Source organism: Staurois parvus, unplaced genomic scaffold (assembly GCF_062004578.1).
Source record: "Staurois parvus isolate SC_StPar_1 unplaced genomic scaffold, SC_StPar_1.0 ptg000678l, whole genome shotgun sequence".
Lineage (NCBI taxonomy): Eukaryota > Metazoa > Chordata > Amphibia > Anura > Ranidae > Staurois > Staurois parvus.
The window spans coordinates 1,962,339-2,106,517 of record NW_028318474.1 but is presented as its reverse complement, the minus strand read 5'-3'; the positions used below and the strand labels follow the sequence as shown (position 1 = coordinate 2,106,517).

The 144,179-nt window shown below is 42.6% G+C and overlaps 3 protein-coding genes across 3 annotated transcripts; all 3 read left to right on the top strand.

Moving 5' to 3' along the window:
* The first annotated feature begins 2,483 nt into the window (after positions 1-2,483).
* On the top strand, positions 2,484-5,102 carry LOC149447656 (serine/threonine-protein kinase SBK1-like). The gene is made up of 3 exons (XM_089652249.1): positions 2,484-2,601; positions 3,452-3,654; positions 4,401-5,102. Exons 1-3 carry the CDS (start codon positions 2,484-2,486, stop codon positions 5,100-5,102), a joined length of 1,023 nt encoding a protein of 340 aa, XP_089508375.1.
* Positions 5,103-52,203: 47,101 nt separating this feature from the next.
* Positions 52,204-55,993, top strand: LOC149447655 (serine/threonine-protein kinase SBK1-like). The gene is made up of 3 exons (XM_089652247.1): positions 52,204-52,321; positions 53,378-53,580; positions 55,379-55,993. Exons 1-3 carry the CDS (start codon positions 52,204-52,206, stop codon positions 55,991-55,993), a joined length of 936 nt encoding a protein of 311 aa, XP_089508373.1.
* Positions 55,994-70,179: 14,186 nt separating this feature from the next.
* On the top strand, positions 70,180-143,807 carry LOC149447654 (tudor domain-containing protein 15-like). Its single transcript, XM_089652246.1, has 9 exons — positions 70,180-75,319; positions 91,290-92,087; positions 102,326-102,397; positions 112,415-115,729; positions 116,063-116,152; positions 123,275-123,394; positions 133,796-133,870; positions 142,198-142,293; positions 143,767-143,807. Exons 1-9 carry the CDS (start codon positions 70,180-70,182, stop codon positions 143,805-143,807), a joined length of 9,747 nt encoding a protein of 3,248 aa, XP_089508372.1.
* The last annotated feature ends 372 nt before the right edge of the window (positions 143,808-144,179 follow it).

The window sequence follows — 144,179 nt, the reverse complement described above, 5'->3', positions numbered from 1 at the left end:
AGACTTGATGACAGACATGTTGTGCCATAAAGAAGGGGTTTGTGGTCACATAGGTTACCAAGTCTAAAGAAAACAATTAAATATTGCTAAATGAGGACCTGCAGGCTTGATTGATAGGAGTGCCAAAGAGCAATAAAGACAAGGGAGGGAGGGAAGGATGTGCCATATGTAGAAATTAATATCTCTCTATCTACACATAGACACACACACACCATTGGCAGTGTTTTTAATATATATCATTTTTTGTGTACACGCCCTCTACCTTTTTTTTGCACCAGAATTTTATCTTATCAAAAGAGCAATGATAGTAAAAATGAACTCCAGGCAGATGGCTAAACCAATGAACTATATAGGAGCCTTTTAGTGGTCAAAATATTGTAATTTTGGGTTTGATTTACAAAAACTGGAGAGTGCAAATCTGGTGCAGTTGTGCATGGTAGCCAATCAGCTTCAAACTTCAGTTTCTGGAAGCTGATTGATTTCTATGCAGAGCTGGACCAGATTTTGCAGGCTCCAGTTTTAGTAAAGCCCCCCCCCCCCCCTCCTTGTCATTGCTAATTGGATTCTAAACACTGTGGTCTTTTCTGTGTTAGGTGTGTCCCAGAAAGGGAGGAGTTCTGTATTTGCTGCAATTCTTAGCAAACAATACCTAGACAGCTTTTTAACTACATAACTAAATCAAAAGTTGATTAGATTGCTCTACCCTGTGCTTGGGTGGAGTACTGAGCATGCATATAAAGTAGTAGAACTTTACCATTTACATCTCCAGGTTTTACTAGTAAACAAACATTAAACAATAGATATGGAAAGACAGGGGAGACCTTTTGTTGTTAGACCTGTGTATTACTAGAAGATTGAATAGGGTGAAAAAAGGCCAGAATGTTAGCTGCAGTGCTTTTAAAATCAACTTTACTGCTTTAAGGGTAATTCAATTTTTAAACACTTTATCACAAAGTTAATATTTTATCCTGAGACTGCAAAACAATCAAGAGTTGCAGAATGATATTCCCATTCACATCTAATCCTCAATTCAATTGACAGCTGAGTATCTTTTGTATCTATTGTATCTTGGGAAATAAAACCATGCAAACCCATGCAGTTTCAATACAAAATACCACTCATTTTAATTTCAAAAATTAAAAATTACATAAAAACCTTAATATGCAAATCATAATCTTATATATGCAACCATTTAGATATTTAATAGCCTATAAATGGCTAAACTAAAGCCCTTGTTTCACCAAGTAGCCAAAGGTGTATACACAATTTAAAAATAACTGAAAGGCAAAACTTTTGTTTATTTTGGATAGAGTGAAAGAAGGTTCGGATATTTGTCAGTTTATCATTTCTATCTGGGAATCCAAAAGTTGAGTTTTTTGGTTCTATAGATGTCAATGGAAGTGCTGCATAGAAGCATGTAGTGCATTTTTGATGAGTTTTAAATCTGCCTAGCTACAAGAAAAATAAAACAAAATTGCATCAAAAACACAGGGGCAAAAAACACAAAATGCAATGGAGAAACTCAACCTGCATACAAGTGAAGGTAGCCTTACTCTATCCCCCTCCCCCCCCAAATAGTTTTGCTCTATTTTAAAAAAAGAAAAAAAAAAACTTCTAGTATTACAGAACTGAGCAAGGCTCCCTCACTGTATAGGAGATCATTTTATTTAATATATTTGTTACACACCATTGAACAATACTTTGTTATTTAGATTTGTACATTTTTGTTCAAGCATTGCATTAAAATAAAAATTATAAAATGTGTGATGGTTAGTAAATGTTCTGTAGTAGGGATGAGGTGTTGATACTAATCAGTAGAAGCCTAATCATTCAGATATATATTTGAATAACCTTTTGTTAGAATATCAAGGTTTAGCATAAAAACCCTGTACAACCCAACAAACCAGCAGTACACAGGCTAATTGGAGCTCTGACCAAGATATTACTTAGATTTCTGTAGTACACTATATTAGGAGTGACACTATAGTCATAAAATGGTTTATGAAACTTTAAAGAAATTAAAAGTTCCAATAAATCATTGGAACAGAAGATATTTAATACCAAGACCAGAGTAGTGAGAATTGGTCATTTCCAACCAATAGTTGACATCCTCTACAACACCAGTTTGCATAGAGCTAATCTCGCCAAGTTTTAATTTGAACATGTCAAATTTCCTCAGAGGCCCAAATTTCAACATTAGCAATCTAAAACCTGGGACAATAAAGACATGCCCACTCCCTACTACCTCTTGTGACCTGAACCTGTAGACACAAACAGAAAGGAATCACCTTGATTGGTTAAGTTCAAGTGATGCCTCAATTTGCATTCTAATGAAGGTTTGTGGTTTCCTGGCTTGAATCCTGGCTCAACTTCTCTATAAAAAGACAAAAGATAGTTTGTGGACCTCACATATCTTCTTAGGGTCCTCAAGATCTTTTGGATACCGATTTCTGCACAGAACATCTGATATTGCTATATTCACAATGGCAGCCCACCTAACTTGTGAGAATGAAACAATTGGAGAAGAGCGATACGAAATCCTGGGACATCTTGGCGAGGGTAGTTATGGAGAAGTTGTGATGGCTGTTGACAGGGAACTGGGTAAGTGAATTCTTAAATAATTACAAAAAAATTTCTAATTTGCAGACCATTTGAACATCTAGAACAGATAGCACAAACATTAGCATCTTTACTGATTAAATGACCTTATTAGAGGTAGGGGTTTTGTTGCATAAATTTGGGGAAAAGACCATGATGCACAAAGATCTAATTCAGCACTAACAAAATATAAAAACTGGTTGAACAGTGCAAAATCCCATTCAGGCAGCTGGCATTGTTCCTACAGAAAACAAAAGCCTTTCCACCTGTTATCAATTTCTTGAGTTGGTCCTTTTGCATATCTTTAACAACCTGCCATGAGTAAAACATGAAGGCCACATTTTTTGAACTCCTCCTGAAAGTGCTAGCTACTGGTTGTTATGCCACAGAGCAAGCCTTGATATTTTACAAAAGTACATATTTGCATACAGGTTCCAGGTCAGGGATTCTATAAATTCAATTGGGTAGATTCAATATGGCAGCCAGGTAATTGGCAATTTGAAGAAGAGCTCACCAAAAGCAGGCTTCCTTTTTCTCTCATGACAGATTCATGATGATCACACACAGTTATAGTGGGTCATAGGCAGCTAAGTATGTAACAGATTTGACTATAAACTGATGGTCCACTATGCACAACCTAGACACTTGGCATTTAGATGGGAAGGGACAATAGATCTAGCTGCATGGGCAGCTACATATCTCACTGCTAGCGAGGGCCTAGAGAAGACGGCTACATTTTGAAGAAAAGCATCCAGTCTATGTAAAATGAATGGGCTCAAGTATTGGACATCACCCAGAGTTTTAGATGTCCAAGTCTTATTGTAATCAACTTTTTTTCCCTCCTCTTTAACAGGTAGCCTTGTTGCCCTAAAAAAGGTAAAGAAGGAGCGAACCAGACTAGAGGCCTTTCTTCATGAAGTTTGCATGTCACTCTTTGTTACTGGACACGAGGGCATAATATCTACCCATTCGAGAATTCTGGAAAACTCAGACTGTTACATGATCAGCCAGGAATTGGCACCTGCTGGATCTCTTCACTCCATCATCCAGCCAGGGGTAAGTAAAGCTAATGAAGTAGCTGACACTTTAGCATTTGCTTGCTAATTCTATAAATTTGTCCTAGGGATCCTGGAGATTAATAGAAACTGGTGTTTTGTCATGGATGATACTTTCTATATATTGCATGCATTTATACCAAATATTGTTGGCCTGGTTGGAGAGAACTAAGGAAGGGCTAAAATCCCCAGTCAGCTATTTTCTCTGCACCATCTGGGCAAGATTTTCCTTAATCCAATCAAGAAGTTGGAACAGGAGGTAGTAGGAAGTCTACAACGTTAGGGGAATTCCCCTCTTAAACAGTTGTCCCCATTGGATGATTTCCCCTCATCTCTTGTTCTGTGACAACTGTAAAATTTGCATTCGCCATTAATTTTGTCTTTAAAAGCAGAAAGACAAAAATAGAGATTACATCCCTCCTTCCCCACCTCCCTTCCTAGTGGGCACACAGATAACAATCATGATACAGGTTGTGATCCTTCACCATTCTATATTAAAGGTTAGTCTGGTGTTTAAGCCAGAGGTAAAATTTAAAACCAGTTAGACCTCCCATATTTCCTTCATTGCCCAATTATTGCTGAAGTAGTTGGAGATCGGTTGCACTGATGTTCACATAGAATTCCATCTGCAGATTTAAAAAGTAACCAACGTTGTATTGAATTTGATATTATTGAATATTATTTTTTAGTAAAATAGTGTTATTTTAAAGCCAAATATCATATAATTAATTGTTTTAACTTTTCCAGATGGGAATTCCAGAAAAGCTGGTCAAACGGTGTGCACTACAGCTTACCCAGGCTCTTGAATATATGCACAGCAAAAACCTGGTGCATAGGGACCTAAAGCCGGACAATATTTTACTTATGGACAAGAGATGTCATAATGTGAAATTAAGTGACTTTGGACTGACTCAGTTTGCCGGTACAGTTGTTCCATCAATGGCACCCCTCAACACATTCATGTCCCCGGAACTTTGTGAACTGGAGCACAGGGAGTCAATTGTCGTGGATCCTAGTGTTGACATCTGGGCCCTTGGTATTGTATTGTATGTTCTTCTCACTGGAAACTATCCATGGGAAACAGCTTCAGCTCAAGATCTATGGTTTCAAAGGTTTATTTACTGGCAGAACAACTCTGACCATGTTCCACCACCAAGTGGTTGGGAGAATGTCAGCAGGAGGGCTCAAGATTTATTTCACATACTTCTTGCCCAAGACCCCAGCTGCAGGAACCAAGTCAGAGTTGTTCTAGATTTTCTTCATTTTCCTTGGAACTTTGAAGTTGCCACCCAAGAAACCATGGATCTTGTGGAGCAGAAGGAAGAGGAGGATATTGCAGCAAAGGACAGTGAGGTAGAAGTCATTGTGCTGGAGAGTGAAGAGGAAATAATTATAATAGAAAACCACGGTGACATTGAATACATTGTTATCAATTATTCCGGCTCTTGAATTTACTTCAGTTAAAATCTCAGCAGTGCTTCTTTTGAAAGAGACCAGCAGTACCTAAGCTCTGAAGTTGAAGTCTAAACGGACCCCATTTATTGTCCTAAAAGGAGGAGAATAGTTGCAGTTCTCTGCCCAGCTCAAATCATCACCGTCATCTCAAAAGTATTACTGAAGTGGTGAGATAGAAGGAACAGGGACAAGCATTTATCTTGTGACTATTTCAAAGGTTTTTCTGAGATGTGGACTTTGCACCGTGATGTCACCGGGCCTCATCACTACCTCTTTGAAAAGCAACTACCTCAACTACAATTCATGTTGCCGTCTCCATGCGTTTGTATCTATAGTGTCAATGCAATCACTGCACCAGGTAGAGAATGCAATAAATTCTAAGTATTGGTTATACCTTTTGTATCGTGTAATTCATCTATGTTTGCTCTGCCTCTTATTTCTCCTTCAACACAGATTGAAAAAAAGTGTTACAAAACCCACAACAGTAAAATCAGTCTGTATATGCAGTAAAGCATGCTTGTTATACTCACTGTGGAACCTGAGGGGTTAATCCTCTGCATTGTGTAAAAATGTGGTTTGATCCTGACTTCTCTGATCCTCTCCTTCTTTCAGCGTCCCCCTCTTAAGACATTGTGTGGAGTCACTCTGCACATGCTCAGTTTGGTGTGTATTACTAGAGGGGTTTTTTTTTCTTGGGAGAGTGCACGTGATTAACAGGGCCAATCAGCACTGTCCAGACAGAGGTCAGGGGTTCTGCATCCTCCTAAAGCAAAATGAAAACCCCTCCTACAAGCTTTAATCAGTGCTCAGCTGGACACTGATAGAAGTCACAAGACTGCTCTAACTGCTGATGAGCAGTTTATATTTACTAAAATAATTGGATGTCCATGTTTTGTGTACTGTGGGAGACCGGATATAGTGAATACAGGGTCTGGGGTTTAGTAACACTTTAACATTAACAATACATTATTTATGTAAACCGCGCAAATCCCCAATCAACTGAAGTCACAAAGCTGCAAGTATATGAGGATATTGTCTCTTAAAAGGCCAATTCAAATGGATACTGTGCTACGTTAACCCTAAAACTTTGTGAGCACTATAGAGACCTAAACACCTCTGAAAAGTGATCAAAAATAAAACACTGTAATAGTTAAACTAAATAAGTACATACATATGCCCTATGAAGACCCTCACCCCTCTGAAGGATGATCAAAATTTGAAAAAAATTAATTGAATAAACTGAGTGCAGTAATCATAAATACATGTAAGAAACTGTGATATACAGTTGCAAGAAAAAGTATGTGAACCCCTTGGGATTACGTGGGATTTTGCATGAATTGGGCATAAAATGTGCTCTGAACGTCATCTAAGTCACAACAATAGAAGAACACAGTCTGCTGTAAACATGTTCAGAGCACATTTTATGCCCAATTCATGCAAAACTCCAGGTAATCCCAAGGGGTTCACATACTTTTTCTTGCAACTGTGGTCAAATTAACCTAAAATATCATGCATTATCCATGAACCCTATGAAGACCCTCACACCTCTGAAGAGTGATCGAGGTTGAGGATAGGTCAAATCTCAATGTGAAAAAAATTCACCTCAAATATACATAAAGGTTAGTAGAAATTTTTCAAAATCCATAACAAAACGTCCATATAGACATAAACCATATTCCATAAGTATGAGAAGAAAATTCCACAATCGATGGTATTCTTGTAGACAATGCTGTAAGTGCAAATGTGGATAGACTTGCTTCAACTGGTCAGAGTGCACACCTCCACCAAAGTGCCAGGAGTGCAGAAATTGTTTTATTATGCACAACAAACGTTCTCGACCAGCAAGCAAACTTCCCATTGGACAGGAAGGGAAATGCAAGCTGCAAGCACCAGCTGTCTCTTGGCAGGGAAGATGATGGAATATAAACTTAATGCCCCATGTACCAACAAGATCCTGCATAAAAAGTGTCCCATACTGCATATCAACTCATACAAACACGAGCTTAGCATGTATGAGCTCAGATGCATTCTATGGAAGGATATGAATGGAGCGATTCTGCTCTGCCTACACATGGTGGACATTTACATCCTCTATTATGGACTTCAGGAAAGGAAGTGACATCCCCCCAGTAGGTTCTATTTGCCAACAAGGGTTTTACAAAACTCCTGCAACCAAATAAATAACCCCAAAACTACTGGCGGAAAAAAAAAAAGACACATCAGGGACAATATTCTTTCCCCTTTCAGGTATGGCCAATGAACTTTATCACAGCAGTTGTTTACCTGGGAAATTTACTGCACAATTGCCACCCTTGTGAGAATATTAAATTGCATTTACATAGCAAAGTGAATGCACATATCATGAGAAAAAAACCCAAAACAGCCACACAAAAATAAACAAAAACACACTTCACGGCTGCATGAAAGTTACACTGATGGCTCAAATATTTAATCACAGAAATACAGTATTAGCGTAATGTCTACTCTCTTTACCATTATATTGATTGTCCTGGGAGATTAAAAACAAAAAAAATGTACATACATACACAATCTAAGTGAGTACACCCCTCACATTTTTGTAAATATTTTATTCTCCCTTTTCATGTGACAACACTGAAGAAATGACACTTTGCTACAATGTGATGTGATGTGAGGTGTACAGCTTGTATAACATGTAAATTTGCTGTCCCCTCAAAATAACTCAACACACAGCCATTAATGTCTAAACCGCTGGCAACAAAAGTGAGTACACCCCTAAGTGACAAGGTCCAAATTGGGCCCAAAGTGTCAATATTTTGTGTGGCCACCATTATTTTCCAGCACTGCCTTAACCGTCTTGTGCATGGAGTTCACCAGAGCTTCACAGGTTGCCACTGGCGTCCTCTTCCACTCCTCCATGACGACATCTCAGAGATGGTGGATGTTACAGACCTTACGCTCCTCCATCTTCCATTTGAGGATGCCCCACAGATGCTCAATAGGGTTTAGGTCTGGAGACATGCTTGGCCAGTCCATCACCTTTACCCTCAGCTTCTTTTGCAAAGCAGTTTGCAAAGAGGTGTGTTTGGGGTCGTTATGTTGGAATACTGCCCTGTGGCCCAGTCTCCGAAGGGAGGGGATCATGCTTTGCTTCAGTATGTCACAGTACATGTTGGCATTCATGATTCCCTCAATGAACTGTAGCTCCCCAGTGCCGGCAGCAATCATACACCCCCAGACCATGACACTCCCACCACCACCACTCATCAGACCACAGGACATGGTTCCAGTAATCCATGTCCTTAATCTGCTTGTCTTCAAACGGTTTGTGGGATTTCCTGTGCATCATCTTCAAAAGAGTCTTCCTTCTGGGACGAAAACCATGCAGACCAAGGTCTGAGCACTGACAGGCTGACCCCCCACCCCTTCAACCTCTGCAGCAATGCTGGCAGCACTCATACGTCTATTTCCCAAAGACAACCTCTGGATATGATGCTGAGCACGTGCACTCAACTTCTTTGGTTGACCATGGCAAGGCCTGTTCTGAGTGGGACCTGTCCTGCTAAACTGCTGTATGGTCTTGGCCACCGTGCTTCAGCTCAGTTTCAGGTTCTTGCCAATCTTCTTATAGCCATCTTTATGTAGAGCAACAATTTTTTTTTTCAGATCCTCAGAGAGTTCTTTGCCATGAGATGCCATGTTGAACTTCCAGTGACCAGTATGAGAGAGTGAGAGCGATAACACCAAATTTAACACACCTCCCCATTCACACTTGAGACCTTGTAACATTAACAAGTCACATGACACCGGGGAGGGAAAATGGCTAATTGGGCCCAATTTGTACATCAGGCATGCCAAACTGAGTGGGATAAAATTAAGTGGGGGCCACACTTACCCCTCTCTAGAAAAGAATTATAGCACTTTGGTAATTAACAACACAAAAAGTTAAAATTACATCATTTTATCAGTAAAGCGGGCCCATAGAACATTTCCTGCAGTACTGAGCTGGAAATTTACATGAGGAAGTGTAGCCTGTGTCAACTGGAAAACAGCCGAGACCCATTCACATTAAATCCTTAACCACTAGGGGACTGCCCACAGTACATATACTGCGGCAAGGTGGCCCCTGGATGCAGGATCACGTTTATAAAATGTCATCCTGATTTTGGGGTAAGGGGCCCACGTGACCACCCTACCCACGGCACCGATCGTGGCCGCGGGTGTCAATCACCAGGTATCGGCCGGTGATTACCCGACGGAGCCCGGCGATTGCCGGCAAACACTGATAGAAAGCACAGCTGCATTGTTTTCAATGGAGCTCTCCTCCCTATCAGATTTCAGCACACTGATCCGGAAGGAAGAGCATAGCCTTCCAGGTCAGTGTGTTACAGTGACGCACACACCCCCCGCCCCCTAGTAAAACACTCCTCTCACACAGTTAACCCTTTGATTGCCTTCTAATATTAATTCCTTCCTCCCCAGTGCCATTACTACAGTGTCAGTGTTTTATTTTTGCACTGATCACTGTATTGGTGTCACTGGGGTTGTCAGTGACTCCAAGTCAGTTCCCCCCCAGTGTCAGAATGTCCGCCGCAGTCCCGCCATAAGTTGCTGATCGCCGCTATTAGTATAAAAAAAAAATCCAGTATATATACTGCCATTAATTTACATGTATTGGGAGTTTTTTAGCAAAGACATGTCACGGAGTACATTTTGGCCATTTTAAAATAAATTTGATTTTTATATTATCTTACTGGACATGTTTTATAGCAAAAAGTCCAAAATATATTTTCTCAAAATTGCTTTTTTTTATAGCGCAAAAAATAAAAACGCACAAGCGATCAAATACCACCGAAAGAAAGCTCAATTTATGGGGAAAAGAGATGTAAATTTCATTTGGGTGCAGCGTTGCATGACCGTGTAATTGGCAGTTAAATTAACGCAGCACCATAACACAAATCGCTTATGGGCACTCTAATGCATAGAAAACATGAGTTGTCTCGCATGTGATGAAAGCCGGAATTTCAAATAACTTCTCATTTGTCCTAAATTTGGTGAGTCCCCTGAACTTATTCTTCACCCTGTTACATGCTGAACATTTATGGCATGAAAAGAAACCCTTTTTTATCCAAAACATTTTTAATTTACATGGTGGGTCTAAGATTTTTTTGACCACTCTCTCCAAACGTAGGAGTCTTTCTATATATGAACACTGGTTTATTTGGCAATAGTGGGCCCAAGACCTTGTCCATTTTTAATATATGCCAATGCTTGGCATATATTTGTTCCACTTCCTTATACTGAACATGAAAATCCGATACAAAACCCCACTGATGTTTATTATCATCTCTATTCACTTGTTTATTTATCAAACACTGTTCCCTATTAATAGTCCCTATCTCCTCAATAGTCTCATGGAAGGTTTCCCTTTCATATGCCTTTTCAACAAACATCCATAATTAGTTTTGATTGATTTATAAAGTCACTTTCCTCACAACAGTTTCTTCTTATATGAATTATTTGACCTTTAGGTATGTTTTTAAGCCACAAAGGGTGATGCCCACTATGACAGGGTAAATAACTGTTGTGATCTGCTGGCTTGAAATAAGTTTTGGAAACTAAAGAGTCAGTCTTCCTAAATATAATTAGATCCAAAAAAATGTAATTCATCTCTATTGTACTGACCATCTAATTCGATGTTATTTGGTTTAGGATTTAATTTATCCAAAAACTGAATCAGTTCTACCTCAGGACCTGCCTAGATGAAGAACAGGTCATCAATAAATCTTTTATATAGCAGAATCTGTTTATGGCCATGGTTGAAGACATATCTGTCTTCCCATTCCGCCATAAACAGATTGGCAATACTTGGCGCAAAACGTGCGCCCATCGCAACGCCTTTTATTTGGAAAAAAAAATCCCCATTATACCAGAAATAATTGCGAGCAAGGCAAAATTCCAAAGACCTCCTCAAAAACCGCTTCTGGGCATACGGAATATCCGCTCTTCTACTCAATGCCCAATTAAGGGCCAATAACACATCTTCATGTTGAATGATGGTATAAAAAGGGATCAAACTTCCACTGTTACCAGGAAAACTTCAGGGATATTTCTAAGGTCGACTTCCTCCAAAAGCTGTAAGATTTTTCGTATCTCTCAAATAGGCTTTAGTGGCCACAACACTGGTCTGGAGAAAAATGTCCAGGTATTGGCCAAGTCTAGCAGAGACTGAGCCAATACCATTGACTATTGGCCTAGCTGGTGGATTCAAGCGATCCTTATGAATTTTTGGCAGTGTATAAATAGTGGGGATTCTACAACAACTAGGAACCAAATATTTTTTTCTTTTTTGGTAAGCACCCGTGTACGGTAACCTTATTCAATTAGTCCCGTAAGCTTTTCTTTATACCCTCTTGTGGGATCTCTAGTGAGTTTTGCATATGTTCCTGAATCGGACAACATTTCCATTAATTGGGTATGATAAAATGTTTTGAGAACACCCACCCCTCCCCCTTTGTCCGCAGGACTTATTTACCGAACCAATAGTATAACAAGCGGCCTTATATAAAGCCTCCCTCTTTTACGTATGGTCAAACTCTCAGAGGAAGTTGGAAATTATGAAATGCGTCAGGTGTGACCATCCATGACATCAACACGCACGGCGGGACAACGTGGTGAGAGCACGTGATCGTGGTTATAAGATCTTAGTTACCAGTGTGCAGTGAGACTGTCACTAGCTGCTGTGGTCGGCGGCCATTTTATTGATTGTATATATACAATGTGCATTACCATGTTACTCAATGTGAGTGCTTTTCTTAAGGGGGGGTTTCTATGGCAATAAATTATTGTTTTTACAGTATTTTGCTATGTGGCTGTTTTATTTTGCCCACATATGGAATTGATATTTCCCAATCTGAATGAGGAGGAGATCGGAGTATGAGATGCTAATAATCTATTGATTGGAGGTCCTTTTGGGCTGCTGGCTGATTATCAAGTTCGAGATTTCACAACCATTCATTATTAAGGAGATTGATTGTATTCCTACTAATTTCCCACTGCTGGTTACAGACCAGCTTCTGGTGAGTGTTGAATCCAATGGGGTGTTAATCACTGCATGCATATAAAGTAGTAGAACTTTACCATTTACATCTCCAGGTTTTACTAGTAAACAAACATTAAACAATAGATATGGAAAGACAGGGGAGACCTTTTGTTGTTAGACCTGTGTATTACTAGAAGATTGAATACAGGTGAAAAAAGGCTAAAATGATAGCTGCAGTGCTTTTAAAATCAACTTTACTGCTTTAAGGGTAATTCCATTTTTAAACACTTGATCACAAAGTTTATATTTTATCCTGAGACTGCAAAACAATCAAGAGTTGCACAATGATATTCCCATTCACATCTAATCCTCAATTCAATTCACAGCGGAGTAGGACTATTGTATCTTGGGAAATAAAACCATGCAACCCCATGCAGTTACAATAAAAAATACCAAGCATCTTAATTTCAAAAATTAAAAATCACATAAAAAACTAAATATGCAAATCATAATCTTAGATATGCAACCATTTAGATATTTAATAGCCTATGAATGGTTAAAAGAAAGCTCTTGTTTCACCAAGTAGCCAAAAGTGTATACACAATTTAAAAATTAACTAAAAGGCAAAACTTTTTATTTTTTGTTTTGGATAGAGTGAAAGGTGGTTAGGATACCTGTCAGTTTATCATTTCTATCTGTGCATCCATTATGGAGAGTCCCCCTCTCCTTTTGTCCTGGTGACTGTTATCACAGAGAGTGAAAGAATCTCTAAATTATAAGACGTCACCGGAACAGGAATATATGGAAAATCTTCCAAAAGGAACATCAGTTTCAGTGATCCTAGTGACAACCAGGTATTCCCTCACTTTCGGGGGGAAGCTCTTTTTGCTCCCTGTAAGATCTGGTTCACATTAATGCGTCTGTGCGGGCAGTCTTTTGAATGGGCACGAGAGCCCATTCATTTGAATGGACTCCCGTGCCCTGTGACACGCAGGGAAGAGGTCCCTGTGCTTCTTTGGAAAACGCAGTATGTTCCCAGTATGATTGTGTTTTCCAGTGCTGGCGGCATGCCATTAGAACTAATGGCACCCGCCTGAGGGTCCATATTACTCTGTGTGGGTGGTGCGGCTGCACGGATTTTCGTGCAGATCTACAGTGGCACCACCCACACAGATGTGAACCCAGCCTTAACATGATAACATAAGGGAAACCTCCCCAACGTGACACAGATGGCAAACACATAGACAGGTGTGAACATCGGGTAAGGCAGGGTTGCATCCCCTAAGCGTTTTTTCACAACGTTTTGAAGAAATGCACTGCAGTCCATTTAACATGATTTCCTATGGGACACTGTCACATCACATCTCTGCGTTTTCACCTGGTGCATTTTTTGGAAAGGGTCAGGAAATTTTTTTTTTTTTTTAAAAAAAAACACAAAGTTGCAGTTTTTGGTTCTATAAATATCAATGGAAACGCTGCAGGGAAGCATGTAATGCATTTTTGATGTGCTTTAAATCTGCCTAGCGACAAGAAAAATAAAACAATCACAAAACGCATAAATAATGTGTCAAAAACACAGGTGTAAAAAAAAAAAAACACAAAATGTAATGCAGAAACAGGTGAAACACAAACTGCATAAGTGTGAACCTAGCCTTACTCTATCCCCCACCTCCTAAAGAAAAAAAGTTTTGCTCTATTTTAAAAGAAAGAAAAAAAAAAAAAAATAGTATTACATACAGAACTGAGCAAGGCTCCCTCACTGTATAGGAGATCAGTTTATGTAATATATTTATTACACACCATTGAACAATACTATTTAGATTTGTAAATTTTTGTTCAAGGATTGCATTAAAATAAAAAAATTATAAAAATGCGTGATGGTTAGTAAATGTTCTGTAGTAGGGATGTGGTGTTGATACTAATCAGTAGGAGCCTAATCATTCAGATATATATATTTGAATAACCTTTTGTTAGAATATCAAGGTTTAGCATAAAAACCCTGTACAACCCAACAAGCCAGCAGTACACAGGCTAATCTGGGCTCTGACCAAGATATTACTTAGATTTCTGTAGTACACTATATTAGGAGTGACACTATAGTCATAAAATGGTTTATGAAACTTTAAAGAGATTAAAAGTTCCAATAAATTATTGGAACAGAAGACACTTAAAACCAAGACCAGAGTAGTGAGAATTGGTCATTTCCAACCAATAGTGAACATGTCAAATTTCAGCAGAGCCCCAAAGTTCAACATTAGCAATCTGAAACCTGGGACAATAAAGACATGCCCACTCCCTACTACCTATTACCTATTGTGACTTGAACCTGTAGACACAAACAGAAAGGAGTCACCTTGATTAGTTAAGTTCAAGTGATGCCTCAATTTGCATTCTAATAAAGGTCTGTGGGTTCCTGGCTTGAATCCTGGCTCAAGGTCTTTATAAAAAGACAAAAGATAGTTTGTGGACCTCACATATCTTCTTAGGGTCCTCAAGATCTTTTGGATACGGATTTATATAAAATGTTTGTGCCGCTATCTGCACAGAACATCTGATATTGCTATATTCACAATGGCAGCCCACCTAACTTGAGAGACTGAAACAGTTGGAGAAGAGCGATACGAAATCCTGGGACATCTTGGCGAGGGACGTTATGGAGAAGTTGTGATGGCTATTGACAAGGAACTGGGTAAGTGAATTCTTAAATAATTACAAAAAAACATTTCTAATTTACAGACCATTTGAACATATAGAACAGGTAGCACAAACATTAGCATCTTTACTGATTAAATGACCTTATTAGAGGTAGGGGTTTTGTTGCATAAATTTGGGGAAAAGACCATGATGCACAAAGATCTAATTCAGCACTAACAAAATATAAAAACTGGTTGAACAGTGCAAAATCCCATTCAGGCAGCTGGCATTGTTCCTACAGAAAATAAAAGCCTTTCCACCTGTTATCAATTTCTTGAGTTGGTCCTTTTGCATATCTTTAACAACAACCTGCCATGAGTAAAATATGAAGGCCACATTTTTTGAACTTCTCCTGAAAGTGCTAGCTACTGGTTGTTATGCCACAGAGCAAGCCTTAATATTTTACAAAAGTACATATTTGCATACAGGTTCCAGGTCAGGGATTCTATAAATTCAATTGGGTAGATTCAATATGGCAGCCAGGTAATTGGCATTTTGAAGAAGAGCTCACCAAAAGCAGGCTTCCTTTTTCTCTCATGACAGATTCATGATGATCACACACAGTTATAGTGGGTCATAGGCAGCTAAGTATGTAACAGATTTGACTATAAACTGATGGTCCACTATGCACAACCTAGACACTTGGCATTTAGACGGGACAACAGATCTAGTTGAGAAGATGGCTACATTTTGAAGAAAAGCATCCAGTCTATGTAAAAATGAATGGGCTCAAGTATTGGACATCAGCCAGAGTTTTAGATGTTCAAGTTTTATTGTAATCAACCTTTTTTCCCTCCTCTTTAACAGGTAGCCTTGTTGCCGTAAAAAAAGGAGCGAACCACACTAGAAGACTTTCTTCATGACGTTTGCATGTCACTCTGTTACTGGACACGAGGGTTTAATCTCTACCCATTCCAGATTTCTGGAAACCTCAGACTGCTATATGATCAGCCAGGAATTGGCACCTGCTGGATCTCTTCACTCCATCATCCAGCCAGGGGTAAGTAAAGCTAATGAAGTAGCTGACACTTTAGCATTTGCTTGCTAATTCTATAGATCAGTCCTAGGGATCCTGGAGATTAATAGAAACTGGTGTTTTGTCATGGATGATACTTTCTATATATTGCACACATTTATACCAAATATTGCTGGCCTGGTTGGAGAACACTAAGGAAGGGCTAAAATCCCCAGTCAGCTATTTTCTCTGCACCATCTGGGCAAGATTTTCCTTAATCCAATCAAGAAGTTGGAACAGGAGGTAGTCGGAAGTCTACAACGTTAGGGTAATTCCCCTCTTAAACAGTTGTCCCCATTGGAAGATTTCCCCTTACCTCTTGTTCTGCGACAACCATGTATTCACCTTAATTTTGTCTTTAAAAGCAGAAAGACAAAAATAGAGATTACATCCCTCCTTCCCCACCTCACTTCCTAGTGGGCACACAGATCACAATCGTGATACAGGTTGTGATCCTTCACCATTCTATATTAAAGGTTAGTCTGGTTTTAAAGCCAGAGGTTAAATTTAAAACCAGTTAGACCTCCCATATTTCCTTCATTGCCCAATTATTGCTGAAGTAGTTGGAGATTGGTTGCACTGATGTTCGCATGTAATTCCATCTGCAGATTTAAAAAAGTAACAAACGTATTGAATTTTATATTTTTGAATGTCACTTTTTAGTAAAAGAATAGTGTTTTTTGTTTTTTTTAAAGCGAAATTTCATATAATTAATTGTTTTAACTTTGGTGGGAATTCCAGAAATGCTGATCAAACGGTGTGCACTACAGATTACCCAGGCACAGCAAAAACCTGGTGCATAGGGACCTAAAGCCGGACAATATTTTGCTTATGGACAAGAGATGTCATAATGTCAAACTAAGTGACTTTGTACTGACTCAATTTGCCGGTACAGTTGTTCCATCAATGGCACCCCTCAACACATTCATGTCCCCTGAACTTTGTGAACTGAAGCACAAGGAGTCAGTTGTAGTGTTGACATCTGGGCCCTTGGTGTTGTTTTCTATGTTCTTCTCATTGGAAACTATCCATGGGAAACAGCTTCAATTCAGGATCTATGGTTTCAAAGGCTTATTTACTGGCAGAAGAACACTGACCATGTTCTACCACCAATTGGTTGGGAGAATGTCAGCAGGAGGGCTCAAGATTTATTTCACATACTTCTTGCCCAAGACCTCAGCTGCAGGAACCAAGTCGGAGTTTTTCTAGATTTTCTTCATTTTCCTTGGAACTTTGAAGATGCCACCCAAGAAATCATGGATCTTGTGGAGCAGAAGGAAGAGGAGGATGTTGAAGCAAAGGACAGTGAGGTAGAAGTCATTGTGCTGGAGAGTGAAGAGGACATCATAGAAAACCACGGTGACATAGAATACATTGTTGTCAATTATTGCGGCTCTTGAATTTGCTTCAATCCATGCATTTGTATCTAGAGTGTCAATGCAATCACTGCACCAGGTATAGAATGCAATAAATTCTAAGTACTGGTTATACCTTTTGTATTGTGTAATTCATCTATGTTTGCTCTGCCTCTTATTTCTCCTTCAACACAGATTGAAAAAAAGTGTTACTAAACCCACAACAGTAAAATCACTGTATATGCAGTAAAGAATGCTTGTTATACTCACTCTGGAACCTACAGGGTTAATCCTCTGCATTGTGTAAAAATGCAGTTTGATCCTGATTTCTCTGATCCTCTCCTTCTTTCAATGTCCCCCTCTTAAGACATTGTGTGGAGTCACTCTGCACATGCTCAGTTTCGTATGTATTATTAGGGTTTTTTTTTTTTCTTAGGAGAGTGCATGTGATTAACAGGGCCAATCAGCACTGTCCAGACAGAGGTTAGGGTTCTGCATCCTCCTAAAGCAAAATGCAAATCTCCTCCTACAAGCTTAAAATAGTGCTCAGCTGGACACTGATAGAAGTCACAAGACTGCTCTAACTGCTGATGAGCAGTTTATATTTACTAAAATAATTGGATTTCCATGTTTAGTGTACTGTGGGAGACCGTATATAGTGAATGCAGGGTCCGGGTTTAGTAACACTTTAATGTTGACAATACATTATTTATGTAAACTGTGCAAATCCCCAATCAACTGAAGTCACAAAGCTGCAAGTATAGGAGGATATAGTCTCTTAAAAGACCAATTCAAATGGATACTGTGCCAGGTGAACCCTTAAAACTTTGTGAGCACTATAGAGACCTTCACACCTCTGAAAAGCGATCAAAAATTAAAAATAAAACACTAAATAAGTACATACATATGCCCTATGAAGACCCTCACCCCTCTGAAGGGCGATCAAAATTTGAAAAAGATTAATTTGAATAAACTGAGTGCAGTAATCATAAATACGTGTAAGAAACCATTATATGTGGTCAAATTAACCTAAAATGTCAGGCATTATCCATGAGCCCTATGAAGACCCTCACACCTCTGAAGAGTGATTGAGGTTGAGGATAGGTCAAATTTCAATGTGAAAAAAATTCACCTCAAATATACATAAAGGTTAGTAGAAATTTTTCAAAAACAGTAACAAAACGTCCATATAGACATAAACCATATTCCATAAGTATGAGAAGAAAATTCCACAATCGATGGTATTATTGTAGACAATGCTGTAAGTGCAAATGTGGATAGACTTGCTTCAACTGGTCAGAGTGCACACCTCCACCAAAGTGCCAGTAGTGCAGAAATTGTTTTATTATGCGCAACAAATGTTCGACCAGCAAGCAAACTTCCCATTGGACAGGAAGGGAAATGCAAGCTGCAAGCACCAGCTGTCTCTTGGCAGGGAAGATGATGGAATATAAACTTAATGCCCCATGTACCAACAAGATCCTGCATAAAAAGTGTCCCATACTGCATATCAACTCATACAAACACGAGCTTAGCATGTATGAGCTCAGATGCATTCTATGCAGGGTGGATTTGATTTAAATCACTAGTCAGTAAGGCTTGATTTAAATCCTAGTTTTCTACATAAAGATTAATTCTTGCTGGTATAACTTTAATATGCAAGTAGATGAAGATTTTTAGAATAACAACTTTTTATATTAGTTTTTTTATCCCCAGTTTAATAGGTTAATCATTCATATTTGGACAACTTTTCTGTTGTACTTAGGAAGGAGAAAAATAATCATTACCTTAATAACAATTTAAATAGATTTATTCAACTGAAACAATAACATTCCAGCATATGTGATTTGCTTAAACATCCATGTTTGTTAACTAATTTGGCTAAACAAAATCTATATATTTTAAGAAACTTAGACTGTCAGCCCCTTCCTCCTCACACTTAGTTTCACTTTCTTCTTGTGCAGATCTATTCCACTCCAATCAGAAAAATATTGTTTCTATTCTATTCACTGAACTTCTTGAAACTTAGCACTGAAGGGGTTGATTCTGTATTCATAGGTTTGTAGAAGTTAGGATTAAGGTCTTTTTCTTAACTCTGTTCATGTTATAACATTTTTGCTGTGAAGAAGAGGCATGTGATCTCCGCTGAGTCAAATTCAGTTTTGAGAACTGCAAAAGTAAACCAAGCATCTGTGATAATATCTTGTAGGCAGAGAAACTGCCCAATAATCTTACAAAAACCTCTGGAAGAGCATGACATTGTGAATGGATTCATGGAATTTATTTACCAAAAAAATTAAACATATACAGCCTTATTCTACATAATTAAAAAACTAATCTTTATTTCATGATGGAATAACCTTTGGATGGTAATATATTTTCCTCAAAAAGCATTTTATTTAAAAACATCCGATTTAAAGAAAAAAAATCCTTCTTTTTTTTTTAATCATTGATTTTTATCCACCCTGATTCTATGTAAGGATATGAATGGAGCGATTCTGCTCTGCCTACACATGGTTGACATTTACATCCTCTATTATTGACTTCAGGAAAGGAAGTGACATCCCCTCAGTAGGTTCTATTTGCCAACAAGGGTTTTACAAAACTCCTGCAACCAAATAAATAACCCCAAAACTACTGGGGGAAAAAACCCACCCCATCAGAGACAATATTCTTTCCCCTTTCAGGTATGGCCAATGAACTTTATCACAGCAGTTGTTTACTTGGGAAATTTACTGCACAATTGCCACTCTTGGGAGAATATTAAATTGCATTTACATAGAAAAGCTAAAAACGCACAAACGTGCAAGTCATGAGAAAAACAAAAACAGACTTTACGGCTGCATGAAAGTTACACTGATGGCTCAAATGTTTAAATCACAGAAACACAGCATAGCATAGAGTCTACTCTCTTTACCATTTATATTGATTGTCCTGGGAGATAAAGAAAAAAAACCACACAACAAAAAAAAAGTATATACACACAGTATCTCACAGACGTGAGTCCACCCCTCACATTTTTGTAAATATTTTATTATATCTTTTCATGTGACAACACTGAAGAAATGACCCTTTGCTACAATTATTATTCTACGGGATTTATATAGCGCCAAAAGTTTGCTCAGCGCTTTACAATATAACGGGAGAGGATACAGCAACAATACAGTTCAATACAAGAGGGCCCTGCTCCTTGGAGCTTACAATCTAGGAGGGAGGGGCTTGTGGTACAAAAGGTAATAACCGTGGGGGATGGACTTGTAGGAGGAGTAGAAGATTCCATTAATAGCTGAGGACAGGATAGGCTTCCCTGAAGAGATAGGTTTTCAGAGATTGCCTAAAAGTGAGCAGAGTAGGTGATAGTCTGATAAATTGGGGTAGAGAGTTCCAGAGGATGGGGGAAGCTCTGGAGAAGTCCGGGAGACGAGCATGGGAGGAGGAGACACAGCTAGAGAGCAGGAGGTCGTGCGAGGAGCGGAGAGGACGGTTTGGGTGATATTTGGAGACAAGATCGGTGATGTAATTTGGGGCAGAGTTATAAATGGCTTTTTTTTATGTTGTTAATGTTTTGAATTTTATCCATTGGGCAATGGTAAGCCAGTGGAGGGATTGGCAGAGAGGGGTGGCAGATACAGAATGGTTAGTAAAGTGGAGGAGTCTGGCAGCAGCATTCATGATAGACTGAAGAGGGGATAGCCTGCGATGAGGTAGGCCAATGAGGAGGGAGTTATAATAGTCAAGGCGAGATATAACCTGGGAGTGGATAAGTTGCTTAGTGGTTTCCGAGGTTAGGAACGGCCGTATCTTGGAGATGTTGCAGAGGTGAAGTCTACAAGATTTGGACAGCAATTGGATTTGGGGCTGAAAGGACAGATGAGAGTCTAGGATTACACCTAGTACCCTGGCATGAGGGGAGGGACTGATGGTTGTATTATTGATCTTGATGGAGAAGTCAGGGGAGGGGGTACGGGGTGGGGGGAATACTAAGAGCTCAGTTTTGGAAAGATTGAGTTTGAGGAAGTGGAGTGACATCCATGCCGATATGTCACTTAGTAGGTTAGTAATGCAAGAGGAGACTGAAGGGGTGAGGTGAGGGGTAGAAAGATAGATTTGTGTGTCATCAGCATAGAGATTGTACTTAACCACCTCCCGCCTGCCATATAGTCCAATGACGGATGCAAGGTGGTTCTCACGTTCTGGGAAGACGTCATATGATGTCCTCCCATTCTCACCGCGCATGCACGGCCCCGGGAGCACACAGCGCGGCGATCGGCAGTGCGCTGTGTCCCTCAGACACAGCGGATCCCTGATCCACGGAAAAAGCTGAAGATGTCGGATCAGTCATGTGATCAGCTGTGTCCAGTCACAGCTGATCGCATGTAAAAAGGGAAATGCCGGTTATCTGCATTTCTCTCCTCACGAGCCGTCATGCTGACAGCTCGAGAGGAGTGCCGGTAATCGGCATTCCTCGGAGGGGACATGTGCATTGATCATCAGTGTAGCCCCAGCAGTGCCACCTGTCAGTGTCCATCAGTGCCAGGTCTCAGTGCTCATCCATGCCACCTGCCAGTGCCCATCAGTGCCACATCAATGCTACATATCAGTGCACATAAATTCCACATATCAGTGCCTATCTGAGCTGCCTTTCAGTGTCACCCATCAGTGATACCTATCAGTGCCAGTCAGTGCCGCCTATCAGTGCCATATATGAGTGCTGCCTTTCAGTGCCCATCAGTGATGCCTGTCAGTGCCACCTACCAGTGTCCATCAGTGCAGCCTATCAGTGCCCATCACTGCAGCCTCATTAGCGCACATCAGTGAAGGAGAAAAATAACTTGTTTACAAAATTTTATAACAAAAACTTAGAATTTTTGTTTTTTTCAAAATTTTCTGTGGTGTTTGGTTTACGAAAAAATAAAAAACCCAGTGGTGATTAAATAATTAAATACCACCAAAATAAAGCTCTATCTGTCATAAAAAAATTATAAACATTTCATATGGGTACAGTGTTGCATGACCGCACAATTGTCATTCAAAGTGCGACAGTGCTGAAAGCTGGAAATTGGACTGGGCAGGAAGGGGGGATAAGTGCCCTGTAGGCAAGGGGTTAAAAGTCCTGTGTTCCGTCAGGAGAGCTGTTACATGGTGATTCTGCAGTGTGTACATCAGACATGACAAACTGAGTGGGATAAAATTAAGTGGGGGCCACACTTACCCCTCTCTAGACAAGAATTATAGCACTTTGGTCATTAACAACACAAAAAGTTCAAATTACATAATTTTATCAGTAAATCGGGCCCATAGAACATTTCTTGAAGTGCTGAGCTGCAAATTTACATGAGGAAGTGTAACCTGTGTCCACTGGAAAACAGCCGAGACCCATTCACATTAAATTCTTAACCGGTTCCCACCAGGCCTATGGCCAGATGGTGGCTGTGCGAGCACCTCGTCCCTCAGGGTGGACGCCATATGGATTCCTTTCAGGCCTGCGCGGTTTGCCTGCCCGCAGAGCCACGCAGCGGCGCGATCTGTCACTGGCTGTGTACCTCGGACATGGCCGGTGACAGATCTGTGTACTGGCTCTGTTGCCAGTACCATGTGACCTGCTGTGACCAATCACAGCTGGTCACATGACAGTTGTATACAATGGATGCTTCCTTTCATGCCATCCATTGTATACAAGTGTGTCTAGCTGTGAATGGTCACAGCGATCACATGCACAAGCTGGGCCAATCACAGCCCAGCTGTATCATGTGATTAGCTGTGGCCAAATCACAGCTAAGCACAAAAAAAAACCCTGAATGAATCGATGTCATTCAGGTAAATGCTTGCTTATAGCAAGTAATTCTTTGCTATAAGCAAATTGTGTAAACAAAAAAAAAAATAGTGACCACTTCCCCAAAGTAGTACAATGTTACTATGGTAACATTATACTACTTTGATCATAGTGAAATTTGAAAAACAAATCTTAAAAAAAAAGAGAAAAATGTTTAATAAAAAAAGTTAAAAAATAAAAATTATCAATTTTTTTTTGCGCACTGTCACCAGTCAGTGTCCCTGATCACACCCATGCCAGTTATATGATGGTGCTGTACTGCACTGGTGACAGTATGTAAAAAAAGTACGTCTGACTTATGAAGTACGTCGGACTGTCTACTTTGCAAAAAGGGGTCATTTGGGGGATATCTGTACTGTTCTGACATTCTTGGACCTCAAGAAATTAGATTGGCCGTCAGTACTTCAGGATTGATCAATATTCAGATCAATACCATAGTTTGTGAACTCTATAACTTTCCTACAAACTAATTTGGGTTATTTTCACCAAAGACATGTAGTAGAACACATTTTGGCCTAAATTTATGAAGAACAATTATTTATTTGCAAACTTTTAGAACAGAAACAAAAAAAAGTGTTTTTTTTTTTTTTTCAAAAATTTTTTTTTTTTTGTTAATTTTAGCATAAAATAAAAACCCCAGCAGTGATTAAATACCACCAAAAGATAGCTCTAGTTGTGTGAAGAAAATGATAAAATTTTAGTTTGGGTACAGTGTTGTATGACCGCGCAATTGTCATTCAAAGTGTGAGAGCGCTGAAACCTGAAAATTGGCCTGGACAGGAAGGGGGTAAAAGTGCCCTGTATGGAAGTGGTTAACCACTAGGGGACTGAGAAAAAGGAGAGAAGCGCCTCTAAGTGCAATAAGTCTTTTAATTCAAGTCTAAATGTAGAAACACTCACATGTGTGAAGTAATCATAAGCATAAAAACCGTGGTTAACAATAGTTAACGGTGGGGTGGTAACCCGGGTGAAGAGCTGTCATCTTACTGCGATGTGGGGAGGTCAGCTCTCGGCTGGAACAGCGTGGTGGCTGGAGGGGGAACAGCGGTGAGGCCAACCTTCATGCACGTCCTCCCTCAAAGCCGGATGGAACGCACGCTGGAACGTAGCGGCGGCGTGGCCGTGATGACGTCAGATCCCAGGGTGCACTGCGATGCGTTTCGGAGCATGCACTGGCCGTGGAAGGCGGAAGTGCACTCCTTTTTCAAGCAGGGGGAAGTGGATGAACAGGGGTGAATATATAGGGAACGTGAGTCTAATTGATCAATTAACCAATTAACCAGTGATTGACCATTGCTGTCAGGTGAATAGTGTAAAGTCATGGATGTTAACTGGGGGGTAAAAGGAAACCAAATGGAAAAAAGAGAGGATGTAATAAATAAGAAAACGGAAGACGAAAGAAAAAAAAAAAAAATTATGTTCTGGGAGATTAGTGGGGTAAAATGTTCACCTTGCAGCACTGGCACATCAATTATGTAACAGTAGTGAGCAGATATTTAGTGGTAATACAGCATGATTGCAAGATGATACAGCATGATTGCAAGATGATAAACATATTGGTAATAATACATGCAGATGACATTATAAAAAGTAAATTACATTGTAAAAAATTATAAAAAAAAAGAATAAAATATAAATAATGAACAAAAGGTTATAAATAATAAACTAAAAATTGGATTAAAAAAAAAAAAAAAAATTCGATAAAAAAAAAATTTGATTTAAAAAAAAAAAAAAATAATAATAATTTTATAAAGAAAGGGGGGGGGGGGGGGAAGTATCATTGTGAGTGTTGAGTGGCTGTGAATGGGAGATTGTAGTGTTTATAGTATAGTGTTAATGTCTAATTCCTCGTTGAGTCCGCCTGGGGACAATGTATCTAATGTAAATATCCAATAAGTTTCTTGTGAACAGAGTTTTTTGAAACAATCAGACTCAGAGAGATTGTTGTGTATGGATTCTAAGACCCATACTTGTAGGCCATCAGTGGATTTTTGGTGATATTCAAGGAAGTGGCGGGGGACGCTATGTTTGTCTTTACCATCTTCAATAAGACGTCTGTGCTCGCCAAACCTGGCGCGGAGGGGTCTGATGGTTCGTCCCACATATAGGAGGCCGCAAGGGCAGGATATACAATAGATCACATGATCAGTGGAGCAGTTGTAAAATTCTTTGAATGAATAGGTTTTTCCTTTTGTGGTGAAGTTTTTTTGTCAGTGTTTAACGAATTGGCAAGTTAACCATCAGACCCCTCCGCGCCAGGTTTGGCGAGCACAGACGTCTTATTGAAGATGGTAAAGACAAACATAGCGTCCCCCATAATACCATTTCCCAGGACTTTGCAGTGTTTGCGCTGTTACAACCCTTCCTCATTTTTTCTGAACCACTAGGGGACTGCCCACAGTACATATACTGCGGCAAGGTGGCCCCTGTGTGCAGGAACTCATTTACAAAACGTCATCCTGATTTCGGGGTAAGGGGGCGCGTGCGACCACGGGTGTCTATCACCAGGTCCCGGCCGGTGATAACCCACCAGAGCCCGGGCGATTGCTGGCAAACACTGACAGGGAGCACAGCTGCATTGTTTTCAATGGAGTTCTCCTTCCTGTCAGTTTTCAGCACACTGATCCGGATGGATGAGCATAGCCTTCCGAGTCAGTGTGTTACAGTGAAGCACACCCCCCCCCCAACCCTTTGATTGCCTTCTATTAACCCCTTCCTCCCCAGTGTAATTAGTACAGTGTTAGTGTTTTTTTTTGCACTGATCACTGTATTGGTGTCACTGAGGATGTCAGTGACCCCAAGTCAGTCCCCCCCCCAGTGTCAGAATGTCTGCCACAGTCCCGCCATAAGTCGTTGATCGCCGCTATTAGTATAAAAAAAAAAAACTAGTATCTATACCGCCATTTGTAAACACTATAACTTTCATGTAAACCAATTAATTTACACGTGTTGCGATTTTTTTTTTTTTAGCAAAGACATTTTGCGGAATACATTTGACAAAATGTGATTTTTAAATTTTTTTACTGGGTAGGTTTTATAGCAAAAGTCCAAAATATTGTTTTTTTTTTCCCCAAAATTGTCAGTCTTTTTTTTATAGTGCAAAAAATAAAATGCACAGGCGATCAAATATCACAGAAAGAAAGCTCAATTCATTGGGAAAAAAAGACGTAAATTTCATTTGGGTGCAGCGTTGCATGACCGTGTAATTGGCAGTTAAAATAACGCAGCACCATAACACAAACCGCTTATGGGCACTCTAATGCATGGAAAACATGAGTTGTCTCGCATGTGATGAAAGACAGAATCTCAAATAACTTCTCATTTGTCCTAAATTTGGTGAGTGTCCTGAACTTATTCTTCACCCTGTTACATGAAAAGAAACCCTTTTTGTTCCAAAACATTTTTAATTTACATGCTGGGTCTAAGATTTTTTTGACCACTCTCTCCAAACGTAGGAGTCTTTCTATATATGAACACTGGTTTATTTGGCAATAGTGGGCCCAAGACCTTGTCCATTTTTAATATATGCCAATGCTTGGCATATATTTGTTCCACTTCCTTATACTGAACATGAAAATCCGATACAAAACCCCACTGATGTTTATTATCATCTCTATTCACTTGTTTATTTATCAAACACTGTTCCCTATTAATAGTCCCTATCTCCTCAATAGTCTCATGGAGGGTTTCCCTTTCATATGTCTTTTCAACAAACATCCATAATTAGTTTTGATTGATTTATAAAGTCACTTTCCTCACAACAGTTTTTTATTATGAATTTTTTGACCTTTTGGTATGTTTTTAAGCCACAAAGGGTGATGCCCACTATGACAGGGTAAATAACTGTTGCAATCTGCTGGCTTGAAATAAGTTTTGGAAACTAAAGAGTCAGTCTTCCTAAATATAATTAGATCCAAAAAGATGTAATTCATCTCTATTGTACTGACCATCTAATTCGATGTTATTTGGGTTAGGATTTAATTTATCCAAAAACTGAATCAGTTCTACCTCAGGACCTGCCCAGATGAAGAACAGGTCATCAATAAATCTTTTGTATAGCAGAATCTGTTTATGGCCATGGTTGAAGACATATCTGTCTTCCCATTCCATCATAAACAGATTAGATATTCTTGGCACAAAACGTGCGCCCATCGCAACGCCTTTTATTTGGGAAAAAAAGTCCCCATTATACCAGAAATAATTGTGAGCAAGGCAAAATTCCAAAGACCTCCTCAAAAAACACTTCTGGGCATACAGAATGTCCTCTTTTACTCAATGCCCAATAATGCATCTTCAAGGGATCAAACATCCGCTGTTACCAGGAAAACTTCAGGGATATTTCTAAGGTCAACTTCCTCCAAAAGCTGTAAGATTTTTTGTATCTATCAAATAAGCTTTAGTGGCCACAACACTGGTCTGGAGAAAAATGTCCAGGTATTGGCCAAGTCTAGCAGAGACTGAGCCAATGCCATTGACTATTAGCCTAGCTGGTGGATTCAAGCGATCCCTATGAATTTTCGGCAGTTTATAAATAGTGGGGATTCTACAACAACTAGGAACCAAATATTTTTTTCTTTTTTGGTAAGCACCCGTGTACGGTAACCTTATTCAATTAGTCCCTTAAGGTCTTCTTTATACCCTCTTGTGGGATCTCTAGTGAGTTTTGCATATGTTCCTGAATCGGACAACATTTCCATTAATTGGGTATGATAAAATGTTTTGAGAACAACCACCACTCAACCTTTGTCCGCAGGACTTATTTACCGAACCAATAGTATAACAAGCGGCCTTATATAAAGCCTCCCTCTTTTACGTATGGTCGCACCCTCAGAGGAAGTCAGATATGACAAAACGTGTTAGGATGTGACTATCCGTGATGTCAGCACGCACGCCAGGACCATGCGGTGAGAGCTTGTTGTGATCATGGTTTTAAGACAGGGCTTGAAATTTCCACTCGCCTGCCTGCCAATGGCGAGTGGAAATTATGGTGGGGGCGAGTGTGTCCCTCAGGGCCGTCTTGCTGAGCAGCCTTGGAGCTCAGGCCGAATCAGTCATTGGCACTGGGAGCCGTCAGACTGCTCAATAGCTGAGCGCAGTGAAAGCAAAGGAAGGAGTGTGTGCTGTGCTCTCTGCCTCCCCCTAGAGTGCAGTACCTGGCTCTGTGAGTGAACAACGAAGTACTGCAACTTGGTATGGGGGGGTAGTGGTGTGTGTACGTGTACATGTGTGTGTGCTTGTGTGTGTCTGTGTGTATGTACATGTGTGTATCTGTACGTGTGTCTGCGTGTATGTACATGTGTGTGTATGTACGTACATGTGTCTGTATATGTGTCTGTGCGTGTGTATATCTGTGTATGTACATGTATCTGTGTGTATGCGTGTCTGTACATGTGTCTCTGTGCGTGTGTATGTTTGTATAAGGGGCGGACTGACAACTTATGGGGCCCCCGGGCAATAGGGGATCATGGGGCCCCTGTGCCCTTGCCCAAACTCAAAAAAGCCTATGAAAAGGGTACCAGGGGCATCTCATGGGGCCCCCTACTGACCCCGGGCCCTCGGGCAGTGCCCGAGTTTCCAAATGGTCAGTCCGCCCCTGGTTTGTATGTACATGTCTGTGTGTGTACAGGTGTCTCTGTTTTGTGTATATTTGTTGGTGTCGAGTAACTCTAAGTCCTGGCTAGTAACTCAGGACTTGAAATTTTAAGCCCTGTTTAAGATCTTAGTTACCAGTGTGCGGTGAGACTGTCACTAGCTGCTGTGGTCGGCGGCCATTTTATTGGAAGTATATATACAATGTGCATTACCATGTTACTCAATGTGAGTGCTTTTCTTAAGGGGGTTTTCTATGGCAATAAATGATTGTTTTTACGGTATAATGCTATGTGGCTGTTTTATTTTGCCCACATATGGAATTTATATTTCCCAATCTGAATGAGGAGGAGATCGGAGTATGAGATACTTATAATCTATTGATTGGAGGTCCTTTTGGGCTGCTGGCTGATTATCAAGTTTGAGATTTCACAACCATTCATTATTAAGGAGATTGACTGAATTCCTACTAATTTTCCACTGCTGGTTACTCTCCAGCTTCTGGTGAGTGTTGAATCCAATGGGGTGTTAATCGCTGCAGGATCACATGGATGGTGGATCACTTTATGTTAACCACTAGCCTACAGGGCACTTATACCCCCTTCCTGCCCAGGCCAATTTCCATCTTTCAGCGCTGTTGCACTTTGAATGACAATTGCGCGGTCATGCAACACTGTACCCATATGAAATTTGTATAATTTTTTTGTGAAAGATAAAGCTTTATTTTGGTGGTATTTAATCACCTCTGGGTTTTTATTTTTTCTTAAACAAACCAAAAACCACTGAAAATTATGAAGAAAAAGTTTTTTCTTAGTTTTTGTTATAAAATTTTGTAAATATGTGATTTTTCTCCTTCACTGATGTGCACTAATGAGGCTGCACTGATGGGCCCTGATAGGATGCACTGATGAGGAGGCACTGGTAGGTGGCACTGATGGGCATTGACTGGCATCAATGATGGGCACTGAAAGGCAGCACTCATACAGTTGCAAGAAAAAGTATGTGAACCCCTTGGAATTACGTGGAGTTTTGCATGAATTGGGCATAAAATGTGCTCTGAACGTCATCTAAGTCACAACAATAGAAGAACCTCCTAGACTGTAAGCTCGAAAGAGCAGGGCCCTCGAACCCCTTGTGTAGTGTATTGTTACTGTCTTGTCTCAGGTTCTGTCCCCCTTGCTACTGTACAGCGCTGAGCATACCCTTTGGCGCTATATAAATACTGTATAATAACAGTCTGCTGAACATAATACTACACAAACATTAGATTATATGGCACTGATAGGCGGCACTGACAGGATGCACTGACTGGCACTTATAGGCAGCACTGACGGGCACTGATAGGTGACACTGATGCACACTGATAGGCGGCACTGACTGGCACTGATGGGTGACACAGCTGATAACATGACCGAGCTGACATCTTCGGCTCTTTCCGTGAATCGGTGATCCACTGTGTCCGAGGGACACAGCGCACTACAGATCGCCACGCAAAGCACTCCGGGAGCCGCACATGCGCGGTTAGAATGGGAGGACGTCATATGACGTCCTCCCAGACTGAGAGAACCACCTTGCGCCCGTCATATTACATATTACTATATGGCGGGTGGGAGGAGGTTAACTTCTTGCCGACCGCGCATAGCCGAATGACGGCTTCACCGCGGCCGGCCAGTTCTGAGTGGACGTCATATGACGTCCTCCCAGAACGCGCTCTCCTGCGCGCCCCAGGGGGCGCGCACCCGGCGATCTCCGTGATCGCTGTGTCCTACGGACACAGCTGATCACGTGATGTGGTGAAAGGCCGATCCCACCGGCCTTTTACCACGTGATCAGCGGTGTCCAATGACACGCTGATCACAGGGAAATGCAAGTGTCGGTTCTCGGCTGCACTTTACTCACGCTGTCAGATCGTGAGGAAAGTACTGCAGAGAACCGGCAGTTGTCAGAGCGGGGATCGGCACCGATCATCAGGGCACTGATGATCAGTGCCCTGATGATCGGTGCCCAGCAGTGACACCCGCAAGTTCCGCCCAGCAGTGCGCCCACTAGCCCCGCCCACCTGTGCCCAGCAGTGCACCCACCTGTGCCCAGCAGTGCACCCACCTGTGCCCAGCAGTGCACCCACCTGTGCCACTCTGCAGTGCCACCTACCTGTGCCACTCTGCAGTGCCCAGAAGTGCCACCCACCTGTGCCCACCCACCTGTGCCCACCAGTGCCACCCACCTGTGCCCACCCACCAGTGCTGCCCACCAGTGCCACCCACCAGTGCAGCCCACCAGTGCTGCCAGTCAGTGCCACCAGTCAGTGCCCAGGGGTTGTGCCAGTCAGTGCCGCCAGTCAGTGCCCAGAAGTGATGCCAGTCAGTGCCGTCTATCAGTACCCATCATCAGTGTCACCTATCAGTGCCGCCTATCAGTGCTGCATATCAGTGCCGCCTATCCGTGACCCCTAATTAGTGCTGTCTATCAGTGCCGCCTATCCGTGCCACCTCATTAGTACTGCCTATCAGTGCCCTTTAGTGCTGCCTATCAGTGCCCATCAGTGCCGCCTATCAGTGCCCATCAGTGCCGCCTCATCAACGCAAATCAGTGAAGGAGAAAAAATACCTGTTTGAAAAATTTTATAAAAGAAACAAATAAACTTGTGCAGGGCGCACGCTCTCAACATGTTTTTTCTTACATGAACGCAAATGTGCGGCCGCTCGGTGCTAGGCCCAGATACCGGGAGGCCGAACATTTGTGTGCGGCCGGCTTAAAGGGGTTAATATCTCTATCCACATGGACACACACACACCATTAGCAGTGGTTTAATCTTGTTTAATTTATATCATTGTTTGTGTACACACTCTACCTTTTTTTGCACCAGCAATATATCTTATAAAAAGAGCAATAATATTACAAATGAACTCCAGGCAGATGGCTAAACAAATGAACTATATAGGAGTCTTTTAGAGGCCAAAAGATTGTGATTCTGGGTTTGATTTACTAAAACTGGAGAGTGCAAAATCTGGTGCAGCTGTGCATGGTAGCCAATCAGCTTCTAACTTCAGCTACTGGAAGCTGATTGATTTCTATGCAGAGCTGGACCAAATTTTGCAGGCTCCAGTTTTAGTAAAGCCCCCCCCCCCCCCCCCCCTTGTCATTGCTAATTGGATTCTAAACACTGTGGTCTTTTCTGTGTTAGGTGTGTCCCAGAAAGGAAGGAGTTCTTTACTTGCTGCAATTCTTAGCAAACAATATCTAGACAGCTTTTTAACTACATAACTAAATCAAAAGTGGATTAGATTGCTCTACCCTGTGCTTGGGTGGAGTACTGAGCATGCATATAAAGTAGTAGAACTTTACCATTTACATCTCCAGGTTTTACTAGTAAACAAACATTAAACAACAATAGATATGGAAAGGCTCAGGGAGACCTTTTGTTGTTAGACCTGTGTATTACTAGAAGATTGAATACAGGTGAACAAAGGCTAGAATGTTATGCAGGCCATAGACTTGTGAAAAATCCTTCGATTTTTCGGAGGACATTAAACTCCTCCGATATTCTTGTCGTGTATGGGTAAATTTTTCAGCAGTTTTTCATTTTTTTTTGTCTTTTGGATTATCGGTCCTGTTGGTAAATTTTTTAAAAACAACCGAATTTCATCCCATTGGTGGTAAAACCAAATGAATTTCTAAACGATAAATTTATGCGCATGTGCGGTGACCTGGAAAGAAAAGAAGTTTAAGGAACAAAATTTATTTTATGGGAGAAAGGTCAAAAGTTCTAGCATGTAAACAGAACATTATTTCCTGAATTTCTGTGTTTTTACCTTTTAAGTGTGATGTACAGAAGAACATGCATCCTCTATATTTATTGTGCTGTGCTAAATTACCCCACAATTAAATGAATTTATGTCACAATTAACACCTATAAAACTGTGTGTGTGTATATATATATATATATATATATATATATATATATATATATATATATATATATCTCAATATACTTTTAAAGCAACAAAGCTTTATTGACACATATTGGCAGTATCCAAAGCGGTATTTTTTATTCATTATAAAAATAAATAAATTACAGCTTTTTTTACAATAAAAATTGTTCAGTGTTCATTGTGTACATATATTTTAAGACAAATATTGTTAATGGTACAGATCTTCAATAAAGAAGACATAATAAACAACATCCACAATGTGTGAAATCACATTGTAGTCTTGAATACCAAAAATTGGTCAGAGAAAAGGATAATTTATTTTCCAGTCATCCTTTGACACAACCTATATTGACAGTACAGTAATCAGTATGCCAAAATATCTGAAAGATAGATATGTAAGGAGCAAAACCCCTGTGCTGAATGAAAGCACTTCCAAAAATTGTGTGCAATCACATTGTAGTCTTGAATGCTGTCTATTGCCGTCAGATAACGAAAAGAGGGAGGGCCACAAAGGTCACCAAACTACATAATTTCTGCACAAAAAACAACATCATTCCCGCACAAAAAAACGACATCATTTCCTGTAGAGGTTACAATTTAAAAGAATTTATCCGCTGATTTTCGTTGTAATTGGTGGTTACATTGGCTCTCTGACCAACCGATATTTCGTTTATCGGAAGAAAAATCGTGAGATTTTTTTACAAGTCTATGGTCTGCTTTAGCTGCAGTGCTTTTAAAATCAACTTTACTGCTTTAAAGGATAATTCCATTTTTAAACACTTTATCACAAAGTTGATATTTTATCCTGAGACTGCAAAACAATCAAGAGTTGCACAATGATATTCCCATTCATGTCCAATCCTCAATTCAATTGACAGCGGAGTAGGACTATTGTATCTTGGGAAATAAAACCATGCAAACCCATGCAGTTACAATAAAAAAATACCATGCATCTTAATTTCAAAAATTAAAAATCACATTAAAAACCTTAATATGCAATCATAGATAATAATGTAAGAAAGTGCAGCGATTTAAGAAAAAAATAAAATTATTGCGGAATGGTAAAGTGCAACACATAAAAGTGCAAAAAAAATTAGTGAATGTGAAATCTAAAAATCTAACAATATGGTAAAGTGCATCATGTATGTAATGGGCTGAGTGAAACAGTAAAGTGCATCAAGTAAAATATCAGCTAAACAGCTCAAAAAGCAAATGCCAAACAGTAAAGTGTATCATGGCAGAATCTATATACAATAATGTCTGAGGTGATCCATGAAGTAAAGTGGAGTAGTAAATATAAAATCTGAGATATATTTATTTCAGGTACTTATATAGTGCTGTCAATTTACACAGTGCTTTACACATATATATTGTACATTCACATCAGTCCCTAACCCTCAAGGGGTGTACAATCTAAGGTCCCTAACTCACATTCATACATACACATACTAGGGCCAATTTAGACAGGAGCCAATTAACCTACCAGCCAGGTACCATTTGGGTACTCGGGCACTTCCTGAGGGCCTAGGGTCAGTAGTGGACCCCATGAGATGCCCCTAGTACTTTTCATGGGCTTTTTTGGGTGTGGTTTGAGTGTGGGTGAGGACACAGGGGCCCCATGAGTTGTCAGTCCTCCCCTGCTACCAGCATGTCTTTGGAGTGTGGGAGGAAACCGGAGTACCCAGAGGAAACCCCCGCAGGCATCAATTACCCTAGTGCTGCCAGGCGGAAGTGCTATTTAGCCACTGTGCTGCCTATATATATATATATATATATATATATATATATATATATATATATATATATATATATGATAAAACTCTACATCAATGTCCGTAGTTAAACGTGCTAATTATATAGTCAAATATCCATAAATGGAAGCAATTGTCCGTGAAACCATAAGGCATAGTAAAATTAACCCCTTTACGCCGGCCGCACACAAATGTGCAGCCTCCCACCTAGACACCGAGAGGCCGCACATTTGCGTTCATGTAAGAAAAAACATGTGTGCTGAGAGCGCGCGCCCTGCACGCTCCCAGCACACATCATGGAAAGGTCCTGGTCCGCTCTTTTGATCTGGACCTTTCCCGATCATGTGACCGCTGTGACGACGCGTCGCGGTGGTCACATGATCCCTAAACCACGCCCCACCCTCCCCGCCTCCCGGCGTCTGAAACTCTTAAAGGGCCGAGAGGCGCCGGCGGGAAGGGGTTAAGGTGCAAATGTGCTGATGATCACACAAAAGAATCCACCACCTCCCTTGGATGTACACTCACCAGATGAAAACAGGTAAAAGGCAATCAAGCATTAAACATCTGAGAAAGGAAGGCAGCCAAAGGATTAAACCGGACCAAATTCGTCCTGGGCAAAGGGTTAAACCGGACCAAATTCGTCCTGGGCACTCAGATGGGAAGTCAGCCCTTGTCCTAGAGGGAATAGCTCACCACAGGAGCCAATAAAGGTGCATATAGTGCAGTATTTTTTTGAACATTAAAAAATATCCACGTGGAGACAGAAATCAAAAAGCACAAACAGTGTACCAAGATGGCCACCACTCCGACCATTGGCAGCAGCAGCGTGACGTCAGCAAATGGCGGCTCCATCCAATGCGTTTCATGCGCATGCACATCCTCAGGGGTACGCCTATTGCCAAAGTCATCTGCAAGTTCAGTTTAAATAGCCCACAGGGCACGAAATTAGTCTGGTGGCCATTTTCCCCGAAGTCTAATCGGGCACATGTTATTTGTGGCCATTTTCCCAAAGTGTTATTCATCGCATGTGAGCGGTGGCCATTTTAATGGAGAAACAAATCAATCCTGATGTCACGGTGTAAGGTCAGGTTCAGAGACCAGTTGCTATAGCAGTAAAAGGCTTACCTGGAACCAGCAGGATAGGTACACCAGCGGATCCCCCTGGGAATGACGCAGGCTCACCTGAGGTGCGGGGTCTAAGTATTAACCGGTATTCACCAGAGCTCCTAATGGTGGAGATGGATTTGGCTGCATGTTAATACCAGGTCGCAGATCTCAGGATCACCCCACCAGGGAATGAGCAGACTGGGAACCAATAGTGGATCAACAGGTTAGGGATCAGACGAAAGCAGAGTCGGTCACAAGCCAAGGGTCGGTCACAAATGGTAGCAGATCAATCGTAGTACGTTAGGATGAGACGAAATCGTGGTCAGGAACAAGCCAAAGATCAGTAGCGGAGGAGTAGCCAGCAGCAGGAACAGTAGCGGGATATTGGCTGGAAAGGCACAATAATCTGGCAAGGAGGAAGTCCAAGGACATGGCTTATATAGGAAGTTCATGGGAGGAGCAAGGAGTTCAAGGTTCAAGAGCAAACAAGGCACAAGACAGGATTATCCAATAGAAGAGGCAGAGTGTTGTGCAGCATCCTAGGTAGCTCAGTGAGAAGAGTTACTGCCTGACACAGTAGAAGTCCCAGGTTCAAGTCCAGCCCCTGACACCTGAGAAGACATTCATCTTATGGGAAAAGGGAACAGTAGAATGAATGCCGGGAGATGCTAGCCCAAATAAAGTGTTAATGACAATGAATGAAGGGGCTAGCAGTGGTCAGAAAGATGGCATAGTAAACAAAAATGGGTAAATAAAAAAAAAAAAGGGAGATGGATGAGAAAAACTAATGGATGTATATATCATGGTAGGGAAACCATCAAAATGTGCTGCATGAGCATATGGAAATGTTGAATAAAAATCTCATGATAACAATTGGTACATTGAAATGAAATAGGATCCTTCATACAAGAAGGTGTATCCAATGAAAAAGGGGATAAATAGAAAAAAAAAAAAATATATAACATGAGAAAATATGATGAAAAAGGGGAATAAAAAACGTAGGCTATTTAAAAGAGCAATGTTAAATGACAAATATCATAATAAAGAGAACATAAACATTACAATGGATACAATAAAACCCAGAAAATACATAAAAATGAATAAAATGAAGATAAGAATCAAAATATAGAATAGATCAAAAGGCCATTATGCACAAAAAATAATAAAAGCATAATAGTGACCGTGTGTCATACGAAGTCCTCAGTGGTGTATGGAATGTGGGAACGTTAAAGAAGGCTGCAGATGTTATATAATGAGAGATAATCTAGCTTTTATCTATAAAGCAATTGATGTCTATGTCTACATTATGGCCTGATGGTGTTAGAGATCTCATTTCATATATCCATCTGGTTTCTAATTGTGAGATGGCCCTTCTATTGTTGCATCCCCTCCAATGTGAATGGAGACTGGAGAGTGCCAATACCGATAAATGTAATGCCACGAGGATCTTTACAGTGATGGTCTCTAAAGTGCTTAGACAGGGAATGTTCCTTATATCTTTTAGGATCAGAGGGTACCCTGATGAAGTCACGTGACATCATGACGATACGCGTGGGCTCGTGGTGACACAACGTCCGGCGTGCTGATGCAACTTCCGCAACTTCTTGGAACTCCTATTGAGGTCAATGTATTAGTACACCCACAGCATGTGGATAGGTACTAAAAGCTTGTAATTTCTAGTCAAATGTGAGCGGGATTTGTAATGTTTTTATCCATTTAAGTTATTAAATGGTAATACACTATGGGAGCATTTTGTATTCTCTTTCTGGGAGAATGAGGAGCTAACACTTCTAGGACCACCGAGAGGAGGCTGAATGCGGGACCTTGGTTACCAGAGAGGGAACTGACACAGCGGTGGACCTAACATCTGTTGGAGGAAGTCCGGGTTCCAGACCGGTGGTGTTTGATTGTTTAAAGCGTTTTGACCCTGCAGGGTCATCGCATGGAGGTGAGGGGCCCTTGCACCTAGAGTGGGATTCATAGTATCTAGTTGCACATTTTGGTGATTACAGGACTACAGAACACCTCCACCATTTGGATGATTCTGGAAACTTTCTATAGATTGGACACTTAATTTTTTTTACTTTTTAGGACACAATAATTAATATTTTTGGGGTTTGGTTTTTTATGTATGTTAGTGGGTGGATTATCCACTGTCGTTATATATAGTTTTGTGGATATACAGAAAGTGTGAAGCATTGTTTGAAGTCACTTACTTATTTTCACACTTATTTAGAACCCCCATTTGGGGTTACATATGAGGTCTATAGGCATTTAGCCAATTTTTTTTTTTTTGTGGTGTTCACCCATCCCCAGTAGGGGGTCACTATTGTGTATATAGAGATTGTTAGTGATTTACAGGTGTTGAGCCTGATTTTTTCTATGTTTCTTAATTACCACATTTGTGGTTTCATGGATTCACTTTATTTATCCCATATTGGGATCACTGATATTGTTATTTTGAGCTTATACATGTGTTTATTCATTTGATTCCTCTTTCTTTTTTCATAGGTTTACCACAAGGAGTGGTTTCACTGATTCACTTTGACTTTATCCCCCAGTGGGATCACTATTATTTCTTTCACATCAGTTTATCCAGGGCATGTAAAGTTTACATGCATTTATGTCACTATATTTTTTCACTGGTGTTGTCGTTCAGGAGTTTTCTCAGTTTCACGACATTTAATATATGTGTATTAACCTCCCTGGCGGTATTCCTGAGTGTAGCTCGGGGTAAAGTTTCAGTACCAAAATCGGTAACCCCCAAGCTACACTCGGGCTTACCATGCGACGCTGCTCTGGGATCTGTTCTTCTCTTACCTTGTCCTGCGCTCCCGCGATGTCCCCCCTGCAGTGTCCCCTGTAATGTCCTCCGGCAGATGCCGGCATCCGTCTTCTGGGTTCCGTCCCCTGCGACGTCAGTGATTCCGTCCCCTGCGACGTCGGGACGTACGGGGACGGAACGGCGGGAAATTTGAAAATGACAAAAAGTGACATTCACTAAATATACTAAAATCACATACTAAAACATTACTGTATCAAAGCATTTCACATACATTTTGTCCCGAGTGCTTTGTCCTGTGCCCTGCCTGCATTTTTACTGTTCTTTCTGCCTGGAAACTGAGAAATGTCCATGGCGTCCAAAAAGCGTCCCTTTAGGTCAAAAGCGGTTTTAGACCAGCTAGAGAACAGCGATAGTAAATTAGAACCACTTGCAGAATTGAGTGATAATGATTCGTGGGGAAATTTGTCATCAGACACTGAAAACGATTTTGCAACTTTGCTCAGTTTTTTTGGTTTGATTACATTATTAAATTAAATGTATTATTATCATATTATTATTTTTTATGATTATTTATTAAATTATAATTTATGATTTCGGGTTTCAAATTGTAACATACCCGGATGTTTACTAGACTCTTGTTCGGACAGATTTCAGTGAGTTATTCCTAAAAATTACAGGCCTACAATAAAAAAAATACATATTTCCATGCAAAAAAATTTACTGCTTTGAGCACAGAAATATGGACATAATCAGACCGCTGGGGAGGTTAATATTGTGTATATTTGTGGAATATCTTACTTAGGAGAGGGGGTGGAGAGGTTGCGGGGTTTATGTTTTATTTGACTTAGTTATCTATTATTGATTTTAAAGGGATATTGTTCATTTATTTATTGTATGTTAAGTATTGGGGTTCAAATATAATTTATTAGCGCAGCACCACAATTTACAAAATGAACTAGCAAGAGTGAGCATCACAGGAATCTGTGATTAACGTCCAATGACAGCCAAAATATTTTTAGTTTTGAGTGTGGAAGGGTTAGAACCCTGTGCAGATGTAACCCTAGGTTCACACCTAAGCATTTTCCAGAAACGTACTACAGTCCATTTAACATTATTTCCTATGGGACAGGTTCACATCTCTGCGGTTTCTGGAAAGGGTCAGGGACTTTTTTAGAAACGCAAAAAGTTGCTTTTTTGGTTCTATAGACTGCAATGGAAATGCTGCAGAAAAGCATGTAGTGCGTTTTTGCCGAATTTTGCATTTTAAATCTGCCTAGCAAAAACGCACCAGAAAACACAATGCAGAAATGGATCAAAACGCAAACTGCATAGGTGTGCACCTATCATTAATGGGTACTGAGGAAGAATCTCCAATAGAAGAATCTTCAATACCTTTTTAACACAGAAATCTCTCCAATGGGAAAGCAGAAGAAATCACATTTTTAGTAGAGCGGGGATGGATTAGAACCCATGACAAGGTTTTCATTGCCGTCTATGCCTTCCTTTCCCAGTGCTTGTACAGGCACCACAAGAGAGGAAGTAAGAGCAAATCTGCCCAATAGCAGTTAGTCCGGTGATGACGTATTTACGTCTGTCTCATGAAGTGATCCTGCACGGCTTGAAAACATTGCCCTGCTGTTTTGTTTCTCTTTTTCTTCTTTTTAATTGAAGTATCACAGTTTGGACCTGAAGATCTGTGGTGTCCTGGCAATTATCTACACTGTATTATGTATGTTCCAGTCTCCAGCTGGTGGTTGTTGCAGCTCCCATTTTAGAGTCTTCCAGGAACATGCGCAATGGGAATATGGATGGTTAGAAGTAAAAACTTGACACTATCCAAAACTAGAAGCTGAATTTTGGCTGGAGTCAATGTTTAAATTATTAAAAGTGATAACGCCAAGACTTGGATTTTTGATTAAATGACAGGAAAAAGTGGACCCAAATAAAACTTGGCTGAGTGTATGCAGTTACCTAAGTGTGGAAAACCTTTCTGTGGGCATGCCGTGGCAAAACTAGCAGTTAAAGACTGCAGAAGTGATTATAAATATGCAAAAATCTTGATATTTATACATAATGATGAAGTAAATTCATTTTGGCTAAAAGCATTGGAGTCAGCGGGTAGAGAAAAACTTAAGTGTATTTTGATGGGTTTGAAGGGTCCCTTAGCCTATTTTAGAATTTCTCAGAAAGCCAAAACAAAAAACAAGATTAAAAAATTGTCCAAAAAAAAAAGTAAGCCATAGCACACAAATGACAATCAGCACTAGTTACTGTAATTTCAGTTTCAATTTAGCAACAATCAGGGCCGTGGATAAGGGGGTACCACCAGTCCTGCGGTAGAGGGCCCAGGCAAGCAGGGGAGCCCAGACTGCTGGGTGAATCTGACATGGGCAGGAAGGGTGATCATCACGGTGCGGGGCAGTTATTGGAACCGATACCCTGTATGGCTCTCACTGTAGCAGCTGAAAGCTGGCATCTCTCCCTCTCGCTGGCTTTCAGCTGCTGCAGAGAGAGCCATACAGGGAAATGGTTCCAGTAATTCAGGCTCAGCTAATCATTAGTATCCAACTCCTTTATTGAGACTTGTGTTTACCCTGCCAATTATAATTTTACATCTTTAATGACAATACAGCCTTTGTCTCCCAGCAAGGAAATAGGAGTGCTTTCTATATGTGTAAGGGCTCATGTACACTGCAGCTGATAAACTCACGTTTAGGAGCTGTTCAGCTTTTTCAGCAGGTCCTGAACTCACCTTAATGTTTTCCTATGTGTCCATGTACACATAGTCATTTACAGGCAGTTGAGTTTACAGTCGTTTTTTTGAATGCAGAAAACTTGCATTGAGCAGTAGATGTTATCAGTGTGGGACCCCAGTGTGTGAAATGGCACATGGTCACTGTGTTCAAACACTTTTCCTGCACAGCGCCTTTTAGGACCAGGCCTTTGGCTAAGTCCTGGGCAATTTTTGCTACAGGCCTCAGGGCCTGGTCTGTGCACAATCTGCACGACCACTTTATTTATTTTTCTCCCACGTTTGTCACTTTCACTCTTTTATGTGTGTGTTTTATTTCCTCACAGGATGGAGGGTGTGGGTCCTCGGGCCTACCCTGAAGTCTAGGGGGAGGATCTGTGGCCTTTTGGTTCCTTCCTCCCCTGTCCCTAGGGAGGGCCCCCTGACCAAGTACTGTGTGGTTGGCTTCGGCTGGCCACAAGGAGCGGTGGTCCACCAGGCCTTTTGGCTAGGTGGACGAAATGGGAACCTTGTCCCTGTCAGGAACTTCGTGCCCCGGGGGATCAGGGTAGAGGTCCATCCCCTTCGGGGGAAGGACAAAGCACACCCCTAAGTGCACTTTTTTGTGTGGTGTTTTGCACTTGCATGTTTTTTGTGAACACTTACGGGTTTTTTCGTTTTTCGCACGTTCACGGACTTAAAAAAAAAAAGTAGATGTTATCAGCGTTTAAAACACAAAAACGCTTGTAAATGCGGTTAAATGCGACTAACCGCATTTATAGGCATTTAAAAAACATTTTTAACTCTTCCATTTCCAGATGCTGTCCAGAGCCTTTTTAAATCATGAAAAATGCATGCAAAGCATTTTCCCGGAACTCAAATGGACCTGGCACACCATACTTTGAGGTTTTGCATGGAAAAAAAATGTTAGACACTGCTGCAATAATTTCTGCACAGAAATGAGCTCGAACACATCCAAACACCACAAAAAAAAAAGACAGCTAATCTCAACAAATACTTCTCTCTCTGCTTCTGCTCTCTCTATTTCTCTCAAAATGTCTGAAATAGTTAATTTTTTACTGTTTTTCAGTGCATTCTGGGCATTTTTGGAAGGTCTCCTGAGGTTATCTTTAGAGATGAGCGAATCGAACCTGGCGAAGTGGAATTCGTTTCGAATATCAGGAAAAATTTGATTCGCATCGAATCTGAATTTTAGCAAACTTCGGGTGCACGAATCAAATTTTTCCCGATCAGCCGGCAAAAGTGTCACTGCAGAGAGCTCCGCTATTTCTGACAGTTCTGACAGTTCATTTACAGCGGTTGAAACATTGTATCTATTTGTTTCCATTTAGGATACAGATGTTTTTATTCGGAAATAAATAGATACAATGTTTCAACCGCTGTAAATGTGAAGGAACTGTCAGAGAACTGTCAGAAATAGCGGAGCTCTCTGCAGATACACTTTTTGCTGTACTTTAATTCTTCTTCTTTTCATTCTTCTTCTTCTTTTCATTCTTCTTCTTCTTCTTTTCATTCTTCTTTTCATTCTTCTTCTTCTTCTTTTCATTCTTCTTTTCATTCTTCTTCTTCTTCTTTTCATTCTTCTTCTTCTTCTTTTCATTCTTCTTCTTCTTCTTTTCATTCTTCTTTTCATTCTTCTTCTTCTTCTTTTCATTCTTCTTCTTCTTTTCATTCTTCTTCTTCTTCTTCTTCTTTTCATTCTTCTTCTTCTTTTCATTCTTCTTCTTCTTCTTTTCATTCTTCTTCTTCTTTTCATTCTTCTTTTCATTCTTCTTCTTCTTCTTCTTCTTTTCATTCTTCTTCTTCTTTTCATTCTTCTTCTTCTTCTTTTCATTCTTCTTCTTCTTCTTCTTCTTTTCATTCTTCTTTTCATTCTTCTTCTTCTTCTTTTCATTCTTCTTTTCATTCTTCTTCTTCTTTTTTTCATTCTTCTTCTTCTCCTTCTTTTCATTCTTCTTTTCATTCTTCTTCTTCTTCTTTTCATTCTTCTTCTTCTTTTCATTCTTCTTTTCATTCTTCTTCTTCTTCTTTTCATTCTTCTTCTTTTCATTCTTCTTTTCATTCTTCTTTTCATTCTTCTTCTCATTCTTCTTTTCATTCTTCTTCTCATTCTTCTTCTTCTTTTCATTCTTCTTTTCATTCTTCTTTTCATTCTTCTTTTCATTCTTCTTCTCATTCTTCTTTTCATTCTTCTTCTTTTCATTCTTCTTCTTCTTTTCATTCTTCTTCTTCTTCTTTTCATTCTTCTTCTTCTTCTTTTCATTCTTCTTCTTCTTCTTCTTTTCATTCTTCTTCTTCTTCTTTTCATTCTTCTTTTCATTCTTCTTCTTCTTTTCATTCTTCTTCTTTTCTTCTTTTCATTCTTCTTCTTCTTCTTCTTCTTCTTTTCATTCTTTTTTCATTCTTCTTCTTCTTCTGTTCATTCTTCTTCTTCTTCTTTTCATTCTTCTTTTCATTCTTCTTCTTCTTTTCATTCTTCTTCTTCTTTTCATTCTTCTTCTTTTCATTCTTCTTCTTCTTTTCATTCTTCTCATTCTTCTTTTCATTCTTCTTTTCATTCTTCTTTTCATTCTTCTTTTCATTCTTCTTCTTCTTTTCATTCTTCTTCTTTTCATTCTTCTTTTCATTCTTCTTCTTCTTCTTTTCATTCTTCTTCTTCTTCTTTTCATTCTTCTTCTTCTTCTTTTCATTCTTCTTCTTCTTTTCATTCTTCTTTTCATTCTTCATCGTGTCCCGTGACTGCCCAAATGAGTGAAGTGTGCGGTGATTCTAAGATCGACGGCACTCATCTGCATGTCATACTGACTGACAGTATTATTTCTCTTCCCCAGCAGACTCCAAGGGCATTTAAATTAAAGGTACAGTGTTCTGCACTAATATAAAGGCTCTCTGAAGCCTAGAAACCCTTTTAATAAGTTAAATTCGCGGCGAATAAATTCGCATCGAATCGAATTTCTCCCGCAAATTCGGCGAATCAGCCGAATCGAATTTTTGAATAATTCGCTCATCTCTAGTTATCTTTATAAAACACTAATACACGCAAACGCTCATAAATGCGGTATACAAACGCGGCTAAACAGATGTTTTTTAACCTACGTTTTCCAGCAGTCAGTTACCATCATTCATAGGTGCCCCGTGTACATGGGGCCTACAACCCTTTTTACACATCTGCCACATTCTGACATTTGTTCTGTTGTTAAATGCACAAAAAAAGTGATGTTATAAACTGTACAGATTTTAGGGAAGCACACACCAAGTTTGTTCCCAGACAAAACAAAGCTAATATTGTCCAATATTGGCACTCTATTATTTCATTCGAAATGCCTGTCAGAAGAAAATAATTTTATTTCAGTTCTCTAACAATAAAAAAAAGGGTAAAAAATTTTACATACTTTTTATTGCGCGATCTTAAAAAAGAACCACAAAATCAAGAATACAGAAATTTAAAAATGTTCACAGTCTGAACAAAGACCAACTATAGATTAAAGCTGGCCATTGATGAATAGGAGTATGAATAAAAATTCTTAAGGTTTTGAATAACATCCAAATGTGCTGAGAATTTTTGTACAAATATTCCAAAAAGATTGTTTGCTTTAAACATTTATATTTTGCAGTGAATAAACCTAAATTTCCATTTGAAATTCCACCCATCTATAGCCAGTTCAAGTAATACAGTATATATGGACATTTGTGTTCACTATTGTTAGAAACTGTGCACATATCCAGATATATATTTTCAGTGTAAATAAGATCGCAGAGTAAGGCAACCCCTACAGGATTCATTTTTTCATCATTCACGATTAGCTAATGTATTTTGAAAGCGTGAAGACTTTCCCATCATCAAAATACACTGATGAGCACTTTTGTACAACCAGCCTGTTGGAAAATTTCTGCACAATCAGCTCAGTCAGACGTTGATCAGTAGACTGACTTGTGTACAACCAGCCTACCCATACATACATCAAAATCTGGTCCAGCTGAATCAAGTCTATCGATGATTTGACAGAAGCTATACAAATTGCACCAGTTCTTGAGGTTTCATACTCCATAGAAAGAATTCTTCACACAAATTTTAGCCAATATTTTATTTACAGAGTAACCTGCAATTGTAGTTACAAATCAGTAACCCTCTGCCAAAAGTGATACATTTTCAGCATATTTTAATGCAGCCTAAACATGTTAAAACGAATGTTTCAATATTTCCAACACATTCCTTTTTTTAAATATATTTGTTATGAAGTCTTTTATAAGTTCATTACTATGCTTGGCCTTTGTCATATTTACAGTATAGGTGCCCAAGGTACACTTCTATTCTCCACCTATCTCTTCACTGATACAGGGGAAGAATTAACAGCCATTTAAATCTGGATAGAGATGAATAGGGGTAGAACTTCTATCAAAAATACTTATAGTCTGCAAACAAAATCATTAACATTTTACTATAATATTCATCTTTAAGTGCCCATAGACATTAATTCCCCTAAGTTCCTGTCAAATGAAGAAATCTCTCCAATAGGGAAACAAAAGGAAACACATTGTCAGACAGAAGGGCTAGAACCTAGGACAATATTGCCATCTCTGCCTTCTTATCCTACTTCTAGTAAAGGCATCATGAGAGACTGGAAGTGGGGCAAATCTGCCCAATAGTAGTCAAAAACGTAACTAAAAATCTGACACTATCCAAAACTAAAAGCAATACTTCAGCTGGGGTTAGGTTTAATTGGATTAGAAAAGTGATATCACCAAGACTTGGATTTCCAGGTAAAGGAAAGGAAATCCAGAAGTGGGCCCATGACAACAAATGTGGCTTGTCTGGGTGTATCTGGTTACATATTGTTGTGTTACACAAGTGTGGAAAACCTTACAGTGGGCATTTGGTGGTCACCGTCAAATCTAGAGAATCATTCATTGCTTTATAAATAAGCAATAATCATGCAATGTCTGCAAATAAATCATGGCAAAATGCATTGGAGTCAATGGCTAGAAAAAAAACTAAGGTGGCTTTTGATGGGTTTGAATGGTCTCATACTCCCTATTTTAGGAGTTTTCTTTTTCAGTGCTAGCACAATACCCCCTTTTCAATTAATCATGTTTTTCCGCAAGCAAACAGTGAAAATCCATTTTTTTCTAATATCCCTACAGGCTATTGACAAGCTAAAGGGACACCAAATTGCTGATCTAATTAGTGACCTGCTATATGTGCAGAGTCATTGTAAACTGCAAATAAAAATCTCTTTATGGAAATGTACTAAACTGGTCATAACTGGACATATATTTTGTACAGGTCCTAAATTAGAATATATATCCATTTATCTATGTTTGTGCCCCTCTGAAACTATAATGAAAAACTGATCTCACAGCACCTCCTGGACATAAAATCTCTGGTGCTGAATGCTTCAAATATCCTGTATTTACTAAGAAGTATGGTCATTGAAGAGACATCTAGTGAGTAGATAAAGTAATTCAAATATCTTCTCAGCCAGGTCCAGGTTCTGATAGAAGCACACAGCTGGGGACAGTCAGCATGAGGTAATGTTCTCCTACTCCTGTTTACATTGCAAACTTTTGACTATTGAATAGCTAGGCCTGGCATAGGTGTGTCCACCATCTCTATGGACACTTGTGTTTAGACATTCTCAGGTGCCCCCTGCTCATTATAATTTCACAGCTTCCATGACAACACATTTGTTTGTTTCACGCATACAGAAAACCCTCCTATTATCCCCTTTCAAGGAGACACTTTTCACACATCTGCTACAGTCCAACATTTATTTTATTTTAAAACTTTGCAAAGAAGGTAAGAAAGTATGTTATAAACCGTACGGATTTTACATTTAAACACTAAAAAATATGTTCCAGGATAACATAAAGCTAATATTATCTAATGTTGGCCTTAACCATTGAATAATTTGTGTAAAAAAGGGAAACCATGTAGATCCACTGACAAGTTTGAGGTTATGTGAATGCAACTTAAACACAAGTTAAAATGTGTTAATGTACACCCACCCCCCCCCAACACACCAAATCTTATAGCACCTCATAAAATAAAATTAAATGGGGAAAACAATAATTTTTTGGATTTTGTACAGTATGTACATTTGTATCTTCCACTTATCTCTTTTCTAATAAAGGGGAGATTGGTCTACAAGCCATTAAAATCTGGACAGAAGCATCACAAAGAGTATTTATAATCTGCAAACAAAACCAATCATGTTTTACTAAATTATTAAAGGATAAGTTCACCTTTGGAAGTGTGTTACAAGCAATCTGCTTATCGCTGGTGCGATGCTTTACAGGCTCCTGCAACAAAAAATAAATGCACTTTTTTACCTGTAAAAAAATGTGCATTTATTATTTTTTTTTTCAAAAAGGTGAGCTTGTCCTTTTAATCTTTACATACCTGTAGACTTTTTATAAAAATCAGTTCAGCTCAATCAGCTCTAGTGACATTTTCTGTGTGGTACCCACAAACATTGTGGGTCAAGAACCAATGGAGAGGAATAGCAATCATATTATAAAATTTCAGATGAACAAAATTCTCACTGACAAGACTGTGCTGGCAATATCTGCAGTGTACTACAACCCCCCCCCCCAAACTCTTATCCCTCTTATCCATAGGGCTACACACCAATGGGCACTATTCATGCATAGAGAAGCATGCAAGTTCTTGGCAACAAGAAAGCTATGGGGCCAATTTGAGAATTCCTGTATATCTGACCATCTTCTAGTGTATGGACAGGTTTACACATCTTGCATTGCCATTAGATATCAGAGGGCGTTGCACTGCAATGAACACCCTCTGATATCAATTGTCTGTTTTAAATAAATGAACATCTGACTGCACATTTCTTGAATAAAATCTTATATCTATGCATACTATAAAGGTGGTCCAGTATTGGCACGTAGTGGTCTTGATTTTGAGTACTGATTGAAACAATCAGGTAGTTTGTGTTCTAAGCTACTTCAATACCTATGACCACAGAAGGGTTTTTTTTTGTGTATTTCTGAATATGTCTAGTAATCTCCCTGTGGGTGGGTAGATCCTTAATTTTTCCATGTAGAAAATTGGGGAATCATAAGAACAGATTGTGCCATTGTCAGGTATTAGACAATGTTAGGACAGGCAGGCATCTCCCCAACCATCATTGTAAAAAGGAGATGGTTGCCATGTATGTCCATTCTTGATTTTTTCATAACAGTTCACATACCCTTTACCAGTTATTTTCAGGGAAATGTGTGCCAAATTATCAAGAATCCCAATTTTATCATACTCTCCCAATGTGGGTAGGAAAAAAAATAGGTCTGCTCTTAGAAACATTCCTTCAGGCTAGTGGTACTTGCTATTGCACTTAAGGCAGGGGTTCTTGAATGTGGGGTATCCCTGCACCTTGGAACTAACTGCATGAGATGGGGTACAGAACCAGATCTCTAAATAGTTAATCTAAAAACAATTTTTAAATGATCAATTTTTTATAAAAGATTGAGATATGAGGTCACTAACCAATCAGTGATCAGATCCCTCAACATGGAAGTACAAGTATTCCCAGTAAATGTTGCCATGGTCAGAATTAACATTCTTGTTAACTATTTCAGGTTCTGTTTGCACAAAAACAGTAAAAATCTTAGTAGTTGGATCAAGTACATTCGTGATTTTAAGTTACTATTAAATATTATGAAGTCCTTGTGTTTTCAGCTGTCCAGTTTATTACAAGTACTGATATAGCACCTTCTATTTACTCAGCGCTTTAAATATAGGTATATATTGTACATTCACATCAGTCCCTGCCCTCAAGAAGCTTACAATCTATGGTCCTCAACTCACTTTCATACATACACATACTGTAATATTTGACCTCTTGAAGAGGGACAGAGGTGGTATGGAGATATACTGGGCAATCCATTGGCATTTGTAATCTTAATATATTAAGAACCACTAATTTAGGTCATCAGAAATTTCATGAAATAATGTCAATGGATACTTGCCATTATCACCCATTTGTGGCCACAACCAGTCACAACAGCTACTTTAAAAGACACCAACTCTAAAACAAAGCAAACATTCAAACATTGACCTATCTTCCAAGTAAGAACTATTGACCGTCAACTACAAATGCATATCAGTTGCATATATAGCTAAATAAAACTTTATTTAAAAACACATAATATTATAATGTCCTGCTAAGATTAATGTTCATTCGACAACAAATAGCATTTATGTAAACTGACTGAGAAGTTACCATTTTAGATATAATGGGACTGATAACAATAGTGGAATTTAGGAAAATAAAATGTTGGTAAACTTAAAAAGGCGATTTTCAGGAGATTTACATTATGAATTCAGATTTGTAAAAAACAATACATAAATAATAGGTACCTCAGTCTCTTCCTAGTCTGGCAAGTTTGTTATGGATTCTGGACTTTTTTACATCTAAATCAATCACAATACAGGCTCAGAGAATGATGGTGATACTTGCATTAGCATCTTAGAAGAGTCCTGGATCCATATCATCTCTAGACAAAAGGTGAGCTCTGTCCACTCTGATCCCTAATAAAAAGTCTCATGCTTTTCTGGACCCTCAGTCAATGAAAAAACTTAACAGAGCAAGAAGGTAGCTTGGATCCTGATTTCAACAGACTAACCAAGGTGAAGTTATTTTCTGTCCAATAGGACAAGATTCTCCACCCAACTGATCCCAAGGTGACTATTTCTTCCGTAAGTTTGTGTCATTTGAATTTTCCACTTTATGTTCAGTTTGATGGGCTGTGGATTAGGATAGAATGGCAAGGGAAGGACCATATTAGACATTAGAAATGAAGACCTTTACTGTCTGTAGAAGAGCCATCACCAGAATTGTATATGTTATGTATAAACAAACAAAACTTTTTTTCTGTATCGGGTAGAAAAAATTAGAACCACTTGTCAATCTGTACTTTGCAGTCTGTGCCCTGTTGGGAAGATTTTCGTTCAATTCCCGTACCTGAGATTAAACAAATGTCTACAGAAAAATGAGGGGAATATCCCTCTAAGGCTGGCCATACATTATGCAATTTTCTTTCCTTCAACCATGTGTTGAAGGAAAGAAAAATTACTTGGATTCCCCCATAAACAGTCACCTTCTGCAGAGCTACTGTATTCTAACAGCAAAAGGTTTCCCTGCTATTAGAATACAAATGATCGCTGCTGCTGACTAAAGCTGTTGGTAGTGAAAAAAACCCACATGCTGGTTGACAGTACAACTAGCCTACCCATAGGCAGATTGAAATTCAACTGTTTAATTTGAACCAGACATGTTTTGATCCATCTATGGTTGGCTTTAGGCATAAAATTATCTAAACATGTGCCAATACTGGAAGAATCACCTTCACCTCTTGCTCTGTGACAACTGTAACATTTTTTGAATTTTAAAGACTTTTTTCTTTAAAATATTAGAACTATATTTACAATGCATATACATTTGCTATAAAAAACGATTACCTCCCATTTTTAAACCAAAGCTTTATCATTATTACTTATAAAGATCCAAAATCCCATGCATCTGAATTTTAATTGTTTATTTTAATTAAGAAATTGAAATAGCTTTTTATTAAAACCTGTACTTAGAATTATGTAGGCTGCAATTGCTGACTTCCGAAGAATGTTTTTCAATAACCCCTGAACAAGCATGCAGATTAGAAAGTCAAAGCCAAGACTCAACTTAATTTGCATACTTGTTCTGTCTTGGAATACCAGCCTTTACTAGCCTCTTCAGAGGTGGAGGTATGTGGTGGCAGCTTCTATAGTTTTATTACTCAGGCCCCCTTTCAAAAATGCTCTTCAGGTTCTAGCTTGTGGAATGATGATTTAGGCATTTGATTATCATCATGGGTCAAAGAGGGTTTGCTCCATCAAACTGACCATGTTTTGTAAGACTGTGTCTTTCCCTCTTCTCAGCCTAACACTATTTAACTTGGAAATCCTAGACTTCCTCAAAATTTATTTCTACTATACTGTACATAGTTACAAAGATCAATTGAGGCTACCCATAGCAACCAATTAGCAAGTTTTTCCATTATTCTGACAAAGGCATTGAGTTGTGTTGTCTGACAGGGTTTTCAAGACTCATGCTACAATATAATAAATGATTTAGCAGGTTAAACAGTTCACATAGGTGTCTCAATGCCATATTTAACCATTTGCATGGTGTTTGGTTTGGATGGGTCACAACATTTACACAAAACCTTTAGTGTAATAAAAAAACTATTTTTCTAACTTTACTCAGTAGCTATCTTTGATTTTTGCTTTAAACAAAACATTCAAACATGGTTTCTTTGTACTTAGTTGCTCTGGACATTGTAAATGTACTGAACATGCCCAGAAATGTTTTTTTTCTGCAATTGGCTCAATGCTGTTCCCCTTGCTGCAATACTGGGACTGATCATGTGTCTATAACATGACATTCTTCCCAATAAACACTCATAGAAAATTACAGCAATGCATGTATACATTTCAACAAACTTTGTTAGCTGGTAGGACCGAATTAAGTTACCTAAAATCTTTTGGAGTCTAAGTAACTGACAAAGGGAAGATTTACAGTATTTCTTAGCAAAGGTGGAGTCGTACTTTAAAGATGTCATGCACATGGGCACTTGGAGATTAAGGACATAAATAATGCATTTCCTTGCCTCAAACCACAGTTTATGTGAACAGTCAACCTTACAAAACACATTACAGAATGTGGGTAAACTCCAGTACTTCAGTGAGTACATGCATTTGCAATCAGCTTCCATCTTATTTGTTTCACATAGCATAGCTTAGAAAATTACAATTTAAAAACCAAATGGCTGCACTCCAGCTGAGAAAAAAACCTGAGGCAAAGTTGGTCTCAGACATTTTTGTCTGAGCTTTTGTTCAACTGGAGAACCAACAACCAGCTTTTACATTTTCAATTTCTATGTTGTGTAAAATAATTAAAGATAGAAACTGATTTGCTATGGATAATGGCACTAGTCGAGAGGGAACATGTCTCAGACACTTTAATAATCCCTCCCCACCAATGGGTCATCCTCCAAATGTTTATATCTGCATATAATCAGCACTTCTATCAATGTCCCTGTTTCTTCACCATGGTTTGCTTATTTTTATGCAAGGCTGAATACTCAGATCTTGCTTCAATAGAATTCATAGAAGGCCATTTATGACCTAGTTCCTATTTTCAATGACTTTTGAAAATGTGTCATTTCATTTCAATAGGTAGAAGACCCCTGCCCTCCAGCACCGTACAATGGAACCTACATTTACAACTGTGTATGCTAAGGAACTCTCTGGTCACTATCAGTACATCAAGAGGCTGGGCCAAGGAACATTTGGCAAAGTCCTACTTGTTCAGGAAAAGGCCACAGGTATGTAAAACCAATCAATTTGCATGACTATAGAAGTATTTTAATTGATGTATTTAATGTATCATCTTAGTTGACATGTTTGATAAATTTTCATTATGTTCAGTATTAAACAATTAAAAGAGTTTATTTTTAAAAATCGGGCAAAACATGAAATATGTATTAGCATTTTATGTTAGCCGATGGCAGCCAGCTAGTGGCAAGCTCTAAGTAAATTATGAGCTTTCTAGATGATTTTTGCAGACTTTATGCTAAAAACAAACAGTGCAATGACTGCAAGGTATACCTTCTGATAGACAATGGAATGTCTAACCTAGTACACACTCCAAAATAATAGTACAGCGATCTCCTTGCTAAGATATTGTGTTCTGTCTGGGGAAGTCCTCTGTCATAACACACCGATCAGCACTCTCAGCCATTGGCTGAAAGCGCTGATTGGCACAATTTTTTCGGTTATGCTCCAGACCAGCTTTCATATACACAGGCCAAATTGTCAGCAGGTTTCTTTTGAACCTTCCGATACCACCCAATATTCAGCCTGTGTGTACGGGGCTTTACATAAACAGGTTGCCAAGAAAAATGCTGGCTGTGCTAGGCCTTCTAAGCAGAAATCTTAGCATGTTTTGCAGACCATTGTGGACGCAGCATATAATAAACCAGTCTTCATTGAAGATTAGTTAGAAAAATGAATGGGAATTGAAAAGACTTTGATAAACCATAATAAGCAGCAATCTTGTAATCTTCAGTGATATGGGGTTGGTATAAAAACGAATACAATTGATTCCTATAAAAATCAAAGACAGATCTTTCAGATCCTGTGAGATCCAAGCAGAACAGTGATTTGTTAAATAATTGTTTTTTTTTATATCCTTTGTCTGAAGAAAATGTGTGTTTCACTTTTTAGCCCTCACAAACAGTCTCCCCTTCATGTCATGTTTCTAGCACTGTATGGTAGACTGGAAGGGTGAAGTGTTTGCCATGGACAACAAAAGCATCTGTGTGCTGTTCCTTCGAGTCCTGTTTAGGATCTAATTGTTGATGTGTCTTATTTGTTTTAAGGTAACCCAGTGGCCATGAAGTTGGTGAGAAAGGACAGGACCAACTTGAGAGCCTTTCTGAAAGAGCTATCCATGTCCATCTCTCTGTGCAACAATCCAGGCATCATCACCACCTACCCAATCTTCATTGAAACTATGAAGTACTATATCTTGACCCAGGAACTGGCTACAGCTGGAACCCTACAACATCTAATTGAGTCCGAGGTGAGCAATTTGTTTTAAATAACTTGTTTATAGCTTTAACCACTAGCCTACAGGGCACTTATACCCCCTTCCTGCCCAGGCCAATTTCCAGCTTATAGTGCTGTCGCACTTTGAATGACAATTGCGCGGTCATGCAACACTGCACCCATATGAAATTTTTATCATTTTTTTTGTGAAAGATAGAGCTTTATTTTGGTGGTATTTAATCTCCTCTGGGTTTTTTATTTTTTCTTAAACAAACCAAAAACCACTGAAAATTATGAAAAAAAGTTTCTTCTTAGTTTTTGTTATAAAATTTTGTAATTAAGTGATTTTCCTCCTTCACTGATGTGCGCTAGTGAGGCTGCAGTGATGGGCACTGATAAGCTGCACTGATGGACACTGATAGGTGGCACTGATGGGCACTGATGAGGAGACACTGGTAGGTGGCACTGATGGGCATTGACAGGCATCACTGATGGGCACTGAAAGGCAGCACTGATACATAGCACTGATATATGGCACTGTTAGGCGGCACTGACTGGCACTGTTAGGAGGCACTGACTGGCACTGATAGGCAGCACTGATAGGTGGCACTGATTAGCACTGATGGGTGACACTGAAAGGCAGCTCAGATGGGCACCGATATGTGGCATTGATGTGCACTGGTAGGCACTTATATGTGGCATTGATGTGGCACTAATGGACACTGGCACGAGGCACTGATGAGCACTGAAACAAGGCACTGATGGACACTGACAGGTGGCACTGCTGGGGCTACACTGATCATCAGGGCACATTGATCATCAATGCCCTGATGATCAGTGTACATCTCCCCTCAGCGTGACAGCTCAAGAGGAAAGAAATGCCGATAACTGGCATTTCCCTGTTTACATGTGATCAGCTGTGATTGGACACAGCTGATCACATGACTGAGCTGATATCTTCGGCTCTTTCCGTGATCGGTGATCCGCTGTGTCCCTCTGCCGATCGCCACGCTGCGTGCTCCCTGAGCTGAGCATGCGCGGTGAGAACGAGAGAACCACCTTGCGTCCGTCATATTACTATATGGCGGGCGGGAGGTGGTTAAGAAAGGAGACCTACTAAACCAAAAGTAAAAATTAGAATTGTTACTGATATCAACTAAACAGTTTTCATTTATGGAAAAAAAATATTGATTGCTACTGCCAACAACTCCACATTTTGTTCAATACAGACATCTTGAGATCAATAATATCCCATCTTTACAACTATATGATTTTTAGAAGATATGGACCTGATGAGGCTACTGTGAAAGTGTGCTGCATCAGTAACTGGCTCACTCCAGAACAAGGGAAGCAGATTAAAGCTTCATCATGCAAATGCAATTGTTAAAGTTTTAGTAGATCTATAAATGACATTTGAAGTCAGCTCAAGTTAATTGATTGCTACTAAAAAGGTAAACATAGTGGAGTTTGAGATAAAAATCTACAAAACTTTCCATTTTCGTTCCATTATAGCTCTGCTCTTTTCACTAGAAACATTAATGTCTTGCACATGCTTCACAATACATCAACCCTGTTCTCCCTAATTATTTATTGCATGAAAGGAGACAGCCATACAAAAGGAACAAGGAAAAATGTCACAAAAATGTCTTTGGTTTTTTTGGTGATTCAACCCATACACAAACCATAGTTTTGGGTGAACAGACTCGTGAAAACTGCAAGTCAGCATTGCAAATTCCTTAAAAACAAATAAAGCCAAATAACATTATCTAAGTTTATTGTATTCCATGTGATATTGAAAGGTCTTATAAAAGGTTTTCTGTCTCGTTTTTCAGGTGAGAATTCCAGAAGTAATGGTAAAACGCTGTGGATCACAGTTGACCAGGGCTCTGGATTTCATGCAGAGCCGAGGACTGGTGCACAGAGACCTTAGAGCAGACAATGTCTTGCTCATGGACATGGAATGCCACAATGTCAAATTGTGTGACTTTGGTCTCTCTCAGGCTATTGGCAGCCTTGTGAGTAAACTGTCACACACCACCCCATATCTGACTCCAGAGCTGTGTGCCTTGAAGAACGAAGAGTACTTGGTTTTAACTTCACGTGTGGATTCCTGGGCTTTAGCAGTTCTCCTCTTTTTTGCTCTAACAGGAAACTATCCCTGGGAAAGTTCTGTGGAGGAGGATGTCATGTACCAGGCCTTCAACTCCTGGCAGAAGAGTCCCAAAGTCATTTCCCCACCAGCTCACTGGAAGATGTTAACACAAGAGACACTGAACATGTTCAAAAAATTCCTTTCTCAGGACCCTGACTCTCAGCCCTCTGTTCTTTCCATGATAAACTGTGTTCATTACACTTGGACAACTAAAGAAATCTCAGAGGTGGAAATGACAGAGGAGGAAGACACAGAGGTGGAAATGACAGAGGAGGAAGACGCAGAGGGGAAATGACAGAGGAGGAAGGCACAGAAGAGGAAGACACAGAGGAGGAAGAACTCTTTTCTATGCAGCACTAGGAATCTACATGAGCACCAGCACATACTGGCATATTGCATCACTTGATTCTGAACTACAGTTGCAAGCCGTCCTCTTAACCTGCCAGTTTATACTTGCCTTGTTACATCCCAACTTTTCTGTGGCCTTTAAACTCCCCAAAACATTTTTTAAATTGATCCCTCTTACTTTCTGCTTATGCCATTGCTCTGTAACCCCATTACTGGGTTTGTGCTATTACAGTAGTAAATTATTTCACATTCTGCATGCCTTTTTAACTTATAAAACCTAATAAAAAAAACTTTGAAAGCAATAGAGGTTTGTCTGCTGAAAGCCTAAGTGTCTCATGAAACTATTTTATCTCCACTTCACATGGCCCATTTTCCCCGCTCTTCTGAATAGGCACCTGCTAGAACCTCACAGTTTTTTATTGCCAGACAGCATCTAATATAAAAAAGAAAACAGAAAAAAAGCCTGTTGCCAACTTAAACTACAGCACAAAGGAAATTTGAAATGCTTACTTGCAATATTTCTTTGCATGTGCTGGAAAAAAAGAAGGTGCCTCATCCTCTTCTAGTAGTGTCTCATTACTGTGTGCTGGCCCAGATTTCTGCTTCATGCCTCTGCTCCCTTATGACAGTTTAAAAAAGGGTTCTGTAGGGATCTGAAGGGAGAAGCAGAAGAGCCGGGCCAGCACAGACTGTAAATAGGCCCTTCCAAAAGAGGAGAGGGCTATAACATTCACAGTGGAAGGGGGCTATGTTAGGGAATCGGCTCTGCAGTAGTTATTATTATTATTATTATTATTATAGAGTATTTATATAGCGCCAAAGGGTTTGCTCAGCGCTGTACATTAGAATGGGGGACAAGACATGAGACAATACAGTAGCAAAACAATACACGATACACCAGGGTTAGAGGGCCCTGCCCTTTCGAGCTTACAGTCTAGGAGGGAGGGGATGGTGATACAGGAGGAGATGGCTGTGGGGGATGGAATGGAGTGAGGAGTGGAGGGGATCGGCTGTTAGGTGAGGGTGGGGTATGCTTCCCTGAAGAGATGGGTTTTCAGGGTGCACCTAAAGGTGAGGAGGGTAGGGAACAATCTGATGGATTGGGGAAGTGAGTTCCAGAGGATGGGGGAAGCTCTGGAGAAGTCCTGCAGTCGGGCGTGGGAGGTGCAGACCAGGGAGCTAGAGAGTAAGAGGTCTTGCGAGAAGCGAGGATTACGGGTAGGGTGGTATTTGGGTTTCAGGTCAGTGAGGTAAATTGGGGCAGCGTTATGAATGGCTTTGTATGTCAGTGTTAGTAGTTTGAATTTGATACGTTGGGCAATCGGGAGCCAGTGGAGGGAATGACAGAGGTAAGGTGGATGAGTCTGGCCGCTGAGTTCAGGATAGACTGGAGCGGGGATAGCTTGTTTTGGGGTAGGCCGGTGAGAAGGGAGTTGCATTAGTCCCGGCGTGAGATAATAAGGGAGTGTACGAGTTGTTTAGTAGTGTCTGGGGTTAGGAACGAGCGTATTTTGGAGATGTTGGGGAGGTGGAACCTGCATGCGGTAGTCAGCGATTGGGTATGGGGTTGGAAGGACAGGTTAGAGTCTAGGATGAAACCTAGGACCTTGGCTTGCATGGTGGGACTGATGGTAGCGTTGTTGGTTGTGATGGAGAGGGTGGTGCAGGCATGGGGGAAAATTAGGAGCTCGGTTTTGGAAAGGTTCAGTTTGAGGAAGTGGAGCGACATCCAGTCCGATATGTCGTTCAGTAGGTGGTTGATACGGGCGGAGAATGAGGGGGTAAGGTGAGGGGTGGAGAGGTAAATTTGCGTGTTATCGGCATAGAGGTGATAGTTGAAGCCATGGGAGTGTATTAGTTTGCTGAGGGAGGAGGTGTAGATGGAGAAGAGAAGGGGCCCGAGGACAGAGCCTTGGGGGACCCCAACAGAGAGGGGGAGGTGGCAGCATTATAGGTAACGCTGAAGGAGCGTTGGGATAGATAGGATGAGAGCGGAGTCTCTGATGCCAAGGGAGTGTAATTTGTTAAGGAGGAGGGGGTGGTCAACTGTGTCAAAGGCCATGGAGAGGTCGAGGAGTAAGAGGACTGAGTAGTGTCCATTAGCTTTGGTGGATAGCAGGTCGTTAGTGATTTTGAGTAGGGAGGTTTCGGTGGAATGTTGGGGGCGGAAGCTGGATTGTAGGGGATCGAGGAGGTTGTTGTCGGTGAGGTGGGCGCTTAGGCGATTGTAAACTAAGCACTCAAGGAGCTTGGAAGTGAATGGCAGCAGTGAGATGGGTCTGAGGTTGTTCAGGTCAGTGGGGTCCAGGGAGGGTTTTTTGTGTATGGGGGTAATGTGGGCGAGCTTTAGGGGGGAGGTGAATGTGCCAGTAGAGAAGGAGAGATTGAAGATTTGGGTGAGGGAGCGCAGGATGGAGGAAGAGGTTGACCGGAGGAGTTGCGAGGGGACAGGGTCAAGGGGGCAAGTGGTGAGATGGGCTTTTGAGAAGACCTTAGTGACCTCAAAGGTAGCAGGGCTGAAGGAGTGGAGTGTAGGGGAGGTGAAGTTGTGTGGGATGTTCGGTGTGGTGGGTGGGAGGGAGGTAGCGAGGTCAGAGGAGGGGAGAGTTGATGGGGCTATGGTGGGGGGGAGGTGGGTTGAGCATTGGTGATGTCCTTACGGATTGCATCGATTTTATTCTGGAAGTGTTCGGCAATCTCGTGGGTGGTGAGTGAGGTACTGGGTGGGGGTGGGGGGGGGGAAGAGTAGGGAGTTGAAGGTGGAGAAGAACCAGCGGGGATTGGAGGAGAGGGTATTAATGAGGGTTACGAAGTAGGCTTGTTTGGCTGCATGGAGGGAGGAGGTGAAGGTGAGACAGGCGGATTTGTAGAGGGAGAAAGCTTGGGGGGATCTAGTTTTGCGCCATAGGCGCTCCAGCGCATGACTGCGCTGTTTAAGATTAAGAGCGGTCGGGGTCTGGTGCTGCGTGTGGTTGGGGGTGCCAACAAGTCTAAGGCAGCTGATAGCAGGTTTTTATACGCAGTAGTGGCCAGGTCAGGGCATGACAGTGGAAGGATGCTGTCGTAGAGATGATCAGCTGCAGAGTGGAGAGGGGTAGGGTCCAGGCTGCGGAGGTTGCGGCTGGTGATTGTTTGACATGTGGGGGGGGAGGTGTTAGAGGACCGGGAGATGGAGAACGTAATGAGGTTGTGGTCAGAGAGGGGGAAAGGGGTGTTTGAGAGATGGCAGGGGGTGCAGCGATTGGGAGAAGACGAGGTCTAGGGAACCGCCAGTGTGGGTGAAGGACTGTGTGCACTGTGTGAGCTCAAAGGAGGAGGTTAAGCGGATGAGTTGGGAGGTGGCCGGGTTGTTGACATTGATGGGGATATTGAAGTCTCCAAGGATGAGGGAAGTAGCTCAGAGGAGAGGAAGAAGGGTAGCCAGCTGGCAAAGTCATCAAGGAAGCAGGACTGCCCCTCACCTGTTCCTTTGCGCTTCTCCTGTCCCGGTGCCCCAATCCTGTCCATGCCCCTCGTCACGCTGCCCCCTACCTGTCCCTCTGTGCTCCTCCTGTCCAGCTGCCTCGATACTGTCCCATAAACCCTGTCATGCTGCCCCCCCACCTGTCCCTCTGTGCTCATCCTGTCCCACTGCCCCTCACCTATCCTTTTGCGCTTTTCCTGTCCCACTGCGCTTCTCCTGTCTCGCTGCCCCGATCCTGTCCCATGCCCCCCCATCACGCTGCCCCCTACCTGTCCCTTTGCGCTCCTCCTGTCCCACTGCCCCTCACTTGTCCTGCTGCGCTCCTCCTGTCCCACTGCCCCTCACTTGTCCCAGGGGCGTATTTGCCACAAGGCAAACAAGGCATTTGCCTAGGGCGGCAATTTTCAGGGGGGCGGCACAGGGATGTAAGTATAATTGGTGTCAGTGGGAGTAATATTGCCCCATCATTAGTGTCAGTGTGGGAGGAATAGTGCCCCCTCATTGGTGTCACTGACACCAATGAGGGGGCACTTTTCCTCCCACTGACACCAATGGTGGGGCACTATTCCACTGACACCAATGATGAGGCACTATGCCTCTGGGCCTCCCACTGACACCAATGATGGGGCACTATTCCTCCCACTGACACCAATTATGGGACACTATTCCTTCCACTGATACCAATGATGGGGCACTTCCTCCCACTGACACCAAAGATGGGGCACTATTCCTCCCCCTGACACCAATGATAGGGCACTATTCCTCCCCCTGACACCAATGATGGGGCACGATTCCTCCCACTGACACCAATGATGGGGCACGATTCCTCCCACTGACACTAATGATGGGGCACGATTCCTCCCACTGACACTAATGATGGGGTACGATTTCTCCCACTGATAGCAATGATGGGGCACTATTCCTCACACACTGACACTAATGATGCGGCACCATCTCTCCATAAAGAGGACCTGTCACTAATTATTTCTGTCACAAGGGATGCATGTATTTCTTGTGATAAGAATAAAAGTGATAAAATTTTTCTTTAAAAGGAACAGTGCAAAAAACCCCCCAAAAAACAATTAAATAAACTTTATAAAAATTTTTTAAAGTGCCCCCATCCCCCCGTGCGCACGTAGTGGTGAACGCATATGTAGTCCATGCCCATATATATAAACGGTGTTCAAACCACACACATGAGGTATCACCACGAACGTCAGAGCAAAAGCAATAATTCTCACACTAGACCTCCCCTGTAACTTTACATAGCTAACCTGTAGTCATTTTTAAAGCATCACCCATGGAGATTTTTAAGTACCACAGTTTTATGCCATTCCGCGAACGTGCGCAATTTTAAAGCATGACATGTTGGGTATCTATTTACTCGCCGTAACATAGTTAAAGGGCTCTTTCAGACGTGAAGAACCCGTTTAGTGGATCTGCTTGCTCAACGGGAGATATCTCCGCTGATCCCCGCTGAACAAGTAGATGACAGCTCTGTGTCCCCTCCGCTGCTCGCTCTCGTCAATGGGCGGTTGAATGAAAACAGACTGCCTGCCCGTTTTCATCTGATCCAATCTGGTGGACGGAAGGAGAATTGGATCCCCATCTATCCCTTTTTGGCAGATCAGATCAGACACATGTCCGTTTACACCCATCACTCCATAGAGGAACGATCAGGTATGCCTGAAAAACGGGCAGGCGGACCCAATTGGAACGTTCGTGTGAAAGAGCCCAAAGACTCATCATAGGCTCTATTATAGATGGAAAAAACCTGAGCCCAAAAGGGCTTGATCCTGTGACAGTCCCACTAGATGTGTAGATAGGTGCCACTCTCAAAGCCACATCTCCAACAACCACTAGGTGTGAAGGGAAATATTCGGTGTAGAGAGGAGGGTTCCTTATACCATCGCAAAAGGATCTTGAAATTCTTTTCCTGGACCTAAAAAGAAATTGTGGTTTTATAGGTAAATAAGAAAGAAGTCTGCCAATTGGCGGCAGAGAGATCTCTATCCAATTCCATCAACCACATACTCATATAAGCTGGGAGATCTTTATGAAGCAAGGAGTGAACAACATTGTCATTTAAATTATATCTCTGGAATCTGAAGTGGGAAAGAGATTGGCCACATTCAAATGGGGTGTACTAAAGCATATATCCATTGTGGTCCATGTTTACCCAAATAGGGATACACAGGTGTTCCATACATCCCCGTGCAGGCAGTTCCATTGCTGTCAATTGGGATGCAGCGACGTCAATGTGACTGCTTTCACGGGGATGCACGGAACACCTGTGGCTAAACACAGCCCTCTACAGTCATAGGCTTTCATACTCCTCATGTGAATGAGTCCTTAAACATGCTGTGACATTCATATTATTGTTTGTGTCCTTCTTGGGGGAAATTTACTTCTCTCTTTGTCCTGGTGACCAGTAAGGGGAAATCCCAAAATTTCACAGTTGTCCCCAGAACAATAGGTTAGCTGAAATATTCCAATGGAGACACCTAATCTGATGACAACTGTCTAAGAGGGGGAAATTTCCTTTTACTTGCTATTGTGTCCCTTGGGAAGGAAGTGAAGGGAAATGTCCTCAGTGGCACATAGACAGCTTTATAAAAACTGGCACAGGGTTTTAACCTTTTCCTTCTCTTTTCAGAAATTAAAGTATAAAGGCATTTTTTGTAGTTTTAGAGTGGAGAGGGATTAGAACACATTTCTGGTTTTTGTTGCTGTCTGTGCTCCTGTTAGAGATTTGGCCTCTCTATTTGTCATTTTTACAGTTATCACCAAAAGTGCAAGTAAAAGAAAATCCCTAATTTTGGCTTGTCCCCAAAACAACACTTGAGGGGAACTCTTCCAATGGGGACACTAGTTTTGATGACTCTAGTGACAACCAGGAATTTCCTCACTTTGTAGGGATTTCCTTTCACTTCCTGTTTTGGATATGGAACAGGAAGTAAGGGGAAATCTCCCCAATGTGACACAGATGGCAAAATAAAAAACAAATCTGACAGGGGTTATAACCCCCTATTACTGTATCAAAACACAAAAAATAAATCTTTCTATTTAGCTCTACTTAAAAAAAAAAGTTTTGCCCAGAGATATACTTTTATTCCCAATGTTTTGGCTGTGCATGCACTTTGAATAGTACATTGATTTATGCAGGGGCCTTGTGGCTAGCAATCTACCCACTGTGAGTCCTTCTATAATACAATGTTTCATATACTGCGTATGGATGGGAACAGATGGAAGCCATATTTAATATAATATATATGAAGGGGATTGGCTGGAAGTCTTGGTTAATACAATGTATATGAAGGGGATCAGTTGGCAGCCATGTTTAAGGCCATGTTCACACTGGTGCAATGCAACTGAATGTGCATTTTAAATGCAGCTTTAGGTGCAATCTCATTGACTTCTATTAGCCCATGTGTTTTCTGAAAGTGCATCACAGATGTGGCATGCAGGACTTTGATGTGCATTCATGAAAATGCATGGTCTAATACAAGTCAATAGGATCACACCTAAAACCATGCATACTATGTTTAATACAATTTGTATGAAAGGGATCAGTTGAGAGCCATGTTTAACGTCATGTTCACATTGGGTGCAGCGTGATTGTATGCGTGTTTTACATGTGGCTTTAGGTGTGATCTCATTCACTTCTATTAGACAACGCATTTTCTGAAAGTGCACCAAAGATGCAGCATGAAGACCTTGACATGCTTTCATGAAAGTACACAGTCTAAATTAAGGCAATGGGATCACTCCTAAAACCACATATACTGTACATTTGTACTGCATCCAAATGTACCGATGTGAACCTGGCCTAATGCAGTGTATATGAATGGGACTAGTTGGGAGCCATGTTTAATGCAATGCATATGAATGTGATCAGTTGGAAGTCACGTGTAATGCAATGCATATGAATGTGATCATTTGGAAGTCACGTTTAATACAATGCATATGAATAGGATCAGTTGGGAGTCGCGTGTAGTACAATGCATATACATGGGATCAGTTGGGAGTCATGTGTAGTACAATGCATATTCATGAGATCAGTTGAAGCCATGTTTAAGGCTGTATTCACACTGGTGTGTTGTAGTTTGGGTGCAGCACGATTGTGTGAGCATTTTACATGTGCTTTTAGGTGCAATCCCTTGGATTCTGTTAGACCAGCGGTTCTCAACCTGGGGGTCGCGACCCCTTTGGGGGTCGAACGACCATTTCCCAGGGGTCGCCTAAGACCATCGGAAAACACATATTTCCGATGGTCTTAGGAACCGAGACACCGCTCCTCTGTCTCAGGCGATCTGTGGGCGGGATGATATGCTGCCCCTGTCACCTGGCCACACCTCCGGGATCACTCAACAGCTCCGCCTCCTCGCCGCTGATTGGCCACCGGAACTGTAGCTCAGGAGAAGCACACAGGCCGCCAATCACCGGCGAGGAGGTGGAGCTTGGAGAGGAGGAGCCGAGCGGCAGCGCGCGGAGATCAACGAAGATCGAGGGAGCTGCAGGAGCGAGTGAAGAGGAGAGAGGCCAGAGAAGGAAGACAGCTGACAGGTAAGTGCAAATTTTGCTGCTGCAGCCAGGTATGCAGGATGTAGATGGGAGAGGGAGAGCGAGCCCAGGCTGGAGCAGGGGTCAGCAAGGTAAGTATCATTGGTGTCAGTGGGAGGGATAGTGTCCCATCATTGGTGTCACTAATACCAACGATGGGGCACTATTCCTCCCCCCACTGACACCAACGATGGGGCACTATTCCTCCCCCCACTGACACCAACGATGGGGCACTATTCCTCCCACTGACACCAATGATGGGACACTATTCCTCCCACTGACACCAATGATGGGACACTATTCCTCCCACTGACACCAACGATGGGGCACTATTCCTCCCACTGACACCAATGATGGGGCACTATTCCTCCCACTGACACCAATGATGGGGCACTATTCCTCCCACTGACACCAATGATGGGGCACTATTCCTCCCACTGACACCAATGATGGGGCACTATTCCTCCCACTGACACCAATGATGGGACACTATTCCTCCCACTGACACCAATGATGGGGCACTATTCCTCCCACTGATACCAATGATGGGACACTATTCCTCCCCCCACTGACACCAATGATGGGGCACTATTCCTCCCCCCACTGACACCAATGATGGGGCACTATTCCTCCCCCCACTGACACCAATGATGGGGCACTATTCCTCCCACTGACACCAATGATGGGGCACTATTCCTCCCACTGACACCAACGATGGGGCACTATTCCTCCCACTGACACCAACGATGGGGCACTATTCCTCCCCCCACTGACACCAATGATGGGGCACTATTCCTCCCACTGACACCAACGATGGGGCACTATTCCTCCCACTGACACCAACGATGGGGCACTATTCCTCCCACTGACACCAATGATGGGGCACTATTCCTCCCATTGACACCAATGATGGGGCACTATTCCTCCCACTGACACCAATGATGGGGCACTATTCCTCCCACTGACACCAAAGATGGGGCACTATTCCTCCCACTGACACCAATGATGGGGCACTATTCCTCCCCCCACTGACACCAACGACGGGGCACTATTCCTCCCACTGACACCAATGACGGGGCACTATTCCCCCCGCTGACACCAATGATGGGGCACTATTCCTCCCACTGACACCAACGATGGGGCACTATTCCTCCCACTGACACCAACGATGGGGCACTATTCCTCCCACTGACACCAATGATGGGGCACTATTCCCCCCGCTGACACCAACGACGGGGCACTATTCCTCCCACTGACACCAATGATGGGGCACTATTCCTCCCACTGACACCAATGATGGGGCACTATTCCTCCCACTGACACCAACGATGGGGCACTATTCCTCCCCCCACTGACACCAATGATGGGGCACTATTCCTCCCACTGACACCAATGATGGGGCACTATTCCTCCCACTGACACCAATGATGGGGCACTATTCCTCCCACTGACACCAATGATGGGGCACTATTCCTCCCACTGATACCAATGATGGGGCACTATTCCTCCCACTGACACCAATGATGGGGCACTATTCCTCCCACTGACACCAATGATGGGGCACTATTCCTCCCCCCACTGACACCAACGATGGGGCACTATTCCTCCCACTGATACCAACGATGGGGCACTATTCCTCCCACTGATACCAACGATGGGGCACTATTCTTCCCACTGACACCAATGATGGAGTGCTATTCCTCCCACTGACACCAATGATGGGGCACTATTCCTCCCACTGACACCAATGATGGGGCACTATTCCTGCCACTGACACCAATGATGGGGCACTATTCCTCCCACTGACACCAATGATGGGGCACTATTCCTCCCACTGACACCAATGATGGGGCACTATTCCTCCTACTGATACCAACGATGGGACACTATTCCTCCCCACTGACATCAGTGATGGGGCACTATTCCTCCCACTGCAAAATTACAGATATTAAGTAGCAACGAAAATAATTTTATGGTTGGGGGTCACCACAACATGAGGAACTGTATTAAGGGGTCGCGGCATTAGAAAGGTTGAGAACCACTGTGTTAGACCATGCGCTTTCTGAAAACAGAGCTTTGGTGCACTTTCATGAAAATGAATGGTCTAATAAAAGTCAATGAGATCGCACCTAAAACCACATATACAAGGGTTCTTCAAAAACGTTTTTGCACTTTTTTAAACATATACACTCACCGGCCACTTTATTAGGTACACCTGTTCAATTACTTGGTAACACAAATTGCTAATCAGCCAATCACGTGGCAGCAATCCAATGCATTTAAGCATGTAGACACGGTGAAGAGGACTTGCTGAAGTGCAAAGTGAGCATCAGAATGGGGAAAAAAAGGGGATTTAAGTGACTTTGAACGTGGCATGGTTGTTGATGTCAGACAGGCTGTTCTGAGTATTTAAAAAACTGCTGATCTACTGGGATTTTCACACACAACCATCTCTAGGGTTTACAGAGAATAGTCTGTAAAGAGAAAATATCCAGTGAGTGGCAGTTGTGTGGATGAAAATGCCTTGTTGATGTCAGAAGTCAGAGAAGAATGAGCAGACTGGTTTTAGATGATAGAAAGGCAACAGTAACTCAAATAACCACTCAATACTACCAAAGTATGCAGAATACCAACTCTGAGCGTACAACACATCGAACCTTGAAGCAGATGGGCTACAGCAGCAGAAGACCACACCGGGTGGCAGTGCACCCATCTTCTGATGGCTCCTTCCAGCAGGATAATGCACCATGTCACAAAGCTCAAATCATCTCCAACTGGTTTCTTGAAAATGACAATGAGTTCACTGTACTCCAATGGCTTCCACAGTCACCAGATCTCAATCCAATAGAGTACCTTTGGGATGTGGTGGAACGGGAGATTCGCATCATGGATGTGCAGCTGACAAATCTGCAGCAACTGTGTGATGCTATCATGTCCATACGGACCAAAATCTTTTCCAAAATGTTTCCAACACCTTGTTGAATCTATGCCATAAAGAAATAAAGCAGTTCTGAAGGGAAAAGGGGGTCCAACCTGGTACTAGTAAGTTGTACCTAATAAAGTGACCGGTAACTGTATATACTGTATATGTATAAAAGTGCGGAAACCTTTTGAAGACCCCTCATAGATTTGCACTGCACCCAAACTACAGTATACCGGTGTGAACCTGGCCTAATGCAGTGTATATGAACGGGACCAGTTGGGAGCCATGTTTAAAAGAGAAGTATGGGTTTCAGTAAAAAAAAAAACCCTGATAGCTCACTTCTCAGCCTTCAGTGAGCACAGAGCTGGTGGCTCTATGCTCTACTCCTCCAGCGCTCACTGGAGTGCCAGGCTGTGGAGGGGGTGGAAGCTGCTGGCTTAGGCTCTCAGAGGCTTGATGAGAGGCTGAGCCAGCTGTTGGTCCAGGATTCTTGGCCAATCCTGACCATATGGTCAGGATCTTTTAAGAGCCTGGACCGACTCTGTGATGTCAGCTGACAGTGAGTCACAAGAGTGCAGAACACACTGAACTGCTGTGATCCATAGAAGTATAGCCAAAAGGCTTTGGCTTTACTTCTCCTATAATACAATGTATATGAAGGAGACCAGTTAGGAGCCATGTGTAATACAATGCATATGAAGGGTATCATTTGAATGCCATGCTTACGGCCATGTTCATACCATGCACTGCGGTTTAGAAGTAGTGCGATTGTATGTGTTTTATACGCGGTTTTAGGTGGGATCCCATTGACTTCTTGTAGACTGTGTGTTTTCTTAAAGTACATAAAAAATGCAGTATGTAGGACTTTGACAGGCTTTCAAGAAAACGCATGGTCAAATAGAAGAAATATATATGTATAGGGTATAAGTGCCCAGTAGGCACGGGGTAAATGGCACCCCCACGCATCTCAGTAGGTTTGCAGGTGCAGGAACTGCAGGGAAATCGCATGGTGCTTTTGCACCATGCGATTTCCCTGCGGCCGTGTTCTGAAAAAGGTGCATGAATGTTTTTTTCTGTGGGAAACGCAGGCACAGCAGTCCATTCAAATGAATGGGCTGCTGTGTCCGCGCTAATGTGGCCCGCAAATCTGCACAGGCGTGAAGCAGGCCTTACTATCGCGGTAGACAACCAAACTGCAGCGCACCAGTGTGGACCACGCCTAATAGGAAGAGGATTCATTGGGAGCCATGTTTAATAATACAGTGTTTCTGAAGGGGATTAGTTGGGAGCCATGTTTAACCAATAGCCTACAGGGCACTTATACCCCCTTCCGCCCAGGCCAATTTCCAGCTTTCAGAGCTGTTGCACTTTGAATGACAATTGCGCGGTCATGCAACACTGTACCCATATGAAATTTTTATCATTTTTTTGGGACAGATAGTGGTGGTATTTAATCACCTCTGGGTTTTTTATTTTTTCTTAAACAAACCAAAAACCACTAAAAATTTTGAAAAAAAAAACATTTTTTCTTAGTTTTTGTTATAAAATTTTGTAAATAAGTGATTTTTCTCCTTCACTGATGTGCGCTAATGAGGCTGCACTGATAGACTGCACAGATGGACACTGATAGGTGGCACTGATGGGCATTGACAGGCATCAATAATGGGCACTGAAAGGCAGTACTCATATATGGCACTGATAGGTGGCACTAATGGGCGGCACTGATAGGTGGCACTAACTTGCACTGATAGGCGGCACTGACTGGCACTGTTAGGCGGCACTGATAGGCAGCACTGATGCACACTGATAGGCGGCACTGACTGGCACTGATAGGCGGCACTGATAGGTGGCACTGACTGGCATTGATAGGTGGCACTGACTGGCACTGATGGGTGACACTGAAAGGCAGCTCAGATGGGCACTGATATGTGGCATTGATGTGCACTGGTAGGCACTGATATGTGGCATTGATGGACACTGACAGGTGTCACTGCTGGGGCTACACAGATCATCAGGGCACACTGATCATCAGTGCTCTGATGGTCTGTATACATGTCCCCTCCGAGGATTGCCGATTACTGGCTCTCCTCTCTTCTCCAGCTGTCAGCGTGACAGCTCGTGAAAAAAGAAATGCCGTTAAACGTCATTTCCCTATTTACATGCGATCAGCTGTGATTGGACACAGCTGATCACATGACCGAGCCAACATCTTTGGCTCTTTCCGTTGATCGGTGATCTGCTGTGTCCCAGGGAAACAGTGCACCGCCAATCGCGCTCCTGGAGCCATGCATGCGCACTTAGAATGGGAGGACATCATGTGACGTCCTCCCAGAACGAGAGAACCGCCTTGCGTCCGTCATTTTATTATTATTATATGGCGGGTGGGAGGCGGTTAATAATACAGCGTTTCTGAAGGGGATTAGTTGGGAGCCATGTTCAATACAGTGTTTCTGAGGGGGATTAGTTGGGAGCCTTGTTTAATAATACAGTGTTTCTGAGGGAGATTAGTTGGGAGCCATGTCCAATACAGCGTTTCTGAGGGAGATTAGTTGGGAGCCTTGTTTAATAGAGGGTATCTGAGGGGGATTAGTTGGGAGCCATGTTCAATAATACAGCGTTTCTGAGGGGGATTAGTTGGGAGCAGGGGCAGACTGACCATTTGGAAACTCGGGCACTGCCCAAGGGCCCGGGGTTGGAAGGGGGCCCCATGAGATGCCCCTGGTACCTTTTTCATAGGCTTTTTTGAGTTTGGGCAAGGACACAGGGGCCCCATGATCCCCTATTGTCCAGGGGCCCCATGAGTAGTCAGTCCGCCCCTGGTTGGGAGCCACGTCCAATACAGCATTTCTGAAGGGTAATAGTAAGGAGCCATGTTTAACAATACAGAGCGTATGAAGGGTTCAGGTTATATGTTACAGGTGTGTGAAGTGGATAATTCAGAATCCATGAATATATAATGCGTATAGTTGGGGGCACATTTAATATAAGTTTTATGAAGATGACAGATCGGGAACCATAGACCAAACCCGGGAACCCCACTATCCCACTTCCGCCCGGACCATGAAAGGAATCCGTCGCCAAACGCTGATGTCACCAGCGGGCCGCCCTTGCGTTGGGTCCGCCTAGGAACCATGGGGCGTGGCCTCCAGACGCTTTGGTGGCTACGTCGCACGAGGCAGAAAACATGGCGGCTGCGGTGGGCTGTGTTATCCGTTTGCGGGTGTGTCGGGTGGAGGCCCGGGCCGAAGTGCCGGTGGTGAAGCTGTGGGGAAGTTTAGAGGACACCAAGGAGGAGCACAGTTGTCAGAAGCCGGCCCAGGCGGTGGCGTTTGGGGAGCAGGGTAGGCCCCAGGCGGGTGAGCTGTGCCTTGCCGAGGTGGGTGGGCAGTGGCAGCGCTGTAAAGTGTTACTACAGCGAGGAGCCGACTATCAGGTGTTCCTGCTGGAACAGGGAGCTGGCACCTCAGTGAATGTCAGCAGGCTGCGCAAGGCCCAGGCCTCCCTTTTTTTCCCATTGCCGCAGCACATGCTGGTCTGCGTTCTGAGCGGCCTGGTGCCCCCTACAGGCCAGCACTGGAAATACAGCTCCCTGAACTACTTCTACTCACTGCAAGGACAGGAAGTCCAAGGTCAGGTGCAGGACCTCCTCCTCCCTCAAGGATTGGTGCTGCTGGAAGCCAGTGAGGTCACACAACAGGCTCTGTTACGTGGACTGGCCAAAGCCATTCTTGAACCGGCATTCCTTGCTTTGCTTGGCTGTAGTAGTACAACTCATCACCCTCCATTTTCTGCCATGAATGGTACAGGGCAAAGAGGTCCCTGGCAAGAGGAAAGCATAGATTACAACTATCTGCGCCTTCAGAGCGGTGTGACAGAACAGGTGATGGTCACTCAAGTGTCTGACCCTCACAGCATCTTTTGCCAGGTCCTTAGGATGGCGCAAGAGGTCCACAGCCTTTCAGACAGCATGCAGCATTTTTACATGGTGCAAGGTGGATGTGGAAATCATGCCTATCAAAACCCTTTTAAGCTAGGACAGCCATGTGCGTCCCGTGGAGCTGATGGACGCTGGTACCGCTCGCTGTTGCAGGAGGTTTTTCAAGAGCGCCAGGTAGCTACGGTCATCCACGTAGATTGGGGGCGCAGAGAGGTTGTGCCTTTGACTTGCCTGCGTACACTGGCAGCGGACTTCTTTCGTATGCCGGTGATCACGTTTCGGTGTGCTTTGTACGGGATTTCAGATGGAGGAATGGGCTTGGAGCCATCATTAATTGCAGAGTTGCGCTCCTTGCTACAGGGGAAGCAGATGAGTGCAACAATTCAGTTCTTCAACTCCTATGAACACTTGTATGTGGTCACCCTAATGGCTGCAGATGGGCTTAACCTCAACTACTTTTTTGGCACGCGGATTCAAAACCTGAGATCCAAGTCTGACACCTCTGTCATTCCCGCTGTTGCTCAGGCACCCCTCTGTCCTGAAGAAGATGGGGAGAAAACCGATCCCCTAAAGTTACCTGAAGAAAACTTTTATGTCCCTAAATTTTCCACCGTAGAGCTAAAGACCAGCACTTTCTATGATGCAGTGGTGGAGTTTATTTTTGATCCTTCCAATTTTTATGTTCGGACTGAAAGGGACTCCGGAAAACACAAGGAGATGGTGGATCTTATCACCAGCATGTATTCCAAGGCCTCCAAGTTAGAGGGCATTATAATGAAACCTAAGCCTGGTCAAATCTGCTGTGCCAAATTCAAAGACGGTATGTACTATCGGGCTGAAATTGTTGCCATTGATCATAAGCTAGTCAAAGTCTACTTTTTGGACCATGGAAATGTTGAGTTGACCGACTGGTATAATGTCAAAGAATTGCCTGCCCAATTTAAAGGCCTGCCGGCATTGGCCATCAGGTGCTGTCTGATTGACATCTATCCCTTGGGAAGGAGCTGGAGCCAAGAAGCAATCCTTGCTTTTAAAGTAACCGTTGTTAATAAGAAGCTTGTAATACATGTGATATCCAAAAATCTTGATAAGTACACTGTAGAAATCCATGATCAATCTAGAACAGATGAAAGAAATGTAGGAAAGGTATTGTCATTGGCGGGGCATGCAAGATATGAAGAGTTTGAAACCATTACCGTTGTGCAAATGGGGGAAAATGGAGGTAGTTATAGTATCCCAAGCCAGCCTGTGTTTAATTCCGGTTTAATGGAGAGTGAACAGCAAAAGGCTATTGTAGAACTGTCAGGTGATGAACGGATACACTATTCACCCTATGAAGACCAGCTATTTGAACCGGGTACAGCTATTGAAGTGAATGTCTCCCATATAGAAAATCCTGGGTTGTTTTGGTGTCAAAATAAAGCACAGACCTCGGCTCTAAATAATTTGATGGATTCAATACAGATGTATTGTCTTGTTACAGACAAAGCTCTTGAGCCTGATGCCAATGTGTGCTTTGCTAGGAGCCCAGAAAATGGAACTTGGTACAGAGGCTTCATTACAGATATCCCAGTGAGTGAAACACAGTCCAATAGTGTGGAAGTATTGTATGTGGATTATGGGATGAGAGAGATGGTTCCTGTTGTAAACCTGCGTGCAATGGCCAGTGGCTTTTTTCATGTAAAATCTCATGCTTTCAAGTGTAGTTTATACAACATGATTGCCCCAATAGGAAACAATCCTTTTAATTGGGACATTAAAGCCACCAATGCTTTTCGTGATTTTGTTGAAAAAGCATCAAAAAGATCTGAATTCCACTGCATGTTTTATGCCACAGCTTTTGTAGATAAAGAACTTTTTAATATAGTAGATCTGTACACTCCATTTGAAAACATTTGCACTAACTTGGCAAAGAGAGGATTTGCGAAATATCTTTTGCATGAGACCCTTGCGCCATCTGTGCACCTTCAGTCGTTTTACTATTCATTGCATGACATTAAAACGGGAAGTGAGGAAGAGGTTTCCATCACACATGTCAATCCTTCTTTGGAGTTTTACTGCCAGCTGTCAAAGAATACACACACTCTTGCAAAGATTACAGAAGCTAGTAGGAAAACTTGCAAGAAAAACCCGCTTTTGAAATTGCCTTTCTGTGGACCACTGTGTCTTGCAAAATTCACTGACCAGCAGTGGTATCGTGGTTTTATCTGCTCAGAGACTGATAGGACAGAGGTGTTTTTTGTGGATTATGGAAACACTGAAAAAGTCGCAGTAGATGATCTCCGACCACTTGTGCATGAGGAGCATGATCTATTACTTTTACCAATGCAGGCAATTAAATGTTCCTTTCCTGATATTCCATTAATTGTTCCAACAGAAGTTGTGACCTGGTTTGAAAGCATTGTTTGGGACAGATCTTTGAGGGCACTAGTTGTTGCCAAAGAAGCTGATGGGAAGTTATTAGTGGAACTCTATGACGGTAATGAGCAAATCAATGCAACTCTCAAAAGCCGACTGGGATTAAATATTCCTAAAAATACATTAACTTGCAAGCCAGCTTTTCATCCCAGCAGTCAACCATCCTCAAAATTCAATCAAAATGAAACAAAAACTGTAAATGGAGAGAGACCGTGTGAATCAGTTCTGGGGCAGAGCTCACAGACTAGAGGGGGTAATGTTGCCAACACGGACAGTAGTACAGTACTGCCAAAACGAAACCGATGCTTCCCAGGAACTCAGATGTCGTTTCAGCATCAGGCAGATGGGGAGAACAATGCAAAATATCAGGAGCCCAGTTCACAAAAAAAAGATCTCCTGCCTTTTCTGAGCAATTCAAAAAGTACATTGTACCAAGACAGAGTCGCCAATCCAGACTCTAGTGTGAGAAAGAAAGAGATGACTAAATTCCAGAGTTCACAAAGCCACTCCTACTATGATACGCCATCAAGTCAGAACTCAGACCCAAATTTTGGTAAAGAGTTATGTCCCAAACCAAATACAGTCGCAAAGCCTTGCGGTAGCACACCGGCTCACGCTATAACAAAGATAAGTGACATTTCCACGAGACATGTCTCTTCAGGCGAAAAATTGCCTGTGTATGTTTCCCATGCAAAAACCGTGTTTGACTTTTATGTACAGACTGTAGAGACTAGCTTACTGGACCAGATTTCCAAACTTTTAAACTGTGACCAGAGTACCTATGAGGTGGTATCTGAAAAGGATGTCAGCATTGGGGATGTGGTTTGTGCTTTATTTGCTAGTGATAAATTGTACTACAGAGCAGTTGTGGAACAGAAAACTGCTTTAGGTTTAAATGTGCAATACATAGACTATGGCAATACTTCTGTGATTTCCAATTGTAAAATATACAGACTTCCCCATAAGCTGCACTCTATTCCTGCTCAGAGTATTCACTGTTCTTTAAATTCTACTAATGGGGAATCTTCTGTCTCCAACAGTCCAGAGATATTGGGAAAGTTTTATGAACGCGTATTTGACCATCAATTAGAGTGTGAGTTTGTAAAACTGGAAGGAAGTAAATGGGATGTAGTTCTTTATGATAACAAAGGCTGCATCAATGATTTCCTAAAACCTTTAGTAGAGGAAGAGAAGGGAAAAGAAACAGCTGAATGGAAAACAAGACAGGACGATGTGGCAGTCATTAAAATGTTCACCTGGAACTTGCCACAAACTGAAAAAACGGTAAAAGTCTTTGTAAGTTCTGTAGACGGCCCTGATTACTTCTGGTGTCAGTTAAGCACAACAGAATTTGATTCGCTAGCCAAACAAATTCAGGAAGCTGGAGAAAAATCTGTCCGCGATGACCATTTTATTGAAACCATTGAGGTTGGCAGCCCCTGCAATGTTATGTACAGCGAAGACAATAACTGGTACCGGGCTCTTGTTTCCAAAATGGAGACTGATGTCGCTACTGTAAGGTTTGTTGACTATGGAAATGTGGAGAATGTTGCTAGAGATGAAATTCGACAGCTTCCTACAACTCTTGCAAGTGTCCCAGTTTATGCTTTCCCTTGCTGCCTTGCTGGATTTAATGTTGCTGCCGGTACATGGACTTCAGAGGGGTGTGATTATTTCTTTCAACGTGCTACAGAAGACATACTGGAGTTGATTGTTGAAGATATACAGGATGACATGTGCAACATTCCTCTGGCACTTGTAAGATTGAAATATAATGAACTGGATATTAATGATGAAATGGAACGCTTCTGGCAAGTAGGCAAAAAAGAATCCTCAAACCTTGCAGAGTCAGCATCTAGAAAGCAAGAGTTAACTGAAGAAAAACAGATGATGGAGGAAAAGCAGCTTAGAATTGAAGATTTGGACCGCCCTATTCCTGGAGTGGAAGATGAAGCTGGCCCTAATATAGGTATGCCTTTTGTTTTTTTTTTTTCTTTACAACTGACCATAATGTTGTTTATATTCAACTGTACCTAAGTTCTATTATTATTATTATTATACAGTATTTTTAAAGAGCCGAACATTACAAAGGGGGACAGAATGTGACAAAACAATAGCAATACAATGCAAAACATGAGGGGATTGAGGGCCCTGCTCTTTCGAGCTTACAATCTAGGAGGGAGGGGATGGTGGCACAGGAGATAGCTGTGGGGGATGGGGTGGTAGGAAGAGTGGAGGAGGTCAGCAAGTTAGCTGGGGGTGGGGTAGGCTTCCCTGAAGAGATGGGTTTTCAGGGTGCACCTAAAGGTGAGGAGAGTAGGTGATAATCTGATGGGTTGGGGTAGGGAGTTCCAGAGGATGGGTGACACCCTGGAGAAGTCCTGGAGGTGGGCATGGGAGGAGGAGACTAGGGAACTAGAGAGAAGGAGGTCATGTGAGGAGCGGAGTGTGCATGCTGGGCGGTACTTGGATATTAGGTCAGTGATGTCGTTCGGGGCAGTATGGTGGACGACTTTGTATGTCAGTGTTAGGATTTTGAATTTGATCCGTTGCGCAATCGGAAGCCAGTGGAGGGATTGGCAGAGGGGGGTGGCAGAGATGGAGCGGTTGGTAAGGTGGATGAGTCTGGCTGCCGTAAACTTTGTTCTAAACTTTGCGTGTGTATAGGACATTGGTTTTACTATTTCCTACTCTATCAAAATGAAGAAAAATGGCTTTTGATTCACTTTAAAGTGGAACTTTAGAGAAATAAGTGTCATCATTTTTAATGCAGAAGAGACATACTGGGGGTTATTTACTAAAACTTGAGAGTGCAAAATCCGGTGCAGTTGTGCATGGTAGCCAATTGGCTTTTAACTTCAGCTTGTTCTGTTAAGCTTTGGCAAAAAACCCTGGAAGCTGATAGGTTTCTTTGCAAAGCAACCCCAGAATTTGCACTATCAAGGTTCAGTAAATGGCCACCACGGTGTCTCCTCTGCATTAAAGTTCCTAACCTACCTGTACGCCATGTACACTGAGCTGCGTACAACGTAGCTCCGTGTACAATTTTGGTAATGCCAAGATAGGTAAACTCCCGTGCATGCATGGGAGTGATGTGATCTAGTCCTGGCCAGTGAAAATGGGTGAAGATGTCAGCAGCTGGCTGGAGGCTTTGGGACACTGCAATGCAGAAGACTAGGTTAGTATAGTTCCACTTTAAGGCCAGTTCTCTTTTGCTACAATTACCAAGCAAAGGAAAAATAGAATCATTCTTTGTTGCAGCCAGGACAGTTTCTACTGTCTATAAACGACATTGAAAAAAAATGCTTTCTGAAGCTTTGATATATGTGATGCAAAGGCTTTCCTTATTGTATTTTGTTTTATTCATCTACATTATTGGTTTTCAGTTTTAAATAGGACCTGTCACCTAGCCCAATATTTATGTGGTATATGCAGAAGATCTTTAAACAGTCCTTGATTTACAGTAATTGCTTCTACCCTGGTTCTGTTTCAGCAAAATTTTATTGAAAGTTTGCAATACTGGGGCAGTGTAGAAACCTGTAACAATTTAAAGCCATTCTCCGCTCTGTAACCAAAAAAATTAAAAGCAGCTACAAATTCTGTAGCTGCTGACCTTTTTAATAATAGGACACTTACCTGTCCATGCATGCAGCTCCGCCCACACCAGGTCTAGTTCTTTACTGGCCTTCGGGTTCCCAGCATCTTAAGTGTGGGCACCCAGCTGTCACAGCTTGCAGCTTCACAGCTGGCTGCACATGCCCGAATTGCACTGTGCTTTGTGAATTGTCCTGCAGTCTTCTGGGACCTGTGATGTCCTCCAGAAGACTGCGGGGAGGGGGAGAGGAGAACATCCGAGCGGAAGTGGGAGCAGGAACAGTGGTTATAACATTCTTCAACCTTTTTAATGTGACCTATAAACTGTACAACTCCATTGAAAAACAAACAAATCTTTTAGGTGGCGGGAAGTAAACATAAAAAACTAAAATAATGTGGTTGCATAAGTGTGCACACCCTCTTATAACTGGGGATGTAGTTGGATTCAGATTTAAGCAATCACATTCAAAACCATGTTAAATAGGAGTCAGTATACACCTGTCATCTTTTATAGTGCCTCTGATTAACCCCAAATAAAGTTCTAGTAGGTCTTTCCTGACATTTTCTTAGTCACATCCTACAGCAATAGCTATGGTCTGCAGAGAGCTTCCAAATGTATCAGTCAGGAGAAGGGTACAAAAGAATTTACAAGGCATTAGATATACCATGGAACACTGTGGAGACAGTCTTTATCAAGTGGAGAAAATGTGGCACAACAGTGACATTACCAAGAACTTGATATCCCTCCAAAATTGATGAAAAGACGAGAAGAAAACTGGTCTGGGAGGCTGCCAAGAGGCCTACAGCAACATTAAAGGAGTTGCAAGAATATCTGGCAAGTACTGGCTGTGTGGTACATGAGACCACAATCTCCTGTATTCTTCATATGTCTGGGCTATGGGGCAGAGTGGCAAGATGGAAGCTTTTTCTTACGAAGGAAAACATCCAAGCCCGCTAAATTTGCAAAAATACATCTGAATTCTCCCAAAAGCATGTGGGAAAATGTGTTATGGTCTGATGAAACTGAGGTTGAACTTTTTGGCCATAATTCCAAAAGATATGTTTGGCACAAAAACAACACTGCACATCACCAAAACAACACCATACCCACAGTGAAGCATGGTGGTGGCAGCATCATGCTTTGGGGCTGTTTTTCTTCAGCTGGAACTGAGGCCTTAGTCAAGGTAGAGGGAATTATTAACAGTTCCAAATACCAGTCAATATTGGCAAAAAACCTTGAAGCTTCTGCTAGAAAGCTGAACATGAAAATGAACTTCATCTTTCAGCATGAGAATGACCCAAAGCATACATCCAAATCAACAAAGGAATAGCTTCACCAGAAGAAGATTCAAGTTTTGGAATGGCCCAACCAGAGCCCAGACCTGAATCCGATCGAAAATCTGGTGGGTTATCTGAAAAGGGCTGTGCACAGGAGATACCCTCTCAATCTGACAGATTTGGAGTGTTTTTGCAAGGAAGAGTGGGCAAATATTGCCAAGTCAAGTTGTGCCATGCTGATAGACTCATACCCAAAAAGACTGAGTGCTGGAATCAAATCAAAAGTTATTAGTTATTTTAGTTTTTGATTTTTACTTCCCTCCACCTAAAAGATTTCAGTTTGTTGTTCAACTGAGTTGTAGTTTATAGGTTACATTAAGCGCTTCCTGTCCGCTGTGTGTGTGTATGTGCATATATATCCGGGTAGGGGGCGCGTGCCCTACCTGCGCCGTCATTCGCAGCCGCAACTGTCAATCATCCGGTCCTGGGCGGTGATTACTCGTCAGCGCCAGGTGATTTCCGACGGAGAGGAGAACGGTTTTGTTTTCTAACAGTTCTCTTCCCTGTCAGCTCGGGCGCACTGCTTTGGATGGCCATGCACAGCCATCCAAAGCCTTGTGCCTACAGTGAAGCACTCTGACATGCCCCCCTAGTAAAACACTCCAAGCACACAGTTAACCCTTTGATCGCCCCTCATGTTAACCCCTTACTGCTTAGTGCCATTAGTACAGTCAGTGTTTTTGTTTGTTTTTTTTTTAGCACTGATCACTGTATCGGTGTCACTGGGGATGTCAGTGAAACCAAGTCAGTTCCCCCCAGCGTCAGAATGCCTGCCGCAGTCTCGCTATAAGTTGCTGATCGCCGCCATTACTAATAATAAAAAAAAAAAATTCCAGTATCTATACCACCATTTGTAAACGCTAAAACTTTCACCTAAACCAGGGGTGGGCAACTGTGCAACTGTGGCACTCCAGCTGTTGGTGAGCTACAAGTCCCATCATGCCTCTGCCTTTGGGAGTCATGGTTGTAACTGTCAGTTTTGCAATGCGTCATGGGACTTGTAGTTCTACAACAGCTGGAGGGCCAGAGTTGCCCACCCCTGACCTAAACCATTTAATTTACACGTATTGGGATTTTTTTGTAGCAAAGACATGTCGCAGAATACACTTTGGCCTAAATTTATGACGAAATTTGATTTTTTAAGAATTTTTTACTGGACATGTTTTAATATTAAATATAAAAAACACAGGCGATCAAATACAAGCGGAAGAAAGCTCAATTTGTGGGGAAGGAAAGGGACGTAAATTTCATTTGGGTGCAGCGTTACATGACCGCGCAATTGCCACAGTAACGCAGCGCCGTAACGCAAAAAATGGCCTGGTCAGGAAGGGGGGGAAATCCTTAGGAGGGCAAGTGCTTAAAGGTGGAAAAAGTTCTGAAATTATTTATCTTTGTCTCATTTTTTACATCACAGAAACCTGACATTTTATTATTATTATTATTATTATTATTACTACGAGTTTATATAGCGCCAAAGGGTTTGCTCAGCGCTGTACAATAGGGGGGACAATACATGGCACAGTACAACAACAAACAACGTACGAGGGGTAAGAGGGCCCTACTCTTACGAGCTTACAATCTAGGAGTTTAACGGGTTTGTAGACTTGTTATATCCACTGTACCTTGCAAAACTAGGTACCCACTTCCCTCCGCCAAAAAATTGCATGCCAAATTAGGTGGAGGAGTGGGGGGGGGGGGAGTTTTGGATGAAGCTTCACTTGAAGTTGAACCGTAGATCTCCAGAAAATTGAAGTAGAATTCCAAGCAAGAATTTAGGCTAGAGCTAACTGTGCTTAAAACACTTCCACCCTTCTTTTAACTCCTATACTAACTACCCTGTAAAAGGAAAATACTTGCACTTATCTATTCTCAGGACACTCCAGTCATGTGATCGGCTCCCAGTGGGTTGGCTTCAGAGAACAAGAGATCGCAGACAAGGGATGGAATGCCTGGGTGGTGACATCACCCATAGGCTTACTATGGGGCATCTGTTGTTGGCTGCCCTTCCTCTCCCCTGAAGCTATGCTGGGAGCTGATCATGTGACTAGATCGGAGCACCCTCAAAATAGGTAAGTAGAAGCATCTTTCTTCTATAGGGTAGTTAGTATAGGTGTTAGAAGGAAGGTGGGGGAGCAGTTTTATGTTTAGCCCAGGCTTCTACTTTAGCTAGTCTTAAAAAGCTAATTTCCCCTTCTAACACATATGCTGACTAAGAAAGATGTATATACTTGCCTATTTTCAGCCTGCTCCGGTCTGGTCACGTGATCCAGTGCCCCTATGTGAGCCCGCAGTGGCTGCAGGGGAGAGAAGAGACCACCAACAATGAATGGGCCATATTAGCCTATGGGTGACGTCACCACTCCCAGACATTCCCAGATGTTGATGAGCGCGCTCATCCGCTGCAGTTGCTGCTTGCTGGCAGAGGATCATGTGACCGGACCAGAATGAGATGAAAATATGTATGTATACTTTCTTACACAGGTTATTCAGCGCAGGTGTTAGGACGGGGCATGGACTGATTTAAGACTAGTTAGGGTTAGTCTTGAATTCTACTTTAAGACATGCAGCCGTGGATCTCCATACAACCTATACATTTCTGGTGTGTATTCGAACGTAAATGCATAGCTTTACACAATTGCAGCTGAGCCTGACCAGTAGAGATCTTCTTTAGTATTCAAGAGAAAGGAACATGTATGGGGAAATTGTTGCTTGGTTTGAAGTGGTGTCAAATACTTCTGCACCCCCAGTGATGGATTACAGATTACCCATGGAGAGGCCAATGAAGAAAATTGTAGGTCACAGTATAAAGGAGTCAACAGGTTGCCAAAATAGTCATTGTCCTGTTGTTTACAATGCTTTAGTCTGCCCTTCAGTTTTAAGGGTTGTCATGAACTATTTTGTGTTGATGTTGTGATGGGCTCTGGACTTATAGAATAATTGCTGTCTTAATGCCCAGCAGAAGCAAAAACATCCCCCCCAGTTGAATAGACTAGGGAAGGGTTAGAACTTTGTCGGGTTTTTATTGTCATCTGTTCCCTTTCTGGAGAGATTTCCTTTACTTGGTGTGAAATCTCTCCAATAGGACACAGTAAAAACAAGGGTTAGACCTTGTTAGTGTTCTTTATTCTTTTCTCTTGACATAGTAGTCACTACCCCCATGTCTTCCGAGTATTACTTGCACAGGAAGTAAAGGAAAATCTCAAAGATAGAAATTAAAACCTGACCAAAACTGACTACCCCACAGTATCCAAAATGTAAGAGAGAACATTGGGCTTGTTTCCCCTGCCCCCCCCCTACTAATTCCTGGGCTAGTTTAATTTTAACCACTTGCCCTCCAGAGGATTTACCCCCCCCCCTTCTTGATAGGCCATTGTTTGTGATATGGCGCTGATTTACTTTAGCTGACAGTTGCACGGTCATGCGGCGCTGCATCTAAATGAAATTTGTTCTTTTTTTCCCCACAAATAGAGCTTTCTTTTGGAGGTATTTGATCGCCTCTCTGTTTAATTTTCTGTGCTAGGAAAAAAAAAAAGTCAGCCAATTTTGAGGAAAAAACAATATTTGACTTTTTGCTATTAAACATATCCAGTAAAAAAAAAAAAAAATCAAATTTCATTATAAATTTAGGCCGAACTGTGTTTTGCTACGTGTCTTTGCTAAAAAAAAAAAAAAAAAATATTGCAGTATGTGTAAATTAATTGGTTTACGTGAAAGTTATAGCTTCTACAAATGGTGGTATAGATACTGTCAGAACCAGGTACCCCCTCCCCCCCAAAAAAGGTGCCAAATATGGCAGTGGAGGGGGGAGGAGGCAAATAAGAAGAGGGTCCTCCTTTGGCTGGCCACATCACTGCCTGGGTTATGTGGACACTTGTAGTTGGTTGTCCAGAGGTGGGGTCCACTCTGCATACAAAAGACTGCAGCATGTCAGGAGGTAGTTACTTCTAGTAGTGGTAGTGGTGAAGTGCCATTATGCAGTATTTTCATGAAATAGCCTAAAGTATAACCTCTTCCCACCCGGCTTATGGGTGAATGGTGGCCGGCAAAAGCCCTCACCTTTCCGGGTGGACGCCATATGGTATCCTTTCGGCATGCACAGTTTGTGTGCCTGCAGAGCCGCGCAGCGGCGCGATCTGTCACCGGCCGTGTGCCTCGGACACGGCCGATGACAGATCTGAGTGCCATCCCCGGTGCCCAGTACCATGTGACTTGCTGTAACCAATCACAGCACGTCACATGACAGTTGTATAGAATGGATGGCTTAATTCATGCCATCTATTGTATACTAGTGTGTCTTCCTGTGAATGGTCACAGCGATCACATGCACAAGCTGGGCCACTCACAGCCCAGCTGTGTCATGTGATTAGCCATGGGCAAATCACAGCTAAGCACACAAAAAAAAAAAACCCTGAATGAATCGATGTCATTCAGGTAAATGCTTGCTTATAGCAAAGTAATTCTTTGCTATAAGCAAATTGTGTAAAAAAAAAAACCCCAAAAAACTACTTTGGTCATAGTGAAATATGAAAAAAAATGTTAAATTTAAAAATAAAAAAATGTAAAAAAATTATAATTTTTTTTCTTTTATACTGTCACCAGTCAGTGCCCCGATCACCGCCATGCCAGTTATATGATGACACTGTACTGCACTGGTGACAGTATGTAAAAAAAAAAGAAATACTACTTTGGTCATAGTGAAATAAGAAAAAAAATCTTAAAATTTTTTTTTTAAAAAAAGTAAAATTAAAAATAATAAAAAAATTTAAAAAATTATAATTTTTTTCTTTCATACTGTCACCAGTCAGTGTCGCTGATCACCGCCATGCCAGTTATATGATGACACTGTACTGCACTGGTGACAGTATGTAAAAAAAAAAGAAATACTACTTTGGTCATAGTGAAATAAGAAAAAAAATCTTAAAATTTTTTTTTTAAAAAAAGTAAAATTAAAAATAATAAAAAAATTTAAAAAATTATAATTTTTTTCTTTCATACTGTCACCAGTCAGTGTCGCTGATCACCGCCATGCCAGTTATATGATGACACTGTACTGCACTGGTGACAGTATGTTAAAAAAAAAAAAATAGTGAAAATAATTTTTTAAAATTTTTTTCATTTTCTGAAAAATTATGACAAAAAATACAACTTCAAAAAACTCGCCATTCCTCTTATGAAGTACGTCGGACTGTCAATACTTCAGGATTGATCAATATTCAGATATATCCCAGTGTTTGAACTCTATACCTTTCCTACAAACTAAAAAATACATCCCAATTTGGGTTATTTTCACCAAAGACATGTAGCAGAATACATCTTGGCCTAAATTTATGAAGAACAATTATTTATTTGCAAACTTTTATAACAGAAACAAAGAAAAATGTGTTTTTTTTTCAAAATTTTCAGTCTTTTTTTGTTAATTTAGCAAAAAATAACCCCAGTGTTGATTAAATACCACCAAAAGAAAGCTCTGGTTGTGTGAAGAAAATAACGTTTTAGTTTGGGTACAATGTTGTATGACTGCGCAATTGTCATTCAAATTGTGAGAGCGCTGAAACCTGAAAATTTGGCCTGGGCAGGAAGGGGGTCAAAATTCCCGGTATGGAAGACGATAATTAAAGGCCAAACTTTTTTTTTTTTTTGTGTTTTAATTTTGGATAGAGTGGAGTAGGATTAAAGCACCTCTACCCTTAGGGAGATTCACCGTATTTGTCCTGTTTACCGTTATCAAAAGTGAAAGTAGAAGAAAATCCCAAATTTTGGGTTGTCCCCAGGACGGTAATAGAGGGGCAATCTTCCAATAAGGGCACTAGTTCTGGTCACAACAAGTGATTTCCCTAATTTACAGGAATTTCCTCTCACTTTTTTTGGCTATGGGTAAGGAAGTCCCCCCTCAATGGACAGATGCCAAAAAAAGCTGTCAGGGGCTATAACCCTCCTTTATTCTATTCAAAAAGGGAAAAAAATGTTGCCTATAGTTTTGCCTAAAGCAGAAAAAAGGTTTGCCTATAGCTGTACTATAACAAAAAAAATTGCATTATAGCCACTTGATGGAGATGACAGTCATAGATAACTGTATTATAAACTATACAGCAAACCTTTATGGAGCCTGTATGAATGCTCAAAGCTAGTAATAAATGGATAGAAATTTGTCTGGTTCAGCAGAAACCAGTCGAATTTTGGTCCATCTATGGGCAGGCTGGTTGTGCAGACTCCTTAGTGTGTGTCAAACCAAAAACTATTTTTGGGTGGAGTGGAAAAGGATTATAACTCTTGAGTTTTTACTACTATTTGGGATGCCTTTAGAGAGATTTACCTTCACTTCCTGTCCTGTTGACAATGGTTTCACCAGACTGAAAGCAGAGCAAAATTTGCAACAGGGACACGTTTAAAAAAAAAAAAAAAAAAAATGTCGGGTTCCAGCTTTTCCCTCTTCTGTTTCTGTTGGAGAGTTACCTTGATTCCTGTCCAGTATAACTTTGTCAGCTGGACGGGAAGTGAGAGTAAAACAGTCTAACAGAGCTTTGGATAACAAAAACCTGCCAGGGTTCTAACCCTTCCCTCTTTTATCCAGAAGTGAAAAATAAAGTTTGGTTGGATCTCCTCTAGCTTCTCTCAGCCACTTGTCAATGCAGCTCCACCAATGTCCGCTATCTATTATTGATGTGTCACTGGTGACAGTGATGAATGTTTTTACCAGGTTCACATGGTAGCAGGGGGACAACACAGAAGCATAATTGGGAGTTTTCACTCCATAACAACGAGTGTCTCACCGTCATGGTATGATCATCCTATAATCCCTTAAATCCACAGCTATGAAGGTGGTAGATTTAAAGACTATAAGCTATTTTGAAATGTCATTATCACGTTAAAGATTATGGGATTTTAATGATCGTGTTTAGATCCACTTTAACCTCTTTTCGACTGCCCTATAGTTGAAATACTGTATATACGTGATTTTGCATTTTCATGTAGGGGGCGCGCGCAAGCCATCACCGGCGCCTGGTGATTTCTGAGGATCTCCAATGGGGAGGAGAACTGTTTTGTTTACTAACAGTCCTCTTCCCTGTCAGCACACTGCTTTGTGATTACAAAACACTTAGTAAAACACTCCCAGCACTCCAGTAACCATTTGATCGCCACTCGTTAACCCTTTCCTACCCAGTGCCATTAGTACAATGTCAGTGTTCTTCTTTTTTTTTTTTTTTTTTTTTTTAGCACTGATCACTGTATTGGTGTCACTTCCCCCCAGTGTCAGAATGTCCACCGCAGTCGCTGATTGCTGCCATTACTAGTAAACATTAAAAAAATCCCAGTATATATATACTGCCATTTGTAAACTATATAACTTTCACGTAAACCAATTATTTACACAGTGACTTTTTTTTTTTTTTTTTTTTTTTTTTTAGCAAAAACGTAGCAGAATACATTTTGGCATAAATTTGACGAAATTTGATTTTTTTTAAAATGTTTTTTTCCGGACATGTTAAATAGCATAACATCGAAAATATTGTTTTCTCAAAATTGTAGGTCTTTTTTTTTTTTTTATAGCGCAAAATATTAAACGCACAGATGATCAAATACCGCCGAAAGAAAGCTTAATTCGTGGGGGAAAAAAAAGGACGTGAATTTCATTTGGGTGCAGTGTTGCATGACCGCGCAATTATTTGTTAAAGTAACGCAGCACCGTAATGCAAAAAATGGCCTGGTCAGGGAGGGGGGTAAATCGTCAGAAGGGCAAGTGTTTAAAGTGTATGTCAGGAGTGAATAAAAAAATATACAGTGATTCTCTGCAATACATGCATATTTCCCTGTGTTTTCTTCCTTTAACCACTTCACGCCCTGTGACGTACCCGTTTATCGCGGGACTACAATTGGTGGTATTGTGTTCTTCAGCCGCTGGAGCACTTTTTTGTAAAATCAATCCTACCTACTGGATTGCTTTTACAAGCAGCGGGAGGAGTCCCCTCTCTCGCTGCCTTCCCAGGCTCTCCCGTCCAACCGGGAAACCTGGGACCAGTGGTTTTGTGGGCTGATTGGGGACTGGAATGTCCCTGGTCATCTCTATGGTCTAAGAATCCGGAAGCAAAGAGTATTTCCTCACTTCCAGTTTTGCGGGTTGTAAACAAACCATTATTGGTTTGAAAAAAGCTTTCAATCATACTGATCTTGGTTTTAGCCAATGCTTTTAAGGGCAGAGCAGACATCTGGGGTCTAATAGACTCCAGATATCTCTGTAAAGAGGACCTGTCACTGCTTATTATCATGGGATGTTTACATTCCTTGTAATCGCAATAAAAATGTTATAAATACAATTTTTTAAAACAAAATAAAAGCTAAAAATTTCAAACGCTTTCCACCCCCCCTGTCCTCATGCGCAAAGGCAAGCGCACATGTTGGTCCCACGTTGCTACATAAAACAGTGATTGCACCATAAATGTTAAATTAATTTTGGTTCACTGAGGTTTGATGCTAGAACTATTGTTCTCACTTTTAAGTGTATTTTTTCCCCCAAAAAAGTTTAAAAAATCGCTGCCCAAATATTGTGTGCCATAAAAAATTTCAACATCCACCATTTTATTCTCTAGGGCCTCTGCTTTGCAAAATATATGATATTTGGGGGTTATAAGTAATTTTCTATAAAAAAAATACTGATTTGTACATTTATTATTATTATTATTATTACATCGAGTTTATATAGCGCCAAAGGGTTTGCTCAGCGCTGTGCAAAATAGGGGGACAATACATAGCACAGTACAACAATAACAAACAACGTACGAGGGGTAAGAGGGCCCTACTCTTTCGAGCTTACAATCTAGGAGGGAGGGGGTAGTGGTACAGTAGGAAGTGGCTGAGGGGAATGAAGTGGTGGGAGGAATGAGGGAGAATGGCTGTTAGGTGAGGGTGGGGTAGGCTTCCCTGAAGAGATGGGTTTTGAGGGAGCGCCTGGATGTGAAGAGGGAAGGCGACAGTCTGATAGATTGGGGCAGTGAGTTCCAGAGGATGGGGAGGACCTGGAGAAGTCTTGCAGTCGTGCATGGGAGGGGGAGACCAGGGAGCAGGATAGAAGGAGGTCCTGTAAGGAGCGAAGGGTACGGGTAGGGTGGTACTTGGGGATCAGGTTGGTGAGGTAGTCAGGGGCAGTGTTGTGAATGTCTTTGTAGGTCAGGGTTAGAAGTTTAAATTTGATGCGTTGGGCAATCGGGAGCCAGTGGACGGAGAGGCAGAGGGGGGTGGCAGAGGTGGAGCGGTTGGTGAGGTGGATGAGTCTAGCCGCTGAGTTCAGGATGGTCTGAAGCGGGGAGAGCTTGCACTGGGGTAGGCCGGTGAGGAGGGAGTTGCAGTAGTCAAGGCGTGAGATAATCAGGGAGTGTACTAGTAGTTTAGTGGAGTCTGGGGTAAGGAAGGTGCGTATCTTGGCAATGTTGCGGAGGTGGAACCTGCATGTGTTTTTAAGTGATTTGACATGAGGTTGGAAGGAGAGGTTCGAGTCAAGAGTGACGCCAAGGACTTTGGCTTGCGGGCAGGAATGATAGTGGTGGTTTTGGTGATGATGGATAGGATGGGGGGGTGGGCAGGGGGAAAGACTAGGAGCTCGGTTTTGGAGAGGTTAAGCTTGAGGAAATGTAGCGACATCCAGTCTGAGATGTCGTTTAGGAGGTGAGTGATGCGGGCGGAGAAAGTGGGGGTGAGGAGAGGGGTGGAGAGGTAAATTTGAGTGTCGTCAGCGTAGAGGTGATAGTTGAAGCCGTGGGAGTGTATGAGTTTGCCCAGGGAGGAGGTGTAGATGGAGAAGAGAAGGGGTCCAAGGACAGAGCCTTGAGGGACCCCAACAGAGAAGGGGAGGGAGGGGGAGGAGGCACCGTTGTAGGTGACGCTGAAGGAGCGTCGGGATAGGTAAGATGAGAACCAGGAGAGAGCGGTATCTCTGATGCCAAGGGAGAGTAGTTTATTAAGGAGGAGGGGGTGGTCAACTGTGTCGAAGGCTGCGGAGAGGTCCAGGAGAAGGACAGAGTAGTCGCCCTTGGCTTTGGCGTTTAGTAGGTCATTAGTGATTTTGAGGAGGGCAGTTTCAGTGGAGTGTAGGGACGGAAGCCGGACTGGAGGGGAACAAGGAGGTTATTGTCAGTAAGGGGGGAGCTTAGGCGATCGTAGACAATGCGCTCAAGGAGCTTGGAGGTGAGTGACAGCAGGGAAATGGGTCTGAGGTTGTTGGGGTCCGCGGGATCCAGGGAGGGCTTTTTGAGGATGGGGGTGATATGCGCGTGCTTTAGGGGGGAGGGGAATGCACCAGTAGAGAGGGAGAGATTGAAGATGTGGGTGAGGGAGCGGATGAGGGAAGAGGGGGGTGACCGGAGGAGTTGAGAGGGGATAGGGGGCAGGTAGTGAAGCGGGCTTCTGAGAGGACCTTGGCGACTTCCTCAGTAGTGACAGGGCTGAGGGAGTGCAGTGCAGGGGGGGTTACGGTGGGCGGGGCCTTGGGAGAGGTGGGGGACAGTGCGGTTGTGAGGGCAGAGGAGGGGGGAGATGAGGGGGTGACGAGGGTGGGGAGGCTGGGTGGGGAGGTAGATTGCGAGTTGACAATGTCCTTACGGATAGCGTCAATCTTGTTGTGGAAATGGGTGGCAATCTCGTGGGCGGTGAGTGAGGTACTGAGTGGAGGAGGGGGGGGGAGAGAGCAGGGAGTTGAAGGTGGAGAAGAGTCGGCGAGGGCAGGAGGAGAGGGTGTTGATCAGTTTAACAAAGTAGGCCTGCTTGGCGGCGTGGAGGGAGGAGGTGTAAGTGAGGAAGGCAGATTTGTAGTGGGAGAATGCATGAGGGGACCTGGTTTTGCGCCACAGTCTCTCCAGTGCGCGACTGCGACGTTTGAGGCATTTAGTGCTGTCGTTCTGCCATGGTTGAAGCGGCCTAGGTTTGATGATGCGTGTGGTTAGGTAAACAAGAGTTTAAGAATAGGCCCAGTCTTAAAGTGTTTAAAGCTGTGTTCCACCTGAAAAAAATAAATAAATAAAAGTCAGCAGCTACAAAAACTAGCTGCTGACTTTTAAAATACAGACACTTCACTGTCCCTCGGTCCAGCGGTGTCAGCACCTCTGGTTTCACTGGCCGTCTTCTCTCCCTGGCGCCGGCATCTGCAGTGTGGGCACCCGGGTGTGACCGCTTGTGGCTCACAGCTGGGTGCCCACTGCCCATGCGCAAGAAGCATCGCGCTTTGTGTGTGACCCTGTAGTCTTCTGCGACCTGTCACTTGTCCCAGAAGACTACGGGGAGGGAGGGGGGAGGAAACCTACAATTGCCTATGCGATCGCAGCGGAAGTGAGAGCGGGCACCTGTCAAATTCGGGTACCCGCTCCCCCTCCCCAAAGGTGCCAAATATGGCAGTGGAGGGGGGAGGAAGCAAATAAGTTCCCAGGAGACTGCGGGAGGAAGGAGGGGGCCAAACATCCGGCTCATCTCACCGTGGCAAACTGAGCCAGAAGTGGGAGGGGGATACCTGTCGGAACCAGGTAACTGCCCCCCCCCCCCCCCCCCCCAAATGGTGCCAAATATGGCAGTGGAGGGGGGAGGAGGCAAATAAGCAGAGCTTCCGCTTTTGAGTGGAACTCCGCTTTGATCCATTGCCCTGTGATGCAACAGTCTTGCATCTTCTATATTCCTCAAAGAAGAGGGTCCTCTGGCTGTCCACATCACTGCTCTGCATTTCTGAAATGAGTATTTTTTTGCACTTACTGAACAGATATAACAAAACTGTGGTATATTTAACAGAGCAAACAAGAACAGTTTGTTAAGCTTTACATATACTTTAAGTTTTTAACTGGGCTGATGATCTCTAAATGTTGTTTTTTTCTTTATCTTGAACAGCAACAGAGGATGTGCATTGTATAATAGAGAAAGCTGTGGTGAATGCAATACCCGAGAAGAAGAAAGTTCTAGTTCAACCTGGTAAAGACTCTGGATCTTCTGTATTTAACAATTTTTATCTGGGCAATAATTCTAGGCCAGATTAACCCCTTTTCCGATGCCTTATAGCAGAAATACTGTTACAGGGTACCAGGGGTGTGCAAAATCACGTGTATATATACGTGATTTTGTGTTTTCTGGCAGGGGGCTCCCTACCCACACTGCCATTCACAGCCTCGACTTTCAATCTGTGGGTCCCAGCCAGTGGCCACCGAGTATTACTGACTGGGGGAGAGAAGTGTATGTAAATAGTACAGTTCTCTCCCCTGTCAGCTCCTGCACACTGCTTTGTATGGCTCTACATAGCAGAGCCATACAAAGCAGTGTGCTTACAGTGGAAAGCACACACATCACACAGTTAACCCTTTGGTCGCCCCAGATGTTAACCCCTTCCTGCCCAGTGCCATTAGTACAGTGTCAGTGCCTTTTATTAGCACTGATCACTGTATTATTGTCACTGGGGATGTCAGTGACACCAAGTCCGTTCCCCACAGTGTTAGAATGCCTGCCGCAGTCGCGCTATAAGTGGAAGAAATTCCAGTCTACATACCGCCATTTGTAGACGCTATAACTTTCATGTAAACCAATTAATTTGCACATATTGGGATTTTTTTTTTTTTTTAAGCAAAGACATGTAGCAGAATACATTTTGGCTTAAATTTATGATGAAATTTGATATTTTACATTTTTTTTTGGACATGTTTAATAGCAAAAGGTAAAAAATATTGTTTTTTTTTCTCAAAATTGTTGGTCTTTTTTTTTTTTTTAATATAGCGCAAAAAATAACAAATGCACAAGCGATCAAATACCACCAAAATAAAGCTCTATTTGTGAGAAAAGAAGGACATAAATTTAATGTGGGTGCAGCTTTGCATGACCGCGCAATTGTTAGTTAAATTAATGCGAAAAAAAGAAAGCATGTGTGTTTGAGGGGGAGGGGATTCTATAGTACATGATGGCTGACTGTAAGATGAGAAAAAATGTAGGAGGAATTCTGCATATGTTTTGTGACAGCCATTCTTAAATTTTTTTTTTTTTTTTTTTATCAGCAACACTTGATACACTTTATGCAGAACCAACTGTTGAATGGCAGACTAGACCAGAGAATGTGGCAGTCCTTAACTCGTTCACCTGGAATTTTCCACAAACTGGAGACACAGTAAAGGTCTTTGCAAGCTCTGTAGACAGCCCCAATTATTTCTGGTGTCAATTAACAACAACAGATCTTGATTTCCTAGCAAGAGAGGTTCAGGAAGCTGGAGAAATGTCTGTCCGAGATGACCATTTTATTGAAACCATTGAGGTTGGCAGCCCCTGCAATGTTATGTACAGCGAAGACAATAACTGGTACCGGGCTCTTGTTTCCAAAATGGAGACTGATGTCGCTACTGTAAGGTTTGTTGACTATGGAAATGTGGAGAATGTTGCTAGAGATGAAATTCGACAGCTTCCTACCACTATCACCAGTGTCCCGGCTCAAGCTTTCCCTTGCTGCCTTGCTGGATTTAATGTTGCTGGCGATACATGGACTCCAGAGGGGTGTGATTATTTTTATCAACATGTTACAGAAGACGTAGTGGAGTTGATTATTGAAGATTTCCAAAATGATGACATGTGTAGAATTCCTCTGGCGCTTGTAAGACTGAAATATAATGAAATAAACATTAATGAAGAAATGAAACGCTTCTGGCAAGTGGGCCAAAAAGAATTCTCAAACCTTGCAGAATCAGCATCTAGAAAGCAAGACTTAACTGAAGGAAAACAGGTGATGGAGGAAACGCAGTGTGAAACTGAAGATTTGGACCGCCCAATTCCTGGTGTGGAAGATGAAGCTGGCCATACTATGGGTATGTTTTGGCTTTTTCTTCATATTCGACCGTAAAGTTTATATAGTTCAAGTGTATGTAAGTTCTAATTTTTTTTTTTTTCTTGTAGAACAGGTAGTGGCTAAAGTGACTTTAAAGTCTAGGTGTTTTTTTACCTTACACTTATCTTTCGATTCAGTGCTGTCCCCACTGCCATCCCCTCTCTTCCTGGATTCACACACTTCACTGAGAGCAGTGGGAGCCATAGACTCCTGCTGCTGTCAGTCAAATCCTGATGGTGCTGTGTGTGTCTATGGACTCAGACAGCCTGGCTGGGAGCTTGTCTGCACAAGTGTCCCCATAGCATAGGGCTTGTTATGGGGGTACTTGGAAAAGAGGAGGAGCCCTATTTGAACAGAGGAGGAAAGATAAAAATGAGGGTGAATATCCGATTTAATTTACAATTTGACATTTTTACTGAGCGCTGGGGGTGCAACAAATGCTATTTTTCCGACACTGGAACTTCTGGTCTGGGCTCTTGCAGCCACTGTGCCCACCCTCCTTCCTCTCCTCCTTCCCAATCACAGAACGTTTTGTATTATGTGAACTCATTTAGCAGAGATGTTGTGTGCATGAGACAACAGCATACCTTCTCCCAGAGCATCTGAAGTATAGTGATAACTGTACTCCCGGTGCTCCAATAAAACTGTCTGATGTAAATAAAAGCAATAAATCCACAAGATGACATGCACCTCATTGGATTTATTCCAGCACATTTTACAAAAGCGTCTGAATTGGGTTAAGCTTTAACCCAGGTGTAACGGAAGCGTAGGCAGGTCAGAGCACACGGAGAAGATGGGGAACACACAAAACTTTATTGAAGCAACAAATTGACAGACACTCAATAGGGAAATGGCAGGGAGGGTGATGTGTGCGCAAACCAGGGACGATTCCAGGCACGGGGGTCTTCAGCGACAGGCAGGCAATCTTCCCCCCTAGGCTTGGGGCCTCAGCAGAGCTCCCTCCGTGACTGTACAGCGGATTGGAGACTCGGGCAACAGGCGGCAACCTACCACTGGGCAGGGGCCTCGGGCAACAGGCGGCAACCTACCACTGGGCAGGGGCCTCGGGCAACAGGCGGCAGCCTACCCCTGGGCAGGGGCCTCGGGCAACAGGCGGCAGCCTACCCCTGGGCAGGGGCCTCGGGCAACAGGCGGCAGCCTACCCCTGGGCAGGGGCCTCGGGCAACAGGCGGCAGCCTACCCCTGGGCAGGGGCCTCGGGCAACAGGCGGCAGCCTACCCCTGGGCAGGGGCCTCGGGCAACAGGCGGCAGCCTACCCCTGGGCAGGGGCCTCGGGCAACAGGCGGCAGCCTACCCCTGGGCAGGGGCCTCGGGCAACAGGCGGCAGCCTACCCCTGGGCAGGGGCCTCGGGCAACAGGCGGCAGCCTACCGCTGGGCAGGGGCCTCGGGCAACAGGCGGCAGCCTACCGCTGGGCAGGGGCCTCGGGCAACAGGCGGCAGCCTACCCCTGGGCAGGGGCCTCGGGCAACAGGCGGCAGCCTACCCCTGGGCAGGGGCCTCGGGCAACAGGCGGCAGCCTACCCCTGGGCAGGGGCCTCGGGCAACAGGCGGCAGCCTACCACTGGGCAGGGGCCTCGGGCAACAGGCGGCAGCCTACCACTGGGCAGGGGCCTTGGGGACTCAACGGGACTCTAGCTGTGGAGACTGGCCACAGCAAAGCTCCCACCCAGCTTTCTAGGGTCATTGGGTTCACGGGGACTCAACGGGTAGCGATGGCTCAAGCACTCGGGCACCACAGATAGCTATACTCCGGGCATGCCATCAGGACATAGGTGGTCAGTGCACACACAGCGGGGCAGTTCGGACACGAGTGGTCGGTGCACACACCAGGGACAGTTCAGAACACGGGTGGTCGGTGCACACAGCAGGGACAGTTCAGGACACGGTGGTCGGTGCACACAGCGGGGACAGTTCAGGACACGGTGGTCGGTGCACACAGTGGGGACAGTTCAGGACACGGTGGTCGGTGCACACAGTGGGGACAGCTCAGAACACGGGTGGTCGGTGCGCACAACAGGGACAGTTCAGGACACGGTGGTCGGTGCACACAGCGGGGACAGTTCAGGACACGGGTGGTCAGTGCACACAACAGGGACAGTTCAGGACACGGGTGGTCAGTGCACACAACAGGAACAGTTCAGGACACGGGTGGTCGGTGCACACAACAGGAACAGTTCAGGACACGGGTGGTCGGTGCGCACAACAGGGACAGTTCAGGACACGGGTGGTCGGTGCGCACAACAGGGACAGTTCAGGACACGGGTGGTCGGTGCGCACAACAGGGACAGTTCAGGACACTCACGGTAAGCAGCTTGCAGACCCTCAGCGGCAGGCGGCTCCAGACAGGGACGACCAGCAGTCAGCGTTCTAGGGACAACCAGTGATCAGCAGACAGCAGCAGCTCCTAGGGCACTCAGCAGCAGACAGCCTCCAGGGACACGCAGCCACGGACAGTGTGCAGGCTCCCTCAGCAGCAGCTCCCAGGGCACTCAGCAGCAGACAGCCTCCAGGGACACGCAGCCACGGACAGTGTGCAGGCTCCCTCAGCAGCAGCTCCCAGGGCACTCAGCAGCAGACAGCCTCCAGGGACACGCAGCCACGGACAGTGTGCAGGCTCCCTCAGCAGCAGCTCCCAGGGCACTCAGCAGCAGACAGCTTCCAGGGACACGCAGCCACGGACAGTGTGCAGGCTCCCTCAGCAGCAGCTCCCAGAGCACTCAGCAGCAGACAGGGTGCAGGGGTGCCCAGTAGACAGGCTTACAGACTGGCAGGGTCTCAGCTGTGGGGTTTGAGGAGAAGGCTCATGCAGAGCTGTGGAGACTCCCAACCCTGAGGTATTGCAGAGGACTACAGTCCTGACCTTTTGGGGTCTGCAGAGTGCGCAGGGGGGATGGCTGGGGAGGCTCGGTCCCGCTCACCCGAGCCTCCCAGCATCTTTCTGGGAGCAAGATGGTTCCAGCCGCATGGCCAGGAACAGAGAGAGGCTACTTCCTGTGCGAGAGTTTTGAAAATCAAGTGGGACGCGGCTAGGTTGCTTCGGCAACAGCCGGCCCAGCAGATTTCAGAATGTGCCAGGGGGAAGGGAGGGGTGGAGGGATATGGCGGGGGATGGGAGAGGCACTGGCAGTCCGTGACACCAGGGGTCTCCAAACTTTCTAAACAAAGGGCCATTTTACTGTCTTTTTGACTTTAGAGGGGTCAGACTGGCCAGTGGGAGTTGAAAATGTGCTTTTGTCAGTGGGAGTAAACAATGCCCCATCATTGGTGTAAGCGGGAGGAATAGTGCCTCATCATTGGTATCAATGGGAGGAAATGTGCCTCATCGTTGGTGTCAGTGGAAGGAATAGTGCCCAGTGATTGGTGTCAGTAGGAGGATTAGTGCCCCATGATTGGTGTCAGTGGGAGGATTAGTGCCCCATGATTTGTGCCAGTGGGAGGAATAGTGCCCCATGATTTGTGCCAGTGAGAGGAATAGTGCCCCATGATTTGTGCCAGTGGGAGGAATAGTGCCCCATGATTTGTGCCAGTGGGAGGAATAGTGCCCCATGATTTGTGCCAGTGGGAGGAATAGTGCCCCATGATTGGTGCCAGTGGGAGGAATAGTGCCCCATGATTGATGCCAGTGGGAGGAATAGTGCCCCATGATTTGTGCCAGTGGGAGGAATAGTGCCCCATGATTGGTGCCAGTGGGAGGAATAGTGCCCCATGATTGGTGCCAGTGGGAGGAATAGTGCCCCATGATTGGTGCCAGTGGGAGGAATAGTGCCCCATGATTGGTGCCAGTGGGAGGAATAGTGCCCCATCATTGGTGTCAGTGGGAGGAATAGTGCCCCATGATTGGTGCCAGTGGGAGGAATAGTGCCCCACGATTGGTGCCAGTGGGAGGAATAGTGCCCCACGATTGGTGCCAGTGGGAGGAATAGTGCCCCACGATTGGTGCCAGTGGGAGGAATAGTGCCCCACGATTGGTGTCAGTGGGAGGAATAGTGCCCCACGATTGGTGCCAGTGGGAGGAATAGTGCCCCACGATTGGTGCCAGTGGGAGGAATAGTGCCCCACGATTGGTGCCAGTGGGAGGAATAGTGCCCCACGATTGGTGCCAGTGGGAGGAATAGTGCCCCACGATTGGTGCCAGTGGGAGGAATAGTGCCCCACGATTGGTGCCAGTGGGAGGAATAGTGCCCCACGATTGGTGCCAGTGGGAGGAATAGTGCCCCACGATTGGTGCCAGTGGGAGGAATAGTGCCCCACGATTGGTGCCAGTGGGAGGAATAGTGCCCCACGATTGGTGCCAGTGGGAGGAATAGTGCCCCACGATTGGTGCCAGTGGGAGGAATAGTGCCCCACGATTGGTGCCAGTGGGAGGAATAGTGCCCCACGATTGGTGCCAGTGGGAGGAATAGTGCCCCACGATTGGTGCCAGTGGGAGGAATAGTGCCCCACGATTGGTGCCAGTGGGAGGAATAGTGCCCCACGATTGGTGCCAGTGGGAGGAATAGTGCCCCACGATTGGTGCCAGTGGGAGGAATAGTGCCCCACGATTGGTGCCAGTGGGAGGAATAGTGCCCCACGATTGGTGCCAGTGGGAGGAATAGTGCCCCACGATTGGTGCCAGTGGGAGGAATAGTGCCCCACGATTGGTGCCAGTGGGAGGAATAGTGACCCACGATTGGTGCCAGTGGGAGGAATAGTGACCCGTGATTGGTGCCAGTGGGAGGAATAGTGACCCGTGATTGGTGCCAGTGGGAGGAATAGTGACCCGTGATTGGTGCCAGTGGGAGGAATAGTGACCCGTGATTGCTGCCAGTGGGAGGAATAGTGACCCGTGATTGCTATCAGTGGGAGGAATAGTTCCCCATTGACTGTCAGTGGTGGGAACTATGCACCACTGTTGCTCTCAGTGGGGGGAATAATGCCTCATGGGCCAGATAGAAGCAATCAAAGGGCCTAAGTTTAGAGACATAGTCTTTTAACCATTGTCTGCTTCTTTCAAAATAAAAAAAATGGCTTTTGATATACTTCTAAGCAATGTAAGGAATACTCAGCTACTTCATTATGTTAATGATGTCTACTTCTTCGATAGGCTTTTTGTTTTATGATGTGTATTTAGAGGGTTTATTTTAACTGGTTTTTCTTATGTTGTGGGCATCTCTAAGCTCAATGTAGAGGTTTAAAATAAAAGGAACCTATCCCGGCCATTATCATATCTGTGCTAAGACTGTCAGCCCCTTCCTCCTCACACTTAGTTTCACTTTCTTCTTGTGCAGATCTATTCCACTCCAAACAATCAGAAAAATATTGTTTCTATTCTATTCACTGAACTTCTTGAAACTTAGCACTGAAGGGGTTGATTCTGTATTCATAGGTTTGTAGAAGTTAGGATGAAGGTCTTTTTCTTAACTCTGTTCATGTTATAACATTTTTGCTGTGAAGAGGCATGTGATCTCCGCTGAGTCAAATTCAGTTTTGAGAACTGCAAAAGTAAACCGAGCATCTGTGATAATATCTTGTAGGCAGAGAAACTGCCCAATAATCTTACAAAAACCTCTGGAAGAGCATGACATTGTGAATGGATTCATGGAATTTATTTACCGAAAAAATTAAACCTATACAGCCTTATTCTACATAATTAAAAAACTAATCTTTATTTCATGATGGAATAACCTTTTGGATGGTAATATATTTTCCTCAAAAAGCATTTTATTAAAAAAAATCCGATTTAAATTAAAAAAAAATCGTTTTTTTTTGTTTTTTTTTTTGTTAATCATTGATTTTTATCCACCCTGCTTTATTGGAGAGCCACCACCTGTAGCATTTAGGAACAACTACCTAAGATTAAGTCTAGGTTCACACTGTGAATCGCACAGGAATGCACATCGCATGCCTATGCAAATCACGTGCGATTCAGTGTTCAATTCACATTCAATTAACATTTTGAATGGGCTCAAATTGCACTGCTTTGTACCAAAAGTAGTGCATGCGCGTACTACTTTTGGAAACTTACTATATCTGGATTGCATGGTAGTTTTGTACCATGCTATCTGGTGCAGGCAAACACACTGCGTTTGCGATGTTAAGATTGCTCTGATACCTGCTGCAGATCACAAGGGCAGTGTGTTTTGAATGCAGTGCGGGAAATGCGCACAGATTGCAGGTTTTCCGCACCTCTCACTAGTGTGAACCAGGGCTTAACCCTGGGTGATATCAAGAATGCTGGTTGCAGTATAGAACTTCACCCAAAAAGGGAAGTTCTGCTTATCCTCCTCCTCCCCACCCCCATCCCATTTCACTCTCTTCACTAGTTGGTGTACCTGTAAGAATCTAGTATGAAACGCTTAGGTGCATCCCAACACCTCCCAACCCAAATCTCATACACACAACAATCCCCAACAGCTGGAATAACCCTGTCCTCCTGGGCCGATAGACGATATGATTAAAAAGGTTTGAGCACTTTATTGTGACTCCGGTTGTCCACTTAAAGATGAAATTGTTTTGTACAGTCCTTGTGTCCATAAATTAGTGCTCATAACAAAATATTCACAATTCCATATATACACTTCACAATTTGAAGAAATAGATTCATGGAATTGTAAACATTTTGCTTATGGACGCATCTACAAACATTTTGTGAAAGAATGGGTCGCTCTCAGGAGCTCAGTGAATTCAGAGTGGTACCGTGATAGGTTGCCATCTGTGCAGTAAGTGCATCCGTGACATTTCCTGGCTACTAAATATTCCACAGTCACCTGTTAGTGGTATTATAACAATGTGGAAGCAACTGGGAACAGCAGCACCACAAAGTGGTAGGCCACGTAAAACGAGAGTGGGGTCAGTGCATGCTGAGGCACACATTGTGCAGAAGTCGCCAACTGTCTGCAGAGTCAATAGCTAGAGATCTCCAAACTTGGTGTGGCCTTCAAATTAACACAACAGTGTGTAGAGAGCTTCAGGGAATGGGTTTCCATGGCCGAGCAGCTGCATCCAAGCCTTACATCACCAAGTGCAATGCAAAGCGCCAGATGCAGTGGTGTAAAGCAGACCGCCACTGGGCTCTAGAGCAGCAGAGATGTGTTCACTGGGCATGACCAATCGCGCTTCTCTGGCAATCCGGTGGACGTGTCTTAGTTTGGCTGTTGCCAGAACATTACTTGTCTGACTGCATTGTGTCAAGTATAAAGTTTGGTGGAGGGGGGATTATGGTGTGGGGTTGCTTTTCTGGGGTTGGGCTTGGCCCCTTTGTTCCAGTGAAGGCAACTCTTCAGGCGTCAGCATGCCAAGACATTTTGGACAATTGTGAGACAAACGTGAGCCCCCTCCACCTAGAGACATCAATGGGTTGTATGTAAAGTTGGAATCTCTGCCTTGAATCAAAAGGCCCTCACTGTGTTCCAGCACCACAGAAGTTTTTAAGAAATTGTAATTGGTCTGCATTTAGAAAATAAACATTAAGTAGCGTTTCTAGAGTAATGGCGATTAAACCTTTAACCAGAATGTTCCTTAAAAGCTCATCGACTAAATATGAGGACAGTTTCCAAGGGACCGTAAAATCAATGAGAATACAGATCCCTTTAGCCTTCAGCAAGGGTGAAGGGCAGGGATAAGTGACCAGAAATCATATTCCTCAATTTAGGCACTTAATCTTTTTTTTTTTTTAAAGTGGATATACTGCTCCCCATTTTACCAAGGTCTAACCATAATCTTGATCTTTTTTCATTGACATTAAGGACTTTTACATTAAAGGAGGTACATTTGATGAATGACCTTTTGGGCAGAGCCCCAATGCACATTGTTGAAAAAAAAAAAATACAGAATTCATGGAATATATGTTGTATTTATTTTTTTAACACACAGCGCGTTTTTAGAAGTGCTACAGTGTGAAACGCCCCGTATTCTGCTGCATATCTGCTTAGACTTGCCTTCCCTTTGTTTACAAACAGTTGCAGTAAGTCCTGCATAAACATCAGGGGCTTATGGTCCTTTCACACTGATCAGTTTTTGATGCACCTTTTTGAGTTTAAAAAGCAGAAAAAAATGCATGAAAAATGTATCCCTTTAAATCCTATTGAACTCTTCACACTAGTGTACTGCATTTTTGGTGCATGTTTAAAAAAAAAAACTTAAACGCACATCCCCATTGAAATGAATGAAAAACGCATCAAATTTGCGCAATGGTTGTTTTTTTGGTGTCCATATTCACAGCTGCATGATTTGGGGCAGGCAACTAGAAAATGCACCAAAACCACATAAAAAAGCTAGTGTGTTTTTTTTTTTTTCCTTTCAACAGAGCAGTGTTAACTACTTGCCGACCGCAGATAGCCGAATGACGGCTGCACTGCGGCCGGCCAGTTCTGGGTGGACGTCATATGACGTCCTCCCAGAATGCGCTCTCCTGCGCGCCCCCGGCGATCTTCGTGATCGCTGTGTCCTAAGGACACAGCTGATCATGTGATGTGGTAAAAGGCCAATCACAGCGGCCTTTTACCACGTGATCAGCCGTGTCCAATGACAAGCTGATCACCGGGAAATGCAAATGCCGGTTCTCGGCTGCACTTTCCTCACGCTGTCAGATCGTGAGGAAAGTACTGCTGAAAACCGGCAGTTGTCAGAGCGGGGATCGGCACCAATCATCAGGGTCACTGATCATCAGTGCCCTGATGATCGGTGCCCAGCAGTGCCACACACAAGTTCTGCCCACCTGCGCCCAGCAGTGCGCCCACCTGTGCGCCCAGCGGTTGTGCCAGTCTGTGCCCAGCGGTTGTGCCAGTCTGTGCCCAGCGGTTGTGCCAGTCTGTGCCCAGCGGTTGTGCCAGTCTGTGCCCAGCGGTTGTGCCAGTCTGTGCCCAGCGGTTGTGCCAGTCTGTGCCCAGCGGTGATGTCAGTCAGTGCCACCTATCTGTGACACCTCATTAGTGCTGCCTATCAGTGCCTATCAGTGCCCATCAGTGCTGCCCATCAGTGCTGCCTCATCAACGCACATCAGTGAAGGAAAAAAATTACCTGTTTGAAAAATTTTATAATAGAAACAAACTTTTTTTTTTTTTTTTCCAATTTTTTTTGCAGTTTTTTTGCTTATAGCACAAAAAGTAAAGTTCCCAGCAGCAATTAAATACCAGCAAAAGAAAGCTCTATTGGTGAGAAAAAAATGATAATTTCATATGGGTACAATCTTGCAGGACCGCGCAATTGTCAATCAAAGTGCGACAGCACTGAAAGCTGAAAATTGGCCTGGTAAATAAGGGGGTATAAGTGCCGGGTAGGCAAGTGGTTAAAGAGGCATTGCGTAGAGCATCAGATTTTTCTCATTTCTGTGTACCTGCAATTCTGCTTAATACCAAGCACTTGTGCTTGAGAGGAGTGGACTCTCCTACACCCTGCCAGAGGGGTGGTGATTGAAATCTGCTTCAGGAGCAAGCATTAAAATTAATCTGTTGCTTTGTTCTCCATTACGTCGGTGATTCATTATGTAAGTAATAAAATGTAAAGCTGATTTTAACCTGCTTATATTTTGTCCTTCCTGGTCCTCCCCCCTTCCGTTCCCATCCTCAGTCAACATGCAAATAACATTTAAATAAAACCTTTCCGTTTTCACTGATGCCTTTTTTTAGACCCAATGGGGTAATCACTGGGTCTGTGTGATTCTCCGAGCAGTGCACACCGATCATGGCTGGTGCAAGGGGCTGGTGGGGTGCTGTATATAACTTCCTGAAAACATAACAGTACCCTGCCTTAGTACTCCTTGTAAGAGCCCTCAGCCCTGATGTAAGCAGTGTGCTGTCGTGGATGAACAATGTAAATATCAAAATGCCTTGATGAAATGTCAGTCTGAAAGTAGATGATTTTGGATGTCCTCCAACCAGGAAATGAGGCAGGCTCTATCTAACTTACTACAGCTTCTACTGCACATTGAGAAGCTCACAGTAAGCAATTTCAGTACAGGAGAGCATCTGTACAACTTTGTAAGCCTGAAGGTAATCCTTGGGTGAGTGGAAATAGGGTAAGTATTTTGTACTTTTTCCAATTCCCCAAGACAAAGCATTCTACATTGTTACATTTTACACCAGCCTGGAGTGCAGATTTAATTAAAAAATGAACTAAAAACAAAAAGCATAGCTTTCTGGTTACTCCTACCATAGGGCCTATTATTTGCACCTATGCACATTGTTTGCTAACATGGTGTATATATATTTTTTTTATAGATTTTGATGAGAGGCCAGTAGATTCATTTGCCATTGACTACCTCCAAGAAGTGAAGCCTTCATGTGAACAAGGTTAGTAAATATTTGTTGCCTATATCAGAGTTAGAGATGGCAGTGATGTGGTGTTCAGGGCTTACTTTACTGATTTTTTTTTTTTGTTCAGTAGTTGATAATTATACAAAAAAATTTGTACTGAAGAGTAATAGAAAATAAAGGCTGAACTGTTCTGTGTTCATTTATATGACTAGTCTCTTGAACTGATTTCTTTCAAGTATAATTTCTTGAAATATCCAAGGAGTAACTTGACAGCAGTCAGCTTAGCATAGAAATGAACAGGGATTTCTCTTCCTTATCACAAGGATGAGGTTTGGGTTGGCTGTGGGTTTGACCAAAACCCAGCTTGTTCACAGATGAACAAAATGGCCATGTATGCATAGTTCTCCTACCTGCCCACACTCTGGTTTCTGGCAGGTGCTTCATTAGTGGCATTTTTACTACTACTAAATGACAGCTTCCCATCAGCTCATTTCATATTGTAAACAAGCCGGCAGGTATCCGAAGGGATGTATTTGAACACAGGGAGGCAGCTTTGTATCCCTCCTCATCCCCCCCTCGCCTTTCCTGAATCATATCAGGCCACATGCCTTAGCATTGGGTGCCCCTTGTTACACGATTCACAATAAAACAAAGGTTGAAGAAAATAGACACCAATAAAAAAAAAAAGTACTTTTTTTTAAATAAGCAATGTTCCCCCGAGTAAATCCAATATCAATCATGTCACCCAGCAATGTTGATCCAACTGGAATCCTCAAAAATGACTACTTGTGCCACAACAGTCTCCTCCTGTCACAAATGACTACTTCCCAGCCAGGAATGCTTACAGAAGTCCTTTACCAAATACAGTCCTGACCATACTTTGTCCAGGTCCCTGGTATGCCTGGCTACTCTGTTTTACAGGCCAGGGAATGATTGGTCATTTATTAATGAATGGTGTGTTTTGTTTTTTTTTTTGTTTTTTTTTCACTTTTGCAGGTGTTCATTTTACTGGTGCTCAACTTCTCATGCAGGTTAAGGCATCATCCATGCATGTGATTTAAAAGATTTAATGTATTTGTAATGCTGATTTTTTTTTTTTTTAAGCCACGTTAAGGGCTCGTTCACACTTGACTTTATTTCTAAGGCTACATTCAAAAAAGATTCGGCTATCAAAGACTTCAAAGGAGTTTGGGCACTATGGGGGTTTGTGGATTTATAAATCCTCCCACAAACAAAACACTGGCCAATTTGCCCTCTGATAGTCAGACTACATAGGTGGGAGAGCAATAATTTTTACTCTGATACTTCTAACTAAAATCTTCAGAAGTCACCTAATTATTAAATAGAGTCCACCTGTGTGTAATTTAACCACTTGCCATCCTGAGGATTTACCCCCCTTAATGACCATTCCTTTTTTTTGCTGTTCGGCGCTGCACTATTTCAACTGGTATTTGCATGGTCATGCAATGCTGTACCCAAACTAAATTTACTTCCTTTTTTTCACACAAATAGAGCTTTCTTTCGGTGGTATTTGATCACCTGTGCGCTTTTTCTTTTTTGTGCTATAAACAAAAGACCAAAAATTGTTTAAAAAAATATTTTTTACTTTCAGCTTTAAAAAATATATAGTAAACTCAAAGTTAGTCATAACTTTAGGCCAAAATGTATTCTGCTACATGTTTTTGGTAAAAAATCCCAACAAGTGTATATTGATTGCTTTGTGTGAAAGTTATAGCGTCTACAAACTATGCTATCACATTTCTTGAGGTGCTAAAATACCAGGACAGTACAAACACCCCCAAATTACCTCTTTTCGGAAAGTAGACACCCTAAGCTATCTGCTGAGAGGCATATTGAGTCCATGGAAGATTTCTTTTTTTTTTTTTTTTTTCTGCAAGTTTTTGGAAAATGACAAAAACATTTTTTTTCGGTCTTTTTTGTTTATAGCGCCAAAAATAAAAAGCGCATAATTGATCAAATACAAATGAAAGAAAGCTGTATTTGTGGGAAAAAAGGATGTAAATTTCATTTATGTACCATATTGCATGACCGCGCAATTGTCAGTTAAACTAGTGCAGCGCTGTATAGCAAAAAATGGTGTAAATTGCAGTATCTATACCATAGTTTGTAGACACTATAACTTTCACACAAAGCAATCAATATACACTTATTGGGATTTTTTTTTACCAAAAACATGCAGCGGAATACATTTTGGCCTAAATTTATAACAAACTTTGAGTTTACTATATATTTTTTATAGCCGAAAGTAAAAAAAATATAGTTTTTTTTCTTAAACATTTTCGGTCTTTTTTTGTTTATAGAGCAAAAAATAAAAAACACACAGGTGATCAAATACAACCAAAAGAAGGCTCTATTTTTGTGAAAAAAAAGTACGTAAATTTCATTTGGGTACAGCATTGCATGACCACACAATTATCAGTTGAAATAGTGTAGCGCCGAATAGCAAAAGAGATCTGGCCATTAAGGGGGGGGGTAAATCCTCAGGATGGCAAGTGGTTCAAAGAGAAGTATGGCTTTTTGTCCCCCTATTTATACTTGGGTAAATGCAGCGTCAGGCCGATGCTGCATCTGTCCCCCGGCAGCTCTAATGCTGATCAATGACTTCTTACAGCCGCTCTGAGCAGAGAGCTGGAATGTCAGTCACCGCTCTCTGCGCCCCCCCCCCTCTATCCGGTTGTTAAGAATGTTTTTGTTTTGTTCACTTCTTCGTCCAGACCCTCCAAGCTAGTTTCCCAGTCTACCCCTGTAGTCTTACACTCAGTCTGCAGAATCCATAGACAAGCTTTTCTCCGCATTCTTGGACAACTTGCATCTCTGATACTTGTGTGCACGAGGTCGTATCCCAGGGCTGCAACTGGAGTTTCACTCTTCCAGGTCAATCAGCTCCCTGGACAGATCAATTCATTTGGCACGTACAAACAAGTTGTGCCTGGTCTGGTGGCTCAGGAAGCTGTCTCTGATTTTGAAAGTCCTTCGTTTCCCCATTTTGAAAGATTTCATGATGGATGTCAGGCTAGGGAGGAATCTTGGGCACCTTGTTAGTGTTTTGGACTTGCTTGTCAGGGGAGTCTCATCTTTCAATCGACATCCTAAAAGTTTGGGTGATCAGGGAGAATCAGAAGTCTCACCATGGCAAGACTGGTAGTTTGGATCTCTTTCTGGCAGAACGTTATATTCCAGGTTTTTCTGCCCAGGTATAGACGTTGGGCAGGCCTACTTCCTCAGCCAGAAGCGTCCGGGTCTGGGGAAGTGGTCACCACACCTGGAGTTGTTGACGAATCTGTCACAGATTGAAGATGCTGAATGTTGGACCTTCTAGCCATCAGGTGTGACATCAGATTGGACAGGCTTGTCTCCAGGTACAGGGTTTCTGTATTGGATGCACAGATGACATGTTGACCTATGCTTTTCCTCCCCTAAAACTTTTTCTTGGCCAATTTCCATGATCCTCATTGCTCCAGAGAGACCTAGACAGATGGCTTATGCTAACCTGGTAAATCCCCTGCAGATGCACTGTGGGTCTGTCAGATTAAGATCTTCTACACCCAGGATTGTTTTGCTATCCTCTGTCGTGGTCACTGGCTTTATTAGCATGACTGTTCGAAGCCCTGTTTTTTTTTTTTTTTTTTGGTCAGAGACATCTTTTGTGTTTTCTACAATTCCGACCGCTACTTCCCATTATGCCCATCATCAGACAAGGAAGGCATACTTTGCTTATTGTGAATTTTTGGGCTACCACCCTAGGAGTTTCCTCGTTGAATGAGTCATCTCCTTTCTGCAGCTGTGTCTGGACTTACTCTAAACTAAAAAGCCTACCACAGCATTATAGCAGGGGCATGAACTTGCCCGTTGGTCAGAGGTTCATCTCACAGCAAGATAATGACAAAAAACATACCTCTAGGCTATGTCAGTGCTACCTTCGAAGAAAAGCAGATGCTAGGCTTCAGATTATGCAATAGTCAGTACAGCCTTCAGAATTGTTCTACAATATTATTTGAACAGACGAAACTAGAATTTCTATGTTCCTGAATGATGAGAAGTGACAGAATGGCTTATGCTGCAAAGCTTACCAGGTCATCTGTAGAACAGAATGAAATCTGTGTTATGCAATGGGCCACTAGTGTTTATTGGTAAGAGTTGGTTGGCAGAACTGCCATGTAAAAAAATTGGTGGCAGGTATTCCATTTCATGCAAAACGGCTGTTTGGGGAAGATTTGGACAAATCTATCCAAAAGATTTCAGGGGGAAGAATGCTCTTCTTCCCTCTAGGAGGAAATCCAAATGCCCTTATTTTAAGGTGATAGGGGCTTTGGTTGCTGGGCCCTCATTTACCAGGCAGTCGTTTCGCCACACAGATTCCAACCTCCAGAGGTAGATCTCAGAATCAAAACCCAAGGAGGCCCTGGGTGTAAAAGCCGTCTGACAGATCCAAGGTCCGCCTCCTTATGAAGGGGCACCCCCAGTTGTTTGGGTGGAGGGAATGCTTTTGAATTTTGTGGCCGCATGCAGAGCTCTAATCCAAGACAAATGAGTAATTTCCACGATTATTTTTGGGTAAATGCTAAAGTTTCAGATATTTCAGCCAGGGGTAGCATTGGCAACTATCATCTTGGATAAAGTAAATGTCTACAAGCAATATCCATTTGTACTATCTTCCATGCCATGTATGACTGCTAATTGACCCTGCTGGGCTATATGGTAATTTATACTGCTTTCAAAATCCACCTCTAACTGATGCTGATTTATTACTATTAATGTTCTTATTGGTCATTTTTGCTGCTTCCAAAATCTGTAGCTCTCTTCATATTACTGTGATATTTATTTTGCTCTTAATGTCTAACCCAAGTTTATGAGCTGATCCTAATCCTTACAACTGTGCACTCCTGCTCTCTTGTTTTCTCTTGTAGTCGTCTTTTGGTGTGAGAAGTTTGCCCTGCTAGCCATGTGTCTCTCCTATGCATTCTTAATTGATTAATTGGCAATACCTCCACCCAACTCAGTAAAAATGTAGGCCTTCTTAGGGGAGGCCCAGCCAGGGGGCAGCGCAGCCAGGGATAGCATTGGCAACTATAATAATGTTGGATAAAGTCTTAATGTTGGATTAAGTATTGAGCATTGCACTTTGGCTCTGCACTTCAGCAAAAGCACAAAGCGAGAAACCACAGCAGACAACTCCAGATACTAAACAGACTACAGGTGACCTGTTTCCCCATTCAGCTCTTTTATCTTACCACTCTGTAACACGCACTCCCTACTCCTCCTTCTCACAGTTGTATCATCTCTCTTCAAACTCTCTCTCCTTCACCGCTCTTCTCCACCCCACAGCTTAGATATATGTCACCCTCACGCCTGTTTTCACCTTATTACGGCATATATCAATTCCTTTTAATTCTGAACCCACATACTAATAAAACTTCCAGGACACTGGGACCTGTCCCTTTATATGTCACGCTCCCATATTACCTTTCCTACTCTTATGCTTCTCCTACCATCTTGAGACATTTCCCCAAATCCTGGGCTGCCATCTTTTTCCTTTAACCAACACACTTGGCACCCCCTATCCTCTAACAGCGGCCACAATCCACTCAATCTGGTTACTATTCCTATTCTTTCTAGAACCAGACTCTCCTTTTCCTGTGTCCTTTGCAATGCCCTCTCTGTCTGTAACAAACTCACCTCTTTCCATGACCTTTTTATCACAAACTCCTTTAACCTGCTTGAAATTACAGAAACTTGGCTTCACAAATCTGACTTCCCCCTACTTCTGCCCTCTTCCATGTTGGTCTCCTCTGGACTCACTCTCCCAGGCCTAGTGGACGGAAAGGAGGTGGAGTTGGAATCCTCCTATCCCCTCAAAGCATTTTTCAGGTCCTTCATTCACCTCCCTCTCTGTCCCTCTCCTCATTTGAAGTTCACTGTATCCATCTATTCTCTCCATTTTCTTTAATAATTGCTGTGATCTATCAGCCTCCTGGATCAGTATCAAGCTTCCTTGATGATTTCTCTGCCTGGCTACCTTACTTTCTCTTCTGAAATTCCCACAATCATTCTCAGTGACTTCAACATCCCTGTTAATCTTAACACACCTGCTACTTCTAAACTTATGAGACTAACCACTTCTTTTGACCTAAAACAATAGACTCATGCTTCTGCTCACTCTAAAAGTAACAGCCTCGACCTTGTATTCTCCTATCTATGCACTCCTTGCAAACTCACCAACTTTCCTTTTTTCCTTTTTCTGATCACTCCCGTATTAGCTTCACTCTGCTTGGCTTCCTCCTCCTTGTCTTCCAACTACTTAACAGTGTTACCTGTAGAAATCTTCGTTATCTTAACCCTTCTCCTTTTTTTCTGCAACAGATTGTCTCTGACAAAATCTCAGCCCTGTCCTGCCCCAACTTGGCCACTTCTGTCTACAACAGTTTTCTGTCATCCACCCTGGACACATTGGTCTCTCTCACTACACACAGAATTAGGCCCTGCTGCAGCCCTGGCAAACTGACAATACCAGATGCCTGAAAAAACGTAGCTGTGCTCTTGAGCGTTTATGGCGTAAGACTTAAGACCCAGCAAGGCTTCAACCAATCTGCCTTTCAAAAATACAATTCCTGTCTCCTCACTGCCAAGCAAACCTATTTTATCACGCTCAGTAACACCCTTAAACTTCATTTCAACCTCTGCAACATCTCCAGAATATGCCCCCTTTTAACCAATGATACCAAAAAGCTTCTAATTCAGTGCCTGGTTATCTCTTGCCTCGACTACTGCAACTCCCTCATTGCTTACCTTTGCATAGGCTATCCCCCCTCCAGTCCATCATGAATGCTGCTGCCAGGCTCATCCACCTTACCAACCGTTCAGTGTCTGCTGCCCCTCTCTGCCAATCCCTCCACTGGCTTCCACTCGCTCAACGAATAAAATTCAAAATACTAACAACAACTTTCAAAGCCATCCACAACTCTGCCCCCAGCTACATTTTCAACCTGGTCTCAAAATATCAACCAAACCTCTCTTCGATCCTCCCAAGACCTTCTGCTCTCTAGTTCTTGTGTCACCTCCTCCCATGCTCGGCTTCAGGATTTCTGCCAAGGTTCTCCCATCCTATGGAACTTCCTACACCAATCTGTCCGATTATCTCCTAAACTATCCACCTTTAGACGATCCCTGTAAACCCTTTTTAAAGAAGCCTATCCTGCTTCTAACTAGTAAAGTGTTTTTTATTTCTGCCATCAGCTCATCCCCCACAGCTATTACTTTTTTGTATCACTCAACCCTCCCTCTTAGATTGTAAGCTCTAACGAGCAGGGTTCTCTGTTTCCTCTTGTATTAAATTGTATTGTAACTGTAATGTCTACTTTCATTTTGTAAACCTCTGCGCAAACTGTTGGCGCTATGTAAATCTTGTATAATAATTCCCCTCCCCCCGGTTTCTAAGATCAAATGTACCAATAAATCCAGAGAAAAGAAGAGCTTTATTTCAGGCACTCCATAGCCTATTGTCTCAGAGAGTGATCATGGAGGTTCCAGCGAACAACAGATTTCAGGGGTTTTATTCAAATCTGTTTACCATCCGAAAACTAAATGGGGATGTAAGGCCCATTTTGGATCTCAAGGGGAGAAATCGGTTCCTAAATGTCCGATCCTTTTCTATTGAATCGGTTCGGTCAGTAGTGGCCTCCCTACAGAAATTAATTTTTTTGGTGACCGTAGACATTAAGAACGCATACCTGCATGTACTGATATTTATTCCTCGCCAAAGATTTCTATGATTTGCAGTTGCGGCTCAGCATTTCCAGTTCATAGCGCTACCATTTGGACTGGCCACAGCACCCAGAATTTTTACAAAAATTATTTCTCCATTGTTGTGGCTACTCAGAACTTGGGGAGCCCAGGAGTGCCTGGTACGCGGACATAGTGAAGATTGCAGTAGAATGTCCATAGGCCCTGTCGTATTGGGCAGACCTGTTGTCTCAAGGTTCTATATTGCACCCAGCTTTACCGTCACTAAATTTGACGGCGTGGCTATTGAAACCCAGATCCTGAAGGATAGGGGAGTGTTGGATTCTGTCATCCCCATCATGTTCGGTGCTAGAAAAGAAGTTTATAGGAACATTTCCTATAGAAACTGGAAGGCTTACATTTCCTGGTGTGAGGTTCACAAATGGCACCCATGAAAGTATGTGTTTGGCAGGATTCTGTTTCTTTATAGAGGCCAGGTTTCAGCATTAGGTATTTTTTCCAGAGGCCCATTGTATCTTACCCTTAGATCCATGCTTTATTAAAAAGGAGTGATGCATATGGCTCCTCCTGTCAGGTTGCCTTTGTGTCCTCGGGACCTGAACTTGGTTTTGGAGGTTTTGCAAAAGCCGTCATTTGAACCTATTGGAGAGATTCCACTGGTCCTATTGACTCATAAGGTGTTGTTTCTAGTGCCAGCCACATCTTGCAGAGAACCATTTTTGGTTTTGCATCATAAGGTGGTGTTGCAACCTCATCCATGCTTTTTACCAAAGATGGTTTCCAGCTTTCATCTCAATCGGGACATAGTTCTGCCTTCATTCTTTCCTAAGTCTCGGTGAGCAAGAGAAAGATCTCTGCATACATTGGATGTGGTACGTGCTGTAAGGGTCTTCTTGACGGTGACAGCTCCAGGTCAGGAGGTCAGATGCTCTATATGTGCTGCCAGAGGGGCCTAGGAAGGGGCAGGCGGCAACCAAGGTGACTATTTCTCATTGGATCCGCCATTTGATTATTCAAGCCTATGATTTGAAAGATAAAATCCCACCCTTTCGGGTTAAACACACTCTTCTAGGAGTGTGGGGGTATCTTGGGCTATCCGCCATCAGGCTTTGGTGACTCAGGCAGTTTGCAAGGCCACTATATGGTGTTCGGTTCACACATTTACAAGGTTCTACCAGGTGGCTGTCAGTGCCACAGAGGATTCTGCCTTTGGCTGCAGTATTTTACGGGCGGCTGAGTAGGTCCTGAGGGATTATAGACAGTTGCCATCATGGTGTCACCCTCCCCTCAAATTTCTTATTGCTTTGGGACAACCCATATAGTCATGAATAGCCTTCTCTGTGTCCCGAGATGTACAATAAAGAAAATTTTTTTCTACATACTTAACTGTAAAATCCATTTCTTGGAGTACATGATGTGACACAGAGGTCCTGCCCCTTCTTTCTGGGATTTTAATTGCTTGCTACAAAAACTGAAGTACTTCCTGTGTAGGAAGGGTTATATAGGGGAGGACCTCCTCTCTTTGATTGGTCGGCCAGTGTCCATTCACCTATAGGTGGCCTATAACCTACATAGTCATGAATAGCCTTCTCTGTGTCCCATGATGTACTAATAACTTTTACAGGTAAGTATGTAGAAAAAAATTGTTTTTCCTGCAGTTTGGCTTTAAAAAAGCATTTATAGACATGGTGATATATGCTCAAGAATAGTAGTTCTTGAAAAAGTAATGGACATAATAATGTATATGTATGACTGCAGCAGAAGACATAGTAAGGTTTCAAGGAACAAAGCCTCTTCTTCAGATGGATAAAGCGGCCTTGAATGCTCACGACCTCTATTGTAGTTAGCCATTGGAGGTAATGCTTTCTCTTTGTTTTTTTGAGAGTGTCAGATTTTTAGATCCGTTCCATGGCTATCACAGGACAACACTTCAAAGTAAGTTGTACTGGGAAAATGCATAGGTTGCTGGCAGTAGACGGTCCTTTTGGGTCTGAATCCAAATAGTGTAAGCTTATTTTCCTTTAAGACTGTCCTGCCTATAAGTCCTGAGATCTACTGTCAACTATTTACAGTCAGATTTATTATCAGAGGTACATGCCCCACACATATAACACTATACTTAGAAATGTATTAATTATAGGTTTAAAAAGTGTTCAGAGTGTTTAGTGCTTTTGTTAAAATGTCAATACCTGACCCAATGTACAGGTTGAGGTATGGTAGCAAGTGTGAGGTACGTATGGTAGAATGGCTGAAGTATTTCAGAATAACATTTTTATTGGTTTTATAATTCAGGAATAAAAGAAGAAGAGGTTGATCAGAGTATTGAGCACCTTGTGGAAGGCAAAGATAACCAATCTTATGAAAAACTTGCGGAAATCATTGATCACAAAGATGTCATAGTTATTGAAACTGGTGACTATGAGTGTCATGGTGGCAGCAGTCTGGAATTTGGCGATGTCATAGAAAGTGAAGAACCAGTAGACGATACCTTGCAAGATAAAACACTTGAATCTGTTCAAAAAAATGAAGACACTGAAAAAATTGAAGTCTTGCAAAATGAAAAGGGCACCTTGGAATGTGAACCTTCAACTTGTACATGTCTTGTCACAAACCAAGCATTTGTAGTTAGTGAGGATGCAGCTATACAGATTCTAGCTACTGGAAACATTGCTGAAAGTGAAAATGATGAAGATACAACCTATGTAGACACCGTGGAAGCTGTAGTAGGTGAAGTTGATGAAAGTGAAGAAGCTGTTACTTTTGTGAACAGTGTAGAGGCTTTAGAGTTCAGTGATGCTGGTATACATGAGGAGGTTGAAGCTGTTATTTACATGGATGATGAAGAGCTTTTACCTACTGATGAACATAAAGAGTTTGAAGCTATTGCATTTGTGCACAGTGTAGAGCCTGTAGCTATTGGTGAACATGTTGAGGCTATCACTTCTGTGGACAGCATTGATGCTTTAGTGTTTGGTGAACGTGAAGAGGTTGAAGTTACTGCTTTTATGAACAGTTTAAAGGCTATAACTGATGGTGACATTGGTGAATGTCAGGAATTTCAGGGTAAGACTCATGTGGACAGTGTTGGGGCTGTGTTTGGTGACATTGATAGAAATGATGACTTTGATGCTATCGCTTTTGTGGACATTGAATGTGCTGAGGCTATAACTCATAAGGGCATTGTAGAGCCTGTAACTATTGAAGAACTTGTTGAGTTTGAGACTATCACTTGGACTGTGGACAGTGTAGAGGTATTAGCTGTTGATGACATTTCATGTGTTGAAGCTGAGACTATTACTTTTGTGGACAATGTAGAGGTTGAGGTCAGTGTAGAGCCTGTAGCTGTTAGTGAATGTGAAGAGATTGAGGTCAGTGTAAAGGCTGTAGTTATTAGTGAAGGTAAAGAGGTAGAGGCTGTAGCTACTGGTGAATGTGAAGAGGTAGAGGCTGTAGCTACTGGTGAATGTGAAGAGGTAGAGGCTGTAGCTACGGGTGAACGTGAAGAGGTAGAGTCTTTAGCTGCTGGTGAATGTGAAGAGGTAGAGGCTGTAGCTACGGGTGAACGTGAAGAGGTAGAGGCTTTAGCTGCTGGTGAACGTGAAGAGGTAGAGGCTGTAGCTGCTGGTGAACGTGAAGAGGTAGAGGCTTTAGCTGCTGGTGAACGTGAAGAGGTAGAGGCTGTAGCTGCTGGTGAACGTGAAGAGGTAGAGGCTGTAGCTGCTGGTGAACGTGAAGAGGTAGAGGCTGTAGCTGCTGGTGAACGTGAAGAGGTAGAGGCTGTAGCTGCTGGTGAACGTGAAGAGGTAGAGGCTGTAGCTGCTGGTGAACGTGAAGAGGTAGAGGCTGTAGCTGCTGGTGAACGTGAAGAGGTAGAGGCTGTAGCTACGGGTGAACGTGAAGAGGTCGAGGCTGTAGCTGCTGGTGAACGTGAAGAGGTAGAGTTTTTAGCTGCTGGTGAACGTGGAGAGGTAGAGGTTGTAGCTGCTGGTGAACGTGAAGAGGTAGAGGTTGTAGCTGCTGGTGAACGTGAAGAGGTAGAGTCTGTAGCTGCTGGTGAACGTGAAGAGGTAGAGGCTGTAGCTGCTGGTGAACGTGAAGAGGTAGAGGCTGTAGCTGCTGGTGAACGTGAAGAGGTAGAGGCTGTAGCTGCTGGTGAACGTGAAGAGGTAGAGGCTGTAGCTGCTGGTGAACGTGAAGAGGTAGAGGCTGTAGCTGCTGGTGAACGTGAAGAGGTAGAGGCTGTAGCTGCTGGTGCACGTGAAGAGGTAGAGGCTGTAGCTGCTGGTGCACGTGAAGAGGTAGAGGCTGTAGCTGCTGGTGCACGTGAAGAGGTAGAGGCTGTAGCTGCTGGTGCACGTGAAGAGGTAGAGGCTGTAGCTGCTGGTGCACGTGAAGAGGTAGAGGCTGTAGCTGCTGGTGCACGTGAAGAGGTAGAGGCTGTAGCTGCTGGTGCACGTGAAGAGGTAGAGGCTGTAGCTGCTGGTGCACGTGAAGAGGTAGAGGCTGTAGCTGCTGGTGCACGTGAAGAGGTAGAGGCTGTAGCTGCTGGTGCACGTGAAGAGGTAGAGGCTGTAGCTGCTGGTGCACGTGAAGAGGTAGAGGCTGTAGCTGCTGGTGCACGTGAAGAGGTAGAGGCTGTAGCTGCTGGTGAACGTGAAGAGGTAGAGGCTGTAGCTGCTGGTGAACGTGAAGAGGTAGAGGCTGTAGCTATTGGTGAATGTGAAGAGGCAGCGGTTGTAGCTATTGGTGAATGTGAAGGGGTTGAGGTGGTCCCTTTTGTGGACAGTCTAGAGGCTGTTACTACTGGTATCATTACTGACTGTGAGAAGGTTAAGGTTATCACTTATGAGGACAGTGTAAAGGCTATAACTGTTGGTGAACGTGAAGGAGTTGGAGAGATCACTTATGTGGACATGGTAGAGGCTGTAGCTGTAAGAGACACTAGTGAAAGTGACAGGGTTGAGGGTGTCAATAACTTGGACAATATAGAGCTTGTAGCTGATAGTGATCATGAATGTGTAGAGGTTGATGCTATCGCTCTTGTGCACACTGTAGATGGTGAGGATTTTTCACACGTTCGTCAAATCAAAGAGGAGGAGTCTATCCTTTACATGGGCAGTAAAGAACCTGTATTGGTTTCTGATACTGGTGAAAGTGAAAAGGCTGGGGCTGCTACAGCTGTGCAATCTATGGTTGTATCTATCAAAGTCATTCTAAGACCCGAAGATGATCTAGTGAAAGATGACTGTTTACAAAGAGAAGATGCTGCTACCGTGGAAGGTCTTGTACAAAGTGAAGAAACTGCTGAGGTTGAAGTCATCATGTGCTCTGAAGAGACTGTAGTGAGCTCAGACCTAAAAAGTGAAGGGATTTTAGCAAGAGAAGACTTCATAGGAATTACAGAGCTTTTGAGGAGTAAGGACACAAAGGAACGTGAAGAAACTTTGGGTTCCCGAGATGTCAGGGAGACTTTGGAAGCCAAACAATGGAACCAAGTTTGGGAAAGTAAAATTGATGTAATGAATGAAGACTTGACAGAAAATACTGTTCCTGAGATTACCAGGGATGTGCCATTACTGGATAGTGAACAGCAGGTCCAAGAACAAGGTATTTGAAATGTTTCTTACCTTTTTTATGTCATTTTTGTGCTCTTGTGACATTCAAAATCAAGCTCCTATTTTTATGGGTTTTACTGATAGCATTTTGTTAATTTTGGTAAAAAATGCACTTACTGCAAGATTTAGATGTATTAGGATCTTTCCCTTTTACTCTACAATTTACCAAAAGGAGCATCTTACTATAATAATAATGTGTCCTAAATGGACCCCGTAGCCTTTGACTAGGTTGAGATCCCGTCATTCTGTGCACTCTTTACATTCAAAGTCCTTATCTTGCTTATTCAGGTATTTATTTGATTTGTGTTTTCTTGTGCATATTTAGCCCTTTCTTCAGACTATCCTGGGGAAGTGGAAGGATGCTGTGTTAGCGAGGATTTAGAAAATGCTTCTTCACACACTTTAGCACATCAAGGTAAGTGTTGGACTGAATAATTAGACTGTTAGTGTTAAGCTAGTCATACATGGATGGACCGGCCGAATTTTCATCCATGTATGGGTAGGCTGGTGGTATACAAGTCTATCTAGTGTACAACCAGCCTGATGGGTTTTTACTGAATGATCACTTCCACCTGCTAAAGCCGGCAACAGTGATCATTGTATTCTAATGGTGAGGAAGTTTCCCCGTAAAAATACAATAGCTCACGGGAGGATTCCCTCATCCACCTTGAATATGTGGATGGGGAAGTCTGACTTTTTTTTTCCCATTCAACTTGCTGGTTGAACAGAAAAAAAAAGTTACATATGGCCGGCTTTGCTTCCAACAGTTTTCAGATTTGCCTAATTTTTAATATATTAGAAATTTGCATGTTCGTATCTTGGAAATGATCACATGCAAGTCCCAAATGAAATGGGTATATAGACTCGGGATGAAAGTGTTTCTCTGATACATATTTTTTTTTTCTTGTGTACACATTAGAGAATGTCTTCAGCCATAGTGGGCTATTGGCAGGATATTTTTTTCTTGTATACCTTTTTTCTCTTTTTTTTTTGATGAGTAAGTATGCCACAGTATTTCTTTTACAGCTGATGTAGCAGTATACAGCATTGCAACAGTAGGTGACGTGTACTTCCCACCCTGGCCAATTCTGACATTTCTCTCCTACCTGTAAAAATCATAATTTTTTGCTAAAAACTTACTTAGAACCTTTAAACATTTATTTTTTTATATATGTATTTATATATAATTTTTTTTTTTAAGAAGAGGCCCTAGAGAAATAAAATGGTGGGTGTTACAATTTTTTGTGTCACACATTATTTGCACAGTGGTTTTTTAAATGCAAGTTTTTTGGGAAAAAAAACTAATGAACTTTAGTGCACACAAACATCTAATTTTTTGATAAAACATAAAAGATGGTATGCTGAGTAAATGGATACCTAACATGTCACACTCTTAATATGGCTTCAAAGGGGCGCCAGACTACGATACCCAAATATCTCTATAGGTGACGGTTTAAAAGCCTTTCCAGGTTACCAGTTTAGAGTTACACAGGAGGTCTGGTGCTAGAATTATTGCTCTCGCTCCTACATACCCCTGAGGACGTGCATGCGCACGAAACACATTGGGTGGAGCTGATGTCATACCGCTGTGTTCTTGATTCAAAGCGGCGGCCATTTTGGTATGTGTATTCACTCATGTATACTCTGTTTCCATATGAAAAGTTTTTATTTCATTTTTTAATAAATACTACACTATAAATGTTCTTTTGGGCTCCGTGTGGTGAGCTTTCCTTCTAGGATGATCTCTGGCTAAGGATTGTAAATATTGCATATGATTGACCATCGATCATTGCTACTATACGAGCAGCATTCTGGTGAGTGCATAGTGATGGTGGAGTGTTCACTGGATTCCTTGGCACTGTTTTGGAGTTGGACACGTTGCTGTTTTGTGTATTGCAGTACCACTGACACATATATGGACTATATTTTGTCACATTTTTTGTGATTTATACAAGCACTTATATTTTTCACTGTATGGACTTTATTCATTTATTATTTCACCGATGTTTATGCTTTGTTTGCACTTATGTGTAAACTCTTGGAAGTTTTACTATATGATTTAGCGCTGCATTTTATACATATACACCCTGTTCCAAATTATTATGCAAATTCTATTTAAGTGTGTCATAGATTAAATATTTTGTTTTTCAGTTTAACTCATGGATGGCATTGTGTGTCAGGGCTCTTTTGATCACTGAAAACAATCTGACACCTGTGATAATTAGATTGGCAGGTGAGCCCAATTTAAGGAAAAACTACTAAAGGAGGGTGTTCCACATTATTAAGCAGAGCACAATTTTCAAGCAATATGGGGAAGAAAAAGGATCTCTCTGCTGCCGAAAAGAGTGAAATAGTTCAATGCCTTGGACGAGGTATGAAAACATTAGATATTTCACGAAAACGTAAGCGTGATCATTGCACTATTAAGAGATTTGTGGCTGATTCAGAGCACAGACGGGTTCGTAGAGATAAAGACACATCGAGGAAGATTTCTGCCAGATCCATGCATTGGATCAAGAGAGCAGCTGCTAAAATTCCATTACATAGCAGCAAACAAATATTTGAAGCTGCTGGTGCCTCTGGAGTCCCACGGACATCAAGGTGTAGAGTCCTCCAGAGTCTTGCAACTGTGCATAAACCTTCTATTTGGCCACCAATCACCAATGCTCACAAGCAGAAACGGCTGCATTGGGCAGAAGAATACATGAAGACTACTTTTCAAACAGTCCTGTTCACTGATGAGTGCCGTGCAACCCTGGATGGTCCAGATGGATAGAGTAGTGGATGGTTTGTGGACGGCCACCCTGTTCCAACAAGGCTGCGATGTCAGCAAGGCGGTGGTGGAGTTATGTTTTGGGCTGGAACCATGGGAACAGAGCTGGTCGGCCCCTTTAGGGTCCCGAAGGTGTAAAGATGACCTCTGCAAAGTATGTGGAGTTTATGACTGACCACTTTCTTCCTTGGTACAGAAGGAAGAACTATGCTTTCCGTAATAAAATCATCTTCATGCATGACAATGCACCATCTTATGCTGCAAAGAATACCTCTGCATCAATAGCTGTTATGGGGATAAAAGGAGAGAGAGTCATGGTGTGGCCTCCATCCTCCCCTGACCTCAATCCTATTGAGAACCTTTGGAGCATCCTAAAGCAAAAGATCTATGAGGTGGGAGGCAGTTTACATCCAAACAGCAGCTCTCGGAGGCTATTCTGACATCTTGCAAACAAATTCAAGCAGAAACTGCAAAAACTCACAAGCTCAATGCATGCAAGACTTGTGAAGCTGCTATCAAATAAGGGGTCCTATGTTACAATGTAACGTGACCTGTTAAAATGTTTAAAAAGTTAAAAGTTTGATTGAAATAGCTTTTGATTTCAGTAAATATGCTGCAAACACAACAAATGACAATTTTCAGTTCTTTACCACCTATAAAGTGTTTTGAAACATACTGTGCGTAATAATTTGGAACAGTGCATTGTAAGTTTTTTATGTTTAACAAAAATACTGTTATTAGGAGGTTTGTTCAATAAAATGTGAATTGTACTCTTAATAGTTGATAACATGAGAATTATGCTGACTGTTCTTGACATCAATTATTTAGGTAAATTAGAAAAATATAATTTGCATAATAATTTGGAACACTGTGTATGTGTGTGTATATATGTATGTGTGTATATATATATATATATATATATATATATATATATATATATATATATACATGAAACCGCATAGTACAGCAAAAAGATAACAGAGAGAAGTTAAAGGGTTAAGTTACTTGCCAGTAAGCCTTTGATGTAAGCAGATCCATGTTTTTTAGAGCAGAATGGTGCTTTGATCTCCTGCTGTTACGATGGAAAAATGGGAGATGCCTTCAATTCACTCTCTTAGGCCTGACAGCCGGGTTTAAAGTTTCCCGGCAGGGGGTGGTTCTGAAGTAACAAACCAATCCCTTGTGCAGGGAGGGGCCGGCAGGTGGGACCCTAAACTGGGGGCAACATCTTTTCTAATTCATATTCTGTTCCATAACGTTCCAGCTGCACAAGCAACAGTCTACCCGCGGGTATTTTATTATGCAGATAAGCCTGAGGATTATTTAGATATGAATTATGAAATTATATGTGGCACGGTTCGCTAGTTCTATATTCGGGCTTCCCATCAAACTGGTCGTCTGCTCATTGGCCATCTGATGAGGGGTCCGATTTTTATGTAGGTCTCTCATATTCCAAGATATGAGACATAGGGGAAAAATTGATTTGAGAAGTGTTCATCTAATTCTGTCACCTATGCTGAATTAAGTTTATTAGCCCAGAGTCCCTTTCAACTCCTGGGAAGGCTCTGTTATCTTTTCACAAGGTGTGAAATTACACATGTTCTCTGGGCAGTGGGGCACCATGTGGCTCCCTGCTGGGATCTGGCCTGTGACACTTTTAACACACACACATCTGTCACTGTGCCTCTCAGGAAGGGAGGGGGGAATGAGAATGAGGGAATAACATATATCAGGAGGGTCAATTCCTCCGCCAAGATGGAGGTTGAAGCCAAAATGGTTGAACCGCGTCCATCTCTGATGCGCGCATTTGCGACAAGCCCCTGCAGCCAAACAGCTGCAGTGCTGATCAGTGTATCTTGACAATGAGGGAGTCTCTGCTGTCAGAATACAATAACAGTGGGGAGGATTCTTCCATTCACCTCACCTCAACAGCGAGGCTCTTTCTGTCCATACATCAGCATCAGAGGTTGGTCATCAGCTCTGCGGAAAGGGATTCGTCCCCGTAACGAGTTAGCCATTTGACCGCACTGACAGTGAGAACACCTTGCCCGCCGTTGTGGCCATTGTCATTTTTCTATGCTTTTTAGATACATGCTTCGTCTGTGAGTATGTTTTTATTATTTCATTCCTACAATAAACCTTGGATAATACACTAGGTGTGTGCGCCACCTGTTTTCTCTATTGTGTGGATGGAGGAATAGGTTTCAGCTGGCTGTGCGAAAAAAAAAAAACAAAGCGTGTATATCCAGCTTAAGAAAACATTTGTCTCTTGTATGTATGCAATATTTGCTTATCTTGGGTTTAACTTTAAAGCTGGGATGCAGGATAATATTGCTAGGATGCAGATGATTTCTGAGGCAATCTGCTTTAGCATCCTTGTTGCTTGGAGGCAGGCGGCTCAGAAGTAGTGTACTAAGCTAGCACAAGCATAAAGCATAATTTATAGTTCATATGCAGGACCTCAGACACAGATTTTTTTTTTCTTATATATATATACAGTCATGGCCAAAAATATTGGCACCCCTGAATTTCTGGCAGATAATGCACGACTTTGCCAAGAAAATGTTTGCAATTACAAATGTTTAAGCATTCTCATGTTTAATTATTTTGGTTGTATTAGTAGGATACAAGAAAGTGGAGAAACAAAAAGCCAAATCTGACACATTCCATGCAAAACCCCAAAAATGGACTGGACAAAATTGGCATCCTCCATTTAATATTTGGTAGTACACCCCTTGCAAAAAATAACTGGAATCAATTGCTTCCCATAGCCATCAGTGAGTTTCTTATACCCCTCTACTGGAATTGTGTCCACTCTTCGTTTGCGAACTGCTCCAGGTCTCTCAGATTGGAAGGGTTCCTTTTCCAACTGCTGTTTTTAGATCTCTCCACAGGAGCTATATGGGATTGAGATCTGGACTTATTGCTGGTCAGTTCAGTTCTCTCCAGCGCTTTGTCTGAAACCATTTCTGGGTGTTTTTTGATGTGTGCTTTGGGTCATTGTCCTGCTGTAAGACCCATAACCTCCGACAGAGACCCAACTTTCTGACACTGGGCCTAACATTGCACCACAGAATTCTTTGGTAGTCTTCAGATTTTATAATGCCATGCACACGGTCAAGACATCCAGTGCCTGAAGCAGCAAAACATCAGTGAACCTCCACCATGTTTGACTGTAGGGACTGTATTCTTTACTTTAAAGGCCTCATTTCTTTTTCTGAAAACAGTAGAATGATGGGCTTTATCGAAAAGCTGTAATTTTGTTTAATCTTTCCACGAAGCACATTCTCCCAAAAAGATTTTGGCTTCCTTAGGTTATGTTTTGACAAACTCCAATCTGGCTTTGTCTCAGCAGTGGGGTCCACCTTTGTCTCCTTCCATAGCGTCCCTTTTCATTCAGATGGCAACATTTAGTGGGAGCTGACACAACTGTACCGTGCCTGAAGGTCAGCTTCAATTTGTCTGAAAGTTGATCAAGGTTCTTTAGCCACCATTTGAACAATCCTCCGTTGCAATCTCTGATCAATTTTTATCTATTGTCCATGTCCAGGGAGATTATCTACAGCACCATGGGCTGTAAACTTCTTGACAGTGTTGCGGACACAAACATTAAGATCTCTGGAGATGGACTTGTAACCTTGAGAATGTCCATGCTTTTCCACTATTTTTGTCTGAGGATTTGAGAACACTTCTTTGCTGCTCTTTCTCACCTCCATGCTCCATGTGGCATCCGAAACAGTCAGCCGATATTCGCACCGTTAGTGGGGCAATGTCGTCGGCCGATTTTTGCGGTTCCTCCTCGTTTCTTTTATCAGTCATGCTGGAAAATTTACGAAAAACTGACGATTTTCGTAAGCACTGGTGGCAACAGAACTACCGATTTTTTTTTTCGTTTTTCGTCCGAAAAGTCGGCTGATAAACGAACCGTTTATGGCCGGCAAAAGTCAAATTTTCACCATTTTACCTGGCTGCTGGTGTGTTTTCTATATTGTCGGCACCTTTTAATTGATACAGGTGAGTTTAATTACACATTACAGAAGTATCACAAACTTGGAATGCAATTTCTGACAATTTTGAGAAGATCCCAATAATTTTGTCCAGTCCATTTTTGCAGTTTTGGGTGGAATATGTCAGATTTATCTTTTTGTTTCTCTTTTTTTTATGTCATATATACAAACAAAAGAAATAAACATGAGAATGCCTAAACTCTTGTAATTGCAACAATTTTCTGGACGAAAGTGGTGCATTATCTGATAGAAATGCAGGGGTGCCAATAATTTTGGCCATAACTATGTGTAGATATGCTGTGTGTTTGGACCCATATACTGTAAAGCAATACATCTGCATTCAGATCTGTTGAAAGAAAAAAAATGTTTTCTAATAATATAGCATGTTTTATGCAGCTCTCTGCATGAGCCCTTAGCCAGTTAATTTACTTATTGGTCCCATTTCCAAAGGGGAACCCTCCACATATGCAGATTTATGTTGTTCCTGCAGCGGTCACATTGTCATTACCTCTGGAAAGGAGTGAATTCAAAAAATTGTTATGCTTGTTTTGCCATACTTTTACTGGAACATCAGAGCTAAATTTGTATTTTCATGGCTTTATGCACTGGAGTGAATCTTTGTCATTTTTTTTCTTGTAGTACATGTGGTGTTCACGTCTGAAAAACCAATAATTGTGCAATGGTTCTGGAGTGGAGGGTGGGGCATTTTTTTTTTTTTTTTTTGCAGGAAACCTTAATTGTGTCTTTTGCTTTGCAGATAAACAGCCAGAAATATGTGAAGTGTACAGAGAGCAGCCAGGGGTTAAAAGCACTGAGGCCATGTATGAAAGTGATGGTAGTGATTCTTTGGCTGATCAAGATACTTTAGATAAGAAAGGTAAATTTATTTAATTCCTGTATTAAAAGATAAATTCCAGGCATTATTATTATACAGTATTTGTAAAGCGCCAATACTTTGCTCAGCGCTGTACATTACAGAGGGGGACAACCTTTTAAGGTATTACTGATCAGACACAAAGGAACACTCATTTTGTATGCACCAGATGACTTTGTAAATACAGATATCACCTTGTAAAAGTTGCAGACTTTGCTGCAAATAGCCTGTGCAGAAAACAGAAGGGTGCATACAAGACCAGTCTCTCTGCACAACATAGGACAGTCAGAGGAGAATGAATACTCCTCCTAGAAGCTTTAACCAGTGCTTGGCCAGACACTGATAGAAATAATTGCATGTCCATGTACTGTGTGAGACCAGATATATTGAATGCAGAGTCATGGGTTTAGTAGCATGTTACGCTTCTGCACAGAGGTGAAGTATCATGCTGAATTACTGCACAGATCTGGAAGAAATACACAAAGATTCAAGTAAGAATATGCATGCCTGTTGTATTTAAGCAATATTTGCTTATCTTGGGGTTTAACCACTTGCCCTCCAGAGAATTTCCCCCCTTCCTGACCAGGCCAGGCCATTTTTTGCGGTACGGCGCTGTTACTTCAACTGGTAATTGCGCGGTCATGCAACGCTCTACATAAATTAAATGTATGTCCTTTTTTTCCCCACAAATAGAGCTTTCTTTTGGTGGTATTTGATCACAATTTTGAAAAAAAAACCCAAAACAATATTTTTGACTTTTTCTATAAAACATATCCAGTAAAAAAAATTTAAAAATCAAATGTCTTCATAAATTTAGACCAAAATGTAATCTGCTACATGTCTTTGCTAAAAAAAAAAAAAAAATCCCAATTAGTGTACAGATGATACTCAAAAAATTAGAATATCATGCAAAAGTTCATTTATTTCAGTAATGCAAAGGTGAAACGAATATATGAGATCGACTCATTACATGCAAAGCAAGATAGTTCAAGCCGTAATTTGTCATAATTGTGATGATTATGGCTTACAGCTCATGAAAACCCCAAATCCACAATCTCAGAAAATTTGAATATTGTGAAAAGGTGCAATAGTCTATGCTCAAAGTGTCCCACTCTTAGCAGCTAATTAAGCCATAACACATGCAAAGGGTTCCTGAGCCTTTAAATGTTCTCTGTCTGGTTTGGTAGGAATCACAATCATGCTGACCTGACAGTTGTGCAGAAAACCATCATTGACACCCTCCATAAGGAGGGAAAGCCTCAAAAGGTAATTGCAAAAGAAGTTGGATGTTCCCAAAGTGCTGTATCAAAGCACATTAATAGAAAGTTATATGGAAGGGAAAAGTGTGGAAGAAAAAGGTACACAAGCAGCAGGGATGACCGCAGCCTGGAGAGGATTGTCAGGAAAAGGCCATTCAAAAGTGTTGGGGACTTTCACAAGGAGTGGACTGAGGCTGGAGTCAGTGCATCAAAAGCCACCACACACAGACGGATCCTGGACATGGGCTTCAAATGTCGTATTCCTCTTGTCAAGCCGCTCAACGTCAGAAGTGTCTTACCTGGGCTAAAGAAAAACAGACCTGGTCTGTTGCTCATTGGTCCAAAGTCCTCTTTTCTGATGAGAGCAACTTTTGCATCTCATTTGGAAACCAAGGACCCAGAGTATGGAGGAAGAATGGAGAGGCACACACTGCAAGATGCTTGAAGTCCTGTGTGAAGTTTCCACAGTCTGTGTTGATTTGGGGAGTCATGCTTCATTAAGTCCAGGGTCAACGCAGCCATCTACCAGGAGATTTTGGAGCACTTCATGCTTCCTTCCGCAGACTAGCTTTATGGGGATGCGGACTTCATTTTCCAGCAGGACTTGGCACCTGCCCACACTGCCAAAAGCACCAAATCCTGGTTCAGTGACTGTGGGATTACTGTGCTTGATTGGCTAGCAAACTCGCCTGACCTCCATTGCCAAGAGAAAGATGAGACATAAGACTGAACAATGCAGAAGAGCTGAAGGCCGCTATTGAAGCATGCTGGTCTTCCATAACACCTCAGCAGTGCCACAGGCTGATAGCTTCCATGCCACGCCGCATCGAGGCAGTAATTGCTGCAAAAGGGGCCCAAACCAAGTACTGAGTACATATGCATGCTTATACTTTTCAGAGGTCCGATATTGTTCTATGTACAATCCTTGTTTTATTGATTGCATTTAATCTTCTAATTTTCTGAGATTGTGGATTTGGGGTTTTCATGAGCTGTAAGCCATAATCATCACAATTATGACAAATCACAGCTTGAACTATCTTGCGTTGCATGTAATGAGTCTATCTCATATATTAGTTTCACCTTTAAGTTGCATTACTGAAATAAATGAACTTTTGCACGATATTCAAATTTTTCGAGTTTCACCTGTATAGTAATTGGTTTACATGAAAATCGTAGCATTTACAAATGGATTATATATACTGGAATCTTTATTTTAATTTTTTTTAAACTAGTAATGGCGGTTATCAGCGACTTATAGCGGGACTGTGGTGGGCATTCTGACAATGTGTGGGAACTAACTGCCACTGACATCCCAATGACACTAATACAGTGATCAGTGCTAATAAAAAGCACTGACACTGTACTAATGACTCTGGGCAGGAAGGGGTTAACATCTGGGGCAATCAAAGGGTTAACTGTGCTTTGTGCTGTTTTTTGTTTACAAACGGTTTTATTGTACAAAAGTAGACTGTAAAACAGTACATTTTCAAATGATACTTACAGCAAAAACAAGGCACTTTTGAAAAGTACAATGCAGAAAAGTATATTAACGAAAGAAAGAGAAGAAATAGAAAATAGTAGGTTGCAAGTACATGAAATATGTAGATAAGGTAGATGGAATGATACATCTGTCAACAGTATATGCCAGTCAACTTTCATTGGGAATGTTATTAATTATGCAATAAATGTCTATAATCCCTCCATGACTCCCATTTTTTTATCAAATAAATGCATCTTATCTGTAGTAGGGTATAATGAATACATTCCATGAGCATTACAGCATCAATTCTATGTAAAACGGAGGCCAAGGGTACAGAATTGGACCTCCAATGTAAGGCAATAGACCATAAAGTGGCAATACATATACCGTATTTGCCGGCGTATAAGACGACTGGGCGTATAAGACGACCCCCCTACTTTTCCTGCTAAAATGTAGTGTTTGGGCTATACTCGCCGTATAAGACTACCCCTCTTCCAATGCACACCAGTGGGAGGAATAGTGCCCCATCATTGATGTCAGTGGGAGGAATAGTGCCCCATCATTGGTATCAGTGGGAGGAATAGTGCCCCATCATTGGTATCAGTGGGGGGAATAGGTGCCCCATCATTGGTATCAGTGGCAGGAATGGTGCCCCATCATTGGCATCAGTGGGAGGAATAGTGCCCCATCATTGGTATCAGTGGGGGGAATAGGTGTCCCATCATTGGTATCAGTGGCAGGAATAGTGCCCCATCATTGGTATCAGTGGCAGGAATAGTGCCCCATCATTGGTGTCAGTGGGAGGAATGGTGTCCCATCATTGGTGTCAGTGAGGGGTGGAATAGTGCCCCATCATTGGTGTCAGTGGGGGGAGGAATAGTGCCCCATCGTTGGTGTCAGTGGGGGGAGGAATAGTGCCCCATCGTTGGTATCAGTGGGAGGAATAGTGCCCCATCATTGGTATCAGTGACACCAATGATGGGGCACTATTCCTCCCACTGAGACTTGCTGACCCTGTTCTCGTATGGTGCTGCTGCAGCCAGCATATGTGGTTGCAGCAGCACCTCTACACAGAGCACTTACCTGCTGCTCCGGCACTCAATTTTCGCGGGGCCGCTCGGCTCCGCCCCCTCGCCGGTGATTGGCCGCCTGTGTGCCTTTCCTGAGCTACAGTTCTGGCGGCCAATCACCGGTGAGGAGGCGGAGCCGCGCAGCCGCACGAACATCCAGTGGCCGAACTGAAGGAGACGCCGCGCTTCCTGGACCGGATCGTCGTGGGACTGGATCCAGGTAAGAGACGTCAGCCCCTGCAAACCCCTGTACTTAATGCCGCAGCCCCCCTAACATGTGTACCGGCGTATAAGACGACCCCCGACTTTTGAGACGATTTTCAAGGGTCAAAAAGTCGTCTCATACGCCGGCAAATACGGTAGTATGTATCAATCTCATAATGGCATCAGAGACCCCCGGGATATGAGCCCTCAATAGACAGGTCTGTAAAGATAATCGTACCGGGTACCCACCAGTGAGGTAGCCACCTCAGATATCTTGCACCAAATAATAGATATGGTCGGGCAATCCCAAAATATATGAACCAAAGTACCTATGAGGCCACAGCCCCGGAAACATAAAGGGGACGTTTGTGGGAACAGTACATGTAGTCTTGATGGGGTATAATATTATCTAGTTAAAACCTTGAGGGCCGTCTCACGAATAGAAAGAGATCGAGAACACTTGCATATGTTTATCCACCATGGAATCCCAATCCTCATCCAAAAAAGTGATTCCACTATCTTCCTCCCATTTTTGTCTATATAGGGGGGGGGGTATGAAAAAGACAGATCAAAGATTGGTGATAAAGATCAGAAATAAGACCCCTTCCCCTAGGAGAGTCACGGCTGATACGTTCAAAAAAGGAAATTGGAGAAGATGGCACAAGGCCAAAGTGTGAACCAAAAAAATGTCTAATCTGTCGGTAACGATGGTACTCACGAAGAGGGATATCAAAAAGCATGCGCAGCATATCAAAGGTAATATAAGATCCTCCTCTTTGAAAATCAGATAATCTGATAAAAGAGCGATCATACCACCAACGAAACGTTTGAGGGGAAGAAAAAGCTGCAACAAAAGTAGGATCACCAAAAAGTGAAACACCTGGGGGAATAGAAGAGACCAGATTCAATTTATATTTGTATTTTGACCAAAGTGTCAGTGAATGGGTCACTATAGAGTTATGAAAAGTAAGAGAGCGGGGGGAAATTTTGGACAACAAAATACCCAGTAAATAGAATGGGCATATAGACTGAGATTCAAACTTGATCCATGGGATCTGAGAGTTAATAGTTTCCCATTGTGATAGTTGCGCAAAACGAGCCGAGAGGTAATATAGCCAAAAATTGGGAAGGCCGAGGCCTCCCATCCGTTGTGAGCGGTACAAAATGGATGAAGCAAAACGTGGACGCTTATTACCCTAAATAAACTTGTTGATAGTCCGCTGAAAGTGGTCCAAAATTGTTTTCGAGACCGGGATTGGAAGAGCTCTAAAAAGATAAAGTAGTTTAGGCAAAATATTCATTTTAAACGCCGTGACTCTACCCAGGAAGGAAATAGAGTAACCATGCCAAATCTTCAATAGAGTAGAGAGACGTGATACACATGGTGGATAATTAGCCGCAAACATATCCGAGTATCTGGGAGTGAGATGAATACCTAAATAGGATATCCGGTCCATGGCCCAACGAAATGGAAAAGAACTACGGAGAGATGCACTTAGGGGGATCAGGAACATTAACTAACAGGCATAATCACTGATTTGGTAAAATTAACAGTAAGACCTGACGCTATAGCAAAATCGTTCAATACGGCACATAAATTAGGCAATGAAGTTAACGGGTTAGTAAGAAAAAGCATAACATCATCAGCATACATGCTTATTTTGAAATGTGAAACTAATAATGGGTAGCCAGAAATATCCGGATGTGATCTGATCGCTACTGCCAAAGGTTCCAACACCAGCGCAAATAAAAGGGGTGAAAGAGGACAGCCCTGACGGGTACCTCCTACCCAAGGTAAAAAATTCAGAATTACAGCCAGGAAGCCTTATTCTCGTTTTAGGAGAGTCGTATAGGGCGCGTATACCAGCTAAAAACTCGTCACTGAAGCCCATTTTCTGCAGCAAGGAAAATAAATAGTGCCAAAGAACACTGTTAAAAGCCTTTTTTATGTCCAGACTCATCAACAGAACCTCTTTAGAATGTAAGTTGGCATCTTGAATAACATTTAGTGTGAGGCGAATGTTTATCAGTAATGAATCTGTCAGGAATAAAACCCGATTGGTTCGGAGAAACCAAAGAGGAGATAATAGGGGCCAACCTGTCTGCCAAAATACGGCTAAATATTTTCAAATCGTTATTCATTACTGAGATTGGTCAATAGTTTTGTGGTAAACTGGTCTTTCTGTGGTTTTGGTATTAAAGACATATTAGCCAATAGCATCTCTTCAGGGAACTTACCCCCCTGCAAGACATCATTAAATCAGGTTATCAAATAGGGAGCCAGCATAGGGGCAAAATGTTTATTATAACTAGCGGTGAATCCGTCAGGACCCGGTGCAGTAGAACTCTTTAGCGCGCTAATCGCACAGGTTATTTCCTCCAAAGTACAGGGGGCATTAAGAGAGGCAAGCTGAGAAGATGTAAGAGCAGGGGGGGTATAGAATCCAGCCATGAGTCGGATGGCGGAACGGAATCTGACTGTGGAGGAGCTAATAAGTTAGAATAAAAGTTTTCAAAAATACCCAAAACTTCCTGAGGTAGAGATGAAATAGCGCCCAAGTTAGTGCGTAACTTATAAACGTGGGGGCGCAGAGAGTGGTTCAATTTCCTTGCAAACATAGTGGATGCTGAGTTGCTATGTAACAAGAACAAGGCCTTCGACCAGCGGAGAGCTTTTTCAGACTTTTGGGAAAGCAGGGTATTCAATTCTAAGCGCTTTTGGGACAATAACTGTTTATTAAGAAGAGATGGATTTGCAATATGACTTCTATAATGTGCTTCTAATTCTCGGGTAAGAAGTAGAATTTGCTGCCATCTTTTTCTATTTCTGGATGAAGCCATACAGATAAGGCCGCCGCGTAGGACCGCCTTATGAGCTACCTATAGTGGGGTTGAAGATCTATCAGGAGTCGAGTTAGACTGAAAATATTCCTGGATAGACGTAACCACCTCTTGGCGAGAGTCAGGATCAGTAAGCATAGAATCATTAAGTCTCCAAGAGAAGGGGGTAGGTGCCAATCCTATAAATGTGATGGATAATGCCATAAAATTGTGATCCGACCAGGGGCTCAAGTGGATGCAAGCTGTCCTAGAATTAGATAGTAAAATAGGGGTACAATAGATATAGTCTAATCTAGCATAAGAGTCAAGTGGGTGAGAATAAAATGAGTAATCCCTGGCTCCCGCATTATGCGCCCTCCAGGTATCCACCAATTGGAGGGCATCTAGTTTTTTAGTAAGGGATTTTGGGAAAGCCTGGGAGTGTGAGGAGGAGCTTCGGTCCAAAAGAGGGTTTGCTACCAGGTTAAAATCACCACCCACCAATAGATGGGGGGACAAAAACCTTTCCAGAACATCAAAAAATTTTAGAAAAAAAGGAAGCTTGTGCTGAATTTGGTGCATAGATATTAGCAGTCGTGAGTTCTCGACCTGAGAGGGTGCCGTTAAGAATGATAAACCTACTGTCCGGATCACGATACACATGTTGAACCTCAAAGGGGAATGAATTATGTAGAAAGATGGCTACTCCTCTACTTTTAGAGGAATGTAAGGTATAACACCCCTGCCTATAGGATTTATGAAAATATGTTGGATGTTTTGCAGCTGTAAAGTGTGTTTCCTGTAATAAAATAATTTTAGCCCCTAGACGCTTATATTGAAGAAAGGCTGTTTTGCGCTTATTTGGTAAGTTAAAAAACCCTGGACATTATGTGAAATACATTGAATTACCATAGCATAAAAAAGTTGTAACTATCAGCATAAAAATAGACATTGAAAAGACATCTCCTAGAATTGTCTGGCTAGACATAAGGACCCGCAAGTCCACATCAGACAGATTAACAGGCAGTAGTACCAGCTTAGGGGACATCCAGACCCCAATATGGGGGTCGTGACGTCCACAAACCGGCACAGAACCAACATCATGCACTAAAGCTTTGAAAAGAGAAAAGACAAAAAACAATAGAAGTGAAGCCTTAATAGCTCCTACAATTAAGAGGATAACTGAAAAACATGGATCAGGCAGGCAATTTGCCATACCTGAAAAACAGAAAATTCAAACATCAAAGGGCTAAATGAGCCCAAACCCTGTCTCCGTAAAACATGGAAAACGGAGCTGCCACCCCACAATCGGGCGGTGACACCTCCGGCCATGTCAGGCGGCAGGGTGGGGTAATGTGTTCAAGAGTTTGGAAGCCATGAATGAATGGATGGTATTAAGAGGGTCCGAGGACCCTTGATAAGCCTTAACACATCCAGATATCAACGAGAAAGCATACATAGATTCCAGAAACACAGAAATATTCCAGCAGTGACCACAAAAGTGCACATCCTAAAGGTGTAAGAGATAGAAATGAGCAAAATCCCTGTATCCCGATTCTTGTGTCAGTCATAGTAAACTGTGGACCAGGACTAAGGACTATCAAAACCATGGGTAATAGGCAAATCAGCATAGTCATATCAACCCGGTTCTTGTCGGACTCTCCTCCTATCCCTCCGTAGAGATGGAGTATGCCAAATGGGAGAGACACGAGGGGTAGAGGGCGGACGTTGAGGTGATGGGGCGTCCGCCAGGCACAATTTGGCCAAAATTTCTCTACCTCCGGAAAGGGATGTGGCTATATACAGTCAGGTCCATAAATATTGGGACATCGACACAATTCTAACATTTTTGGCTCTATACACCACCACAATGCATTTGAAATGAAACAAACAAGATGTGCTTTAACTGCAGACTGTCAGCTTTAATTTGAGGGTATTTACATCCAAATCATGTGAACGGTGTAGGAATTACAACAGTTTGCATATGTGCCTCCCACTTGTTAAGGGACCAAAAGTAATGGGACAGAATAATAATCATAAATCAAACTTTCACTTTTTAATACTTGGTTGCAAATCCTTTGCAGGCAATTACAGTCTGAAGTCTGGAACGCATAGACATCACCAGACACTGGGTTTCATCCCTGGTGATGCTCTGCCAGGCCTCTACTGCAACTGTCTTCAGTTCCTGCTTGTTTTTGGGGCATTTTCCCTTCCGTTTTGTCTTCAGCAAGTGAAATGCATGCTCCATCAGATTCAGGTCAGGTGATTGACTTGGCCATTGCATAACATTCCACTTCTTTCCCTTAAAAACTCTTTGGTTGCTTTTGCAGTATGCTTTGGGTCATTGTCCATCTGCACTGTGAAGCGGCATCCAATGAGTTCTGAAGCATTTAGCTGAATATGAGCAGATAATATTGCCCGAAACACTTCAGAATTCATCCTGCTGCTTTTGTCAGCAGTCACATCATCAATAAATACAAGAGAACCAGTTCCATTGGCAGCCATACATGCCCACGCCATGACACTACCACCACCATGCTTCACTGATGAGGTGGTATGCTTAGGATCATGAGCAGTTCCTTTCCTTCTCCATACTCTTCTCTTCCCATCACTCTGGTACAAGTTGATCTTGGTCTCATCTGTCCATAGGATGTTGTTCCAGAACTGTGAAGGCTTTTTTAGATGTCGTTTGGCAAACTCTAATCTGGCCTTCCTGTTTTGAGGCTCACCAATGTTTACATCTTGTGGTGAACCCTCTGTATTCACTCTGGTGAAGTCTTCTCTTGATTGTTGACTTTGACACACATACACACACCTACCTCCTGGAGAGTGTTCTTGATCTGGCCTACTGTTGTGAAGGGTGTTTTCTTCACCAGGGAAAGAATTCTTCGGTCATCCACCATAGTTGTTTTCCGGGGTCTTCCAGGTCTTTTGGTGTTGCTGAGCTCACCGGTGCGTTCCTTCTTTTTAAGAATGTTCCAAACAGTTGTTTTGGCCACGCCTAATGTTTTTGCTATCTCTCTGATGGGTTTGTTTTGTTTTTTCAGCCTAATGATGGCTTGCTTCACTGATAGTGACAGCTCTTTGGATCTCATCTTGAGAGTTGACAGCAACAGATTCCAAATGCAAATAGGACACTTGAAATGAAGTCTGGACCATTTATCTGCTCATTGTAATTGGGATAATGAGGGAATAACACACACCTGGCCATGTAACAGCTGAGAAGCCAATTGTCCCATTACTTTTGGTCCCTTAACAAGTGTGAGGCACATATGCAAACTGTTGTAATTCCTACACCGTTCACCTGATTTGGATGTTAATACCCTCAAATTAAAGCTGACAGTCTGCAGTTAAAGCACATCTTGTTCGTTTCATTTCAAATGCATTGTGGTGGTGTATAGAGCCAAAAATGTTAGAATTGTGTCGGTGTCCCAATATTTATGGACCTGACTGTATGTGCTCCCATTGTGAGGAATTATCAGCTTAAAAGGAAAGCCCCATTTATAGCGGATACGAGCTGAGAAAAGGGCAGTGGTAACTTATTTAATTTTTCTACGTTTCTCTAATGTAGCCGGAGAAACATCTGGAAAGATTTGTAAAACCAAGCCTTCGAAAGAGATTGTTGGGGTATTGCGAGCAGCTCGAAGTATGTCTTCTTTTTCAGAAAATCCTTCATACACAGGACAATGTCCCTAGGCGGTTTATCGTTAGGAGGTTTAGGGCGCAGGGCTCTATGGATGCGGTCACAAGCAAAGGATCCGGGGTCACACTCTGGAAGGAGTGATTTGAATAACTTGGTTATGGTTTGTGAAAGATCAAACACAGACTCCGGGATTCCCCTGACTCGCAGATTATTCCTGCGGTTTCAATTATCAAGGTCCTCAACCTGCGCCTGCAATTGTAAAAAGGCTGTTTGTAGATGATCATGATCTCTGGAAAGTTCACCATAAGCCAGGCTAAGTTCATCATGTTAAGTTTCTAAGCGGTCGGTCCTGGAGCCCAATGTGGCTATTTCCTGAGAGAGAACATTAGTGCTTTTATGCAATTCTGATTGGAATTTAGCGGCCAGGTTGGTGTACATAGTTTCCAAGCAAGATTCCAGGTCCCCCTTTGTAAGTTGCTGTGTATATTCATTGACCAGAGCTAATGAAGGAGCTGTGGTATCCTTCGTGGGATCGGACAGGGATGCTCATTCTGTATTATCTGGAGACATGCTGCAAATCTCGTGCGTCTTAAGTAGGTATGTCGTGAGGGACTTTTGAGCTTGTCCCCTTTTTTTCTTGGTGGAAGGCATACAGGGAGTCTCCTGGGGGTGATCAACTGGAAATTAGATAGCCAAAGGAGATAATAACCCCAGGGGACCTATAACGCCCGAATCAGGATTAGGGTTGTAGTTACATAGATGCTATCGGGCTTATCCGCAAAAACTTTATATTGTAAAAATAATTAGCGAGCTGTGAGGACGTAGAGAGGACATAGGCCGTGGTAGCCACCATCAATAACTCCCAGGAGCAGGATGATGGCTCCAACTCCCACCTTAGGGTCTGAGAGGGACGAGGGACACATATAGAACAGAGGTCCCCCTATGATGAGCACAGGGCCCTCCAGGGCAGATCCAGGGAGCCCCGGCACTCCACCAGGGCAGTATATAGGCCTCAGGGCTCAACAGGGGCCGTGGTCACAGAGGGGGGCGGTTTCTGGAGCAAAGAACGGGAGCCCCATTTCGTGAGTCACTGGGGGGGGGCAGGATGATCAGTAGCCGCCAGCCCCCTTGCCTCCTATACTCACTGTGGCTCGGATGAGGAGGTCCGTATCAGGTGGAGTAGGCCGCAGATGCTCGCTGCCACGGGGAGCGGCAATATACAGCGGCGCCTCTCTCCCAGACCCAGGGGATGCAGAGGGTGCCTCTGATGTCCTTGGATGAGCCACTGCCACCCGGATGGCAGTGGGTTTAAATACGAGGCGCCGGAGTCCCGGATCATGCGGCCGCGCCAGGCCGCGAATGTCCGCCGCTACAAATGGCGGATATATCACCTGGAGCCCCTCTCCCAGATACAGGGGATGTCACCAGGGGCCTCCACTGCCCCGTTGTGGTCCGCAGCTGCATGGATGACAGCGGATTGTGTGGGTCGGCGCCGGAGCTCCGGATTATTACTTTGTGCGGTTTTACATAATGTACTGTGTGTGTTTTTACTAGGGAAACCTGCTGCTTTATATTTCTCTGCTGTGCAGAGAAATACAAAGCAGCATGTCCTTGCTGGCAGGAGAGAGACCTGTGCTGTTTACGCATAGGTCTCGCCCCTTCCAGCTTTCCCCGACGATCACCGAATCTTTGGCAGGAACCCAGTGATTGACCTCCATAGCCGCCAATGGCAGCACGGGTAGGGCGGCACGCACGTGCCCCCCCACCTGGAGATGCAAACCACGTATATATACGTGATTTTGTGCCACTCTGTAGCAGTAGTTCTACTCTAGGGCAGTGGGCAAGAGGTTAACAATAGAGCTGAAGTTTTGTTGAGGGAAAAAAAAACATTAGTGACCTAATTACCCTGTAGTGAAGTATGTCTCATATCATTGAGACAGCTGGATCCTGGAGAAATCTTCTGTGCATGTATACCTCATCCTCTTCTGTCTCTGAACGTTCGGTCCTCCAGGAGTTATTGGCTCCAAATCCTCTGTGAGTCTGTAGTGAACAAGCTCCCAACAGGGACCTGACTACTCCTCCATTAAGAAAAGTTCTTTCATTGCTTTCACGTCCTGTAACACAATCTGTGAATGGTAGAGAGTCTGAAGAGTCGCACAATTTTTTTCCTTATTCACAGATCATGTTACATGCAGTGTGTACTATGAAACAACTTTTCCCAGTGTAGGAGGAGGGGGTGGGTCCCCATCAGTGGTGTATTTATCCCTTGTGCTGCCCTAGGCAACACTAAAATTGGGCAACCACCACCGTCCCCTCCCTCCCCCACCCAATTTAAGAACTCACCGTATTGAAAGAAGTAGCCGGCCACCTTCCAGCAGCGCACAGCCTCCTGGTTGCGCTCAGGCAGTGCCTCGCCAAGTCCCCATCCGTGGCACTGCCCCCCTGAAAATTACCACTCCAGCAAATGCCATTTTTGCATTATGCCCACCCAGGGTATAACCCCTTCTACTACCAGCATAATTCAGTTTTTTGTTGCTATCCTAGAAGGATTGGCCTCCTATTTTCTACTTCACTGATTTAAAGTGGTTGTAAAGGCTAGTTTTTAAAATTAAAAAAATGTTATACTTGCATGCTTTGTGAAATTATATTGCTCCCTTGCCTCTTCTTCTTCCGAATGCCCCCATGGCAGGCTGAGTGCTATGGGGGCACCCATGTAGGCGTGCTCCTGAACATCTCCCTGCTGCTGCTTGTGCTTCAAGAGCCATTAGGAACTTCGATCCCAGATCCATTCCTCCTGTCCACCTGCTGTGAGGCTTTGTCACCTGCAGCTGTGTGACCTTCCCTGCTGCCCTGATCGGGTTGCTTTTATCCAACAGGGCAGTTAAATAGAAGTTGATTGAGATTTGACCATTTCAAGTGTGGTGCTCACACTACAATTGCAAGATAAGACTGTCACTTCTGCCAGTACTTGCTCTGGCTTTGAGTCTTACAAGGCCCCTAAGGCCTCCAGTACCTCCCCTTTTTAGAAGTTTAGAAGCGCCCTGATAATGTACTTGCACTACCCCCCCCCCTTCCTCCCCTGCTAATGCTTGCTGGCACTGTACCCTTTTAATGAGCTTGTCTCTAAGAGGTCCAAAGAAAATCTTGTGCAAAGCGTGAAATAAAATTCGTGAGCTGCAAGCATAAAGTTACATACTCTAAAATAATATAAAATGGATGTTGTGCTATGTGCTTGGTGTTTTAAGCTCAAAGTGCACATACTGTACACGCAGTGAAAGAAGACATGCTGTGCTCCTGATGTAATTGCCAATTAAACCAATGAATGGGTGGATCATAGGAATCATGTGGCGACAAAGGAATCTGCAGTTTGCTTTGTTGTTTTAACTGGAGATGATCAGTGTATGGTACCGTTTAATGCAGGGATAAGTTGATGTACGGACCTTCCTTCTTACGCCTACCCTGAGACTAAAGGCTTCCTGTTATCTATGTACAAATGAGTGTTTTTTTTTTTTTTTGCAACAATATAATATAATTTATTACAGAGAGCACAAAGTTTTTCTCTCTTTGCATCTTTGTGCATGAGTGATAATCCTGGAGTTGAAGCAGTGTGCAGCAACCATAGGTGAAGCAGCTGTGTCTTTGCTATCGAAAGGATACGTGCTTAAATTGATTCTAAAGGTTGTAATTTAAAAATGAAAAAAACAAACATGTTATACTTACCTGCTCTGTACAATGGTTTTGCATAGAGCAGGCCTGATCCTCATCTTGTTGGGTCCTGCTGGCGACAGTCTTGGCTCCTCCCCCCTGCAGAGGGTCGCCAATAGCAAACCTCTTGCTATGGGAGGGGGGGTCACTTTAGCAGTCTCGTTCCCACGCCACGCTTCTTTGAATGGACATTGTCCATTCACATACAGAGTGTGGCTTGGCCCCATTCCCACTCTTTCCTCATTGGCTCACTGGCTCTGATTGACAGCAGCAGGAGCTGTGTGCACCAATGAGGAGAGAGAGAGAGACATAGGAGAACTGCTCTCATGCACATCTCTGGATCGAGATGGAGCTCAGGTAAGTATAAGGGGGGGGGGGGAGGTACTGCACCCAGAAGGCTATTTACCTTTATGTATAGAAAGCATTTGCCTTCTGCCTTTAGAACCACTTTAAGACCTTTTAATATTAGAGGTCACATCAATAAGGTGAGAACATGCCCTTAAGAGTTTTGGTGAAGGCTTCACTGATGATAATTCATAAACGTGCATCATGGGTGGAAGATTACAACACTTTTCATTCAGATATTCATGGATATTTAAAAAAGATGCTTATTTTTTTTATTATAGTTTGAATTACAATATATATATATATATATATATATATATATTTTTTTTTTTTAATTATTATACAGGATTTATATAGCGCCAACAGTTTGTTCAGCGCTTCACAATATAACACATTATTATTTGTTTGAGCTTGAAACACTAAGCACATTGATATTGGGGTTAATTGTTTAGTGGTTGTTAATGCATTTTATTTCATTTTAAATTAGTGCAGCATTTGTATTATATTATTAAATAGTCCAGCACTGCTTTGGATCTGGCCATCTCTCACCTTAACAAAATGCTTACCATTCCAGTTGAGGATGTCCCTTTTAAAGGACTCCACAAATAAGAGCCTGAAAGCTTTTTCTACGGCCATGTTCTCTTCTGCAGGCTCCACCTTGCACCCTGTTCTGGGGGTAGCTCTCTTAATGCAAGACTATGGCTAACTAGGTTATATCCTCTCAGCAATTATATGACCAATGTTGACACCAAAATATTACAGACAAGGAGGTCGAAGGGAACGAAACTTGTAACAAGCTTGTAACCCTGGAACTTTTACACCCAAGCATTGGGAATGCAAAACGTCCAAGCATCCACAATTGCCCTTCCTGTGCACTCTATCCATGCAGGGGACTTGGTCTTTAGAGAAATCTCACCTCCCAATAAATATGGCGCTTTTGACCACGTGGCTATCTCTCCAGTATTGGACTGACCGGGTCTCAGGTCATTTGCTACGCATTCAGTCAGGCAACTCCACGGAAGTAAAGTACATAAGCTGTTATTGAGAACCAGGAAACGTTGCTGCAGCAAAGGAGGTAGACCGAATTCTGTACTGGGTAGAGCAACATGTTCTAGCTCTATTTGACGTGTACATCCCAGGCATAGGGAATTGGCAGGTAGACTTTCTCACCTGACACTTCTGGACCTGCGGGGCAGATCTCTACACCGAGAGGGGTTTTAGGACTTGTGTTGCAAGTGTGGTATGCCAGATGTGGATCTTTGGGTCTCCAGGCTCAACAACCAGCTAGACAGGTTTGTCTCCAGGCACAGGGATTCTCTAGCAGAACAGTGGATGCTCTGGTGGTTCCATGGGATCAGTACACCATGATCTATACTTTTCCTTTCCTGAATCCCCATCCTCTTCTGCTTCACATGTCCGAGATGACGTGTATTCTGGTAATTCTCATTGCTCCGCACTGGCCTAGATGGATGTGGTACAATGGCCTGTTAAGACTCCTGGCAGACACTCTGTGGGCTAATCTTGGGGGCCAGGATTTCTATTTCTAAGATCTATTCGCCATCCTGCTTCACGGTCTCTGGCTTTAAGGGCAGGGCTGTTAGAGCGCAGGTTTTGTGAGATGGGCATCTTTGAAACTGTGATTTCTATGATGGTAAAATGTCAGAAGGCTACTGCTCGCAAGGTCTATCATTGGACATGAAAGGCATACTTCATTTAGTGTGAATTTCTCGGCTTACGCCCTAGACGTTTTGCAACAAATCCTATCATTCCTGAAGCTTGGTATGAACTAACATTTAGTTCTCAGCACTATTGCCACTAGGTTTCTGCTGATTTCTCTCTTATTTCAGAGACTGTAGCTCCCCCTTCCTCTATGATTTTGTGGGATCTGATTCTCTCTGCACTTCAGTAACTGCTGTTTGATCCCATTAGAGACATTCCTCTCTCTACTCTTACTCACATGGTGGTATTCCTTGTAGTCATCACTTCAAGTGTCTGAATCAACAGCTTTATCTTGCAAGGAACCCTATAGAGGTCAGGTGGTGTTGAGACCCAGGACTTCCTTCTTGCCTAAGATAGTTTCTGCCTTTCACCTAAACCAGGACATAATTTTTCCTGCTGTCTGGATTCAGATCACCAATGGGAAATTTCCCTCCATTGTCTGAATGCGGTTCGAACTGTGAGAGTTCATCTCTAGGCCACCGCTGCTTTCAGAAAGACTGATTGTCTTAAGTGTTCACTGGCTTCCTGATCCACCATCTCTAGGTGGCCCAGACAGACCATCATTCATATTTATGGTCTCAAGGATTGGGTTCCACCCTCCCTGTCAAAGTGCATTAGATCTGGTTAGGCTTTTTGTGGTCAAGCAACTGTTTGCCAGATTTGCAAGAATGCTACCTGGTCTTCTGTTGACACTCTTTAAGTTCCATGATGTGGATGTTGTAGCTTCATCTGATGCCAGATTTGGATGTAGGGGTCCTTTAGGTGGCCCTTTTGAGCTGCAGGCGGTCCCCAGTTCTCTGTTTTTTGTTTTTTTTTGTCTCAACATTGAATACCTTTGCGATGAATTGAGACATTAATTGTGAGCAAGGACTATTCATCCAACATCAGTACCTGATCTCACAAGTATACCTTTTTTTTTTAAAAGGTCCAAATTCCCATAACCATACAGTTGGTATAGAAATTAAATGATCCCCTTTAAGATAATCACATAATCACATGTTGTTGCTTTGCAATCTGAAATGAAGAGACACAGTTTGTTTTTGTTTTATCCAGCTGTATTTACTCGGTGCACCTTATAACATCCAAGTGAAAGATATAACACCAACATGTCAGAATGTTTTGTTGGAAAAGGGATCCCCCTCCGTAAAATGTAATTGGGTATATCTAATCACCTTCTCAATGGAACACAAAGCCATTTGACTCTCAACTGTGATCAGCTGTGGTCATTTTGATTAGCTCAGCATGAAAGAGCTTTCCTGGAGCATTTCAGTCCCTGATAGTGCAACTGAAGCAGACAATCAACAGTGCAGGCCACTGTTAAAAGATCTCTGGGATAAAATTGTGGACCGGCACAAGTCAGGAGGTGGATACGAAAATACTCAAAGGCTATATCAATGCCAAAAAGCAAAGTGAAGTCTATTATTTAGAAGTGGAAGGTAATTAGTGCAACACAAACCCTCCCAGGATCAGGATGTCACTCAAACTGGATCAAACAGCCAGAAGGAAACTGGTCAGAGAGGCTAACAAGACGCCTACAACAACTCTGAAGCAGTTGCAGAAATTTTTGGCAAAGAGCGATCATTGTGTGCAAGTGACAACAATATCACAAACTCTCCACAAATGTGACTTGTATGGAAGGATTGCAATAAAAAAAACACTCCAAGAATGACCACATGCAGTCACCGCTGTGCTTTCTCAGAACGCACCTTGAAGATTGAGGCCACGTGGAAAAAGGTGTTATGGTCAGATGAGACTAAAATTGAATTCTGTGGCCTCAACACTAAACGATATGCGGAAATCCAATACAGCTCACCATCCAAATAACACCATTCCTACAGTAAAGCATGGAAGTGGTAAAATCCTGTTATGGGGGTGTTTCTCTATAGCAGGGATTGGAGCACTTGTTGGGATAGAAGGAAAAATGGATGGAGCAATATACCATCAAATTCCTGAGGAAAATCTACTGCCCTCTGCTAGAAAGTTGTCAATGGGAAAAAGATTTACTTTCAACATGACAATGACACAAAACACACAGCAAAAATGACCACACAGTGGTAGAAGGAGAAAAAGATGAGTGTCTTTGCATGGCCTGGCATGTTGGTGTGTGATTTTTCACTTGGATGTTATTAGTTGTACTGAGAAAATACATCTGGATAAAACAAAAACTGTGTCTTCATTTCAGGCTGCAAATCAATAGAATGTGATTAAGGGAGGACGATTCTTTTCTATAGTCACTGTATTTCAGTCTTATGGAAAGCCTTCCAAAGCGACTGAAGGAAGTTTTAGCTGCAAATGGTGGGGGAAGAGCCTGAGATTTATGCCCATGATTTATGTAGGGGATGTCCAGCAAGCTCATTTATGTGTCCACACACTTTAAGCTACAGTATATAGTGTATATACATCCTGTGTATCAGTAGCATTATGTCATCTGGTACACAGACAGGGGCCTCAGCAGACATAATAAAATGGCATTAAGGAAAACGGTCACCACATTATTGTGTGCTTTTTAAATTACTTGTCAAAAGAAACTCGTTATGCCTGATCGCTATTTTGTTTGACAGGATCAGATTTATTTACCGTGTACAGGGACTGTCGGGCAGTCATATCAAGCACTGAGAGCATAAGTGAGAGCGATGTCAGTGACCCATCAGTGGAAGGTAAACTACTAGGTTTAATAACTTACATTTGTTGAAAATTTCCTGGGCACTCTATGTAGGTCTGCTGTGTATGAAAGATGAGGAGGACTGGGGAAACACCTCACATTAGCAATCCTTTTGCTTCTGGCAACTCGCTAGCAACAGGTATGCTAAAGAGACAATCCTGCTCCTACAGCAGTTTCTGTCAGTGACTGAAATACTGCACAGTCTTACTTGCCAGTGATGGAGCAACACCTTGTTGATTCAAGCAGAGAAGGAGCAATGCTGCAGAAGAAGGCAATGCTCTCTTTGCACTCTTAGAAATCCTGTTGTTAATGAGTTTCCACGTTTCTGGTTCTGTGAAGTGTGTCTGCAGATGTATTTCTGGCTGTGTAAGTCCAGTATTGGATTTGCCTTTGCAGACATGTTAATTGTTGTGTCACTTGTGTATCTGCACACGTTACTAGTTGGGTACTGATTGTGTATCTGTAGATATGTAACTATTTTTAAGTATGTTACTGATTGTGTTTCTTTAGACATGTTTATGATTGTCAATGTGTTGCAGATCGCTTTTCTGTGGACGTTTCTGCCTGTCAGTACTGTACTCCTTTTGTATCTGGAGACTTGTTACTTGTTGTATTACTATTGTACTGATTATGTGTCTGCAGATATATTACTGGCTGTGTCAGTACTGTTCTAGTTCTATTCTGTAATATTAGCAATTCTGTTCTGTAGAACTTTTAACTTATGCTTAAGCCACTGCATGTAAGTGGTTATTTCTCTTTGATTCACTACTTAATCCTGCATTTTTCTTTACTAAATCATTTTTGTAGCTTTAAACAACACATTTGTAATAGATGACTGCTTTTAGCAAGGTTACTTTTAGCAGAAGCAGTGAATGCTCTTGTGACCCATATGATCAGAACACCCTAATTCCAAAGATCCAGTTTTATGCATCATCGCACCCTGATTTATGCCTTTCTCGCTCTGAAGATTCTTCCTCGTCTGCTTCACAGAATCAAGACGAGGTGCATTCTGGTAATCATCATTGCTCCGGACGGGCCCAGGCAAATGTGCTACGCCGTCCTGGAAGATGCTCAGTGGGCTCTTCTAGATTATCAGGATCATCTGTCTCAAGGACATATGCTCCCTTTCCTGCAGTCTGTGTCTGGACCATAATTGGGCTCTCAGCACTAGTAAAGGTTAGGCTTATGCCTTTTCTGTCTTATTCCAGAGGCTATTTGTCTCTCATTCCTTAATTAGTATGCTTGTGCAGGGAGTCTCCCATGCAGCTCCCTGTTTGTTCCCCCTGTGACTCAGTGGGATCTGAATCTGGTTCTGTCTGCCCTTTAGAAACCATTGTTTGAAACCAAAAACGAGATCCCACTGTCTTTTTTTTTTCTTACTCACAATGTTCTACTACTTGTAGCCATCACCTCAAGTGTCTGAACTGGTGGCCTTATCCTACAAGTAAACTTTTCTGGTTTTGTATAGGGAAATGGTTCTGTGGAAGCCCAGGACGACTTCTTGCCTAAGATAGTTTCTGCCTTTTGCCTCAATCAGGATGTCATTCTTCGGTCCCTCCTTTTACGCTCCAGTTCACACAAAAAAATTCCTCTATTTGTATGTAGTTTGAGCTGTGAGAGTTTCTCTACTGCTTCTTTCCAAAAGACCGATTTCCTTTTTGTCACTCCCAGAATCAGATTCAGGTTTACGGTCTCAAGGATCGAGCTCCCCCTTTTCTGTTGAGACTCGCTCTGTTGGATCAGTGAGTGCCTTTTGGGCATTGGGCAACTGTTTCCCAGATTTGTAAAGCTGCCACATGGTTTTCTGTTCACACGTTCTCTAAGTTCTACCAAGAAGATGTTTTGCTCTAATCTGATGCCAGCTTCAGAATTAGGTTCTTC

Excerpts from the sequence above, each read along its gene's own strand:
- LOC149447654 (XM_089652246.1), top strand. The coding sequence starts at position 70,180 with ATGGCGGCTGCGGTGGGCTGTGTTATCCGTTTGCGGGTGTGTCGGGTG. Across the intron at positions 75,320-91,289 it reads TGAAGCTGGCCCTAATATAG|CAACACTTGATACACTTTAT; the intron begins GTATGCCTTTTG and ends TTTTTTTATCAG. Across the intron at positions 92,088-102,325 it reads TGAAGCTGGCCATACTATGG|ATTTTGATGAGAGGCCAGTA; the intron begins GTATGTTTTGGC and ends TTTTTTTTATAG.
- LOC149447655 (XM_089652247.1), top strand. The coding sequence starts at position 52,204 with ATGGAACCTACATTTACAACTGTGTATGCTAAGGAACTCTCTGGTCAC. Across the intron at positions 52,322-53,377 it reads TGTTCAGGAAAAGGCCACAG|GTAACCCAGTGGCCATGAAG; the intron begins GTATGTAAAACC and ends ATTTGTTTTAAG. Across the intron at positions 53,581-55,378 it reads AACATCTAATTGAGTCCGAG|GTGAGAATTCCAGAAGTAAT; the intron begins GTGAGCAATTTG and ends CTCGTTTTTCAG.
- LOC149447656 (XM_089652249.1), top strand. The coding sequence starts at position 2,484 with ATGGCAGCCCACCTAACTTGTGAGAATGAAACAATTGGAGAAGAGCGA. Across the intron at positions 2,602-3,451 it reads GGCTGTTGACAGGGAACTGG|GTAGCCTTGTTGCCCTAAAA; the intron begins GTAAGTGAATTC and ends CCTCTTTAACAG. Across the intron at positions 3,655-4,400 it reads ACTCCATCATCCAGCCAGGG|ATGGGAATTCCAGAAAAGCT; the intron begins GTAAGTAAAGCT and ends TAACTTTTCCAG.